Source organism: Callospermophilus lateralis, chromosome X (genome assembly GCF_048772815.1).
Source record: "Callospermophilus lateralis isolate mCalLat2 chromosome X, mCalLat2.hap1, whole genome shotgun sequence".
NCBI classification, from domain to species: domain Eukaryota; kingdom Metazoa; phylum Chordata; class Mammalia; order Rodentia; family Sciuridae; genus Callospermophilus; species Callospermophilus lateralis.
The window spans coordinates 48,152,431-48,296,609 of NC_135325.1; the positions used below are offsets into that span (position 1 = coordinate 48,152,431).

Below are 144,179 nucleotides of genomic sequence, written 5' to 3' on the forward strand. Positions count from 1 at the left end.
AATTTCTCCCCCTTTCTCTTTGTGGTGCTGTGAATTGAACCCAAGACTGTGCATGCTACGCTAACACTCTACTACTGTGCTACTCCCCCAGCCAGAGTACACCTAGAAATACGTCTAAGGAATCCACTTGATGATTTTCTGAGCAATGGTATACATAATACATGCTATTCAAAAAGAGAAAGTTTTTTTTTTTTTTAGAGGGTGTCTTTCTATGTTGCCTAGGCTGGTCTTTAACTCCTGGGCTGAAGTGATCCTCCTGCCTCAGTCTTTTGAGTAGCTGGAACTACAAGTGTACATCACTGTGCCTCGTTTAAAAGAAATGTTCTTATTGTGCTGTGTGTGGAGTCCCGTAGTCCCATGAACTTTCCCACAAGATCATTATTTGTTGAGGGAACACTTGGTCATGGCTTTACAGTATACAGGAATGCCCATGCTTTTAGAGAGTGAGGAGAATTTTGGCATGTTCCAGAAACTTTACAAGTGGTGTTGACATATACATGAAAGGCAGCACAGTTTGTGTTGGCAGCACAGAATTTTGGGATCAAGCTTAAGTTTGAGTTTGTGTTCTGCTGCTTACTGGGTGAGGATTGTTGAGCAACTTCCTTAGTCTCTGCCAGCCTCTTTTCTTCAGCAGAAAAGAAAAAGTGATTATAATATTATCTAACTCGTATAACATTTGAAAGGATTATAAGAGATCATGTATATAAAGCACGTGGCAAGTTCCTGTTACAGATTAAGTATGCCATAATTTTTTAAAAAAATTTTAGTTGTAGATAGACACAATGCCTTTATTTATTTTCATGTGTTGCTGAGGATCGAACCCAGTGCCTCACCCATGCTAGGCAAGCGCTCCGCCACTGAGCTACAACCCCAGTCCAGCATGCCATAATTATTAGGTGTTATTACTATACATGAGAAGGATTAAGATATGATTATTTTTTATGACATACAAATGAACCAGCTCATTTATAAATTGGCAAAAATATTTCCCTTGGAATTTAATCTCTAAACATTTTTTTAAATTTTTTTTTAGTTGTAGATGAACATAATACCTTTATTTTATTTATTTATTTTTTAATGTGATGCTTAGGATTGAACCCAGTGCCTCATACATGCTAGGCAAGTGCTCTACCTCTGAGCTACAACCCCAGCCCTCTAAACATTTATTAAGTTAAAAAATAAATAAAACTTTGAGTTTTTCAAAATCTAAGGTTTATACAAACTAATATGGTTAAAACACTTTGGTTTAGTGATAAGGAATATGGGCTCTGGAATTAGACCCCCTTGATTTGGATGTCAGTTCTACCACTTCCAAGGTACTTGAGCATGTCCTAATTTTTTCCTTTTTTGTAAAGTGGTGATAATAAGAGAACCTACTCTATATGAGCTTCAAGAAGATTAAATTAGATGATACTAATTGGCACACCCACTGTAGTACTTTAAACAGAATAAATGATCAATAAATTTCCCTACAAAAAGAGGGGGGGTAATAAATACATATTTAAAACATCTATTTATTTTGCACTATGTTCTCCTGATTAGTAACGAATGTGTGTGTATTCTGCCTTATTCAACATTATTTCATACATATTCTTCCAAACATCAACACAAGTCCATTGTTTTAGTTAGATTTCTCATTGCTATGAACAACATATTTGGCAAGAACAATTTAAGAACAATTTAAGGGAGAAAAAGTTTATTTGGTCCTCACTGTTTCAGAGGTTTCAGTCCATAGACCACCAACTCCATTGCTCTGGGCCCAAGTGAGGTAGAACATCATAAGGGAAGGGCTCGGAGGAGGAAAGCAGCTCAGGACATGACTATCAGGAAGCAGCAAGAACTCTGCCCACCAGGGACAAAGTATACACTCCAAAGATAAGCCCCCAGTGACTTGATCTCCTCTAGCTACACACTACCTGCCTACAGTTACCATCTAGTTAATCCATTCCATTCAACTAGTATACTGATTAGGTTAAAGCTCTTGATCTAGTATTTATACTTTAAGGAAATACAGTACAAAAATTTACCCGAAAGAGCTGAGATAGGAGCATGGTTTGAACCCAGGAGTTCAAGGCCAGCGTGGGCAACATAATGAGACCCTTGTCTCATAAAGAAAAAGAAAACATGATCTTAAACTGGGAAAGGCAAAAACAAAACTATCCCATAGTGAAATCTCCATAATTCAGTGTACAATCAGATTTCTTAGGGAAGTCAACTCTCTCTAAAGAAGAGATCATAACAAAAGATCACAAAGCATGCAAGGAGTCTTACTACCAAAAAGTAAAGCCAGAGCATGTAGTTACAGGAAAATTTATGTTCTTGGCGATCTAATGTAATAATTTATCAAATTAGAACTTGATACTCAGCTGAACTATTATGCAAAATTGAGGATGAAATAAGGATGTTTTGAGGCACCCCAAGATTCAAAGTTTACTATATACAGAACTTCAGCAAGAGAACTACTAAATGATGCATTCCATCAAGAAGTTTAAGCAGAAATAGGGAGTATGACGTAATTAGACAACGTGGATCAAAGAAATCAGAAAATCACAGTGGGAAATAAGTATTGATTGTAAAATTATAATAGTAACTAATTTGAAGAGATTTATAGAACTAAAATGTAAACTAGAATAACATGAAAGAAGGGGAAAGTTGCAAGTTCTAAGATACTTGTTTGTTTCAGAGGGGGAGGAGGAGGCTAGAAATGATACTTAACTTTAGACTCTTTTAGAAAATATGTAGTACATATGCACCTTTAAAATTATAAGTGTTGCTGGGAGCAGTAGTGTATGCCTGTAATCCCAGTGAATTGGAGGCTGAGGCAGGAGGACAGCAAGGTCAAGACTAGCCTGGGGAACTGGGTTGGAGCTCAGTGGTAAAGTGCTTGCCTAGCATGTGTGAGTCACTGGGTTTGATCCTCAGTAATGCATAAAAATAAATAAATCAAATAAAGATATTGTGTCCATCTATAACTAAAAAAAATTATAAAAAGAGACTAGTCTGGACAAGTTAGCGAGTCTTTGCCTTCAGGCAAATTAGTTACTATTATAATTTTACAATCAATACTTATCTGTACAAACCCCCGTTCCACCTTACTACATACACACTGGGTCTGCCCTTCCACCAGCAAGGAATTAAAACTCCAGCCATATAGGGATAGAGGAAGGGTTTACTACAGAACAGCATGGAAGAATTTGGGAGATGACAGCAATTTTCATATAATAAAAACTATTAACATAAGTAGATTAACTCAATGATAATCTTTTATCATCAAGAAGATGTGACAATCATGAATCTGTGCGTATCTCATAATATCAACTTAATATATAAAATAACACTTGATCAAAGTACAAGGAGAAGTTGAGAAATCCACATTCCTAATGAGGCGTTTTAGCACCAATAAAATAAACACACAAATAAGTAGTAAACATATAGAAAATGTGAACAATTATTAAATTTTTGATATTTTCTATAGCATACTGATTATTTTGGGCTGATCCATTTAGCAATTTTGTTTGTTTTTAAAATTTTTATTTGTTTATAGATTATCTTTTCACCTCTCTTTTAATTCTTATTCCTTTTGTTTCTATTTATGGGCATTCTTGGCATAGTTCCATCTTTAAGGATAACACAAATAGAGTATCATCATCAACCATAATATTTGAAATAGATTATTTTTGACTGGAGAGATCTACTTTATTAGTTTCTATTCTTAGCTAAGAATTTTGAAAATCTTAAATGTGTGTTGAATTTTATTGAAGATCTTTCCTGAATTGTATGTTTCCTATATATTTATTTTTCAAAATTTGTCTAGCATATGGACAATTAGCGACCTTGATGTAAGGGACATATAGGTAAACTACTCCTACAGCTATTGAATATATAAAAAAATATATAAATATATTAAAAAATCAGAACATTGAGCCAAGTTTTCATTTCTGGGATAAAAGCCTACTTGATCATGATTTTTTTTTTCACAATGCTGACTTAATTTACTATTTTTAAAAATTTCTTTTTTGAGAAAAGCTGTCACAAAAGACTTTTTTGGGAGGGGTATGAGGGATTGAACTCAGAGGCACTCAACCACTGAGCCACATCCCCAGCCCTATTTTGTATTTTATTTAGAGACAGGGTCTCACTGAGTTGCTTGGTGCCTGGCTTTTGCTGAGGCTGGATTTGAACTTGCGATCTTCCTGCCTCAGCCTCCTCAGCTGCTAAGATTACAAGTGCACCACTGCACCCAGTACAAAGTACTTTTATTGCAGTAATAGAACTCATATGGGCTGGGGCTGTGGCTCAGTGGTAGAGCACTTGCCTCATATATGTGAAGCACTGGGTTCAGTCCTCAGCACCACATAAAAATAAATAAATAGAGATATATAAACAATACCTCATATGTGGTGTGGGGGAAGCAGGGAACAAGGTAATAATTTCTCTTACCAAATCACTACACAGAGCAGCGGTTGTGGCTCAGCAGTAGAGCAATCACCTAGCACGTGTGAGGCCCTGGGCTTGATCCTCAGCACCACATAAAAATAAATAAATAAAATAAAGGTAAAAAAATCACTACACAGGACAGCAAAGGATAAGAAGGGGCTGAAGGACAAAATGCCAGCAAACTTTATCAGCAGAGATCCAAGCATAAAAACACAGGTGCTGCTGAAGCTTTGATGGCCAGCATCATTTTCTTATAGAACACTGTAGGATTTGTCATGATGGCCAGGATTTCACTGGGTGTTAAACTCTACAAACAGCACCTTCAATTTAAACTTTCAATTAAAGTTCTTAAAATTATGAAGTAGAACATGGATAGTTAGGATATTACAAAAGTCCCCCAAATCCATTATTAAAACCACAGGATGGAGAAAAATCAAAACCCAAACCCACAAACCAAACCAGGTCACAAAGAAGATTTCAGAGGTTCCTGCTGACCAGGGACAGATACCTACTGTGTCCAACATCATGGTGAAAGTGATCTGCTTTCAAAAGGCAGAGGGTTTCAGGGGAGTGTGGGAGGGGCTTGTGGGGAAAAGGCTCTCCCACTTCCCACTTGGCTTTTGGGTAGGGCTTTTAATTCAGCCCAAGGGCATTTCTCACATTGGAAATTAATTTAGCCCTCAACAGTATCTCAAATCTGCTATGGCTTTGCAGTCCAGAAGCAAGAATATTTACTATATAATAGATAAAAAAATTTTCATTCAAAAAATACAAAAAAGATTCTTGCAACCCCCACCTTTCAACAGCAATTCCTATTCTAAAGTGAACCCATCACTTGTGTTTATAATACTTTTAAAGATACTAATTGGTAACCTAGATCCTAGATCCAAAAGACTGAAACTGAATCTTCACCCCAAAATGAAAACAAAATGACTAACTTGAGGTTTATGATGTATAGTTTAGGTAAACACACATACAAGCAGAAAATGGAAGAGGAAATGGAGGTTTCAGAAGCAAAACTGAGTGATAGGACACATTTAGTTAGAGTAAATGAGTGAGACACAAGGAAAAACTGCATATGGATTCATGTGCACATGTCTGGAGTCACTAGATCCCACCATGGTAGATCCAACAACAGGAAGGTGAGGGGGGAGTCACTACTGTCATTCCAGTTTAAGAAGCTCCACGTGGAAAACAAGACTCATGTGTGGTGGGATGATGCCCCAGTGCCCAGTGGCACCTTAAACAGTCTGAGAATACAGTCATTTTGGCTCTCTAACCCACACTCATCTGAGCCACTCTTTGTTTGCCAATCTTGTATCACCTCCTGATTGCCTAGCATAAATTTAAAGGACTTGTTTCTGTCCTGGGAAGAATCAAATTTCTTTCCATCTTCAAGCATCCCAGTGTAGTGCACCATGCACGTCTGGCCTTGCTTCAGGAAGGTGTGCCCATCTCCTGGAGAAATGGTCTCCACCTTCACTCCCCTGGTGGCAGTGGAAGATGCTAGGCAGGTGCTATGGGCTGCGTGGACCCTGAGTAGACCTGGTGGCAGTTCTGAGGTTTCTCTTTTAAAAAACTGTTTTTCATTTATGTTCATAAAAGACTGACCCATAAATTTTCCCGTGCAGTCTTTGTCCATGCTTGGCATTATTTATACTGTCGTCATCAACTATGTAGGACATCCATATAATCATGGTGGGTTAATGAATCATTTTTATCTTCTCCTTTTTCCAGACTTCACCCAAGTAACAAAGGAATAAATCCATAAGGACAAGGAGACTAGGATTAGAGAGGGTAACAAGAGTTCATCATGTAAATCATTATTTTTTCAGTTTGAGTTTGAAAGCAAATATGATAAATTATTAAGATATGACTAAGCTGGGTTGTGGGTACATGGTGTCCATTATACTCTCCTTTTAATTTTCAGTTATTATTAAATATTTCTTAATGTCAAAAGTACATAAAAGGGGCTGGGGTTGTGGCTCAGTGGTAGAGCGCTTGCTTTGCACATGAAAGACACTGGGTTCGATCATCAGCACCACATAAAATAAATAAATAAGTAAAACAAAGGTATTGTGTCCATGTTCAACTAAAATTTTTTTTAAAGGTACATAAAAAATGAAGAAGTTAGTTACAGAAAGTGACAGGTGCTCTAAAAAATGGTTCTCAAACTTTAATGTGCATATGAATAACCTGGGGAATTCTTAAAGTTCAGATTTTTAATCATTAGATCTAGTGTGAAGCATGAGATTCTTCATTTCTAACAGCCTTTTAGGTGGTGCCAATGCTGGTGGTCTGTGGGTCACACATTTAATAGCAATATTTACAGAGAAATAAACAAAGCAATGTGATAGAGAGTGGCAGGTATGGGGGGGCTGGCCTTTTTAGATAAGATGCTTTCAGAAAGATTCTCTAAGCAGATGGCATTTGAGTTGAAACATGAATGGCAAGAAAAAGTCAGTTATTTGCACATCTACAGGAAATATGTTCCAGACAGAGGGTTAAGCAAGTGCAAAAGTGAGAATAAGTTCCTGTGTTTTCCTTTCTTTTTTTTTAGAGAGAGAGAGAGAGAGAGAGAGAGAGAGAATTTCTTTAATATTTACTTTTTAGTTCTTGGCGGACACAACATCTTTGTTTGTATGTGGTGCTGAGGATCGAACCTGGGCCGCACGCATGCCAGGCGAGCATGCCACCGCTTCAGCCACACCCCCAGCCCAGTTCCTGTGTTTTCTAGAAAGAAAATTACTGTGGACCTGTTGGAGTACACACATACTTTTTCCAAATTTAGGTGTAATTAAGGGAAAAAATAGCTGAATTTGGAATTGTTAAACCTAGATTTTATATCCATCCTTTGTTTGTTTGTTTGTTTAGTTGTCAATGAACTTTATTTATTTTTATGAGGATTGAACCCAGCGCCTCACATGTGCTAGAAGCACTCTACTACTGAGCCACAACTCCAGTCCTATTATCTCTGTGGCATCTGTTAAGTCACAAATTAACAGTCTGTTTCCTCATAAATATGGCCATATTAATCAATAATATCTATTTTACAGGGTTGAGGTGAGCATTAAATAAGATATGAAAAAAGCACTTTGTAAATTGCAAAATACTATCAAACTTTAGGTATGATTATTACATAGATAAAGTGCTATGTGATCTGCAAAGCAGCTTTTATTGTGTCTCTTTATGTCAGGCACTTATGTGTCAAGTTGCTGAGGCCAAGTTGGTCAGTCTATTGCTGATGTTCCCCAGCAATGTACAATTCTTGTAATGTTTCATGCTATATTTCTATGTGTACTAGAAATTTTCTTTGGCTTATTTGGTAAATAAATATTTATTCCACTTTATAGATTATCATAGAGTAGCTATTGAGGGGTCATCTTACAAGAGGCACTACTTTTGTAAAAATAGACTGACTACATTCAGACACCTCACAACTACTATTCATGTCAATAATACCTGTAGGTGATTCTAGTAAATCTCAAGGATTTTATGAAATCATCTGTTAGGTCAGATGTAGGTATTTCAGAATTCTGAAGTCATTTCTGAATTCAAAATCTTATGATTCTATATGCCCTCTGGAGCCTTCCATTAAGTCTTGTTTTTAAGTATAGGCAACATCTTTTAGTGGATAGAGCAGTATATTAGCAGCTAGAACCATGGTTCTAATCTGGAGTCTATCAACACATAGCTTTGGTTTTCTTTATCTACTAAAAACAGGTAATAACACCCATAGGAAACTGTTATTAAGATTCAGAAAACTGCCATTAGGATCCAGCATGGCAAAGCATGTTTCTTTCTTCTTCTTCTTTTTAAAATTTAATTTATTAAAAAATTTTTAGTCCAAAAATAATTTATAAAGGAGCAATCCATAGACCGTGAAAAAACATTTGCAATACACATACTTGTTTACAAAGTATACAAAGACTGGAAACTAAACAATCAGCAAATAATGCAATTAAAAATTAACAAAATAAATAAACAAGTATTTCACTGAAGAGGATAATCAAATGGCAAATAAGCATATGAAAAAATACCTAGCATTATTTGTTGTTAGAGAATTTCACATTAAAATCATACAGGATACCTAAGAGATTGTCTATGGTACAATACACACACACATATATATGCATATGTATACATATATACATATTATTTTTATTTGCAAAATAAAGTATTAATAAACAATTAAATAAATCTGTTTCTGTGTACTATATGATAAATGAAAGAATGAACAATTAAAACAGAAGTATTCCAATTATCTTCTCTCTGAGCCTGATAGCAGGACTATTCAACCTGTTTTCCAAAATACTATATCATCAAATTTATCATTTACCCAATTTTCCTCTGATCTTCATGTCAGGCATTTTTCCTCAAAAATATCAATAACTAATTTAAATATGAATGACCTAGATATTATAATTAATAGGCATAAATGTTCAACATGTGTAAAAAGTAAACAATAGCTATATGCTCTATACATAGGTCACACTTTAAATATCAATACACCAATAGGTTAAAAGCAAAAGGGGATAATAAACATGAGAAATCTGAGGTAGAGTTATTAATAGAAAATAAATTTCAAGAAAAAGTATTTTCAGAGATATAGGGGGACATTTCATAACCATAATAGGGTAATTTCTTCAAGAAAGTATAATAATCCTAAATGTGTATGTTCTTCTTCTTTGTCATCATCTTTTTTTTTTTTTTTTTGGTACTGTGGATTGAACCCAGGGGCACTTTAGCCTGAGCTACATCCCTAGTCCTTTTATATTTTGAGACAGAGTCTAACTAAATTGCTGAGGCTATACTGCAACTTGTGATCCTCCTGAGCCTCCCAAATCACTGTGAATACAGGTATGTAACACTGTATCTTGCTAAAGTGTTTATGAAAGTATAAAAATGTAAGAAATTATTTTATCACATTGTACCTTATCATTTATCACAAATTATTTATTGCATGGGTTGTTTTATTTTTGAAAAATTAGAGCATCACTGGATAATGTCTTACCTGGGTAGTAAGATTCAGTGGCAATATATAGCCCTAATAGAAACCATTGGTAGGTTCTAGAATTTCTCTATGTGCGTATTGTCCAACACAGAAAGGATCCTGAATAAATATTTACTGATGATATATTCATTAATGAATGAGGCTGTTACTGATGTATGGTCAACAAGGCAATTATAAACTAGAAACACCCAACAAGTCACCAAGTCCTGTCAATTCTACCTCCTTAATATCACTGGAATTGATTTACTGCCACTACTACTGCCAGGTTCTGGCCTTTATTTTATGATTGAACTATTGCATTAACTTCAGGATTCTAATCTATACTCCTTCCAATACAACCTTCCTACTTAAACCAGAGTGTAATGGCCATACAAATCTGATCATTCTACTCTCCTGATTGCAACTCTTTGCTGGCTGTAGGATAAAGCATTAACTTAGAATGAAATAGAAGGTCCTTAACAGATTTCTGTTCACCCAGGCTCATTTCCTACTACTTTGCATATACTTTTGGACCAACGAGTCTAAAAATGTTTTCTTATACCTTCTTGCTTTTAACATACCATCTTCTTTACGTGGAGTGTCTGTCAACCTCTTCAGTTTGAAGCTCTATTCTTCTTTAAATAACCATCTCAAGTATTCTCTTTCCTGGAAACCTGGAGTGGGATATGAATCTTGGAACAAAGTAAAGCTAACTGCCTGGGCATGCATATCCTTGGTCTTTCTTCATCAGACTTATTAGTAATTCAAGGACCATCTACATAAGAAATTTACTATTATTTGCTTGTCTTGTGGGAAAGGTTCGAGAATGTAGCAATGGATATAAAATTGCAACTGCCTTATTGTCTCCAGGGTTCCATATAACATTTACACTTGGACATTCAGTTTCCCAGATAACTGTAAACATATTTTCACATTATTTTGTTTGATTATACTGGTAACAAAAGAATACAAACCTGTTTTTAAATATGTACTTCTTTACATACATGTTCAATTTCCCATTCTTCAGCCAGTCCAGCAATTTTCAATTAGAGATTTTGCAGAAACCAAAGGGAAGTGCTAGAAAGAGAGGCAAATTAGCAAAAGTAGTGTGTGTGTGTGTGTGTGTGTGTAATCATCCCAAAGCAACAGACCAAAAAAAAACTGCCTCCAGATTTACATAAAAGAGAACAATCAACAAAGTAGAAGCTTTTACAAGAGAGGCAGTGACTCTCACAGATGAAGCCTCCTCCCAGGGGAAATTAATGTCTGTAGTTTAATCTACCCTGGAGCGTTAGTGCACTGGGAAAGTGGAGAAAGAATATGCATAGTGAAAGTGGAGAGTGGAGTGTAGCATTGAGTTGGAGGCAGTAAGAGTGGAACAACGTACAAGATTTGTTTGCTGGATTTACCAAAGGTAATAATTAAAAAAAAATCTTATTTTACCTTCATTGACTTCTCTTTATTTTATTTTTATGTGGTGCTGAGGATCAAACCCAGTGCCTCATGCATGCTAGGCAAGCACTCTACTACTGAGCCACAAACCCAGCCCCATCAAAGGTAATATTTGGGCCACATTTATTTATACCAAAAAGTGATTTATTACTTTCTGAAATTCAAACTTAATTGAGCATCCTATATTTTATTTGGCAACCCTAGGAAAAGAAAAATAAAGTCCAGCGCAAGAGCCAAAAGAGGCTAAACAGAAGTACTGGAGTCTTAAAAAGAAGCTGTTTCCGGTGTCGGGCCGGGAAAACGAGGGGGAGGGGCGGGAAGATTAAGAAAGCCGCGCTCAGTCCGCCAGTGTCCCACAATCCTCTTCTCTCGGTTCCTCTTTCCTCGCTCAAGATGGCGCTGCTCGCGATACATTCTTGGCGTTGGGCAGCCGCGGCGGCTGCTTTCGAAAAGCGCCGGTACTCCGCGATTCTGATCCGGTCTCTAGGCTCTGTTCGTCGCTCAGATCCGCGGTGGCTGTCACATCATCGCTGCGCCTCAGGAAACGCTCGATTCTACCAGGTGAGATGCCGTTCACTGGGAATAGTAGGGTGAAGGGCAAGGGGACCTAATAGGGAAAAGGTTGCTCTCATGACCTCAGGTGAGAGAGAGCACTTAGGGAAAAAAAAAAAAAATTCAGGGCTAACTTGAAGCAGCAGTAAGTGAAGGAAATTAGGCTGAGTAATTTTAAAAAGGGGTGAAAAAAAAAAAAACTTTAGGGAAAGTAAAGAGGGATCAAGCCAGAGGTTCAGGGCTGAGGGCAACTGGAGTGCTGGAGTCTCATAGAATTTGTAGTTTTTTCCTGATAGTAAGAGATGTATAGGCACCATTCCCAGCCTGCTTACATTTCTAAATGAGTACAAGACTGTACTTTTTTCTAAAGTTAGTAATGGAATTTGGTTCAAAATTGCCTATAGTTTGGATTTTACTCAGAAGTAGCATTTTGGAGGGCACTGTAAAGTGACAGGAAGCCACCTATAAACAAGTGGAAAATTGAATTGGCATCAGTTAATTCCCTTGCTGATAGGCATGCTCCTTGATAGGTGAAAATCATAATTATCTTTCCAAAACATAGACCGCCCTAAATTCATATATAAACAGGATGGTCCTTTGAATATTCAGAAGTGTTCTGTGACCACAAGTCACTTTGGAGGCCATAAGACTGTTTTTCCTTAATTTATGAATGTAAACAGTGATTATAGTGCCTTTTAACTTTTGTGTGCATTATAATCTCTCAGGACAGTTTTAAAAAATGTTATCTGTACTTGAGTATTGTCTTTATTTCCCATATATTGACAAAAAATTTTCATTTTCACCTCTTGTTCATCGGTATCACTTTAAAGTATTGTCAGCTTTGTTTGAGAAACAATTTTTGATTGTCAATGAATATTTCATGTCCCCAATTTCCAAAATTAAAAAATAATATTTAGTTGTCACACAATTGTATATATTTATAAGGAATAGGGTGATATTGCAACACATGTACATAATGTGTAATGATCAGATCATGGAAATGGTATATCCATCACCTCAAACATTTGTCATTAGTATATTGCATAATATTTCAGATCTGAAAGGAAATTTTAGTGTAGTGTTGTGAAACCATGTCAGTGGGTTAGATTGGCACTTTTAGATGAAATTTTGTAGAAAAGAAACTAGTGCTTTTTAAACAGCTGTGCTGTGTAGTAAGGTAACCACTAGCTTGATGTGGCTGTCAATTTTAACTACTCAGTTGCATTAGCCACATTTCAAAGGCTCAGTAGTCACATATGCCTAGTAGCTATTGTATCAGATGACACAGGTAATGAACATTTCTTCTATCATCTCAGAATATTCTTTTAAAAATTTTTTTATTGATTCTTTTAAATTATACATGATTGTAGAATCCATTATGGTATAATTATACAAGCATGGAATATATCTTTTTCTTATGAGTGTATATGATGGGATTCACTTAGGTATTTTTTTATATATGTACATAGGAAATTTAAGTTAGATTCATTCTATTGTCTTCCCTATTCCTATTCGCCCTCCCTTCCCTTCATTCCCTTTTGTCTAATCTATTGAACTTCTCTTCTCCTCTTCTCCTTTATTGTGGTTTAGTTTCTACATATCAGTGACATCATTTCATCTTTGTTTTTTTGGGATTAGCTTATTTTACTTAGCATGATAGTCTCCCTATCCATCAATTACTGGTAAATGTCATAAAGTCATTATTTATGGTTGAGTAATATTCCGTTGTGTATATATACCAGAATTTCTTTATCCATTCGTCTATTGAAGGGCATCTAGGTTGGCTCCATAGCTTAGCTGTTACAAATTGTGCTGCTATAAACATTGATGTAGCTGCATCACTGTAGTATGCTAATTTTAAATTCTTTGGATATATACTGAGGAGTAAGATAACTGAATCAAAGGATGGTTCCATTCCTAGTTTTGTGAGGAATCTCCATACTGCTTTTCAGAGTGGTTGCACCAATTTGCAGTCCCACCAACAATTTATGTGCGTACCCTTTTCCCCACATCCTTGCCAACATTTATTTTTCCTTGTGTTCTTGATAATTGCCATTCTGAGTGGAATGAGATGAAATCTCAGTGTAGTTTTAATTTGTGTTTCTGTAATTGCTAGAGATGTTGAGCATTTTTTCATATATTTGTTGACCATCCATTTTTTTTCTCCTGAGAAGTGTCTGTTCAGTTCCTTTGCCCATTTATTAAGTGTTTTTTTTTTCTTTTCTGGGTTAAGTTTTTGAGTTCTTTATACATTCTGGATATTTATGGTCTATTTGAGATTCGGGTGGCCAAGATTTTCTCCCATTCTGTATGCTTTCTCTTTAGGTTCTTGATTGTTTGCTTTGCTGTGAAGAAGCTTTTTAGTTTGATGCCATCCCATTTATTGAGTTTTTATTTTACTTCTTGCACTTTAGGAATCTTGTTAAGGAAGTCAGTTTCTGAGACAATATATTGAAGTGTTGAGCCTTTATTTTCTTCTAGTGTGTGCAGGGTTTCTAGTCTAATTCCTAGGTCACGGATGCACTTAGAGTTGATTTTTGCATCATGGAAAGTTCTCTCAGACAGCGCTGCTATAGAGTGTTATATCCAGCCCTTCTAATTTTGCAAATAAGGAAACTAAGTGCCAATATGGATAAATGACAGCCTTCAGGGCCTTTCATTTATTGCCTTCTGTGTGTCAGGTACTTATTTAAGGGTAAAAAGGACTCTGGCAGTTACTAAGGACACAATAAATGTTGACTAATAAAGATAATTAGTAGAGCACTTTTATTAGAGAGAAACACCTTAAACAAAAATTATTCTTAAATTGGAATATTTCATATAAGATTTAAATTGTATGATTTATTATACAGCTGCCAGTCTACTGCATCATTTAATATTAAAAATTTTGTAAATTTTGAATGATAGAGTTTTGGGTTTATTTCATTAATATGTAAACTGAGATATCATATAGTTTCTCCTCAGTATCTTAAAGCTGAGTTCAAAGACTTCTTGACTGTTGATCCCAATACTGGTTGTACATTTCTTCATTTATTTTTTGTAACAGCTTTATTGAGTTATAATTCATATGCCATATATTTCACTTATTTAAATGTGCCATTTAATGGATTTTAGTATATTCAGTTTTACATATCACCATTGGCACAATTTTTGCATTTTATTTCCTCAAAAAGAAACCTAATACCCTTTGTCTGTGACCTTTCTATAACCCCTCCTCCTATCCTCATCCCTAAGCCACCACTAATCTATGTTCATTCTGTGTATATATATAATGTCTATTCTGGATAGTTCATATGAATGGAATTATATAATTGGTCTTTTTTGATTGGCTTCTTTTACTTAGCATTATGTTTTCTATATTTATTCATATTATGGCCTATATAAGTACTTCATTCCTTCTCATGGTCAAATAATGGTCCATGGTATTGATATACAATATTTTCTTTATTCATTCATCAGTTGATAGACATTTGGGTTGTTTTCATGTTTTGGCTATTGTGACTAATGCTGCTATATAAACATAAATATATTAGTTTTTGAACAAACATAAGTTTTTAATTCCTTGAGATATTCATATTCCATACTTCCATAGAATTGCCAAATCATTTAATAACTGTTGAATTGTTGAAGGGACTGTCAGACTGGTTTTTCAAAGTGGTTACACACTTTATATTTCCACCAGAAACATATGATAGTTCCAATTTTTCCATGTTCTCACTAAAACTTGTTATCTGATTTTGCTTGTAACTATCCTAGTGCATGTGAGATGGTATCACATCTTGGTTTTGATTTTTATCTCCTTTATGACTAAAGATACTGGGTGTCTTTCAGTTTGCTTTTTGACCATTTATTTATTTCTGGAAAAATGCCTATTCATATCCTTTGTTTGTTTTTTAAATTAGGTTATTGTTTTTGTTGTGCTTTTGTTTGATGGTGGGGAGTGAATTTAGCCTAATTCATGCTAAACACATGCTTGATGACCAATACACCCATAGCTTAGGGTGTTTTTTTTTTTTAGATTAATTTTCGGACTGTATTTTTTAAAAAAATATTTGTATTTTGTTTTAGGTGGACACAATATCTTTATTTTACATTTATGTGGTGCTGAGAGTCGAACCCAGTGCCTCATGCATGCTAGCTAAGCGCTCTCTTACTGAGCCACAACCCTAGCCCCTAAGTGTTATTTATTTATTTATTTATTTTTTTGTACTGTGATTGAACCTAGGGACATTTAATCACTTAGCCACATCCCAGCCCTTTTTCCCTAGGCTTTTTTATTTTTTTATTTTGAGACAGGGTCTCACTAAATTGCTGAGGCTGGCTTTGAACTTGTGATCCTCTGGCCTCAGCTTCCCAAGTTGGTGGGATTACAAGTATACAGCACTGTGCCTGGCTCATTTGATCTTTTAATGGCAGGAGATCTTGTGTGTTTTATCATTTAAAATATTTTTAACTTTTTTTTTTAATGTAATGTTGTGGCAGAGTTGTTTTCAAGCTCTGATATTCTTCTGATTGATCTAATATGTTGTTGAGGCGTTCAACTGAGTCTTTTGTTTAATCTGATTTACTGAGCTTTTCATTTCTATAATTTTGATTTGGTTCATTTTGAAAACCTCTATTGTTACTGAAATGCTCATCCAAAATCTTCATTGTCTTTCTTAATTTATTCACCTGTTTATTAGTATTCTCTTGGATTTCATTGAGCTTTTTTTAACCTTTATTTTATTTATTTATTTTTATGTGGTGCTAAGGATCAACCCCAGGGCCTTACACGGGCTAGGTGAGTACTCTACCCCTGAGCCACAACCTCAGCCAAAATGAGCTTTTTAAAAATTTTTTTTCTTACTTATACATGGACACAATATCTTTATTTTGTTTATTTTTATGTGGTGTTGAGGATTGAACCCAGTGCCTCACAGGTGCAAGGCAAGCACTCTGCCACTGAGTCACAACCTCAGCCCTTCATTGAGCTTTTTAAAGACAATTCTTTTGAATTTTTTGGCATTTCATCCCCTTTGATATCTTTGGCACATGTCACTAGAGTTATGAGCTTTTGAGGTGTCATATTGCCTATTTTTCATATTTATTGTGTTTCTATGTTGAGATTTGTACATCTGTTGGGATGGGTGTCTCTTTCACTTATATACAAGGGCCTTAATAAGCAGCCTTCTCTTGGTGATGTGTTCTGGGATATCCATTTGTTATGTAGTGTTGAGTTGAATTTCAATTGGACTTCATACTGTAGTTTCCCTGTGGCTTCTTTGGCTGTGATTAGTGAGTTTTGACACAGTGTGTACTGGTTCAGAGCTCGAGTGACCCTCTTTTTCTGTAGGTCTTGTAAGAGTGGAGTCCCTGTGATAGTTCAGGCAGATGTGGTGTAAACAACAGAATATGTGGGGTGCAACCTCTATGGTTACTCCTAAAGTGGGAATAGAAGTTCTTATCAGGTTTTGGGGGTTTTCCTCAGGCTCTGTTTATATTGGCTATGTTACTTTAAAGCAGTTTTGCTATTGGTTTTTCCCATTGTGGCAATGAGACTAAAATTTTTCTCCTCTTGTTTAGACATTGGTGTCATTCCAGTTGTTTCTTGGGGAGAGGTAGGGGCCACTGTAACTGCTCCCCTTCTGTGGCACTCACCTCTAGTTTATCAGCATTGTGCTATCTGATAAGGTCTGGGAGTGACTGATGCTGAGGTCCCTCATAGGTTTGGTGCCCACAACAGTTGTGTTATTTTTCTCTGCTGTTGCTATGTGGATGAATGTTGAGAAGTAGGACTTCAGATCTCTTCTTGCCTTTCTTTTTATCTCTCCTGTTCTTTTTGAAGTATCTCCCAGGGTTTGAGTGGACCTAGGTCATGGCCAGAGCAAGATATAATTACTCTGAGCTGGGCTGGGCATTGTAGCTCAGCAGGAGCACACCTGCCCAATGTGCTGGACATACTGGGCTCAATCCCCAGCATCACAAGAACAGAAGAGAGAATAAGAAATAAAGCAGATAAAGAAATAAAGTAAAAACCAAATAAAAACAACAGCAACACGATAAAAAACCCAAAATAAAGGGTGAAAATAATATTGAATAAAATGAAAAGCTAAAAAAATTGAAGGAAAAAATGTAGCAGGAGATAAGGGAAAAATGAGAAACTGGAAGAAGAAAGAAAAAGAAGAAAAATATCACTAAGAAGAGAAGTGAGAGAAATAAAATATCAACAACAAAAAAAGTATTAATAAAAATATTCTCTTTGCTGAGGTGCTTTGATGAGTAGGCAAGAGTGAAAACTCAGCCTATACTGATCAGAGCTTCTCTTCATCTTTACGCTACACAGAGCAAGGGCTGGGGGTTTTTCATATTCCCCTTTCTTTCTTTTGTGGTGCTAATCAGGTGACTAATGGAATGGATTTGTAGCTGAAGTCAGTTGGAATACCTCTCAGCTTCTTTGCATGCTGGAACAAGCTAGGGCAGAAGGCAGAACTTACAAAACAAAATCTCTTCAGAGCATTTGGGTCTTATGCACTCCAAGAGCAGGGTAGATGTTTTTGCTGGGGTATTTCAGAAAGCCAGCACAGAATGCAGATCTCTCAAATCTTCTGTGCAAATCTGTACACTTGTAGTATAGGGCTGAAACTGGTTCTGCAGTATGCCCTGTCCTAACCTGAGGGCAGAGGGATGCTATGTATTCTCAAAGATCTTTGTTGGAAGGGATATCAGCAAGTTCTGCATGATCCCAATGCCCATGATTTTGATTTTCCCACTTCTGTTTCCTGTGCACCGTCAACAGGTGATTGCTCACTCCCCTAGACGGATAGATGGCCTGGTAAATCACTGATTCCAAAGGGAAGTGCTTTTGTTCCCCCACATGATAGTTCCAAAAGCAGCAAATTCAAACAATAGGGCATTTCTCAGGATGGCTCCCAGTTAAAGTACTATAAACATATGCTGGGAAATGCAGAGAACTTCTCCAGACTGGTTCCTCATGCAAATCTTAGGGCTATTGTTTGTTTAGCCTGTATTTCTGCAGTGTGTTCAATCCTATACCAGTGGTGTTCACTGGGACTTTACCTGTTTTCTCCTCTATACCCACCGAAGGTTCCATGCAATCAGTGCTGGGGCGTTCTGTATCACTTACTATTCCACTAACCAATGTCTCTAGATTTCTTCAACTCTTTCCACTGTTGAACTCCAGTGTTCTCCCATGATCATCTACCTCAGTGAGCAGCTACCCTCCACTTGTTTTAATTCTGTTTCATAGAAATGCAGGTGAGGGCTGGGGTTGTGGCTCAAAGGTAGAGCGCTTGCTTAGCACGCGTGAGGCACTGGGTTCGATCCTCAGCACCACATAAAAATAAAATAAAGGTATTGTGTTCACCTACGACTAAAAAATAAATTTTTTTTTAAAGAAATGCAGGTGAATGCTGGGTGCCTTTATTCTATCATCTTGGCAAGTCTCACTTTCATTTTTGAATAATATCTTATTGGATATAGTATTCTTGCTTGAGAGTTTTTTCTTTGAGCATTTTTGAATATGTTAACCCACTGCTTTCTGGCCTCTATTATTTCTTTAAGAAATCTGCTATTATTCTTCAGGTTCCTTTGTTAGTAAGGATTCTTTTTTTCTTCTTCTTTCAGGAGTTCAGTAGTTTTACAATTATGCCTGTGTGGCTCTCTTTGTATTTTTCCTATTTAAAGTTTGTTAAGCTTCCTGTATGTGTAACGTGTTTATTCTAGTTAATAAACTTTGGGGGTTTTCAGCCATTTCTCATCAAATGGTTTTTCTTCTACTTTTCCTTCTGTTCTGGTACCCTTGTCATGCATTTGTTGGTGTGCTTAATAATGTCCTATATTTTTCTGAGACTCTGCTCATTTTTCTTCACTCTTGTCTCTCTCTTATGCAGATTGAATCTCTACTGAGCTGTCTTTTCTTTCACTAATTCTTTTCTCTGTTCAAATCTATAGTTGAACCCCTCTACTGAATTCTTCAGTTACTGTACTTTTCAACTCCCATATTTATATTTAAAATAATTACTTTCTGTTCATTATATCCTATAATGCCACATTGTTATCACACCTTCCTTTGCTTCTTTAACATGGTTTCCTTTGATTTTTGAGCATATTTATGATGATTTTGAAAGCTTTCTCTCTTCAGTATAACTTCTGCTCAAATCCATAGACAGTTTCTTTTGTCTCTTTTACCCCAGGTCATATTTTACTGTTTCTTAGCATATTTCACAACTATTTTTTGGAGCTGGACATTTTAGATAATATAGCAATTCTGGGTACTGGTCTCCCTCCTAGGGCTTGTTTTGCCTTTTTTTGGTTATTGTTGTTTAGAGACTAGGTGGATTATTTTAGTGCTGCCTCTGCCCTGTCACTCCCCACCCTTCTGTTAATCCTCTGACCTTGCTTCTCAGAGGCAAAGCCTTGGGAATACCTGTGGTCACCCTTGGATGATAGTGATTTGGACAGGGCTATCTTTGTCTCTCTCCCAGTTGTGCTTGCATTAATTGCTGGCAGATCATACCATGCCCTTGGGCACAAGTCAGTTTCCCTTAAGGGGTGGTTGCTGAGGTCTGTGTTTGAAAATGTCTTTCTGACTCCAGGATAGTGCCTTCCAGTCGTCTTCCTCATTGGTTTTCTTTAGGCAAGCCAGCTTACCTATAGTTTAACCTCTATGTCCAATGATTTAGTCAGTCTCCTTTCTTTTTTCTTTTTTAAATTTTTTATATATATATTTTTATTATTAGTTGTTCAAAACATTACAAAGCTCTTGACAATATCATATTTCATACATTTGATTCAAGTGGATTATGAACTCCCATTTTTACCCCAGTCAGTCTCCTTTCAATTGCTTTTCACCACAACCTCCACTTTTAAGAGAAACTTAAGGCTTGAACTTTTTCACACTGAGTTGCAAATGAGTCAACTCTTCTGGGAAGAGATTAAGAGCTACCTGCTCTAGGACCACCTTCTCCTGCCAGACAAAATCTCCCAGCCACAGTCTGGAGACTGAGGTTGGAAACATTGGTACATTTCTGAGTTATACTCTCACTTGGGGAGCTGAGTTCAGGTGAAAGTGGGAGCAGTGGCTTGCCTCTCTTGGTATAGAACCAAGATTTTACAATCCAGCTCTAGGGTAAATGAGGCCTCAGTATTCTCAAAAGTATCACATCAAGGCAGAGCTTATATTGTTCCAGTGGGGATGTGTGGAAGAAGGGAGCTCTTTCCTTTTTGGCACAGTAACCCAGAATTTAGATTCAGCAACAAGTCCCTGAGGGCAGAATGAGAAATGCTTCAGTTCTGCCTTTCCTAGAAAATAGGAATTTGAGGGGAGCAGTCCATGTCTCTCTCCAGTGGACTTTTTATATCACTGAACTGGGACGGGAAGGCAGGGAGTATGTTCTGGTTCATCACCAGAGGCTCTTGCTGTTCTTACTGAGCTTTCATATATTTTCTTCAATAAATGTTATTTCATTTGCTTTATGCCCTCAGGACCATTTCTAGGGACTTCAAATGGTTGTTCTTTTAGAATTTTACCAGTGTTGCTGGAGAGTAGGTTCAAGGAGCTGCTTATATTTTCATGCCAGATTCAGAATTCTTCATTTGTTTTTTACCAGCTCAAGCCCTTTGACATGCAGCAAAATAGTCTATTCTTTCTCTTAGGTTTGTCTGAGATATTCCCAGTGAGGTTTGACACACCTTTTTTCTTAGCATGCTTACTTTGTGTGTACCATTGTGTAGTTGTTTTGGATAGATACTGTTTATTTTTACTTGTTGGCTCTGGCCTCAGGGACAATGGATGGGAGTGTTAATTTCTTCTAATAGTAAGTTCCCTCTTCACACTTTTCATCTCTGACTGACTCCTGATAGTTAGTTAACCAAGCAGATGAAAGTTAAAAGACCACTTTTTTTAGCGTTCATATTAACCGAAGTGGGAATATAATGATGATTAGGCAAATAATCTTCCTACTCTACTTTTTAGAGATCCTAGTTCATGTTTAACTTTCCCAGCATAGGTGCATATCACTACAGTGATTACTGAACAGACCCAAAATATACTGAGAATGAAAAATAGAACTTACTGGAAAAAATAAGGGTGTCTTTAAGTAGATGGTTTAGCATGGAACTCAAAAGGGTAGGAGGAGATTTGGCGACACTTAATAAAGGAAAGATGATTACTTAAAGTTAAAAGCTGTCCTTCTAACAGTTGAGTAATACTGACCCTACCTGGGGCATTAAATTATGATATAAAGATGGTGAGTTAAGTTGAAGGAAGAGGGATTTAATGTGCATATAAGAAAGAATTTCTTTTTTCTGTATGCAGTCCTGGTTGTTGAACGCAGGGCCTTGCATGTGCTATGCAAGTGCTCTACCACTGACATACATCTTCAGCTTCAAGAAATAATTTCTTAGACTAATCATCTTAGTCTATTTGGGTTCTTGTAACAAAATACTATAAATTGGATGGTTTCTGGTGAGTGCCTGCTCTTTGGTTCATGAACGGTGCCTTTTAACTATGTCCTCACTGGTGAAAAAGGCAAGGCAGCTCTGTGGGGACTCTTTTCTGAAGGCACTAATCCCATTCACAAGAGCTCCAATTTTATGCCCTAATCACCTCCCAGTGGCCCCACCTCTTAACCCATCACATTGATGATTGTTTAAACATAGATGTTCTAGGTGAATACATCCATAACATAGCATAGTACTTTTATTGGGAGACCAAGAAAGACATTTACATTTAAATTTATTTTTAACTGATACATGAAAACCTAAAAATTGGTATTGAGGTTGTGGCTCAGTGGTAGAGTGCTTGCCTAGCAAGTGTGAGGCACTGGGTTCAGTTCTCAGCACCACATAAATATAAATAAATAAAATAAAGTTATTAAGAAAAAAAGAAAGCATAAAAATTATCCTAATTTTGAGGTGCCATGTGATGTTTTAATACATGCATACATTGTGTAATGTTAACTTCTAAGAGGCAGAATAAAAAACCATTAATGATAACTTAAATAGGTATCTTCTTAAAGATAGAACTGACTTTGTATCATTGAGGATCACAACTCACTTTAAATATGGTTAATCTTACAGAAAGAACATTGATAAACCAGTGATCATAAGAGTTGGATTTTAGTTTTGGCTCTGGTATTAGGAGATACTTGAACAAATCAATAAACAGTAATTTGCAATCATTACAAAAACAAAAGCTGTTAGAAAATAGCCAGCTTGATTTTAAGAAGAATAAGATATATGGAATTTATTCAATTTTTCTTGAGAGTGACAGTGCACTTAAAAGTGCAGTCTATTTTGATTTCAGTAAAGCTTTTAATTGTTCCCTTGTGTCATTTTCACCTAATGAGCTACAGAGGAATGATATTGAATACTATTAAGGGGTCTGAGCCAATAATAATTTAGTCTTACTATAAAGAAAATACAGATAATTTAAAGCATTTTGATTTTTAAATATTAATGAGTTTAAAACAACTGGTGTTCAAAGGGCACAGCATGTCATAGTGGAGTGATCATTGGGCCAGGACCTTGGAACATCTAAGCTAAATTTTTATTTTTTATTAACTTCTACTCTGTAATTAATGCATTTGTTCTTTAGGATCTCTAATTCTGTAAATGAATAATATTTGGCTACCAGATCACTAAAGTGTTTTCCAAATCTTTCATTTCCCAACTCTAATTTATTGGGACGTGCTCTTTGTATATAGTGCCTCTACTTTGTGAGTCTGTTTTAATTGGTAGTAATAAGCTTTTCAGAAGCAATGTTGGCAAAGTGGAAGTATGATTTTTTTTGGCAGGGGGAGGGGGGTGTACCAGGGATTAAACTGGTTACTCAACCACGGAGCCACATCCCCGGCCCCACTTTGTATTTCATTCAGAGACAGGGTCTCACTGAGTTGCTTAGTGCTTTACCTTTACTGAGGTTGGCTTTGAAATTGAGATCCTCCCATCTCAGCTTCCCAAGCCCCTGGGATTATAGGCATGCGTCACCGTGCCCACCTTGTATGAACTTTTAATGGCACAAATTTGTATTTTTCTGCCTCTTCTCATGGCACTTGTAGATCTAAGGATAGGAGTAGAAAAATTGAGACTGATGACAAATTTAGTATTTGTTATTATTGGAGAGATGGTAGTAACATGGAGGAAAAAGTAAAATAAGTTCTGAAATCACCTAGGAAAGTAAGCATAGGTTTTTAAGGTCACCTAGTGAAGAACAATAGAAGTATTATAAAAGTTGTGAATAAAGGTGAAGTTTACATAGACTGTAAATGATAAGGAATAGAAATATAAAAGTCTTAGTTTGAAAATGGCAGTGGGGAATTGAGAGGAGTAATTCAAAGGACTCATCAATCAGAGATAGTTGAATAAATAACATTCTTTAAGCCATTGACACATTGATTTGAATTAGTTATTAAGATTAGTAGGGGGAAGCCAAAGTTCATAACAGTGTTATAAACTTTTCATTTACAACACTATACCCTTTGAGACTAATAAAAGCCATGGACTCTCTCCTTAGAAAAATGCACCAACACACACTTTATTTTGCATGTAGTTTCAAGAGGATCAGGTATGTGGTTTCCTCTGTGTGTGTGTGTCCTGATCTCTGCTTAGAAGGACACTAGTTATATTGGATTGGGGCCCACCATAAAGACCTCATTTAACTTTTTAATTGCCTCATGTAAGGATCTATATCCAAAAGCAGTCATGTTATAAAATACTGAAAATTAGGACTTCAAAAATATGAATTTTGGAAGTGTAGGACACAATTTAGCCCATAAGTCTGTGTGTGTGTGTGTGTGTGTGTGTGTGTGTATGAAAATGCAAAGAAAACTGGAAGGATATACTCCAAATTGGCAATGGTGCTTACCTCTGGAAGAGAGGATGGGTTTGGAAGCTAGAAGACAAACTGTACCTTGATATTTTAGATAACTGGGCAAAGTTTGATATACTTTGTTTTTTTCTTTCTTCTGTATTTTTGTTTTTGGTAGTACTTGGGAGTGAACTCAGGGCCTTACTCATGTTACTCTACCACTGAGCTACATCCCAGCCATCCCTACCCCCACCTTTTTAAAATTTTATTTTGAGATAGGGTCTTGCCAAGTTGCCCAGACTGGCCTCGAGCTTGTGATTCTCTTGCCTAGGCCTTTCAAATAGCTGGGATTACAGGCATGGATTGCCAAGCCTGGTATATATTTGTCTTTATAATAGAAAAAAAATCTTTTTTAATCTTTTCAGTTGGTGAACTGTCCTTTTTTAGGTTGTGTTAATATATTCATTTATTGGAAGTCTAGTTCACTTTGTCTACTAGTAATACATATTAACATCCCTGTATGTGACTCAATGATTATTTTGTATAATGTGAAAAGGTCTTTAACATGTTTGCAATGTTTTCCTGGAAATATTCTGCTGCTTTTAGATTTAACCAATTTTTCGTTTGTTATTTTATTGTAGGATTCTTTAAAGATTGAGGCCCCGTGTTTTTTGTTCATTTCAGTGGTTTCTTCTACTCTGTAACACAGGCATTCTGCTTACTGTATTTGATTCTGCCTAATACAAAGCTATATATATATACTTAGCTTTCTTTTTTCAAAACAGGTTCTTATATTAAAAAGAGTTACCAAAACAGTACATACCCACTATTGAAAGATTAGGAAATACAGAAAAAAAGAGAAAGAAAGAAAGGAAGAAAGGAAGGAAGGAAGGAGGGAGGGAGGGAGGGAGGGAGGAAGGAAGGAAGGAAGGAAGAGACAGCTATGCTAGCACTTTGGTGTAACCTATACTTATAATAGTACTAGCTATTTTCACAATGTTTTTAGTTTACAAAATAATTTAAAATTTCACATTTTCTGTCTCTACTTACTTAGTGGTTTTTCTCATGGATCAGGAAATAAAATAAAGGCTCCATATTAGTGTTTCACTGTCTAGTATAGTAGGTATTAGCTACATGTAACTATTTAAATTCATTAAAAACAGTATCTTAGTCACATTAGACATAATTTAAATGCTAAGCAGCCATATGTGACTAAGTGGCTATTGTATTTGACCATACAAGCTGATAATAGAATATTTCTGTCATCACAGAAAGTTCTATTGGACATGTCTAGTCTACAAAGTATAGTAGATGCTCCATATCCCTGGGTTCTGCATCATAGATTCAATCATTTGCAGATCAAAATAGTTCAGGACAAAAATCGCATCTATATTGAATATATATAGACTTTTTTTGTCATTGTTCCCTAAACAACACAGTATTGTAGCTCTTTATGTAGCATTTACATTGTATTAGGCACTAAAAGTAATCTAGTGGTGATTTAAAATATATGTGAGGACATGTGTATATTTTATGAAAATACTATGCCATTTTATATAAGAGACTCGATTGTGGTATGGGTGGTGTCTTGGAACTAATCCTCCCTGGATACTGAGGGATGGCTAATATTAAATAAGGGATGACATTTTCAAATTTGTTTCAGGAATGTGCTTCTGGCTGCAGTTTGAAGGACAGATTAGAAATAGACAGGAATTGTAGATAGGGGCATCATAAGTTAGGAGGATATTGAAGTAATATAGGAGAAAAACGATAAGGACCTGCACTGCCTGTCATGAGACTTTTTAGGACTTGTCAACAAATATTTTTGTACCATGGAAAAAGGGCAGGGTTTAGAAGCAGGAGAGTATTCCCTTCCCTTAGTTACTTTATCTCAGTCTCAGTGTTTTTAGACTACAAAATGAGCATTTGAATAAGATTTACCTTACCAATTTCCCACAATTCTGGAGCAATGATACATGTAAAAGTACTTTGTGAATTATTAAGTCCTTTAAAATTCGCCATACAATTTTGGTTTACTATGATTCTTTAATAAAATACAATCTTTGTAGAGACTGCCTATACAGCTCATATGGTTAGGCTATTATAATTATTTCTATTTTGAATTCCTCTCAAGTAGTTCAGTTACGCTCCAGCTAATTAGTGACAGAACTAAAACTCTAATACAGGTCTTTTGAGTTATTTCTTTCCCTTCATCTTGTTAGCTCTACTGTCACAATTCTCATTGATGAATTTTACTTCCTATTTAGTTGACCTTTTGTTTACCCAGATCAATTACCTTGATGAATAGCTAGATTAAAGCTTTTAAAATAAACCTATATGTAAATTTAAAAACTGTCTTTTAAGCTGATCTTCATATATTATTAGCTTAGAATATTGTCATACATTCAAAAGTAGTAAAATCATACTATTCTTTTAGGCTTTATTACAACCTAACAGTTCTATATTTACAAAAGAAATGCCACTATCATCTTAAGCCATTTTTGGGATGCTGAGTATTGAATTAAGCCATTTTTACTTTGATTTAGCACCTGCCATTTGGTAGACACTGGCAGACAAGGTCATACAATTTTGGTTTACCATGATTCTTTAATAAAATACAATCTTTGTAGAGACTGCCTATACAGCTCATATGATTAGGCTATTAAGAAATTAAGATTTTTAAGGAGAAAACAGATAAACCAATCCAAGTAAGGTGTGGGAATTTCTTTCATAGAGCTGTGTACTAGATTTTATGGGAGCCCAGAAATGGAGAAACACCTTCAATCTAGAGAGGTCAGGAAAGATTTTCCAGATGAAAAATTTGTAGATGGTCACTAAAGGCTTGTAGGTAGATGTTGGCCTGGTGGGTAGGTGGAGAAAGGGTATTTTAGGGGGATGAAATGGTAAATAACAGGTCTCCTTTGGAAAATTTGAAGATTGGAGGGTGGATTGGAGATAGACAAGATTGGAAATGTGGAGACATTTTGTTTGTAAGTAACAGAGTGTTTATAGTAATGTTGGAGAGAAGGGACAAGGTCTCAGGGAGAGTTATGGTGTTGATTTGGGAGATGTTCAGAAGGTAAAGCTGCAAGAGTTAATGAATAGTTTGATACAAAGGGTAAAGAAGAATAGGGAATAGCTCCTAAGTTTCTAGCCTAGACAGCTGGGTGGATACTGATGCTGTGAATTAAGATAGGGAGAAGCAGTTCATGTGGTGGGGAATTAGAATAGATGGAAAAAATAAGCTCATATTCAGTTTAGGTGATATACAGTTTAAGCTGCTTGAGATATGGTGAAAATGTCTCATATATAGGGTAAGTACTCAAGGAAGAGGTCTGGGCTTAAGGTGTAAAGTTTGAGAGTCATTGTCTTGGAGGTGTTTTGTTTATTTATTTATTTATTTTTTGGTGGTAATGGATAATTTCTGGGGACTCTATAGGATGAGAAAAAAATAGAGGGCCAAGGAAGAATTTCCTGAAACCATCAATATTTGCATGTATGTGTAAGTGCACATGTGTGGGGCACATTTTACTGGGGATTGAACCAAGGACCTTATGCTTGCTAAGCAAGAACTCTGCCACCAAGTTACATTCCTAGCCCCTGAACTCATCAGTATCTAAAGGGAAGGAAATGTTTAAGAAGAATCAGTAGTGGCAGAGAGGTTAATAAAGTGGAGTAGATTGGTATGCTAGAAGCTATAGGAAAAGGGTCTTCAGAAAGTTAGAAATCATTAATAATGTTATACCACAGAGGTGATACATAAGATGAATATGTGAAGTGTTTGAATTTGGCAATATGAAGCAGTTTCAGTGGTAATATGGAGGTAGAAGCCATATTATAGTGTTGTAAGCAGTCTTAAGAAATTATGCTGTGTCCTTCTTAATGTATCCTATTGGGGGTATGTGATGTTGATAAATCTTATTCCTGGTGATGTTGATGACCCTCACTTGGTTAAGGTGGTGTCTCCTGCGTTTCTCCATTGAAAATTACTCTTTCCCTCTTTATAATGAAAAACACTTTGGGAGAGATTCTTTGAGAGTGTGCAAATATCCTTTTTCCCCCTTAACTTTCACCAGTTAATTTTAGTGGATCTTGTCTATAGCAATTATTATTGTAGTGTTTGATTAATTACATTTTTCTCTTTCCCTCATTCCTTCTGTATTTCTTAATTGGAATTTTTCTATAGGAAGAATTGTTCCTTCTCCCTCATGTAATTGTGGACTTATTTATTACAGGATGGACCCATTGATGTTGATCTAGCACGCTCATTATTTTGTTGTTCTGGTTGTTCTAGCTTTAAGCCATTGGGAGTGCCTTAAGATTGGCTCCTGAATCCTTTGGTCATTCCTCCCAACTTTTTTCAGGTTCTTCTTTACTTTCTGGCATCACATGAAATTCCAGGTTCATTTTACATTTTCTCTGACCTAGCCCTCCAATCAGTCTTTTTTCAAGGAACCTTGTACCTTGTATTGGAAAATGGTATTTAGAAACCAAGATCTGTTTGCTGGATGACTATATATTTTTAAACATATCAGTTTTCAAGTTCTAGGGACCATCATTATCCACGAACAAGTGTATTTCCTGGTCTTGCTACTAAAATTTTGTATGCTTTACAATTAGTGATGTTAACCATTAATATCACATGAGACCTGTGAGACTGTTAAATCTAGTTTTTTTGGGAAAAATTACGATTATTTTATTTGATAAACTATCTTCAGAATATGTGTCAGATTTCATTTGATACTTATAATTAAGTACTCTTGATATAATTCTGTCATAGATCACTTTTTTAAAGCACTGAGGTGAAATTTACACAATATAAAGTTAACCACTTTCAAGTGAAAAATTCATTGGCATTTAGTAAATTCCCAGTTGTGAAACCAGCACCTTTGAGTACTTCCAAAATATTTCTATCACTTCAAAGTAAAATTTCTTATCTGTTGAGCAGTTTATCTTTATTCCTTTCTCCCTTTAGCCCCTGGCAACCCATCTCTGTAAATTTATCTGTCTCATACATTCCATGTAAATGGAATCATATAATACATAGCCTTCTGTGTTCTCTTTTCTTTCCCTAAGCATAATGTTTCAGAGGTTCATCTATTTTGTGGCATGCATTATTACTTCAATTTTTGTAACTGGATAACAGTTTTGTACTTACATACCACAGTTTTTTAATCCATTCTTCTGGAGAGGACATTTGGCTATTGTGAATAGTGCCATCATTAACAAGCATGTTCATATAGTTTGTTTGTATTTTGAGTACCTGTTTTCCATTATTTTGGGAATATACCTCAGAGTGGAATCGCAGGGTCATAAGGTAATTCTATATTTAACTTACTGAGGAACTGCCAAACTATTTTCCACAGCAGTGAACCACTTTGCATCCCTAATAGCAATGTTTAAGGTTCCATTTTTTCCACACTTCTGACAGCACTTTTTATTTTCTGTATTATTTTTATGTGTGTGAGCGTGTTTGTTTCTATTTTTTAGTATAGCCATCCTAATAGATAAGAATTAGTACCTTACTGTGGTTTTGATTTGCATTTTCCTAATGACTAATGATGTTGAGAATCTTCTTATGCGTTTCTTCCACTGCCAAAGCTAAGGTCATGAGGACCCCCCCCCCCTTTTGAGTCTAAATTCTTTTGCACGTGGATATCCAATTGTCTCAGCACCATTTATTGAAGATACTGTTCTTTCTCCTTGGAATTATCTCAGTGTGCTTGTCAAAAGTTCAACGTTTTACCTAGGGGTAGCACTTTAAGGTTTTTCCTTGGCATATCCAAATTGCCAGCATTACTACTTTTGTGCTTGGGGGTTGTTATTAAGTAAAATAAGGATTGCTTGTACACAAGCACTGCAGTACCTACCCCAGTAGCCAATCTGATAACCCAGACAGCTACTAACTGACTAACAGGCAGGCTCTATATACAGTGTTGATATTTGCAATTTATGTATCTGATATGGAATTAATATCCTTACTTTGGAAGACTCACACTTTCTGATTTGAAAGCCTACTGCAGAGCTACAGTAATTGAAAGTGTGGTTATTGATTTAAGGATAGACCAATGGCATAGAATTAAAAGCTCAGAATTAAACCCAGAATTATGGCCAATTGATCCTTCCCCATTGGATAATTTGTCTTTTCATTCTGTTGTTTCATTTAATGTGCAGAAGTTTTTAGGTTTGATGTACTCCTATTAATTTTTATTTTTGTTGTCATATCCAAGAAATAATTGCCAAATTCTATTTCATACAGTCTTCCCCTGTAATCTTCTGTAAGTTTTTTAGTACAGGTCTTACATTTATTTTAATCTGTGTTGAGTCAATATTTGTACATGGTGTATGATAAGAGTCCCATTTCATTCTTTTGCATGTATATACCCATTTTTCCCAGCACAATTTGTTGAAGAGACTGTTTTTTCCCCACTGTGTATTGTTGGCATCCTCATCAAGCATCATTTCACTATATGCATGAGGGTTTATTTCTGGGCTCTGCATTCTGTTCCATTGGCCTATATATGTTTATGCCAGTACCACACTATTTTGATTTCTGTAGCTTTGTAATATGCTTTGAACTCAAGAAGTTGTGAGGCTTACAATTTTATTCTTCTTAAGAGTGTTTTGGCTTATTCAAGATCCCTTGAGATCCCATTGGAATTTAGGTTGTTTTACTTAATTTCTGTTTAAAATGCCATTAGTATTTCAATAGGGATTGCATTGACTCTGTAGATCACTATGTATTGAATGGTCATTTTAACAATGTAAAGTCTTCCAGCCCATGAACATTGGATGCCTTTCCATGCATTTGTGTCCTCTTCAGTTTCTTTCAACAATATTTTGTAGTTTTCAATGTATAAATCATTCTCCTCTTTGGTGAAGTTTATTCCTAAGCATTGTATTTTATTTTTTGATACCATTGTAAATGAGATTTTCTTAATTTTCTTTTTGTAATGTTCATTGTTAGTGTATAGAAATATGATTGATTTTTGCTTTGCAACCATTACTGAATTTGTTATTTTGACAGGCTTTTTTGGGGGAAGGCAGTATTGGGGATTGAACCTGGGGCGCTTTAGCCCTGAACTACATCCTCAGACCTTTTTAGTTTTATTTTGAGACATAGTCTCAATAAATTGCCAAGACTAGCCTTGTACTTGTGATCTATTTGTCCCCGCCTCCTGAGTAGTTGGGATTACAGATATGTGCTACTATACCCTGTCTTTAACAGTGTTTTTGAGGAATGTTTAGGGCTTTCTGCATATATGATCATGTCATCTGATCATTCTTCCTGTCCACTTTGGAGGCTTTTTATTTTGTTTTCTTGTTTAATTTCTCTGGATAGGACAGCTAAATACTGTATTGAATAGAAGTGGTAAGAATGGGCATCCTTACCTTGTGCCTAATCTTGGAGTAAAAGCTTTCAGTCTGTTGCTGTTGTATATATTTTTTATATAGCACTCTTTTTATATTGAGTTAGTTTCCTCCTGTTCTTAGTGTTTTAAACATTTTTGTTATGAATGGTGTTGAATTTTGTCAAATGCTTTTTCTGCATTGAGATGATAGTGTGGTTTTATCCTCCTATTAAAGTGATGTCTTAAATCGACTGATTTTCGTCTGTTGATTCATCCTTGCATTCCAGGAATAAATCCAAGTGTTGTGACCAAACTTAATTATTTTATTTACTCTTTAATGAACTTACTTAGTTTATTTATAATATTTAAACTCATCTATATCTGAACTATCATCAGTGTTTTTAAAACCTTCATTTTAATGTTCAGACTTTTAGTAATTTAGGTTGGTACTTAGGATATAAAAACATTGAATAGCAAGTAATTATAGTTTTTATAGCCAATATGGTTTTCAGGTTATTAGTCATAGGATGTATTATTCTAATATGTTAAAATTTCTTACAAGGTGTTTTTTTTTTTTTTTCAAAGTAATCTTGTCCTATCCAAGATCCCTTGGGATTCTATAGGATATTTAGGATGTTTTTCTCAGTCTCAGCACAAAATGCTGTTAGGATTTTGATAGGAATTGCATTGAATCTATACATCACTGTGGGTTGAAAGGTCATTTTAACACTGTAAAGGCTCCCCATCCCAAATGTGTGTACAATTATGTCATGTAGTCATTTTTTTTTTTTTTGGTATGAGGGATTGAACTCAGGGGCAGTTGACTGCTGACCCACATCCCCAGCCCTCTTTTGTATTTTATTTAGTGTCTCACTGAGTTGCTTAGTGCCTCGCTTTTGCTGAGGCTGGCTTTGAACTCACGATCCTCCTGCCTCAGCCTCTGGAGCCTCTGGGATTACAGGCATGCACCACCACACGCGGCAGTGATCTTTTGATGAGTTCACTTTCATTTTTGATTTGCTGAAGTTTGAAATTCATGAGTACTTCATGAAAGAATTTTACTTAAAAATAGAATTTTAGTGAATAAAACAGATTTCAGTGATAGTCATATTGGAAAGTCAAATATTGTATTCCATCCAGATTTCATTTAAGTAAACTCGGTTTACTCTTGGATGGCATTTCAAATGGTTTGTTAGCTAATGTTTTAATTGCCAGCAAAAGCAGTTGCTTTTCTTAAGTACAATAAGCAATTACACATGAATCATAGATTTATCAGATTTGGCATTAGGAGACTTCAGGGGTAATCTATTCCATTTTACTGATCTTACAATTGAGAAAATGAAGAATCACATGGCTTGTAGCATAGTGAGATAATGAATGAACCCAGCTCAGAAGAACCAAGTGCTCCTAACTTATAATAGAAGATTGTTCTGCCATGGCATTTTAGGATTTTAATTCTCTTCATTTCAGCAGACTTTTATGTATATTAACCATTGCTCAATTCTTCCTAGAATTCTGACCTAAGGACTACTGAGATGAAAATCCACAAAGAAATTCGGGAATGGGTGGAGCTGTCATTCTCTTATTTCCTGGGGTTTTCTGTTACCATTACCTTTGAAATCAACTGAAAAGTTGAGAAGTTGAACCAAATTTAAAAGACAGTTGCTGGTAACAGAAATGTCAAGTTACCCCAGATTTACTGTTAGTATTTTTAACTGTTAATTTAACAAATAATCAGAAAGAATATTGTGTGTCAAGAAATGTGATTGGCCAGGGGTAAACAGGCTTAGTCCTGCCCTTCATGGACCAGATGGGTCAAGTAGATGGGGATATGGAGATATAGACATGAAATGATGACAACAAATTAAAATGCAGAATTGGAAAAGTGACAAGTGCTATACTGGAAGGTGCATGCTGCCATGAGACTTGCTAATATGGAGATTTGACCTTATCAAGAAAGTTAGGAGAGCCTTCTATGAGATAATGATGCCTGAGCAAAGATCTGAAGGATGAGTAGGAGTTAAATAGGCAAAGAAAAGGGAGAGCATTCCAGGCAGAGGGAAACACATGTACTAAAGCTCTGTGGTGATTGGGAGTCCAAGAGCACAGGGTAAGATACTGTAAGACTAGAGAAGAAGAGAGATAGGTATGGGTCTAACTATGCAGGGCCTCCTGAGTCATGTTAGGAAGCTTATAATCTTAGTAATTATAGCAACCTATTCTTAGGTACTTATAAAGCATTCAAGATTTCAGGAAGGAATGTTGCCTAGGGTTGGGAGTTGAGGGGAGAATATATTCTTTAAAAGCACCTTAATTGATTCTCACAGATGGTATCTGTGGAAATTTCTACATGCAAGCTTTTAATCTATAAATATATAATAATACAGGTTAGTACAAAGGTTCCACATGCTTCCATGTATTGCAGAGATGTTCTTAGTTTATAGAAAATAAAATGAGTGGATTCTCATGATATCAATAGTGTATATGCACATTAGCAATAAATTTATATAGAATGTTTGAGACCCATATGACCAAAACTTAAAACTTAACTGAAGTACATTAAGGAAAATTCAAATGAGAAAAATACTAGATTATCCAATATTATATTGATGTTGATGTTCCCCAACATCAATCTAGTTAATAGATTGAGTGGAATCTAGTCAACATCCCTACACAAATTTAAGGAGGCTTTGACAATATTATTTTGTCAAGCTGCTCTGGAAGAGTTAACTGGTGAGACAAACCAATGAAATTTGGTTTAGAGAGTAATGCAGGTGTGTTTGAAAGGAAAAACTGATCCTATCCGATATTAGGCTATATTATAAAGTAAGCAATTTGGTACTGGCATATGTATAGTTAGGGAGGTTAATGAGACCAGATATCAAATGTTGAAACTGACCCAAATATAAATTTGGTATTTGACAAATTTTTCAGAATTCGGATCAGTAGAGGAAAAAAGAGTAAAAATATCATATGCCAAAAACAGCAAATGAATTAGGAATTAAATATTACCAAATTCAACCTTAAAAGAAAAAAATAATATGACTATTCCTTTTAATATTTGACAAAATAATTTATTAAGAAAACTCTTCTGTGATTATTTATTGGTACATCAACATTTAAAAAATGATGATTTACAATAACATGACAATTGTGTAAATCAGATATATCAGAGGGAGAATTTCCACTTTCTAAATTGTTTCATTTATGATTCCAGGGACAAGGTGCAGTAGGGAGGGCAGAAACCATAAATATATCTTAAAGAGGTATTATTTACAGGGTAAGAATGGATTTTCTAAGCATGAGAACAAAGAAACAGAATTAATAAATTTGATGGTGGAAAAATAGTACATATGTCTTTGTCAAAGATGACATAAAAACCATAAACATTTATAACATAAGGCCAATAAAGGGTTGATACACTTATACACAAAGAACTTATACAGATGAATTTTTTTTAACAAAAAGACCAAAAACCCAATTGGAAGATAAAGAAGTGATGAGGCTATTCATAAGGAAAAGGAATATGGGATAAATAGTTAATACGTATAAGAAAAGATGCCCAACTTTGTTTTTTTTAAATTATTTTAGTTATAAATGGACACAATACCTTTATTTTATTTATTTTTATGTGGTGCTAAGGATCGAACCAATGCCTCACACATGCTAGGCAAGCTCTCTACCACTGAGCCGTTACCCCAGCTCCCTAACTTTATTTTTAAAATCAAAGAAATGAGTTAAAAACAGGAAGATCCTCAGTCCTATTGACAATAGTAAAAAATATACATACATATACCTCAGTGTTGCTGTATTCAAATGATTTTTATGCACCACTACTGGGAATGTAAGTTGACACAGCATTTCTGGAGGGCAGTTTCTCAGATAAAATAAAAAATCTTAAAAATGTTCATGCCCTTTGACCCAGCAATTCTACTTCTAAGAATCTATCCCAAGGATACAATTAAGAAAGTGCACAAGAGTTTATAAATGAATTCAAGGATATTTTTTACTGTATTGTAATAGAAAAGTTGAAAAAGTTTTATAACACTTAGGGAAATAGTTAAAGAAATTGTGTTTCAGCAATCAAAATGATGTTTTGCCAAAAATATTTAATGATGGAGAAAATGCATGTCATGTAGTGTTCAGTATAAAAAGCAGGCTACAAATTCAATAGGCCAAATAATTGTACTTTTTAAAAAATTTAGCCAAATTTTTAATTGACATAGAGATTATAACATTTATGGCACATGATAATTTGGTACATATATTCAATCTGTAGTGATCAAATCAAGGTCATTCGCATTTCCCTCTCCTTAAATTGAAAAAAAAAATATATGTGAGAGAAAAAGAAATAGATTGAAAGAAAGCACATGCAGTGCTTGCTTTGGTAGTAAATGTAGTAAAATGGGAATGATGCAGGGAAGACTAGCATGGCCTCTGCACACAAGGATGACATAGAAATTTGTGAAGCATTCTATATTGTTTCTAAAGAAATAAAAGAAAGCACACCCAAATGTAAAAACTGTTTATCTCTGGGTGCTAGGATAATATATGATTATTATTTTCTAGGCTCTATATTTTCAAATTCTCTATAGTGAACCTAATTTATTTTTGTGATGCTGTAATATGTTGAAGTAAATATAAATTTCAGGACCCCACTTATATTTTCCCCTTTGCTGTTACCTTTAAGTTTCTCCAGGAAGCAGCTGCTAGAACCTGAAACGATTTCTGCCTGTGTGACTTGATTCAAAATTATAAAATACCAACATGCTGGTGAGAGATGACTTTAGCTTGTCTGTCCTGTGCTGCACATTGCATCCTGATCACATGAAGTCTACCGTTTAAAAAAAAAAACTTCTCAAGATTTTGTCCTGGTAGTATAGCTTCTGTTTTTTTCCCCCAAGTCTGATAGTTCACAGGTAAAATTATGAAGAATATAGGAATTTTGTGATAGAGGAGGAGAAGAATAAGAGAAGTGCTATAGCTTTGTTTTCTGATTTCTCTGGATTTTAGTTTTGACTTGGGATACATTGTCCTTCCTACATCCTACCTTTAAATTAAAGAAAGTATCAAAATAAGGCCAGAGATGAGATTGTATGGAAGTAATAACTGTACACTAATAAAAACATAAAAGGAGAAATCTTTCCTTTATTTTGACTCCCAAACCTATGTTAACCTTTCATCCTAGTTCTCTATCAAAGTGAGAGTGAAGACTTTCCAGGTGGAAGGGATTTCAATTAAATCAATGTATTTTCTCAGTGAAGCATTATGAAACTTGGTATGGTAGATACAAAATATGTTCTATGCCCTTATTGAGTATATAGACTAATTGGATAAAATTTAATACTTAAGCCTAAATTTAAAAAAAATGATTTAAAGAATAGTTTAGAACCATAGTAGAAGAGATTACGTGACCAATTGATTAATTGACCAATGAGGTAGGAAAATCAGTACTCAGAGGAGGGAGAATTACTTTAGAAGAGAGTGTATGGATAAGATTTAGGAAGGAGGTAGTGTTTTGAGTGAAGTCTTGAGGGACTTGTACTCAAATAAAGAATGGAGAAGACATTCTAGGCAGGAGAATTGGTGACAGTAAAAGTGCAAAACCGTGTCTGGGGGTTAGTGAATACAATCATCCCTCTGTATGTATAGGGGATTGACTCCAGGATCCTCCTCAGATACACAAACCCATTGATATTCAAGTCCCTTATATAAAATGGCATAGTATTTACATATAACCAACACTCATCCTCTTGTTCACTTTAAATCACTTTTAGATAACTTATAATACCTAATGCAATGTATATGCTTTGTAAATAGTTGTTATACTATATTGTTTAGGAAATAAAGACAAAGAGAACAAGCCTATATGTGTTCAATACAGATGAAACTTAAAATATTTTCAATCTTTGGTTGTATCTGTGGATGAGGAATCCATGGATAAGGAAGTCTTAGCATCAGTTTGAATAAAGTGTTGAATTTATGAATTAGAGCTGAGGGAGACATGACTGAAAAGGTCAGTTGGCATCAAATCAACAAAGAACTTGAATACTATTCCAATAGTGTTATAGTTTGCAGGGAGCCGTTTGAGAATTTTGAGGAGGAAGACTAAGAGTTTTAAGGGTTTTGAAGAAGATGAATCTTGAATGGTATATAGCAGTGAATGACAGGTGTGAGCTTGGACTTAGGTACTCGGTTAGCTGCATCAGAATTACCTTGAGGTTTTTAAAAATAGTTTCGGATCTCTGTATCACATCCTTGAAGATTCTTGTGCAGCATGTCTGGGAGCATAAAGAGCCTATATTTTTACAAAGCTCCCAGAGGATAGTCAGGCTAGGAAACAGCTCTCCTATAGAAAGTATGAGAAGGAATAGGGATTGTTTAAAAAGTTGTTCTATGTTTCAAGTTCCTTGCTAATGGCTATGAAATGTATTTCTTAATTTCCTTTTTTAGTATGAATATCTGGTTTGTAGGAACACTTATAAAGATATTTTATCAAAACTTAAAAAGAAAAATATTCTAAAGTAGCCAACACTTAAAATTGATTAAATACAGATTTGACCAACATTGCCAAGCTTGATTTTGTATACTGTGTACATACATATCTGTGTATATGTATGTGTGTGTATATATACATCTATGTACATATGTACCTAATAGCTATAGAATACATACTTTTTCTTCTGTTGGAGCTCATTTGTATATACAGTATTCTCCCCTTATCCACATTTCTCTTTCTGTGGTTCATTTACCTGTGGGTCAGCTGTAATCCAAAATATTAAATTGAAAACTCCAGAAATAAACAATTTAAAAGTTTTAAATTATATGCCTTTCTGAGTAGTGGAAATTTATGCCTGGTGCATAAATTATTCCTTTGTCCAGTGTATCTAGACTGCATGTACTACAAGTCTATTAGTCACTCATCAGATTGACTGTTGGTATCACAGTGCTTGTATATAGGATTTGGTGCTATCCACTAGGGATCTGGGAACATATAGATATGTGCAGATAAAGAGGGACTACTGAGGGTTCCAATTTCTTCATATCCTTGTCAACATTTGTTAATATTTTTTAAAATTTGAGTCATACTAGTAGATGTGCAGTGATGTTTTATTGTGATTTTTATCTTGCATCCTCCTGAAGACCAGTGTTATTGAACATCTTTTCATGGATTTTTTCCTTAGGCTTCTTTAGAGAAATGCCTGTTGGATCTTTTTTTAAATTTTTAATTGGGTAATCTTTTATTGTTATATTACAAGCATTCTTTATATATTTTTGATACCAGTCTTTTACCAGCAGAATCATTCTTAAGGATTTTCCTGTTCTGTGAGTTGTCTTACACTTTCTTGACACGTCCTTTAAAGTAAACAAGATTTTAATTTTGGGGGTGAGGGTACTGGGGATTGAACTCAGGGACACTTGGGCACTGAGCCACACATCCCCAGCCCTATTTTGTATTTTATTTAGAGACAGGGTCTCACTGAATTGCTCAGCACCTTCCTTTTGCTGAGGCTGGCTTTGAACTTGCCATCCTCTTGCCTCAGTCTCATGAACTGCTGGAATCACAGGCGTGTGCCACGGCACCCCACTGGTTTTAATTTTATTTAAGTTCAATTTATCTGTTTTTTTTTCTTTCTTTGCTAGTGCTTTTAGTGTCCTATCTAAGAAAATTTTGCCTAACCAAGGGTCATGAAAGAATTCTGTATTTTCTCCTAGGGCTTTTATGGTTTATATTCTTCTAATTTGGTATTTAATCTATTTTGAGGGTCATTTTGCATGTGAATATCCAGTTATCTTGGGAGCATCTAGGGAAAAGACTATTTTTGTCCCATTTAATATTCTTGACACTTTTGTAAAAATTAGATAACCATAAATGTTTAAATGTTCATTTCTAGAATTTCCATTCTACTTCATTGATCTGTATTTCTGTCTTTGTGGTAGTACCACCCTGTCCTAATTACTGAAGTTTGTAGTAAATTTTTTGTTTGTGTGTTGCTGAGAATTGAACCCAGGGCCTTGTGCATACGAGGCAAGCACTCTACCAACTGAACTATATCCCCAGCCCCTATAGTAAGTTTTGAAATGAGGAAGTGCATTTTTAATTTTCTTCTTTAGGAATACTCATTACTCATTTGCTGGATCCTCTTTGTCTACAGTAAGTAATGTTACTTTCTCTTGAATCCTTTTTTGTCTCAATACTTCTTTTTTTGGGTGGGCTGGGGTCCTGGAGATTTTATCCAGGGGTGCTTTACCACTGAGTCACATCCCCAGCCATATATGTATATTTTAATTTTGAGACAGGGTATCACTAAGTTGCTGAGGGCCTCAGCCTCCCAAGTTGCTGGGATTGCCATTGTGTGCCACTATGCCCGCTTGTCTTATTTCTTCTTGAATTTTAACATTTTCTTACTTTTTACTTTTCATTTTTCTGGAGACATTATTTGTTATGTTTATTCTTATTTGGGCTTTATTTCTAAAATACCTTTTCTAATTCTTTCTTGAGTTCTCTATTATTTATGAATTTATCTAACTTGGATTTATGTTGTTTTTCATGTCTGGTATCATTTTCTTAATTTCTTTTTAGCTCATTTTGCAATAATTTTCACTTTTGATATGTTTTATAAGCATGTTTTTCTGTTGTGTTTTCCTTGTCCATAGGACTGTTATTCTCATTATTTTATATTTTGTTTTGCTAACTTTGTATGAGTTTGATGTTGAAACTTTTCTGCTGCTCATATTTATGTGAAAAAAATTTTTTTTCTGAACTTTCAGATATTTTGGTTCAGATGGCTTTTTTAACTTCATGGAGCTCCCCTTTGTGGTGTTTTCAGTGGTAACCTCTCTTTCTTTCCCTTACTTTTGTTTGGACCTTCATTCCCCTGGCTTCTGTTGTCCTTTATTCTGTCCAGTTTTAATTCTCATTCCAGTAGTTTCTCATCACAGTGGCCTAAAGTGGTCAAATTTTGTTGTTACTGTGCTGGAGTTGAACCCAAGTCTTCATTCATGCTGAGCATGTGCTCTACCACTAAATTACACCCTTACCTTTCAATGGTCAGTTTGGAGAGTTTCTGATGCTAGACTTCTTCAATTCCTTCAAACTTTATCTCAGACCCCTAGAGTTTACTCACTGTTGGAATGAACACAAATTCTTCCAATTTCACTGCTGTTCCTAGTTTGGCCAATATGATTTCTACCGAGTTCTTTGCTATTTGGGGATTTTGGTCTGAGGCCTGCTCATACCCTCAGCTTATTACCACAGAATTGCTAAGACTGTACATAATCATGTAGCTGTTGGTGGTCTCTTTCTTTGTGCTTGTATTTTGAGATTCAAAGGAGTTTCTTATATCCTGGTTTTGTTGTTTATGTTCATCTGTTCTGTTCTTGGTTTTATCTAGTTGTTCTGTTTTTAACATGAGAATTTGGGAAAATGAAAATAATACACTTCCATTGCCTTACCATCTCCCACATTCTGTGCTTTTAAAAACTCTTTATTGAAGTATAATTTATATGTAGAAAATGCAAATATCTTACATTTTATATAGATACATCCATGTAAATTCGTGCCCTGTATGCCATCATATTTGAAAGACAAATTTAATTGCATATAGAAATCTGGGTTCAACACTCATTCTTTCCATTTAATGCTTTGAAAATACTATTCCATTACTTTTTTGAATCCAGTATAACTATTGAAAAGTCTGATGACATCTGCTCTTTTTATTTCATATGTTATTTGTTTTTTCTAGATTCTTTTAATGTATGTTATTTTGCTTTGATATTTTAAAATTTTAATTATGAGTACGTTCAGGTGATATTTTCTTATTTCTCCTTTTGGCACTTTGTGGGTTCTTCTAATATGAACTCTTTCATCTTTAATTTTGGCATATTTAATCTCTTATTTATTTTTATAAACATTTCTTCCTCTCCATTTTATTTTTTCCTTTCAAATAGATGCTAATACACCTTTGTTTTCCTTTTATTTATTGTTACTTTTCATACCTAATATTTCTATTCTGTTTTCTCAAATATGTCTTCTTCCCTAGCCTCTTCCTTTTTAGGCTTTTTATTTTCCTTGCCTGTCTGTTATTCATTGCCCCAGGCATATGTCTTTGTATGCTTTCAACATATGACCCTTGGTAAACCACTTCAGCTCCAAGGTAGTTTTGATGAGTGCAAAACAAGGTGAACTCTTGACCTAGTTATTCGGGGATCTGCTAGACAAGTCAAAATGTACAACCAGATTTCTTTGAGAGCAAGGTCTCTGTTTTTCCCTCTGATTCCAGCAAGTAATATCTAGAATATGGGTTGCTATCCCTATGGGGGATTGGGAGGATTGTATGTGAGTAAGTATAAATGTCACAACACTTTTCAGAAACTTAGCAACTTCTTTTTTCCTTGTGTACTCCTGGTTGCTATTAGTTTTTCATTACATTCCAGAGTTCAGAAAAAGTTGATTTCTATCTGACAGTTTTTGCCAGTTTACTCATTGCATTAGTGAAGGGATGAGTTTTTGGAGTATTATACTTTTGTCATTTTTTTGTTACATCACTCCTATATTTTTTAACATCACGTTTACATTGATGCTTGTACCAAAAAAATGTGTATCTTATTCTTAGTAGAAAAATCATTCTAAAAGTTTCAAGATTATTGATCTGCAAGTGACAGTAAATACAATAGGTCCACTGATATTGTTAGTATTAATAGTGTGTTAGGAATAGATATCTCTATTTCACCACTTACTGGCTTTGTGACCTTGAGCAAGTCAGCCTCTGAGACTCAGTTTCTAGTCTGTTAGATGGCAATAACAACAATAATAATACCTATCTTATAGAGTTGGAGGGAGAATGAAGTAAAACAGTGTAGTGTTGGGCATTAGACCAGCCAAATCATATGTGCCCAGTTAATGGTAGACACTGTTGTTCTTTACCAAAAATGATTATAGAATGGCTGTTCTTTAAAAAAAAATAATGTTGCAGTGGCAGAACAGCAAGGGCTATATTCAAAGCATAAAGTGGACCACTGTTACATTTTCCCTCTGTTAATTTCTACATTTCATTTCTATGGAAAAATAGGCAACAACATCTCCAAGCTCTTTCTGCTAAAAGAGAGTGAGGTTGGGGGAAGTAACCCTTGTTACTTGTTCTCTGCCAAAGTCCTTATTCTCTATCAAGTGGGGTGTAGATAGTTAAGGGCATTCAGCATAAGAGCATTCCAGATGTCCACAGTGGCAGAGGGCAGGTGATTGGACAAGGCATACGTAGGGCAGGGATCATGCTAAGACAACAATAAACAAGACAGAAAAGCATTATTATTTTTGTAAACAATGAGCACAAAAGCAATTAGTATTTCATGCAGTCTCGGAAAACCATGAAGACAGTAACTCATAATCATATCAGTGAAAAGCAGATTGAGTTTATCAATATAGGAGGTTAGGAAGATTTGTAGATCTATGAGATCAGACTCAAATTAACTCAGGACAGCTTGTGACTTTGTGATCATTATTATTAGGCACTCCCACACAAGAATCCTATTTTATAGCCTCCAACTTTACTTACTTTTGGTAGAGCTGAAACAAGTATACATCTTAAGTTACATTAGAATAGCTGTTCTTATAAACATTGCTGTATAATATAAAAATCCTTAGAAACCAAGATCAAAATGAAAATATGGAAAATTGTAATATAATAACTATTCTATCCTTTAGTGATATTACAACTGTTTTATATTACAACTGTTTTGGACTAAGCATCTCTAGGGATGAAGTAAAACTAAAGGTTTTTTTTAGGGTAGATGATGGTGGCAAGGCAGTCAAGAGACCATCTCATAGCATTTGTCTTGCTGTGACATTTATTTCTGGATCTATCAGCTTTAGGTTATGAACTTCCAAAACATAAAGATTGTGTATTTAGAAATTTTTGTTGTACACAGTGTGTAAGATAAAACCCTTATTGTATCGCAATAGTGAGTACAGTTCAAGAAGTTTGGGCAATTTAGAGCAAAGGTTTATTCTTGTATCATTCTAGAGTGACTTGAAGTCTCTAGGTGCTTTTTTCAATCAGGGCAGCTTTTTAAAAATATAACTCTTTAAATGCTTCTAGGAGAGCTGTCAGTTTTCTACCTGGCATTATTTGAAAATAAGAGTTCTAACTATTGTATTGTATGAATCATGATCACCTTTTGGAATTGTTGAAGTGTGGTTGAAAAGAAGAGTGGATATTTTTAGAAAAAAAATGGACAGATTTTCAGGGCTCAAATAGATCTACAGAAAAATGAGAGGGAAGAAAAATTAAGACCTTTTTTCTGTTTGTGTTTTGAGGGTGAATTTGCAATATCTTGAAAATGTCCTCTTTTTTATTTGAGAAGCTACTTCAGTCAGTTCGGGCAACAATAGTGTTATCAGAAATACACAGTTACATTCTAAATCATGTTTCTGTTCAAATAGACCACGAGAGATAATGGAATAGGGGTTAGCAACCTTCTCAGACTTGAGTACCATTAGCAGTACTAAACTAACAATTAAAAATAGGCAGAAGAAAGAGAAATCAACACATAAAAGAGAGAAACAAAAAATGGGGTAGCAAGGAGATAAAGAGAAGACACTATGTTGTGGAGAGTTGCAGATGATATCAGAAATTGCCCCAAATGCCTGTGCTCACCTACCTCTCTTGTAGAAATTAGCCTTTAGCATTCTATAGAAACTAGATATGGATAAACCAAAAGGCATTTCAAATCTATAAAACCAAATACTTTCTTGAGTATACCTTTTCCTTTGAGTGCTAAGCTTCTAATTTCATTGGGTATCACTTGTAAGTCCTGAGGTTGGGTTTGCATTTATATCAGTATTCTTTTAGAGTAAACCTATTTATAAGTACGCTGTGTCATGAATTTCCTACCAAAGGACTGCCTGTTATCAGCCTTGCTGGAATGCTTATAAAGAAAACCAAGGTGTTTTGGATATGACCTGCATAGTAAGCCTTGCAGAATGACCCAAGCAAATGAAAATACTATCTTTTGAGTTTTGGGTGATTTTCCAGGTAATTTAGTCATCAGTGGCAATTTGATCCATCCATAAAAAGCAACAAATATAAACAAGCATTTATAGAAAAATATAACTAAACAGAGTGGCAGATCTACTGATTGAAATTGTCTAGCTATGGAACTGAGAGTTAAGACATGTGCTTGAGGGTGCTCTTCCAGGTACACATTAGTAAACAAAGAATAAGATGACTAAATTACTGAAATTTGAAACTGCAAAATAGCATAAAATAGGTCCATTTCCACTTTCTCAACCTCTTTCACATTATCTCAGTATTCCAGTTTCAGAGGGAAATGCGTAATAATGTCTCCATTCTATGTGCAAATACAATAGGGCTATGAATCTTAAAAGTACTAAGATTCATACCAATTTTAAGTTTTGGGGTTCTTAACACAGTATATTCACTATAAAATGTGTCGTTGGTAAATTCACTCTTAATATGATAATGAGTTTGTGTTTGCCTCCTAATTTCATAATTTAAACGGAGTTGGTTCTGATTTTTTTCTTAACTTTTAGTATTCAGGTTTTTGTGTGTGTGTGGTTCTGGGGAATGAACTCAGGACCTCACAGATATTAGGATAGTGCTTTGCCACTGAGCTATAACTCCAGCCCAGTTTGGTTTTTATTGCACTGAATTTGGCAAATGCTGTATAATTCTTTGTTAGACTATTAGCAAGCTGCATGGAATCTCACACCACTTAGCTAAAACTTACACAGCAATTGATTGTTTCATGACAAAAAAAGTGTCTGATAATGAGCTGCTTATGTGAATGGGAACAAGGAAACTTACTTCATAGAAGTTGCCTAAACAGCTATTAAAACTCTATGAAGCCTTGTATTAGCTGCTAAATAGGACTAGCTGCTGGTGTTTATGTCCCTAGAGGTATGAAAATTTGGTAGATAAAAGGAAAAATATTTGAGGAAGAGGGGAAATCTGTACAGACTTTTCGTTTGTATGTTGTTTTTTTGTGATGGTATTGGAGAAGTTTATTGATGGGGATTTCTTTTTAGCATGTCATTCTCAAAATCCTTGGAGGTTGAAGGATTTTATAAATCATCCAGGGGTCACACTTAAATATAAAACCTGAAACCAATTCTAGCATGCCACCTATGTTTACAAGGCCCCTGTGCTAAAACATTTTTAACCTTTTTAATGGTTGTGAAAACAATCCAAAATATTTTATTGTCCATAAATAAAGTTTTATTGGAACATGGCCACATTCATTTTACTTTTGCATTATCTATGGCAGCTTTCAGTGCTAAAATGACAGAGTCCAATAGTGTCAGAGACTCTATGCCTTCAAATCCTAAAATATTTACTATCTGGAAAAGGACCTCAGAAGAATAATCCCATTTATGATAGCATCAAAAGGAGTAATATACTTAGAAATAAATTTAAATAAGGAGGTAATATATCTGTCCAATGAAAACTATAAAACACAGATAAATCAAGATGCAAATAAATGGAAAGATATTATGTGTTCAGAGATTATAAGACTTATTATTATCAAAATTTCAGTAGTATCCAAAGCAATATATACATTGAACACAATCTATCAAAATTCCAGTGGTGGTTTGGGGATGTAGCTTAGTAGTAGAGTGCTTGCTAGAATGCATAAGGCCCTTGGTTCAAGCTTTGCCTAGCATACATAAGGCCCCTGTGTGTGTGCACACATGCATTTGCATGCATACACACACAAACCCAGTAGTTTTTTTTTTCACAGAACTTGAATAAACAATCCTAAGATTCATGTGGAATCACAAAAGAATCCAAATATTCAAAGCAGTCTTGAGAGGGAAGAACAAAGTTGGAGGCATCCCACTTCCTGAGTGCAAAGCTATAATACTCAAAACAGTGGAGTACTGACACAAAGACAGACACATAGACCAATGGAACAGAATGAGAATCCAGAAAGAAACTCACACATATAAAATCAAATGTGAAAAGAAGTCTCTTCATTAAATTGTGTTGTGAAACTGGATATTCATATGAGAAGGAATGAAATTGGACCCTCATACCATACACAAAAATTAACTCAAAATGAATAACAGAGTTAAACGTAAGACCTGAAATCATAAACCTGCTAGAAGAAAACATAAGAGAAAAGCTCATTGATAATAGCCTTAGCAATTTTTTTTGAATATGCCACCAAGAGCTCAAACAACCAAAGTAAAAATAAATAGGATTACATTAAACTAAAAACCTTCTTCACAGTAAACAAACAATGGAATGATAAGGGAACCTGTGAATTGGGAAAGTTTGCAAACCCTATATCTGATAAGTGGTTTATACCCCCAAAATATAAGGGACTCAAACAACTCAGTAGCAAAAAATTCAATTTAAAAAATGGGTAAAGGACCTAAATAGAGATTTTCCAAGGAAGACATAAAAATGCTTACCAAGTATATGAAAAAGTGCTCAATATCACTAATCAACAAAGACATGCAAATCAAAACAACAATGAGATACCACATCACTTCTGTTAGGATGGCTTATCAAAAAGAGAAGCCAGGCACAGTGTCACACACCTGTAATCCCAGCAACTCAAAAGGCTGAAGCAGGAGGATAGTGAGTTCAAAGCCAGCCTCAGCAACTTATTGAGGCACTAAGCAACTCAGTGAGACCCTGTTTCTAAATAAAATGCAAAATAGGGTTAGGGATGTGACTCAGTGGTTGAGTGCCCCTGAGTTGAGTCCTCGGTACCAAAAAAGAAAAAACAAAGAGAAGAGAGATAATAAATGTTGGTGAGGTGGTGAACCCTTGTTCCATTGTTGATGGAATTGTAAATTTTCATAGCTATTATTGCATTCTCACTTTCATTGCAGCATTATTCACAGCAGCCAAGATACGGAAACAACCAAAGTGTCTGTGGATAGATGAATGGATAAAGAAATTGTGGTGTGTGTGTATACAAAATGGGATGTTATTCAGCTTTTACAAAGAAGGAAATTCTGCCATTTGCAATGAGCAATTGAATGAACCTGGAGGATATTGTGTTATGTGAAATAAGCCAGACAGAAAAATACTACATAGTATCTAAAGAAGTCAAGTACCTAGAAACACAGAGTAGATTAACAGTTATGGGAGTTGGGCAGAGAGGCAGGGAAAATGGGAAAATGTTAGTCAGAGGGCACAAAGTTGCAGCTGTGTAGAATATGTAAGCCTAGAGATCTGTTGTATAGCATAGTAACTATAGGTACTAATTCTACATTGCATATAGGAAATTTGTTAAAAGAGTAGATTTCAGGTGCAGTCACCATACACACACAAAAAATGTAACCATGTGAGGAGATGGGTATGTTAATTACTTTGACTAATAATCATTTATATATATACACATACACATATATATATAGTCATCCATCATGTTGTATAATAAAAAATAAAATAAGTAAATATAAAATATGTCATGGTGATAAGTACTATTAGCAGGAATAATGCCAGATATTGGTGGGTAGAAAGTAGGTTAGTATTGCTGGTTTTGGTGTATTATACTTTTATGTTATCTTTTTAAAGTTACCTTGTTAATAAATATTCTACCCCCCAAATTACTATCTAGCTCTTTATAATTACCAACCCCATTCTAGAGTCATCAACTTTTGTACTAATAGAGGTCTACCTGATGATTTTGAGGCTTAATGAATACTCAGGTGATGAAGAGAACTGTCCAAAATCCTTATGCTATGCTGTCATTTATCCATTCATTGTAAAAGCATTTATTGAATACCTAACACAATAAACAAATCCTTTATCCTTCAACTTTCAGCTGAGAATTATAATTAAAAAATATAAGAAGTCATCCTATCATTCCATTCTGTCTCCCTCTCTCTCTTTCTCTCCCTTTTCCTCTTTGTCCTCTACACCTCTCACCCCCAACTAGTTTCTAGCCAGTTGAGAAGAAAATCAAGTTTTATGTTGTAATTTTATACTTTTAAAGTACACTAAATGTAGTTTCTTTAAAGAGAGAGGAGAGAGAGAGAGAGGGAGAGAATTTTTTAATATTTATTGTTCAGTGGACACAACATTTTTATTTTTATTTTATGTGGTGCTTAGGCTCAAACTCAGCGCCCCGCGCATGCCAGGTGAGCACATTACCGCTTGAGCCACATCCCCAACCCACTAAATGTAGTTTTAAATCATAGCAGTTTCTCTTTAAGAATGTATTAAGAGCTTAAGTGCAAATGTTTTAGGTTATGATCACAGTTGATTAATGATCCGATGTTAACAGTATTCACACTTAACCATTTGACATTGTTAAGCATTCCATGCATATTGTATGAACAGATGTAAACTTTCTTTTTGTTCCTGAAGCTTCAGGAATATAGAATATGTAATTGACTCCAAAATCGTTGATGGGTTGACAGTGAGTACATTGTTTTAAAATTACTTTTTATTTTTGTTTTCCTTTTTGCAATGCTAGGAATCAAATCCAGGACCTTATGCCAGGCAAGTGTTCTACCAGTGAACTACATCCCCAGCTTTTTAATCTCTCTTTTTTTAATTTAGTAGTTGTTCAAGGGTTATAAACATAGCATAAATTAAATTATGAAAGTTAAACATCATTAATAAGTACTAACTAAATTTATTAGTAGAATTTTTATTGTAAAGATTGAATTTTACCCTAAAGGAAAAAAATAATTGTAATGTGAATGAGTTTCGATTTTATTACTCTTTTCTCTTGAGTCTTGATCTCATTTACTTAAAGAAAGTTTTTTCTACGAGGTCAATGATTTTAGTATTAATATTCATTTAATAAATCTTTTTTTGTACTTTAGGATTAAACCCAGGGGCACTTTACCACTGAGCTACATTCCCAACTCTTTTTATTTTATTTTATTTTTTTTATTTTGAGACAGGTTCTTGCTAAGTTGCTTAGGGCCTTGCCAAGTTGCTGAGGTTGACCTAGAACTTGTGATCCTCCTGCTTCAGCCTCCTAAGTTGCTGGGCTTACAGGTGTGCACTACCATGCCCAGCATTATTTTATAAATCTTGAATTTCTGCACAGAACATGACTTTATGCCCATTCAACTGTTTATCAAAGATTTATATATTTAATGATTAGTAGATGGAAAGTGCTCTCCTACATGAGAACATGCATTATTGTGCTCAGAAGTCATAGATTCTTTAATTTTGGATTCTTCCAGAGTTTCTTCTGTTTTAGGTGAAATAAACACAAATCTCTAGGGAAAACATTTTAACTTGCCTCTTAGAATGAACTGGCAGATTATCATTTTCAGTACACTTGATTTCTTTGGTAGCTGTGCACATTTGTCATGTCTGTTATCTTCAGTAATATATGGTTTACTACTTTGTATGTCTTTGGAGGGATGGTGTTCTAAATAAATTCAGATGCTAGGTATATTAAAGAAATAAGTTATAATCTACTCAGTTACATTTTTAAAGAATTCTATTAATAATACCAGGCTTTTTGTTTCATTTCATAAAAATCATAGAATTTCAGAGTTGAAATGGCCTACAGAGGGCAACTAATCCAAACCTCTAATTTTCAAATCAAGTTTCATAGAATTAATCTTGTTTTCTCCTATTGTCCACCTACCTCAGTTTGTATGAGGAAGATGTTTTTCTATAAACTCTTCCCTTGGGATTTTAAAATTAGAACTATTCTCTAATTTACAAAAGCAAATTGTTTTAGAAATGTTTATTAGTCTATTGTTTAGATTTCAGCATTTTTCCATAGAAACAATAGGGTAAGGTTCTAGGACTAGCCCTTAAAGGTGTTATCCCATTATGTGATTGAAATTTTTATCCAAATGAAAGAAGTTTTGAATAATCAGTGCTGGTTATCTCTAGGGAACAGGAGTAATGACATTTTAGAGGAATATGTCAGGGACTCTCTTTTTATCTCTTACATTAGACTGGGTGTGACATGTATTCATTTTATTGTGTTTTGTTTTTTATATGCCTGAGATATTTGATAATTTTAACAATGCTGTTTTAGTACTAAAAATTTAGTTAGGAAATGAACATTCAGAAATTATTTACCTTGAATACTGATGCTTAAGGAAAAAAAAACAGTTGGATTAGAGAAGTATAAAGAGGTAGCTAGATTTTCTGAAGGGGTTTTATGACTTCTTTCAAGGACTTAGGTTTGATGGTGGTTATCTCATTGTGCAAAGTAACACTTCAGAATATGTTTTTGCTGTTAATTTAAGTATATTGCCAACAGTCTGTTATCTAGCAGCCATATATAGGCATGGTTTTGAACAAGGAGAGAAGAGTCATTTACTTGAGATAACCGGACAAGTTGTAAAAGGCAGATTAAATTGCATATGCAAGTACAAATACAGGCAAGATCTTGCTTTGATGTAGTTACTCAAACTAAGGTCTTGTGAAAAAAACAAGAAAGTGGGGGAATAAAGCTTGTGCGAGAGCCAAATATGGAGAAAGGGGGAATGAGGAAAACAGTGCAGTTAAGCACCAGAAGGGCATCATTGATAGTGAATGGCTTGATTATTGTGGTAAAGAGGGTATATGAAATGGGGTAGGAGCTTTAGTTCAGCCCAACAGTGTGCAAACAGCCATTGGTATTATTGAGATCTTCCTATATTAGGAATTGCATTAAATATTTATAAATATACATAAGCGAATCAACTATTTATTACATTTTAGGAAACAACTGGGCTAATTTTCTCAATAACTTGGTTACTTATTTGTGTATGGAGGTATTTTGTTGCTATTGATTATTTAGTTTTTGGTATTTTGTAGTGTACAACATTGTTTTTTTTTTTTTTTATGTTGAGGCATTAATCCAGCTGTACAACCCACGTATAGCTTAGGAAATCCTAAGTATAACTTGCCTTTTGGGGAGAAACATGACTTAAGTAAAGTTTTCCTCACTATATCCATGATGCATATCACAAAGATATGTGTCCATTTTACAGCTATTTGGTATTACCATGGAGAGGTTCTTTATTCTGCCTTTTCCAGCTCTTCTTCTGGAATATTACCAAGAAAAAAAAATGCCCTCTGAGGAAACTTTCATTGGATTCCATCAGCTAGTTACATAGAATTGTTTGGCAAATCTTGTGACTGGTATCTATATTTATTTATTCAGATTAAGACTAAAGAGGGAACAGACATTTGGTAGAGCACAATTAAACACAGTTAGGGAGTTAGAATAAAAGAGGAGTATTTGAAAAAAAAGTGTAAAAGCCATTTAAGAAAGAAATGAGGTTGAAGACTTTGGGGACTTTAAGAAATAAAGATATAAAAAAGAAGAGAAACAAAGATAGAAACTGTTATGGTTTAGTTATGAGATGTCCCCCAAAAGCTCATGTGTGAGACCATGCAAGAAAGTTGAGAGGTCACCTGATCGAGTTATAAAAGCCTTAACTTAATCAGTGCATTAATACACTTGAATGGATTAACTGGGTGGTGAGCATAGGCAGATAGGATGTGACTGGAGGAGGTAGGTCACTGGGATCATACTTTTAGGGTATATATTTTGTCCCTCATGAGTAGAACTCTCTATCTGCTTCTTTGTTGTCATGTCCTGAGCAGCTTTCCTCCTCCCTACTCTTTTGCCTTAATGTTCTCCTTCATTTGGGACCCATAGCAATGAAATTAACTGAGACCTCTGAAACTGTGAGCTCCAAATAAACTTTTCCTTCACTGTGTTGTTATTGTCAGATATTTTGGTCACAGAAGCAAAAAAGCTGACTAAAACAGAAACTTATAGAAAAGGGGGATAAAAATAAAATACAATTTGACATTTTTAATGGGTAATATAACTTACTTTCTATAGCTGGACCATAAATTTTATATTTTTGCTTTTCAGACATGTGTTCAAAACATAACCAGTTCTATAACATTGGTATGGTTTTAACTTTAGGATTATTTATGTGTTAGTCAACTTTCCATTGCTGTGAAAAAAATATCTGAGGTTAATACCTTAAAAAAAAGGAAAGGTTTATTTTGGCTCATGGTTTCAGGGTTTTCAGTCCACAGTCACTTGTTCCTGTTGTTTTGGGCTTATGGCTAGGGAAAACATCATGGCAGGGAGTGGATGGTGGAACAAAGCTCCTCACCTCATGGCAGCTGGAAAACAGAGAAAAAGAGGAAGGAGCCAAGTTCCTAATATACCCTTCAAGGCATACCCCCCAGTTACCTATTTCCTCCAACTAGTCCCTACCTTCTAAAGTTACCACCAGCTTCCATAGGGTCATCAGCTGGGGATCATGTCTTCAACACTTGAGTTTTGGGGGACATGTAAGTGTCCACTCTGAAATTCTGCCCCCCCCGCTTTTTCTTTTCAGGTCCCAGAGTCATTAAGAAATGCTACATGGCAGAGATGGGGAAGAGACAATTCAAGACTGTTATTAGATGCTACAAAGGTAAGATTAAGCCAGTACATCTACATATAGTAGGAAAAGTGTGCAAGCCCTTATAACATTTTCCAATTTATACTACATATGTTTTATATTTCCCAAATAATTACCCATTTCACATTTTTCTAAATACTGGCACGAAGGTATGTTACGGTTACTAGAAATGTAGAGAAAAATCTTGATATTTTTCTACCCCTGGAGAAATCTATCTGAATCTCTTGAGATCAGTGCCAACGGGACTAACATTTTTCAGAACGCTTTTATACAAGTAATGGCAGCTTGTTGACACTTAAATTTATCCTGGTAATTTGTACCTGATATATGGAGTGCTGTAGTTTTTCAAGTGAGTTAAGATTTTCAGATAGCAGAATACCAAGGGATTCTAAGCTTATTAGAGTCCATGGGGTAAGGGATGCTGAGTTTACATGTTGATGAGGGTTATTTTTCATTGCTAATGTAAGTGAAAGACATCTTTAAAAATTCCCAGTGCTTTAAAATGAGACACGTAAATCTCCATGATAGAAAAAGACTGAAAAATTATAAGATGGTCTAAATCCTTGGAACTTCTGTATTTTTTCTTTCTGATTAATAATTATTTGCTACTAAGGTACAAGGCATTGTTCTAATTTATGCAGAAACTATAGAAATTAATTAGATTTTCTATTATTAAATTAGAGCTTTAAGGGGAAAGTGTGCTTAATCTTATTGCCCATGATACCACTAAATTTATTTATATTTTAGTTTTTTGCTTTGTTGAAGACCTCATTATCTTGTATGTGATATGCAACAAATCCTTTATAAAAGTTGTTGCTCAGCCTTTTAGAGGAAAAAAGTGTCATAGAGAGACATTGCCAGACTAAAAATTACCTTTTGATGTTTTTCTTTTACAAAATACTTTAAGGTTGTTGATCTAAAAATCAATAACCCATTTATAGCTATTGCTTTTTGTGTCTCAACTGGTGAGAACAAGAAGTTACTTTTGCTTTTTTTAATTCCATTTTCATAACTTGGACCTGAGCTGATATTGTTATGTGTTATATATAGTATCAATATATGTTTGTGTTTGTAAAGGACTCTGTCCTGGTTTATTAATTACTGATTATTATGAATACTGAAAAAGAATCATTATGTTAGTTAGCTTTATACGCTGTGGCAAAATACTTGAAAAAAACAACTTAAAGAAGGAAAGGTTTATTTTGTCTTATGGTTTCAGTCCATAGTCACTTGGTCCTGTCTCTTTGGGCCTTTTGGTGAGGCAGAACATTATGGCAGAGAGCATGTGATGGAGCATAGCTGCTTATCTCATGGCATGCGGGAAAGAGAGACAGACAGGCAAGCAGACAGGCAGGCACATGGGGGAGGGAGGACGGGTAGAGGAGAGACAGGGAGGGGACAAGGGCAGGCAGGGGACTGACAAGGTGTACCCTTATCAGACATGCCCCTGGTGACCTGCTTCCTCCAACTGGGTTCCACCTCCTAAAGTTTCCACCACCTCCCAATAGCGCCACCAACTGGAGACCAAGTCTTCAACACATGAGTCTTTGGAGGACATTCCAGATCCAAACTATGTCACTGTCTGTGTTCCTAATTAAGTATTTTTTTAATTGTTAAAGCACTTTCAATATTAGCAAGCCTAAATTCTAAGCCTTGTTGTTTGTATCTTGTGAATTATTATAGCAACAACCTAAGGTAAGACAATAAAAAATTTATAATTGGTAAGATAATAGGTAAGGCTAGTTGGGAGATTTGTAGATAATGCTATTTTATAAGCTAACTTAACAAGCATTCTGCAGTATATAAGACACTGTGGTATGTACCATGGGAGATAAAAAGACAAAAAGATACTGTTTCTAATCTTAAGAAATTTACTGTGTAAGAGGAAAGACAAAATGTGCTAACAAATAGCTATAGCACAAGATAGACTGAAATATTAAAACAAAACGTAATATTTCTAAATAAGTACATTAGCCACAATAATAAGAAAAAGTATCAGTTGTGTAAAATCAACATGATAATTGTAAGACAAAAATATATGCACAAGAAAAGCAAGTGATATATAAATTAAATATATATTATTCTTGTTTGCCAATAATAGAGTAATAGATTACCAACTACAGTAGTGAATGACAATAATAGAGACAGATTAAGTCAAAAGTGTAATACAAGTTAAATCTTTTAAATATTAATTTTAAAAGCTATTTAGAGAAAGTGACTTCCATCTGAGTATTTGTTATTTCTCAGTATTCCTTATATAAATTTAGCTATAAGTTAATTCTGAAGGTGTTTTGCTTTACTATGCAAGGCTAAAATCAATGCCTTTGAATTTGTTTTTGGGATATTCATTAGATTACAATGTTGAATCCAGATTTTTAAACTTCTGAAATTCTGTAAAAGCTAATGGGCTGCTTGGTATCATTTTTAACTAGGCTCTCCAGACATGGCCACTGATAGAAAAGAGGAAATGTTGGCATGGTCACGCTGGTGGAGGACTCCACACAGACCCTAAAGAAGGGGTAAGAGAGAATAGCAAGTAACTGGAAATTCTTTTTGAGGATTGTGCTTACATGGAAGATAGGCACATTTAAGAGTATCATATATATTTTGATTGACCCATCAAATTGCATGTTCTTTAATGCAAAACCACATGAACTGACCACATTATATATATAAAATTTTCTTTGGCTTACAACAAACAAATATTCATGACTGACTAAAATGGAAAAGGTATTTATTAACCTAAATATTCTTATTTCTCTAAAATAACATTGTTTGACTTTGTTATATAATCTGCCCTTATCAATAAATAGACAAATTAGATTTAGCATTTATAAATACCTTGCAAGTTTGTGTGTTTGAAGGTTAATATTTTCTCTGTTATATACTTAGATCTTAGAATATTCCATAGCTTTATAGTAAATCCTCTATCCTGATCCATCTATTTAATTATCCATATTCTTTATCATTATCATTATCATTGTACAAAAATGTTAACCAGTAGGGCTGCTGAAATAAAAAGGTTTAATTGCTCTATACTTTTTCACAGTGAGGGAAAGTATCATTGGAATACTGTTACATATTTCCCCATCTGGCCCTTTTTCTTTGAATTCGCCTTTATTTTCTTCTTCTTTCTTGACCCAACCAGTGTGTGTGTGTGTGTGTGTGTGTGTGTGTGTGTGTATGTCTCTCAAGTAGAAATGTTTTCAGAGTTGGTAGTCAAGTGAACAGATTTTATGTAAAATTGCTTTATAGATTGTAGAGATCTAAGTAAATATTAGTTGTTATTGGTAGGAACCAATTGATACGAGTAAGTTTTCTAATGAGTTTCTTCCTCTTTCCTTCATTTCTAATGCAACTTTTTTTTTAATTTCAAGGAACTCAAAAGCGTTTTACATTCATGTTTTTATCCCATTTTTGTATATTACTATCCTTCATGGCTGTCTTTAAAAACAGCAAAGTATCATAAGAGAGAATTTTTAAAAATTAGCCAAGTAGTGAGATTTGTTTATCCATGTGTTTATCTTTGGCATGATACTTGATCATTTTCAGGATCATCTGTCCCCAAGGCCTCTGAAGGATAGTTGCTATTAATGGTCTAAATATAACTAAGGATATGTTGACTAAGGAAGGACAAGTAATCACTTCTCTTTAAGCTCAAGCAACTTCAGGACAAGTTCTTTTCCAATAGAATAGAATAAAGCAAAAATTATTGTAATACTTTATATTTGATCATTATTCTTTTATTCTTTTCCCCCTGCCATCTTTGTGTTAATTTAATCTTGTTAGCCAAATAGAATCATAATAACATTTAGAGGTTATGCCAGAAAAGAGGTAATATGGAGTTGTTAAGAACCTGAGCTCTGGAACCAGACTGCCTGGATTTGAATTGTGGCCCTATCACTGTATAATGGATGGACCTGCGCAACTTACTTAATCTCTGTGCTTCAGTTACCTCATCTATAAAATGAGGATGATGATAACACTAAAAGGTATTTAAATGAGTTAATTCCTCACACCACATTAAATTTCTCAAATAGTGCCTAGCACACAGGAAGTATTCAGTAAATATTAACTGCTGTTATTATAATAATGTGAGATTGTAAGGTCTATCCTTTACCATAATCCATTCATTTACAAAGCATGTATTGAATACTTGCTTTGTGCTGAACTCTCTGCTGTGTACAGGAAATACAGTGATGAACAGGACAAGGTCCCTGCTGTCTAGAAACTTAACATTTTAGATGACAGAATATCTAAACTACCATGTAGAAGTTTAATCAGTCTGAGAAATAATATATTTTACCTTGAAATAAACTGAAATCTCCACTGCTTCCTTTTTATTCATTTCAACTTGTGTATTTTTAACAACTACTAATCAGAATAACATATCTCAGAATTTATTTCAATCATCTATTTAGCCAGTGTGTCTATCATAAAGGGTTTGTGAAAAAGGAGTGATAGTTTCAATATTTGAATACTCCTATTTTTAAAATAGATGAACTAAGGAATTATTTGTTTTGTAATAGAACTTTAGGATTTTGGAGTTTTATTCTTAAATTTACAATTTTAGTTATATCTCTTTGTAGGAGCATCTGTTAGTGAATTTATTCCTGTGTTCTTAATAAAGACACAATGCAGATCTTAATGAAGGGCCTACCTTCTTTTCTTTCTTTTTTTGTGGTACTAAGGTTTGAATTCAGGGGCATTCTACCACATCCAACCCTTTTTCATTTTAATTTTGAGACGGGATCTCTGTAAGTTGCCCAGGCTGGCTTTGAATTTGTGATCTTCCTGCTTCAGCCTCCTAAGTAGCTGGGAGTACAAGTTTGAACTACCATGCCTAGCTAGACTACTTATTTTTCACTAAGAACTTTGCTTGACATAGTCTTTTTTTATATTAGAAATACTTCTTCTTTGAGTGGATACAATCTGAAGTCAGTATTGCTAAGAAAGATTAGCCACTATTACTGAGAGATTACTAGAGCAATCAGAGAGCTTTGGTACAAATCTTGATGTAATCAGAGGAAGTGAAACAGCAACTTGGAGTATTTAAAATTGGAGGATTTGAAAAAAAATGGAATAATGAATCTCTAGGCTTGTTAAAGTGATTGTGCACACAGATGAGACACAAGAATACCTGGATGACATGGGCAGGCTCTTTTATAACCTGATTTTATACAGCATCAAGCAGCTCTATGATCTTTATTTGATTTCTCAAATTGGCTTCCTTTTGGGATAAAGAATTCACTGACTGGCCAATATGAGCATCAGTGAACTTCGTAGGTATTTTTTTATGGTAAATTAAATGGATTGTCAGGTACAAATCCATTTCAGGTATAGCATAATCCATTTTTCTCATAGCCTAATCACTACTGGTTAAGCTTTTCATTGAAATTTCAGACCAGCAGAGCTTGGAAAATAAACTGAGTTATAGAGAAAAATAACAGTAATTGCAAAGCCTTTACTGACAGTTTGTATTTTCTTCAACCATCCCAAACTCATATACCATGTCCCTAAAAATGTAGGGAAATTTTCCAGTCACCCTCTTAGTTTTTCAAGTCAAAATACTACTGAATTTGCTTCTTTTTTTTACCGAACTTTTATCAAGTCATTGTTATCTCTAACAGCATTGAAGTAGTTGTTTTAATTTTTAAATTTTTTCAGTTGTTTAAGTAGGACACATACCCCCATTGTTTTCATTTTTTATATATATGGTGCTAAGAATCGAACACAGTGCCTCACATATACTAGGTGAGCACTCTACCACTGAGCCACAACCCCAGCCTTAATTGTTTAATTTAAGTCACCAGTTTGAATTGAGGAGACAGTTCTCTTCCCTGGACAGTTTAACCTATGCCTGAAATTGTGCTAGATTAATTTTTTAAGAAGAAGATATTCAGCATATAGCCCATATTTTTACAAAACAGATACCGTTCTGAAATTGTTTTTGTAGTCTTTTTTCTTATCACAAGTTTTTTCCCAGGTAGTTTCTTTCAAAACCAATTACTTGCTTTCTGTGAGTTAGTACATTTCTTGCTATTAAAATTTAGAAATGTCTGTAAAGCCAGAATTCTTGGATAAATTCCTCATCAACTAAGGAAAAGGTGATTCTTCTATCTTTGTCAAAAGCCCATTTCCTCTCTTCTTACTCTTTCATTTTCTTATCCAAGCCTAAATGAGCTTTGCTCCCTTGAATGGAGTTGAGTTCTTGGTGGGAAAATTTGCTGTGCTTCATGCTTGAAAATCTTTTCTGGTGAGTGATATCAAGTTACCTACCTGAGAGGCTGCTTTCTGAAAGTTCTACCATGTGAAGCACTCTGGATGTTTTGATTTTTTTTAAAGTTCTTGTTCCTAGTCTACATTATTATTAACTATAAAATTTCACTTATGACACATTTGGCCATGAAACTTCTCTTCTGCATGTCACACTGTTAAATGAAGCACTGCCACATGTAATCAGTACAATTTGTGACTTTCTAATTATACTCTATTGAGTCAGGTACTTGCAATTTTATTTATGTACAGACATGTGCCTCACAATGAGGTTTTGTGAACAAGGGACCATATATATGTACAATGGTGATTCCGCAAGATTCTAATGAAGTTGAAAAACTTCTATTGCTTAGTGAACACATAGCTTAAGAAGAGTCAAGAGAAAAGGAAACTACAGAAGAAGAAAAGAAATAATCCTCAAGAAAATTTGAGTGATGGGTTTAGCAGAAGTTTGCAGACTGAACAAGCTCCTTAAAATGTTTGAACGCATGACCCCAACATTAAAAGGTTTTCATTAAGAGAAAGGAAGGTTCATGGTGTTTTATATCTGCTTACAAACAAATCTGTGATTAAAAAAAGAAGCAAGCCACCATAGACATATTTCTGATAAAAAATTATATCTCCTCAATAAGAGCTTCAGGCAGGTCCTTCAAGGAGGGATTTCAGAAGGAAGCATTGTTATCATAGAAAGATGACAGTTCCATGGGTGTTAAATGCATTGCCCCTGAAGACCTTCCAGTGGGACAAGATGTGGAAGTGGAAGATTTGGTGGTCCTGACCCAGTGTAGGCCTAGACAAATGTGTGTATTTGTGACTTAGTTTTTAACAAAACAGTGTAAAAATGTTTAAAAAACTTTAACATAGAAAAAGCTTTTAGAATAAGGATATAAATAAACTATTTCTCTACAGCTATATAAGGTATTTGTATTTTAAGCTAAGTGTTATTACAAAAAAGTTAAAATAACTAAAAAGCATATAAATTAAAAAGAGTTATAGTAAGCTTAGTTTATCATTAAAGAAAAATATTTTTATAAATTTAGTGTAGCCTATTGTAGAGTATTTATAACATCTACAGCAGTGTATAGTAATGTCCTAGGCCTTCACATTCACTTACCATTCACTCACTAAAACCCAGAGCAACTTCCAACCTGGGAAACTCCATATTAAGAAACCTAGACAGTTGTACCATTTTATGTATCTATTTATTTTTATATTTTGTGGTGCCGGGGAATCAAACCCAGGGTCTTAAGCATTACAGGCAGCTATAGGTGTTCTGTAGGTATACTCTACAACTGAGCTACAGGTGTACCATTTTAAAATCTTTTAATATGTACTTTTACTATACCTTTTCTATGGGTAGTTATGTTTAGATACACAAATAGTTACCCTTGTGTTATAGTTACCTACAGTATTCAGTACAGTAATCAGCTGTAAAAGTTTGTGGCCTGGGAGCAATAGCTGTACCATTGTAACTTAGGTGCATAATAAGCTAGCCCATGTAGGTTTGTTTAAGTACATTCCATGAGGTTCACACAGCAAAATTGTATAACATTGTATTTCTCAGAACATATTCTTATGACTATATTTGTTTTGGGCCTTTTGTGTGTAATTGTGCTGATCTGTCTTCCTGTGTAGATGTTCCTTTCATTATTTCTTTTAACCTATCCAGCTTTGTGAGATTATTTCTTTTAACTTGTCCAACTTTGTTAGGCTTTGGAGCTATATATTAATATGAAATAAGTGAATATTTAAAAAATCTGTCAAAATTTTTGGCAGGGGCTGATGTTGTGGCTCAGCGGTAGAGTACTTGCCTAGCATGTGTGAGGCCTTGGGTTCGATCCTCAGCACCACATAAAAATACATAAATAAAATAAAGACATTGTGTCCAACTACAACTAAAAAAAAAGTTGTGGCAATTTCTTTTCCTTTATTTTTATTTTTTTTTTCTTTTTGCAGTGTAGAGATTGGAACCCAGGTTCTTGAGCATGCTAGACAGCCGCTCTGCCACTGAGCTACATCCCAATCCCTTTGGTAATTTATAAATTTATCAAGTATTAGATGTACATCCAGGATATTTTTATGAAGATTTTGTTCTTATGTGTTTGAGAATAAATAAATTAATTGAGTGAATATTTATTGAGAATTGTTGCCAACATCAGTCAAGTTCTTTTTTTTTTTTTTTTTTTTTTGGCACCTGCTTTTTTTCTCTTGGGCCACCTTGTTTTCAGTTACTTTCATTTCCCCTGACAGCTCTCTGACGTTACTAAAACTTTTTCTTTTAAACTCATTTCTAAAACAAAAAAGCACAATAGAAATTTGTTATTATTCAAGGATCTTAGTGAGCCAATTCGAATTTCTTCTTTTGTTACCCTTATTTTTTTTCCTGAATCTAATTACTTTCATGTAATTGTGGCTGTCTTAATTCCAGTATATAGTTGAGACCTTTCTTTAAAAACCTTCATTTCTCATACTGACACAGTACTAGTTTTACATTATAATGAAGCTTAAAATGTTAGTTCCATGTGTTAAATTTGAGACTATTTAGCTATAGCAAGAAAGCCATGTTGTATTCATACTGTTAGCAGGGAGGAAAGTAGATTGACTTCTACTTTTGTGGGCCTTTAAAAAATATTTCCGTAGCATTTACTTTTAGAGAGTTTTAGTTTCATGGTATGATCATCACCATTATATTTTAAAAATAATTTTAAATTCAATTTATTATGAAAATGATAAACAGAAAAATTAAATTTCATGATTTCTGCTTACATATAAGAAAGACTTAAAGAAAAACTATTACAATATCTTCCATTAGTTACTTCAGGAATTTTGATCCTGGGAGAAAAAACTTCATTTCCTTAAATCATTGCTTCATTTATTTTCCCTATACTATCATGCTATTACTCTTAAGACAGTATTTTCTCATATAACCCAATTTCTTGTCATATTCCTTGACCATTTCTTGTATTTCCCATCCTCTCTTTAAAAATGTGGTCTTACAGGCCTGACATGGTGAAATCAGTGCTGGGCAAGGCCACTCAACTCCTAACATCAGGCCAAAACTCATGGGATTCTCAACCACTGGATTTCCATTCCGCCAGTTGGCTGACTGCCTCTTGCTCCTCTTCCAGCCTCGGGCAGCAGAACTGGGAGAAGAATTCTGCCCACTGTGAGTGGGGCACCAGACCTTGCACAAAGCTTTGTCTCAGAGCCCAATGCCTAGCCAACTATGGTGAGAACCACCGCTTGATAGACACTTGAAGTCTTATATACAGGCCTGAGCTAACAGATGGAGCCTCTAGACCAGCTCACACGCCCAGTGGAAGCCTGTGCGTTTGCAGGGCAGACTGGAGTTTTGGCTGTATTTCCAGCCTTGGAGTGGACCCAGGACAGACCTACCCTCCCCCCCAAGATTGTGCAGGGCCTTGCAGCTGTGAAATTGAGAGGGAGCCCAATTTAGCATCAGCCTTAGGGGCCAAGAAACTGTCTCCGCCACGTCCCCCAACTTTGGGCAGCACAGATATTGCCAGGCCAGTGTACACAATTGGGCTCTAGAGCTGCCCCAGCACCAGGCAGAGACTTATGCCCCATGTGTCACTTATATCACTCCCAGCTGCATCATGGACCCCGGTTTACCCCTGAGACCATGCAGGTCCTTGTCACTGTGAGACCCAGGAGCAAACCAGCTTAAGGTCAGCCTAGGGGACCAAGGGACTGACTTCAGTAACACTACCCAGCCTCAGGCAGCATAGCTTGATGTGAGACTCTAAGCTCTGGGGTAAGACAGGTGGAAAATACAAGATTTTACCCTGAAACTCTATACTGGGCTGCTGAAACCTAATGCTGAGCAGATCCCAGCAGAATCAGTATTGCTAAAATATCCATAGTACCCAGTGATGCATAGATTCAATGCAGTCCCTATCAAAATACCAAAGGCATTCTTCACAGAACCAGAAAATAAATTCTAAAATCCACATGGAACCACAAAAATCTGAATAGCCAAAACCATCTTGATCAAAAAGAACACAGCAGGAGAAATTATACTACCTAACTTCAGAATATACTACAATGCTGTGGTCATCAATACAGCATGTTATTGGCATAAAACCAGACACATAGACGAATGGAGTAGATTAAAGAGCCTAGAAGTAAACCTATACATCTACAGCCAACTGATTTTTCACAAAGGTGCTAAGAACATATATTGGAGAAAGGACAGTGTTTTCGAAATTGCATATCTACATATAGATTAATGAAGCTATACCTCTGTCTGTCACCAGTTACAAAAGTCAACTCAAACTGCATCAAATAATTAATTGCAAGACATGACACTACTAGAAGAAAATGTAACAAAACACTCTAGTACATTGAAATGGACAAGGATTTTTCAGACAAATCCCCAAAGCAAAAAGGGACAAATGGGATTACATCAAGCAAAAAATCTTCTGCATGGCAAAGGAAATCATTGATGGAGTGCAGAGACAACCTACAAAACAAGAGAAAATATTTGCAAACTGTACATGTGACAATGGGTTGCTATCCAGAATAAATAAGGAACTCTAAAAACTCAGTAGCAGAGAGAGAGAGAGAGAGAAAAGAAAAAAGCAAAAATATGAGCACTAGATCTAGATAAGCCTTTCTCAAAGAAAATATACAAATGGGGCCAACAGGTATCACTCAGTATTATTAATCATCAGGGAAATGCAAATCAACATTTCCTTACAATCAGCTATCACCCCACCCTGGTAAGAAAGGCTATTATAAAAAAGATTAAAGGTGCACACCATTGGTAGTAATGTAAATTCATTCAATCATTGTGGAAAACAGTATGGAAATTCCTCAAAAAATTAAAAACAGAATTACATATGATAGAGAAATCCCATGCCTAGGTTTGAATACACAAAAGAATAGAAATCAGTATATCTGCACTCCAAGGTTCATGGTAGCACTATTCACAGTAGCCAAGAAATGATAACAGCCTAAGTCTCCATCAGCTGATAAATGGATAAAGACATTTTGGTACATATACAGCAGTGGAATACTATTCAGCCATAAAAAGGAATGAAATTCTGTCATTTGCATTAACATGGATAGAACTGGAAATCAATCATTATGTTAAATGAGATAAGCCAGGTATAGAAAGAGAAGTACCACATGATCACTCATGTGGAATCTAAAAAAAAAAAAATTGATCTCAAAGAAGTTGAGATAGAATATGGTAACCAAAGGCTGGGGAGAATAGAGGGAAGGTAGGAACTGGGAAAAGTCAATCAGTGTGTATCTAAGTTACAGTTATGTAGGAACAAGATGTTCTGGTATACAGTTTATTGAACAATAGGGTGATTATAGGTAATAAAAGTATACCATACATTTCAGAAAACTAGAAGAAAGAATTCTGGAAGATTTTACCATAAATAAATTATACATGTTTGGGAGATTTTTACTTGAATTAAACATTACACATTACATACATGTATTGAAATATCACATTGCCCCATTAATATGTATAGTTTTTGTACTTTAATGAACCAGTTAAGAAATTTAATTTAAAAACAACAACAAAAGAAGAACATGGTCTTAAAGAGGTATGTATACTATTGGTGTTATCTGTTTATACCCTACTGAATTGGAGTGAAAAGTGTTGCTAATTCAGTCCCAAGCTAACGGCTGGTCTCTTTCCAGTTTTAAATAATCCTTTTGTCTTTCAGGATTACCCTTGGGTGTCCAGTATGAATTAACTGAGGTAATTTTGAAAGATGGTATATTATCTTTCAGGATCTTTATTGAGGCCACCGATTTTATTTTACTCTTATACAACAGGAGTAAGTTGGTTTAAATTTTCTTTAAAAATGTGCCTCAGTAGCATCTGAAATGCCTCATTGATTTGGCCTCCACTTTTTTTAAAAAAAGACATTATTTTTCAAACTTTATAGTTTACCTAAACTATAGCTGAAGTCATGTCCTTTACAGCTTAATGGACTCATAATGCATGATTACACAACTTCAGAACCCATTTTGTTAAATGAAGTGGTGACATTTTATGCACTATTAAGCCAACTAGAATAATTTTCTTGCTCTTAGCCATAACTTCTCTGTGTCCTTATTGAAAAAATTCTGGGGTGTGTTGTAGAAGGTTTTGACAGGAGAGAGTGTTTCTAAAGATATGTGGAAACAGGGCCTTTTTACCATTAGTCCATCAAGAAAAATATGGCAGAAAAAAATTCATGCAATGGGAAAGTGGTTGAAATGCCCCAGTTTGTGTTATAATGCATTAAGTTATATTTATTTTGTAATAGTTCGATTGGAAAAATGAATTTTAAAATTACTGCCTTATTTCCTTTTTTAATGCCTTACCAGTTATAAGAGCACTACTGTGTGTCTGTGTGTGTGTGTGTGTGTGTGTGCGCGCGCGCGAATGTGTGTGTGTGTGAAATAAAGTATTAAAAACTATACTTTTAGCATTTCATATTTGTGCCATCTTATTTATTTAAAGCATTTCAGGTTGGTAGTCCTTCTGTTTTCAGTACAATATGAACAGTTTTATTTCTGTTATGTTTTGCACAATAAACTGCCTAAAAGACTAGCAAAATAATTTTCTGAGCCCTATGGGGATAATCATAATATAAAAGTACCCTGTATTATATAATGTACTGTCTTGGGTTTCTTATATGTTGACAGTTTTCCCTATTCCTTGCTGTGAAAATATACTTGAAATTGTATAACTCTTTCCCCTTTGAAATTAATTAATTTTTTTCTTATTATGTGTAAATTATAGAAAATACAAGGAACCAAAAAGAAAAATATAAAAAATTATCAAAGATTCCACCCACTCCAGCTACTGTTGTTAACACTTTGGGGGGGTCTTGCTTTCTGGATCCGTTTGTATGTACATGTGACTCATTCATATGTCATGTTTTTTCCCCACAAAATAAGTTTTTTATTCTGTTTTTATCCATTTAACATGTTTTTGCGTCACTACGTATATTTCTGAATGAATGTGTTTTGTTATATGTATTCACTCTAATTTGTTTATGCTATTCTACAATGTTGATCATTTACACTATTTCCAATTTTATTTCTATTAAAACAGCATGAACATAAACATCCTTCTAACTAAATTTTCATTCCTTTATGCAATATTCATTGAGTACTTACTGTATGTCAGCCACTACATTTGGTACTGGATTACAACTGTGAGTACAAAACACAGAGTTACTACTCACATGGAATTTAAATTCTAGCAGGAGAGTGGATGTCAATCAAGTGATCATACTGCTATATAGGTAGATTATAACTGAAGTGGATCCTTTTGAAAAGGTTGTAGGGCTGGGAAGGGATGTATTGCAAAAAGAGATTATTCTAGACACAGTGAACACTATTGCACAAAGACCCTTTAGCAGGAGGGATTATGGCATGTTAGAGGAACTAAAAGAAAGCCAGTGCAGCAAGTGCAGTGCTATAAGTCATGACTGAAAAGGAGTCAGGGACCAAGCTAAGCAGAGCCTTGTAAGCTATGTTCTTTATTCCAAGAATGATTGGATGCTGCCTAATGGCTTTAAGCTGGAAGTGCTATCTGATTACAGGGTGAATTTATTAGATCGGGAACAGAGTAGATGCAGGGAGACAATTTAGGAGGTCATTGCAGTGACTGAATCACTTGAGTATTGATGATAGCTTGGTGGTATGTTGGTGGTAGGCAGATTCAAGAGATTTTCAAGAGGTAAAGTTGATTCAACTTGGGGCATATTTTAAAGATGTTTTTAGCATAAGTTCCCAGAAGTTGAATTTTTGAGACAAAGGGCAGAATTATTTTAAAGGCTTAAAATAGATATCAGATTGCTTTCTAAAATTATTTCAGAGTACTCTTCATTAATAGTGCATTAGAATGCTTATTTCTGTACACCATCACCAGCAATGAGCATCATCTTTTCTTTTTCTTTTCTGAAACTTTTCCAGAAATTGAGTTAATATTTCAACTTTTTGAATGGGGACTTTTATACCAAGTGTAATGATGTAGTGTGTGTGTGTGTGTGTGTGTGTGTGTGTGTGTGTGTGTGTGACACACACACATCCTTATTTTGGTTTTAGGAAGTATGGATATGATTCTTTTTGCGGGTGGGCAATTGAACCCAGAGGTTCACTTAACTACTTAGCCACATCCCCAGACCATTTTTAATATTTTACATAGAGACAGGGTCTGTCTGAGTTGCTTAGGGCCTCACTAAGTTTCCGAGACTGACTTTGAATTCGTAATCATTCTGCCTCAGCCTCCGGAGCCACTGGGATTGAAGACATGTGCCACCATGCTTAGTTGGATATGATTATTCTTCATTTGGAGGGGTGGGTTACTATGGATTGAACTCAGGGGTACTCAACCACTGAGCCACATCCCCAGCCCTTTTTTTTGTATTTTTTTATTTAGAGATAGGATCTCACTGAATTGCTTAGTGCCTCGCCATTGCTGAGGCTGGCTTTGAACTCATGATCCTCCTGCCTCAGCCTCCCGAGCAGCTGGGATTACAGGCGTGCGCCAACACACCCAGCTTGGATATGATTCTTAACATTCCACCTCTAAAGCCGAAACCAAAACCAAAAGACTTAATGGAACTGTTGCCCCAGGAAGATGGAAAAAAGAAAAATGTGAGCTGAATTTAGGGTAGATTGATTATGACTGGAAAATTGCATTTTTGTTGACATTTTTAATAACCACCTCTGTTTAATATAGCCAATACCAAAACCCCTACTTTCCTAAATGCAACATTGTAATTTTTCTTTACCATGAGTTTGAACCTAGGATTCTAAAATTGACTACAAAGGTGGAAATATTTGTAAAGTTATATGTAGTAGTATATAGCTTAATAGATAAAAAAATAAATGTATAGTAGATGCCCCCTTGCCATTATTCAACTATTTTTTAGTATTATGAGGATTACTATAGTTAAAAGTAAGAAATCTAAGAGAAATGAGTAGCTTTTTAAAAAAACAATTCAAATAGTTTATTTTTCTCCAAAGTATCTTAAGTTTGGAAATAATGGCCTTAGATTTATAATAAAAGTTATATATAAAATTTTTGTGTATTTCTCAAGTATTTGCATAATTCTACATTACTAACCTATGGTTACATTTGAAATGACATTTTATTGCTTTGTTTTCTCTCTTTGAACAGTTAAAAGATGTTGATACTCGGAAAATCATAAAAGCAATGCTTTCATATGTATGGCCCAAAGACAGACCAGATCTAAGAGCTAGAGTTGCCATTTCCTTAGGATTTCTGGGTGGTGCAAAGGTAAGAATGAGAGAAATATATTGTTTTGTTGCTGTGCTAAGAAATACTGGGACATTCTGTAATCATTGTCATCATGAACTCTGAGTTAGTATAAGCCACACTTCAGGAAGCATGGCCAACTTTTAGGATCATTGTTTAGTTTATATAATTATTTTATGCAATGAGCAGAAATTATATGGTAATATATTATCTCTAGATCATACATCTAACAGCTTTAACTTAATGGAATTCGCTCCTAAAAACCAATATAAAATACAGGAACATTGGTTGTAACAAAACATAAGGAACTTTATAAAAGACATTCCTCAGAGTCATCTTGGCTCTTTTTAAATACATATTTTTGAGTCAGTATGGTCCCGAATTCCCAGTAAATTAAAAAAAAAGATGAAGGAATCTTAGGTGCTTAATAGCCTTAAGTGGTAAATAACAGTTCAATATCAAGGGGAAAAATGGGAAACTGAATAAAGAGGAAACAAAAAGCCACAAAAGTTGGGTGTATTTATTATAGGGATTCTATATTTCAGCAGCCTATTTTTCATTATACTGTAAAGCAAAGTTGTAATGACAACTGAGTTTTCAAGGAAATAATATTTATTTTCAATTTATTCAGATTAAAAAATCAGGCACATATACATTAAAAGGTATAATATATTGTCACCATGTAGAATGTGGTCTCTGGAGTCAGACTGCCTGGACTCTAATTAACCTTGTAATCTTGGGCAAGTTGCTTTGTCTCCATGCCTCAGTTTCCTAATTTATAAAAGTGGGTTATTATAAAGATTAAGTAAATTAACATTCAAAAAGCTTAGAACTATACCTGGTGGGTAGTTAAACATAAATGTTAAAAAATTTAAATGTTCAAAACTATGGTAAAAAGTGTTTGCATAAAATATAAATGAAATTGGCAATAATTTGGTTATTCTTTTTATATATGAAGATTAATAGTTTGTTTAAAACCTGGGTCTTGCCACTTTTTTCTTTCCTGTATCACATTTCCTTCTATTTACACATTCTTTTCCCTACTCTAAAAATATATTGACAACTTATAACTACTGTTCTTGACATTGCATTTAAATATAACTAAAGCTAATTTCTTCCCACAATTCATACAGATTATGGCTACTTTTATTTTATTGCTTTAATACAAAGTAGGTCATAAATGATTTAAAGAACTACCAGCCAAGTGTTGTTTCAGATTAAGTAACCACTATGACGAGAAATCAGGAAGTGTTACACAGAGGAGATGGCATCTGAGACAGGCCTGGATCAAGGAGTAGGATTATTACAGGCATAGAAATAATTTAAACGATGATCTAGGGAAAGCATATAGAATGTGTAGAGAAGTGAATGGTCTATCTTGCCTCCAATGAGGGAAAACTGTTAGAGGAATGGGAAGTAAGCTTGGAAATAAATAGAGCTCCTGATGTTAAATGCCTTAACTGTAAAACAAAACAACAACAATCTATATATTTAATTATATAAGAAATAGGAACTTTTATTTGTTTCTTTATTTTTGCAGTGCTGGGAATCGAATCCAGGGCCATGTGCATGCGAGGCAAGCACTCTACCAACTGAGCTATATCCCCAATCCCTTGGAACCTTTCTTTTGAGGAGAAAATTAATAAAGTTAGAGTTATGTTTTAGGGAATTATTCTGGCCCTGTTGTAGAAGATAGATTAAAGTAGAGATACCATTCAGTTCATACATTTTTTTCAGATAATATTTACCAATTAGTTACGAGGCTAAAGTAATAGTCTAGGTAAGTAGTAATAGCAGTTTGTACTAGAGTGATGGTAAAAATGGTACCGTGGAAGGAAAATATGTCAGAGATGTGAGGTAGAGTCAACAACACTTAACAATGGATTGTTTATTAGAAGTAAAAAAAAAAAAAGGATAGGGTTCATAGATGATGCCAAAATTAAGACAATAATAATGCCTTTAACAAATAGGGACCAAGTCAGGAGATCTTGTTTAGGAAATGCAGATCTTGCTTTTGGACATGTTAAGTTTTAGATGCTAGTAGAACATCTAGATAGAGCAGTTGAACTGATAATATAAAAGCAAGACAAGCTGGGGTTATCACTCAGTGATAGAGCGCTTGCCAAGCACATGTGAGGCACTGGGTTCAATCCTCAGCACCACGTAAAAATAAATAAAAGTGTGTCCATCTACAACTAAAAATTTTTTTAATAATGCAAGACAAGATTAAGAAGGAGTCCAGGGTTAGAGATTCAAGAGGTGAATGTTGAAACAATGCAGATTTGTGAGTTCACCAAAGAAAAGAACAGAAATAGAAGACTACTCATGACAGAGCCTTTGTAGTAGAATCTGGGAAGGAATAATTGAAGAGGTAAGAGTAAAACGAAAGTAATTCATAATCAGATTCTCCATTTTCATGTCTCCTTTCTTATCAGTAGGCACTGTTGAATATTCTCACAATGAATCTGACCCATTCCCAAAAGAGTACTTACTTAAATCAACATGCTGAGCAACAGATCAAGAATCTCATGCTTTATTCTATTTGTTTAAGCTGAACAGAGAAAATGATATTACAAATCTAATTTTGGTAGCTAATGTTGAAATTTTTAAACTTTCATATTCATTTTTAGCACAGTACTGGCTGCTGGATTGTCCTTAACATATGAGTTACTTAAGGATAAATATGATTCTGTGCTGTTATGCAAGGCAAAATTAGTAAATTGGCCTTTATTTGTTTATTGGCTGAATGTATATACCTTGCTGACAAGTTAAAGAAAGATGATTTTCTGGACTTTCCTTTGACTTAAAGAGAACAGGTTAGAGCAAGACTAATTAAGCTAGTCAAAAGGAAGAGTCTTAAATAATGACATTTATATTAGGATTTATTTTTAGAATGAGTTCCAATGCTTCAGAAATATGGAGTTCTATTGCTTGGTGACAGGTCAATATTGGTATGAAATCTAGATCTAAGCTAACTTCCTTAAGGGCTGAAATATTTTTAGAACACAAATTTATTTTGTTGTTCAGTCAATATATACTGAATATCCACAGAATGGAAAGTGTTGTACTAAATTCTTATAAATTAATTGCAAATAAATACAAATGAATATCGAAAATCCTTAAGACATATGTTTGATTGCTTTTGAATCAAGAAAATAAGAAATTGCCAGACGTTGTGAGGAGTGCCTTCTAGTACTTTCAAAGAATATAGTAACATTTTTCTTTTTACTAGACAAGAACTAGACCATAGAATAATAATTTGATGCATTCAGAACATAGCATTAACCATTGTAAACACCCATTTTCCAGCTTGTAGACTATTCTCAGTTTAAAATTGATCACTCTTCCAAATCTCCAAAAACTGTTGTTGTGGTTTTTTTTAGCAGTATTGCAAGTGTGCTTTATAACTGGTGTGCAAAGATGGATTATTATTCCTTTTTGTTCCTTGGCTTCCTATTTTTCCTTCAAACCTGATTGCACACTTTGACCTGTAAACACTTTGGAGTAATTAAGACCCATTGTACTCTGGTCTTCTCTGATCTTCCCTTCCTCCACATATTCTTGGAGTTTTAGTATAGGGTCTAGGAACTTTCTCAGCTCTAAATGCCATCTATCTGTCTGTGTGGCATTGATGGTATTTTGAATAAGCTTGAGGCACAAGTGAGATAGAAGGAAGAAAGAAATATCAAGTGAAAAGAAGAAAAAGGGATGAGGGAGCTGGTGATATAGCTCAGTTGATAGAGTGCTTACCTCGCATGCACAAGGCCCTGGGTTCAATCCCCAGCACCAAAAAAAAAAAAAAAAAAAAAAAAGGATGAGGATCTCATGCATGGGCCCACAGCATACCATCTATTTGCTTATTTACCTTTGAATGCTCTTGATTCTGAAACTGTTAAGGCTATCACTGTCGCCAACAAAGATTTTAAATAAACAGCATCATATGGAAATGATTTGGAGTAAACCAAGAGGGATTGGCATTCTTTTTTAAAAATATTTTTATTAGTGGTTGATGGGCCTTTATTTTATTTATTTATATGTGGTGCTGAGAATTGAACCCAGTGCCTCACACATGCAAGGCAAGTGCTCTACCACTGCGCCACAACCCCAGCCCAAGGATTGGCATTCTTTGTATCAGACAAACAGCAATTCTATTTTAATATGTTGGGGTTCTATATGTGACATATTTTAGGGGTTCTGCCAAGTAAGAGAGAAAAGAATGCTATTTGCCTTCATTCCTTAAATTCCTACATATTTTATGCAGTATCTTTTATCACAGTCTGTGCATATATCATAGGAGTATCACATCATCATTAATTGAGGATTCTGAGATCTTTTAAGGTTTTTGTTTTTCAAATTCAATCTTTCTATTAGTATTTTTCAAACAATCAGGATTTAAGGGAAATATAAAGAAAAGTAAAAATCACCTGATTTTACAAAACAGATGTTACTTTTAATATTTCCCCCAAAAGTTTATTTATATTCTCTAACCTCCCCCATCTTGGAAACCACTGTAGGCAAATGAAATTAAAGTATCAAGTACAAAAAGGCACTCTTGATTAATTAATAGTCTGTTAAAGACCAAAACAAGCTATCTTTAATATTATAAAATAATAACTGGAGATAGTGTGATTTATCAAAATGAAATCAATATCTTTTTTCTTCAGGGATGCAGCTCTTATTTAAACTAAGGACTAATGTGTGTTTTGAGCATACTTTTATTGAGTGACTATTGAGTAAAAAGTACTATGCTGGGCAAATGGGAATAACAAAATGAATAAAATGTGGGCCTTGCCCTCATGGAGTTGCCGTGTACTAACGGTGAAAATATAATGATAAAAACCTGTGACATCATATAAGTATCCAAAGGGAGATGCAAGTGAAATTTTATGGGAGTGCAAATGATTAGACATTTGGGAAAGGCTTCAAATATTTCATACATTTCTTGCTTGAGTTTGATGTTTTGAAAATCTTCTGAAAAATAAAACATCACTATCTGAAGTCTTTAATTAAATTGAGAAATAGTATTTATACCCTGAAGTATTTTTTAATTAAAAGATTTATATTTTAGAGAAATTTTATATTTATAGAGAAATTGAAAAATAAGTAAAGAGTTCTTATATACCTCTTTTCCTTCCCATATATGCAGTTTCTTCTGTTATTAATATCTTTTATTATTGTGGCACATTTGTTAAAGTTGTTGAGCCAATTATTTAAGAAGGAACATTATTGTTAACTAAGTCCATAGTTTATATTATGAGTTACTTTTTGTGTTGTACAGTTATGTGGTACCATACAAAAGTGTTTCACTGCCTTAAAACTCCTGTGTGATTGACCTATTCACCCCTCCTTTCCTCTTCCCCAAATTCTTAACAACCAATGATCTTTTTAGTATCTCTGTAGTTTTTTCTTCACAAGAATGTCATATGGCTGGGATCTCATAGTATGTAGCATTTTCCTGTTGGGTCTTTTCACTAGTTATGTGCATTTCAGGTTCTCTCATATCTTTTTGTGACCCAATAGCTCATTTCTTTTTATTGTGGAATAATATTCCATTGCCTGGCTGTAACAGGGTTATGTCTATCCAATCACCTGTTGAAAGACATTTTGGTTGCTTCCAGATTTGGAGCAATTATGAATAAAACTGCAAGAAACATTTGTGTGTAGGTTTTTGTGTGGATATGTTTTCAAATCATTTTTGTGAATAACAAGGAGTAAAATTGCTGGATTGTATCATAGTTTTTTTTTTTTTTAAACCTGCCAAACTGTCTTCCCTGTTAGCTGTACCACTACCAGTTATGAATGAAAGTTCCCATTGCTACATGTCCTCACCACCATTCAGAATTGAGTTTTAGATTTTAGTCATTCTAATAGATGTGTAGTGTAATCTCATTTTTGTTTCTAAATTGCATTTGCCTAACTGACATATCATTTCATATGCTCATTTGCCATCTTTATATCTTCTTTGGTGAGATGTCTATGTCTTTTGGCTCATTTTAAAATAAGGATGTTTGTTTTCTTATTTTGGAGTTTTAAGTTTATTCATGCATTTTTGATGATAGGCATTTGTCAGATGTGTCTTTTGTAAATATTTTCTCCCAGTCTATTCACTTTCTTGATAATGTCTTTTGCAGAACAGAAATTTTTAATTTTTGTGAAGTCCAGCTTAGATTATTGAGTTTAGATCTTCTTTCCTAATATACACATTCAATTTCCCTCCAAGAATAAATTTCACAGCATCCAGAAAATTTTGTTCAGTTGTAATTTCGTTTCTATATTGTTCAAAGCATTTTAACATTTCTCTTGAGACTTCTTTGACCCATTTACTATGTAGAAGTGTGCTGTTTAGTCTTTGGTATTTGTTAGCTATTTTTCTGTTTATGATTTCTAATACCTCTGATTTTTAATAGCATTGATAGATGAGAGCTTTACTTTATGATATTGATGTATTTTTAAAATTTGGTAAGGTGTTTTATAGCCTATAATGTGGTTTATATTGGTGAATGATCTGTGTGCTTGACAAGAATATGTATTCTGCTGTCATGGGATCAAATATTCTGTATGTGTCATTTAGACTCATGATTGATAGTGTTCATTTCAACTATAGCCGTATTGATTTTCTGCCTATTCTTTTTAAAAATTTATTAGTTCTAATCAGATATACATGGCAGTAGAAAGCTCCTCGATTCATTGTACACAGATGGAGCAGAAATTTTCACTTCTCTGGTTGTGCATGAAGTAAAGCCACACCATTTGTGCAGTCATACATGTACCTAGGGTAATGAAGTCTGTCTTATTCCACTGTCTTTCCTACCCTTTTGTCTATTATTTCTGTCAGTTACTCTTGAAGGGGTGTTGAAATCTCCAATTATAATAGAGAATTCATTTATTTTTTCTTGAAGTTCATCAGTTTTTGCCTCATGTATTTTGATATTTTGTTGTTAAAGTGCATATACAATACAATTGTTATATGCTTTAGGATAATTGGCCCCTCTGACATTACGTATTGCCCTCTATTATCCCATTTTATTTTTCTTGATTTGAAATCATCTTTGTCTGAAATCAATATACTTATTTCAGCTTTACTTTGTTTAATGTTAGCATGGTACATATTTCTCCATCCATTTACTTTTTTATAAAATATTTTTAGTTGTAGACAGACATAATACCTTTATTTTATTTATTTATTTTTATGTGATGCTGAGGATCGAACCCAGTGCCTCACATGTGCTAGGCAAGTGCTCTACCACTGAGCCACAACCCCAGCCCTCCATCCACTTACTTTTAATTCATTATGTCTTTGTGGTTCAGGTGGGGTCTATAATTGGGTTATTTTGGGTGGGGGGTACCAGGGATTGAACTTAGGAGCACTTAACCACTGAGCCACATCCCCAGTCCAATTTTGTATTTTATTAGAGACAGGGTCTCATTGAGTTGCTTAGCACCTCACTGTTGCTGAGGATTTCTTTGAACTCGTGATCCTCCTGTCTTAGCCTCTTGAGCTGCTGGGATGACAGGTGTACGCTACCACGTATGGCCTATAATTGGGTCATTTTTTAAAACTTGCCCTGATAATCTGTCTTTTCATTGGTGTAGACTATTCACATTTTAAATGATTAATTGATATAGTTTTATTAATAGTATTGACCATATGTATAATTGCCTTGTATTCGTTGCCCTTGTTCTTTGGTTTTAATTTTGTTTTCTTCCAAACTACTTCTGAAGTTGATCATTTGATGTGATTCTAATTTTTGTAATCTTTCAGTATTTCAGTTACACTTAAATTTTTTTTCTTGGTTGCAATATAGTTTGCAATATACATTTACAACTAATCTAAGTCTACTTTCACATAACATACTGCTGCGTGGGTAGTGCACATAATAGTATTACCAGTTTAATCCTCCTGTCACTTATAGATTGTTGTTATTCATTCCACTTATCTATAATTCTAATTACCCAATATATTGTTTTTATTATTAGTTTGAATGGACTGTCATCTGTTAGGTAAATTGAGAATAAAAATAAGTACTTTTACATTAAATTTTTCCCCTAACACTTCTTTTTATGTAGATCAAAGGTTTTATCTTTATCATTTTTATTCTCTTTGAAGAAATTTTAAACAGTTCTTGAAAGGCACATATACTGGCAACAATTTCCCTCAACTTTATTTTTAGAAGGTGTGTATTCTTCACTTTCAAAGGAAACTTTCACTGAGTACAAAATTCTAGGTCGGTGGTCTTTTCCCCTTTTAATAATTTAAATATTTCACTCCATTCTCTTCTTGCTTGCATGTTTCTGAAGAAAAGTCCAATGTTATTTTTGTCTTTGTTCTGTAGGAAAGGTGATTTTTCCTATAGATTCTTTGAATTTCTACAGTTTGAATATGATATGCCAAAATGTGTTATTTTTCCCCCTGTTTGGTGTTCTTTGAGCTTCTTGCATATGTGGTTTTGTATCATTCATTTTAGAAAATTCTTAGCCATTATTCCTCCAAATATTTCTTCTGTTCCTTTTCTCTTTTCCTTCTACTATTCCCATTACATATATGTTATACCTTTTGTAATTGTCCCATAGTTCTTGCACATTCTTTTCTACTTTTTTTCATTGCTTTTCCCTTTGTGAAATTTCTTTTGACATATATCTTCACGTTCACTGATTCCTTCCTTAATGGTTGTGTTCTGTCTACCAATGAGCTAATCAAAAACATTCTTTAATTCTGTTACAGTATTTTTATTTTCTAGCATAACTTTTTGGTTCTTCCTTAGATATTCCCTTCTTTCTGCTTACATTACCCATCTGATTTTGCATGGTTTCTGCCTTTTCTATTAGCACCTTTAGTCTTCATCATTTTAAATTCCTTACCTGATAATGCCAAAATCTGTGCTTTAACTGAGTCTGATTCTGATACTTACTTTGCCTATTCAAGTTATTTATTGTCTTTTTGCATATTGTAATTTTATTTTTTGAAATCTGGACATGATCTATTGAGTACAAGATACTGAGGTAAATAGGCTGTTAGTGTGAGATTTTGTGTTTATCAGGGTATGAGTTGACTGTGTTTAATGTTTGTTATAGCTGAATGTGTCAGGCTAATATTTCCTCTAGTATCTGTTTTTTTGTCACCCCCATTGTCTTTTTCTGGAGACTCCCTTTTAAATAGGTTCTGAGTCTTGTAGTCTTTTCAGTTGTGTAATTGCCTGTTATTATAGAGGAGCCCTATTGATGCGGAGCCCTATTAAGTAGGTGAGAGGAATCCTTATATAATCATATAATTACATCTCAGAATTATCATGAGCATGTATCCCTAGGATATGAACCTCACAATTGCTTTCAGCTTTCCTTTCCTCATTTAGTAAGATAGGAATGCTAGAGGAGGTAGAGCTGAGTATTTTCCTTCTCCCAGGTTAGTTATACTCTGATAAAACTTAAGTTGCTTATGCTTTGGTAAAATAGTTTCTCTTGAGGGAAAGCCTTTGTTAATGAGAACAGAATACTCAGGTCATATTTTGAAACAATTATTTCCCCTCACCCTACTGTAAATAATGAGGGGATTTTTTTCTCATATATCTATCCTTAGAACCTGGTGTGGCTACTGGAGATGCTGTGGTTGGATAAGTGTCCCCTAAAGGCCCAGGTATTAAAGACTTGCTCCCCAATCTTTGGCACTGTTGAGTAGGTGATAGAATGTTTCAGAGGCTGGGCCTACTGGGAGGTCTTCCAGTCATATGGGAGCATGCCCTCGAAGAGGGTATTGGAATCTTGGCCCCCATATCTCTCTTTGTGTCCTTCCTGGTCTCCATGAGTTGAGCAGCTTGTTCTACCATGTACTTCCTGCCATGATGTACTACTTGACGACTGGCCCAAAAGCAATAGGGCCAACCACCTATAGACTGAAAACTCAAATCTGTGAGTCAAAATAAACTTTTCTTATTTTAAGTTGATTATCTCAAGTGTTTTGCCATAGTAATGAAAAGCTGACTGACACAGGAGGTAAAAGTTATGAAAGTGGGGACCCCCAGGATTCTAATCTTTTGGACTAGTTCTTGCTCATTCTTTAGCAATTAATGTTCCTAACTTACCATTTGCTTGTTTCCCCCAGCCATAACACCTTTTCCATGTAAACCATGATTCATCTAGTTTTGGGGATAGCAGTTTACCCTGTTACCTCAATTTTCTTTTAGCCTCAAGGAGGTATTTTCAGTTCAACATTTTTAAAATTATGAGCAGGGGAGTGATTTTTACGCATTTTATATATCAACAGGAAATTGGGAGTCCTACCTTGTAATAGATCTTAGCTATGTGCCAGTTATTTCAGATAAATGCTAGTATTACATCAAATAAGATGTTGTGGTATAAGGCCATTTTAAAAAAAAAAAAATTAGTGAATCAAGCAAACAAATCGTGTTACTTCTACTGGTTGCATTCAAAGTTTTCGTTAAATATCAGTCTGATCCACTTTTCCCCTCTAAAGTTTTTATCTCTTAAAGGACTTATGTAAGAGGATTTATCTCTTAGATTTGATTAGTAGAGTTAAGACTCTAAACTCTTGCTCTTCTGTGTTCTTTAGTTTGCTTTCAGTTAGGTGTTCTTCAGCTGTGAAATAGATACAACAAATTTGTTTTATGGCTATGACCTCTAGGTTTTCAACTTGCTTACACATGTTTTAGGTGTCTGTTTTTTGACAATGACATATGGTCTCTTTCTATTTATGTCTCAGTTTTGTCATGTTTATATTTTCCTAATTAAACTATCATGTTAAGTATAAACAATCAGTGGATTTCTTATAAATATTATATTATGTAACATTCTTGAATATGGACTCTTTGTTATTTTTGTTGTTAAGTCATAATTCTTATTTCATCTTCTTGGAATCTATATTCAGATATGTTGCAAGGATTGGACTAAACAGGCTGTTTTCTGTTGTGCTTATTTTTAATACCCAAAATCAGCTTTAAGACAGAAAATTTTACTTATGTGATGGGACTCTTTTATGGCATTTGCTTTATGACTCAGGCCTAATTTTCATGAATGAGTAACTTATAAGGTGTAAAAGAATTTCCATTTTCAGGTAATTGTTTTCCTTTTGTTATTGTTTTTCTCCTTTTAATGAGAATAGACTTAAGTTCTGTGAAGGTCCTACCACTACCTGATGGTCTTTACAAATCATGTAAGTGCCTTGTTCAGTTTTATTTTCTCTGTTTTGCCTTGCTAATCAAATCTCCTTTTAGAGTCTTTGGTCTTTATTTTCTTTCTTTCCTCCTGGTCCTTTTATGACTAGAGGAGCAATTAACAAGGTAAAAAATTCTATTTTTCTTATTCAAATATATTTGGCCCTTCTTGGCAGCACTGCTATGGAGCCATTAGTTAACTGAGGCCACTCTGAAATTCAAAGACTCTGAAATTCCAGTCCCTGAAGACTTACTCTTTGAAGAATTAACCCATTACCACAAGAGTGGCCCTAATCCCTCTTAGCAACCTAATCACTGCTTAAATCACTGCCCCATGTCCCAGTACCACCACAGTGGCAAACAAATGTCAGTATGATTTTTGGAGGGAACAAGCCATATTCAAATCATAGCATATGATGATTTTACTTTTTCCTTAAGTGTGTTCTTCAGTCACTGTCCCAAACTATATATTTTTGTACTAAAAATTAAGTGAATTCAATTTCTTAGTGATAGACAATCTCTGAGCATTCAAAAGTTTAGCAGATGAAATATGATTTAAATTAAGGTCTAGAAAAGAAAAAAGTTTGTAAGGATAAGTCATTTTATTTCTCTTGTACTTAATGTGTATGTTGCAGTTACAGATTAAATATACCTTTTGTCACATGTTTAAAATCTAGTAAAAATAACCAATTTCTTAATTTTTAGGAAGTGACATGGTATGAGGCTTCATATTGAGTTGATTTTGATTGAAATACATTGTCCTATAGCTTTAGATAGTTAGCTCCTGTGCCTAGGGAATCAGGTTTGTTGTAACCTGAGACACTGGCTTTGTTTGTTTTTAAATTAATTTTAATGAACACACAGTAAAATGAACTCTTTCTGGTATTCAGTTCTATGATTTTTAACACTTGTATGTATTCATTTAATTGCAACTGCAGTTGGGATACAGAAGAGTTTCGTCACCTCAAAATCTCCCATGAGTTACCCTTCATAGTCATACTTTCTTCAGATCCAGAAATGGTGGGAAACACTGATATGTCCTCTCAGTATAATTATTTTTATTTCAAACATATCATATATATTCATCCATTTTCTGTTGCTGTAATAAAATATGGGAGACTGGGTACTTTGTAAAGAAATTTCGTTTAGCTCACACTTCTGGAGATTCAAGAACATGTCACCAGCTCAACTCTGGTGAAGCCATCAAACTGCATCACAACATGATAGATAGCATCAGGGCAGGAACACAAGTCAAAAGGAGAGATTACATGGCAAGACAGGAAACCAGAGTTTCAGGGATGAGGTTTACTCTTTTTATAACTCACTATCTCAAGCACTAACTAGGGTTCTGTGAAACTTAATTAATCTCTTTTGACGGTAGTGCCTGATGCCCTAATTACCTCCCAGTAGGCCACATCTCTTAATGGTTCATCACCTCTCACCATCCCCACACTGGGAACCAAGTTTCCAACATATGAATGTTTGGAGGATTCACTCAAACCATATCTGAACCACACCATCATATAAATGGAATCATGTCATATATGACCTTTTACGCTGAATTCTCTCACTGAAAATAATGCCTCTGTCATTCACCCAAGTCACTGAGTATACCAGTCCATTTCTTTTTATTGTTGAGTGGTTTTCCATGGTATGAATAAATAGTTTGTTATCCATTCACTTATTCAAGGACATTTGGGTTCTTCCTACCTTTTAGTGATTATAACTAGAACTGCTTTAAATATTCAGGTATAGGTTTTTATGTAACCCAACTTTCAGTTTATTTAGAATAAATACCAAAGAGTGGAATGCTGGGTCATGCTAAGTATATTTTTAATTCTATAAGATGCTGCCAAGCTGTTTTCCAGAGAAGCTCTTTTTATATTCCCATCAATAATGTGTGAGAGTTCCAGTTGCTTTGCTTCTTGGCTGCCAGCACTTGGTACTATCAGGCATGCAGTAGTATCTGGTGGTTTTAATTTACATCTCCCTTCTTAGGAAATTGGCTAATGGTATTGAATATTTTCATACGTGCTTAGTTGCCATCCAGATATCCACTTTTGTGAAGTGGCTGTTCAAGTGTTTTGTCCGTTTTTTTTTTTTTTTTCATGCACAAGTTTTAATTTAATGGGTAGAAACATTAAAGTATCACACACAATTTTTTCCATAAAGCTTAATAAATAGAATCTCTTTTTTAAACGCTGTACAAGAGACTGGAAAACAAGCTTCCAACAAAATATTTACTCATACTACCCTTTTATTGATTTGAAATACTTCCCTCCCTGCCCCCCATGTCCAAGACAGAGTTCATACTTCAGGGATCTCTCTGAGCACAGCCGGCCAAAGTCACCAGGTTCCTGGGGCCAAAGTCACCAGGTTCCTGGAGCCTTGTTGGTGATGACTCACTCTGGGGCTGGAGCTTTAAGCGCTTTGCGCTTGGGTCTAGTCTGCAGCCCCAGCAGCCTGGGGTGCAGACCAAATGAACCGTTTTGGTGGCTGTTGTCTATAGAGTCCTTCTCTGTCCAAAACACCAAAAGGGGTGAGAAAAACAAATGAGAAATGTCCCCCAAACACACACTCCCCAAAAAATCAACACCAATAAGCCAAAAAACTGGTCCTCCTCCCCCTTCTGTAAAGAGCAAGAGGAGTGAGGAGATAAAGTGTTTCTTCCCTCCTCTTCTGACAGAACCTAGTGGGTTCTCTTGCTGGGTAGAGTGGCCCTGGCTCACAGTGGGATCACTGTGCCCCCCCTGCAGAATGTCCATGATGTCCTGAGACCCTCTCTGTCATGCCAGCTCCAAGGGTGTAAGCCCCCTGGCATCCCTGTGTTGAAGATCAGACTCAGGAGCCAGGAAGCTGACCACAGCACTGTGGCCCTCCTACACAGCTAGATGGATGGGGAGCGCCCCAGTGCCATCAGGCGCGTTGACATCAGCACCATGCTCCACGAGGACTTTCAGGGTGTCCAGGAATCGAATGCGAGCTGCATCGTGGACTGGACTGGTTCCAGAGGCATCCTGAACATTGGGGCTAGCACCTTGCTTCAGAGAAGTTCCAGAGCGATGGCGGGACTGCCAAACATCATGACCTGCAGAGCCGTTTTTCCGAAGCGATTCAGGGTGTCGGGGTGCACCAGCTCGCGGTACAGAAGGCGGCGCACCTCCTGCACGTCGCCCCCGGACCTCGGACCTCGGCCCCACTCAGTCTGTCGCCAACACGGACCTCCTCAAGCAACATGTGGATACTGATGGCCCTCCCTCCTCCACGACGGGCGGGGTCTGTTCTCGTTTTGTCTGTTTTTAATTGAGCTGTTTTGTTTTTCCTCTTGAGTTTAGGGAGTTCTTAATATAATCTGGGTAAAAGTTTTTTCTCAAATATTTGATTTGCAGATAGTCTTTCTATCCATAACTTGTTTTATTGCCTTATATGGAACAGGTGTTTTAAATTTTGATGAATTCCAGTTTATCATTTTTTTATTTATGTATTATGCTTTTGTTGTCATGTCTAAGAACTGTCTGCCTAACTCGACATCATTGAGAATTTCTCCTGTTTTCTTCTAGAAGTTTAATATTTTTATCTTTTACATTTAGATCTGTATTCAGGTTGAATTCTTATATGAGGTTTAGGTGGAGGTTTATTTATTTTTGTTCTCTATTTGTTCCAATGCCAAGGCTATCCTTTCCTCATTGAATTTCTTTTGTTCACTATTGCTGGTACAACTAATTATCACAAATTCAGTAGCTCAAAACAACCCAGATTTATTAGTTCACATTTATGGAAATCAGAGGCCCAAAACTAGGTTTTACTAGTTCAGAATAAAGGCAGAGCTCTGCTCCATCCCAAGGCTCTCAGGGAGAATCCATTTCCTTGCTTTTTCCTGCTTCTTGAGTCTACTTGAATTTCATGGCTTGTGACCTCTTCCTTCATCTTCAAAGTCAGTAGCATCTTTAGTTTTTGTCTCATTTTGACCCTTGTGCGTTCGTAGTCACATCTGCTCTCATGACTTTGACCTTCTTGCCTCCCTAAGGATCTTTGTGATTACATTCAGCCCATCAGAATAATTGAAGATACTTTTTCCTGTATTTCCCATTTTCTTTAGTTTAATCACATCTGCAAAGTTCATTTTGTCATTTAAGCTATCATTTCTACAAACTTTAGAGAAAATATACATGGAATTCTTTGGGGAGCCATTATTTTTCTACCATAGTTATATGTGTGGGATCTTTTTCTGAAATCTATTCTATCCCATTGGTCTATGTGTCTCTTACTTTGCTAATACTACATTATCTTAATTCTTGTAGACTTATAGTAAGTCATAAAGCCAGTAGTATGATTATTTCAACTTCTTTTCTTCTCCAGTGGTTTTGATTATTTCAGTTCCTTACCTCTCTGGATAAATTTATCCATAGTTAACAAAGAAGCCTAATGGTACTTTTAATGAAAAATTTTTTAAAAAATCTATGTACCAATTTGAGGACAATTATTATCCTTACTTCATTGTGTCTTCCACTGGATGAATGCCTTATGTCTCTCCATTTACTTATGTCTTCTTTGATCTATTTCATCAGCATTGGTAGCTTTCACACACAGACCGTGTTCTTGTTGGATTACACCAGTGGTTCCCAATCAGGGGTGATTTAGAACCCAAGGGAACATTTGGCAGTGTCTGGAGACTTTTTTTTTTTTTTTTTTTTGGTCACAACTGGAGGAGGTAGGGTATGCTTCTGAGATGTAGTGTATAGAAGTTAAAGACAATGCTAAATATCTTACAGAGGACAAAAATAGTTCCTCCCCTAAGAATGAGCAAATCAATAGTACAACAAGAGACTTTGAGTTAGGTTTATTCCTAAGGATTTCCATTTTGGGGGGATGGATAGGGAGGGATGTTGTAAATAGTTTTCTTTTCTGAATTTAGGTTTCTAATTGTTTGTTGCTAGTATATGGGTACATTATTTATTGCTTATTTAATATGTTGGTAATTATAATGATATTATTGGCATATTTGAATTTAATTATACCATTTTCTTACTGATTTTCTGCAAGATTATTCTTTATTTTGTTCCTGTTTCACCTTTCCTGTCATCTTTTGTATTTGAGCAGGTTTCATCTCTAGTTCCATCCATGTTGTCATAAATGAGAGTATTCCATTGTGTACATGTATCACATTTTCTTTATCATAACTTGATAGGCACTTAGGTTACTTATGTTTCTTGGCTATTTTGAATAGTGGTACAATGAACATGGGAGTTTAGTTATCACTTTCTATACTGATTTCATTTCCTTTGGGGAGATATATATATATATATATATATATATATATATATATATATATATATATATACATACATACATACATACATACACATACACACACACACACACACACACACACACACACACACACACCCAGGAGAGGGATTGCTGTATCATGTGGTTATTCTACTTCTAATTTTTTGAGGAACTTCCATATTGTTTTTCATAATGGTTGTACTAATTTACATTTCCATCAACAGTGTGCAAGAGTTCCCTTTCTCCACATCCTCATCAACCCTTGTTATCATTAATATTTTCAATATTAGCCATTATTACTGGGGTGAGGCAATATCTCATTGTGGGTTTTAGTTTACATTTCCCGAATAATTAGTGATATTGAGCAGTTTTAATATATCTGTTAGCCATTTGTATGCTTACTTTTGAGAAATATCTACTTAGATCTATTGCCCATTTTTAATCATTTTATTTGTATTTTCCTATTGAATTTTTGGAGTGCTGTATATACATTCTTGATATTGACCCTGGTCAGATATATAGTTTGCAAATATTTTCTCCCACTCTGTAGGTCGTCTTTCCATTATATTGTTTCCTTTGCTATGCAGAGGCTTTGTAGTTGGATGTAATCTCATTTGTCTATTTTGGCTTTTGTTTTCTGTGCTTTTGGCAACTTGTCTAATACAAATCCTTGCCCATTCCAGTGTCCCAAAGTATTTAACCTTTGTTTTCTTCTAGTAGTATCATAGTTTCAGGTCTTAATGTTTTAAGTCTCCTATCCATTTTCAGTTTATTTCTTTTTTACAGTACTGAAGATTGAACCCAGGATCTTGTACATGCTAGCCAAGAACTCTACCACTGAGCTATGCCCTCACCCCTGTTTTGAGTTGACTTTTGTAACTGGTAAGAACTAGGGTTCTAGCTTCATTCTTCTGCATATAGATATCCAGTATATAGTAGATATCCATTGTTTTCTTAGTACCTTGTTGAAAATCAGTTGGCTGTAGATGGCATGGGTTTATGTCTAGAGGTTCAGTTCTATTCCATTGATCTGTGTGTCTGTTTTTATGGCATTGCTGTGCTATTTTACTTACTATGGTTTATAGTATATTTTGAAAGTTGACTTGTGTAATGTCTCCTGCTGTGTTCTTTTTGCCAAACTAGGAAGTAGAACGATACTGATAACTCTTCTCTGATCTTTCCATTTCTCCATGGAGCCTAATCCATTGAGTTTTTATATTTTGGTCATTATATTTTTCAGTTCCAAAGTTTTCATTTGTTCTCAGTGTATTTGTTGAGACATTTATTATTTTCATTTGTTCCAAGCACATTCATAATGTTCCTTGAAGCACTTAAACTGTTACTCTGAAATATTTGTCAGATAGTTCTAACATTGTGTCATCCTGATGTTAGTGTCTGTCAATTTTCGTATTCAAATTGATATCTTCGTGGTTCTTGATACGATAGTTGATTCTTTTATTCAAACCTGGACATTTAGGTTATTATGTTGTAGCGCTCTGGACCTTATTTAAATCTTCTGTTTAGTACGCCTCCTATAATACCACTTTCTTGGAGCAGTGGTGTTGCTTCATTAGTGCTGGAGAGGGTAAAAGTCCAGGTTCCTACTTTAGCTTTTTTGACTCCTGAGAGATGGAACTCCTCTTTTCTGTTAAGTTGGGTGTCAGTTCAGGTTCCTTATCAGAATGAAAGTCAAGGGAGAAAATATTTGCAGATCACATATCCAATAATGACTTTATACTATGTATAATATGTACAAAAGACACAGATATTTCAACAAAGAGGAGAAACAAATGGCCAATAAGTACATTAAAAGATATTCATTGCCATTTGGGAAAATCAAAGTAAAACCACAGGGAACTATTACTACACACCTACTACAATAGTTTCAGAAAAGGAAAAATAGTGATAATGTCAAATGTTGATGAGGATGAAGAGGAACTGAGTCACTTATGCTTTGCCAGTTATTATAAAATGGTACACTCTGGAAAGAGTATGGCAGTTCTAAAAAGTTCTACATAGATTTAGTAGTTGAACTCCAGTACATTTATCCCAGAGAAATGAAAATTTATGTCCATCCATATGAGAATGTTCAAACATCTTTAACCACAATATTCCCAAAATTGAAACCACCAAAATTCCTTTACGAGTGAATGGTTGAACAAATTCTGATACATCCATGGATTAATGCTCAGCAATAAAAAAGGATGGTCCTTTGCTATGTGTAGCAACCTCGATGAACCTCCAGAACATTATTGTAAGTGAAACGAAAGCCAATCTCAAAAGGTTATGTATTGTCTGATTCCCAAACCATAGAGATCAAGAACAAATTAGTGATTGCTAGGGTACAGGGACTGGAGTGGAACAGGTGGGGTGGGAGTGAATACAAAGATGAATCAAAATCTGTTTTCCTGTGGTGGTGAAATAATTCTATATCTTGATTGTAGTGGTAGTTACATGAATCTAAACATGAGATAACATTGCATAGAGCCAAATAGACAAATATATATACACATGAGAACATGTTAAAAATGTTGAAAAGTAGATAAGTTCTATAGTTTTCTTAACAGTAATACACCAATGTTAACTTCCTGATTTTGATATTGAATGACAGCTATATAAGACATCATTAGGAGATGCAAGGTTATGAATACATGGATCTCTTTGTTCCATTTCTTCAAGTTCCTGTGAATCTATAATTACTTCAAAATAAGAGGTTTTAAAAGAGATTCTCTTTTGAGATGGTTTAAATCTGGTTCTGCTGAACGTGGAATATTAGGGAAAATCAGTATTTGTCACATCGTACCCTCAGCATATTAGAAGGCCAAAGAAATCTACACATGGCTGGTAATGAAAATATTTACAAATAATATAATGCCTTCTATTTTATTAGTGCATTGCTTTCCTTTTTAAAATTATTTTAATGGGAAAACCAACAGTATTCAGTGATAATTAGAGATAGTGCCATGTTCTTCACACTCTGCTAATAACTACAATTTTTCTGCCAATAACTCACAGGATAGATGATGTTCACATATTCTGCATTCTTAAAAGGATGTTCCCAAACTTGACCAAACCCCAAAACATTTTCAAGAAAGTAAAATAGCATCACCTTATTGGCGATACATAACTTTCAGTCCTCACTCATTGTAGCTGTGGTGAAGATACAATAAGCTATGAGTTAGAAAAATTGCATAGTTTACATCTGTAGCCAATTTAAATGGGACACTTAAAAGTGTCCATTTTACGGTGGAAAAGAAACTAAATATTATAGTTCCTGCCTTGTAAGCTGCTAATATAGGTATGACATACAAGAAAAAGATTCTGACTTCAAGTGTCAGACCTGAATTTTAATCTTAGCTCTGCTGCTCAACCAGACAAATCATTAAACCTTGTGGAACCCAAGTTTCCTCAACTATAATGATAATACCCATTTCATAGAATTGTTATTTGTTTCAGTCCTCACTTTTATGAATGGCACTTAGTATCATAGCTGACTCAAAGCTGTTGTTCACTAAATGTTTTGTCACAGGTTTGTATATGGATTAAGAAGACAGTATATATGTACATATGTACAGTAAATGAGAAATATAAAAGTGATAAATATCAAGGTATAAACTGTAAAAAAAAAAGAAGGATTGGGAAATGCAGAAGGTCAAATTGACTGCAGATATCAGAGAAGTCATTATGAAAGAACTAGAATTCAAATTGGGCTTTGAAGAGTGAAGAGGTAGAGAGGAGGAGACCATTTCAAGAGAAACAAGAGCCTGAGTTTAGATGGCTATAAGAAAATCAGAATTCAGAAATTTATTTTTGGGGACTTCCCATGTATTCTATATTAGATTATATTTTGGAAGTTAAAAACCTTGAAGTTTTAAGCAATTTTTCTCGTGTTACATTCTGAAAAGCTTTCCAACAGCTGTGTGTATTTCAACATTATTGTTGAATGTTAGAACACCTGCTTGGTTGCAAAGAACTCTTGTATACTTTCAAATGTTGCTTGGTAAGATTTACATAACTTCTATCAGTTGTAGCTAAACTTAGACTTGTTGCCTATAAATCACTGTATTTAACAAAGATGGGGATAGCACAATACTGGAACAAGAGCTGGAATATCCATGTTTTTATTAAGCCTTATAGAATTGTTTTCACTTGTTACTAAAGAAAGTTTTGGCAGGCTAACAAATTTTGTGTTCCTAAATGGTGGTTGATGTTTTAGACACTATAATTCTGCAGAAAGTGTAGAACATGAATGATTAAATATTTGCTCTGAATAAATGAAAGCATTGAAACTTTTAAGTTTTTAGGTTTTATTTTGGTGTGTTTTCATGGAGATGTACTTTGGTTAATGAAAACTTAGTTTGGCATTCAGTGGGTTTTGCTTTTATGGTATTAGAGCAAAGGATCTTTTAGGGGCAAATAAATCTACACATATTTTTAAAAACTCAAAATGTATGAAAGATGAAAAAAATAAAAAAAAACAAATTTAAAAAAAAATAAGTAAAATAAAGTCCATCAACAACAAAAAAAAATAATGAATCAGCCACAGATACTTGTACTTTATCAGCTTTTGAGGTCCTTTTTGCTATATAATTTCAGTTTTTACCATTTTCATGGTGAAAAACATCTTTAAAATGTGAATTGAATATCAACTATATACAAAGCATTATACTCAGCATGGGTAAGACCAAAAAGTAATGAGATACAGACCCTCAAATTTTCAGTAGGAGCTTCTGGGATTGTAGCTCAGTGGTAGAGCACTTGCCTCACACATGTGAGGCACTGGGTTTAATCCTCATTACAACATAAAAATAGATAAATAAATGATAGATTGATAAAAATAAAGATATTTAAAAATTTTATAGGAGGAAAGCAAAATGTGTACCCAAACAAATAAATATATAGCAGTTTGGCACTAAGTTCTATGAGCTCTGTAGAATTTCAGATGGCAGAAAGCACATTTTTGAGTGACCAATCAAGGATCATTCCATGGAAGCAGGAACATTAAACAAATTCACATAGCTTGTAAATGAACATTAACATGGTACTGTGACATAAAAATCTTGAAATGATAGCTCTCCCAATGCCAAAGATTTTATCTTTACAAATTGGGGAAATCATTCCAATACCAGCAAATGATTAATTTCTGAACATTTCCATAAGTATTAATTAAGTTTGTACTTTTACAAATAATTATTTTATGTATGGTGGATAATGGATGTTTTTATGTTTTTAGGCCATGAATATTGTGGTTCCCTTCATGTTTAAATATGCTGTAGACAGCCTGAACCAGATGTCGGGAAACATGCTGAACCTGAGTGATGCACCAAATACAGTTGCAACCATGGCAACAGCAGTTCTGATTGGTTGTATGTGTGATTCTTTAATCTGTCTACAGGTGTTGACTTTCTTCAAGAAGGGTTCATCATATTTGAGCAGATGACCTTTTCACCACAAACACAACTTAGTATTTTGGATGTTATTATTTTATGTGAGATTTTCTATATGTGATTTTTAGAATTTCTTTGTATGATATACTTTGCAAAAGTCTATGATAATAGTGGCATTCTCTACATTCTAGAAAATAATGATATTAAATAGGACATTAAATTTATAACAACCATTTTTAATAGGCTTTTTATAAATACCTTTTCAATAAGGCCAGTTATTTTCTTGCTATTGTTAGCTATTAAAGAAAAAATAGGTAAATAATGATAGATATGTAAATAAATTTAGTAGTTCTGACACAAATGTAAAATTTTTAAAAACAGTGTGAATCCCATGTGGTTCCATGCATTAGAAAGGAGATTTTATGAGATATGAGTAGGAGCATGCTTTCAGTTAAAACACTTGAATTTTCAAGATCTTATTTTTATTATTTGCTATTTCAGAGAATTGAACTAGATCAAAAACCTTAACAGATATTGTACATGTATCCATAATAAGGCCATATGGTCTATTATTTATTGAGAGTATTTTAATGGGAAAAATCAGCCTCTGAAATCTGGGGAAAAATAAAACCAGGAGAGATTCATCGTGCCGGAAAAGTTAGTTTTCGTTAGGATAAAGAATTTCTAGGTTTCTTTTAGTATAAATATTCTGTGATATATTTGTTGATTGAGTATTCATTGTACAAACATTTTTTCAATCCCTTGATTCTAATGTTTTTACACTTCATTTTGTCTTTATAATGTATTACTAGATGGTGTATCAAGAGCTGGAGCTGCCCTTTTTAATGAAGTTCGAAATGCAGTATTTGGAAAAGTAGCCCAAAATTCAATTCGAAGAATAGCCAAAAATGTCTTTCTCCATCTTCACAACCTGGATCTGGGTTTCCACCTGAGCAGACAAACAGGAGCTTTATCTAAGGCTATTGACAGAGGGACAAGGGGTATCAGTTTTGTCCTGAGTGCTTTGGTATTTAATCTTCTCCCCATCATGTTTGAAATGACACTTGTCAGTAGTGTTTTGGTAAGTAAAACAGTCTTTATAGCAAGTTTTTATCTTATTAGTATTCTCATTGGCAGCTACTGAATATTTGAAGCTGCTGTGCTATTGCTTGCCCATGGTTTTGAAAATTAAATTCAGAAAAAAAGATTATGCAGTTTGTTTAATTATTTTGCCACAAGCTTTCAAGGGCTGTCCAAGCTCTTTACATGTTGTTATTGTTTAGAACTGTTTAATCCTACACATAAACCATTAATTAACTAGTGTTTGTGAAGTGTTTTTAACAGAGATTTTTATATATGGCATCAGATTGATATGCTCAGAGTATCTAGGTTGCTATTCACCATTCATAAAATTTAAGACAATTTCATCTTTTATACTTAAAATATGTATACATGTACAGTTTTTGTTCCTCTTCAAGCTTATTGTACTATTTTAGTATTAGCATTTGATGACAGTATAAATGTGGCAAGTGAAATTTGGCTTTCTTTCCTTTTTACCCAAAGTAGATTGTCTAAGATTTTTCACCAGTTATTGTCATATATACTTCCTACCTTAATATTTTTAATTAATATCTTGTGACTGAGATTTGCTGTTGGATCATATACACTGTTTGACAAGAACAATAAGTTTTTCTCATTTCTTCTCTTGAACTTTTTCCAGTATTACAAATGTGGTGCCCAGTTTGCATTGGTAACCCTAGGAACACTTGGTACATACACAGCATTCACAGTTGGAGTCACACGGTGGAGGTATGGTATTCCTCAGGGCCCAGTCAAAGTCCAGAAATTAGCGATGCTTTTATAACATACATTTCATGCCTTTGCAAATCTTTGTCTTACAGAACTAGATTTAGAATAGAAATGAACAAAGCGGATAATGATGCAGGTAATGCTGCTATAGACTCACTGCTGAATTATGAAACTGTGAAGGTAATGTGTTTAATTGTACTTTCCTCTGCCTTTCGTACTGCGCCAAGATTTGTTCTGCCATTTAATTTAATAGGTGCTATAAGTGAGAGCTTTGTGTTAAGATAAGGATAGGATCTCTAGGTTATGGAATAATACTAAGTTTTTCTTCTGTTTTAGACATTGCCCTTTATTTTTACCTGTTTTTATTTAGCAGCATCAGAATTTTACTTTCTGAATTAATTATAATGATCATAAATATATTGTTAACATCTTGATTCAGAATGAACATTAAGATAATTAGCTGGCATGTAAGTGCTTAACCCTTTTTGTATCTCTTAGAGTACCTAGCATAGTGATTTTCATTAATTCTTTCATTTATTTGTTCATTTTTCCATTTAACAAATAGTTACTGAATTCCTCTTATATGTAAAGCATTATGCTAAGTGCTGTATAGGAGAGGATAGTAAAAAATGATTATCACGTAATCCCTTCCCTCCCAGAATTTTATGATATACCAAAAGTAGAAGAGTTAAAGTAAACATGCAGATGACGAACAGAAAGACATAATTTGTAGCAAAGGGAACTGCCAATTCTGAGTCTCAGAGGATCTAGGGCAGGTTTCCTGAAGGAAGTGTCATTGATCTAAATAAATTTAGATCTGGGTTCACATTAGGTATGCATTCAGTAAATGTTTACTGGATGAATTTTGTGAACTTTTATAATATAACCTATCATAGAAAACTGCAGGAGTACCATAGTCCAGTGTATCAAAAGTAAGTTTGTAAAATGAAGTCTGTAGTACAAGATTGTATCCAGATGTGAAGTCAGGTGGAACCTATACTAATCACTTAAAAAAAAGAATACATACCTCTTATACTTGTCCATAGTTACTGTTTCTATGTATTTTGCAGTATTTTAATAATGAAAAATATGAAGCACAGAGATATGATGGATTTTTGAAGACATATGAGACTGCTTCATTGAAAAGTACCTCTACTCTGGCTATGCTGAACTTTGGCCAAAGTGCTATTTTCAGTGTTGGCTTAACAGCTATAATGGTGCTTGCCAGTCAGGGAATTGTGGCAGGTAATGCATCTGTGGTTATCACATTTTATAGACTATATTAAACTTAACTTTTGTAACTAAGATTAATGAAAAGAATGTGTATATTAGTCTTAGTTATAAAGGGTGTTCAATAAAGTACTTTAGCACTTTTGTAATGGTTTCCTTTTTGTATCAGAATGTGTGTTCTTGATTGATCATCTCTTCTTTTTGTTTAGCACTGGCTCTCTCATTGATTGGGATTACTGTTTCTACATTTTATGGGTCTACAACCTGAATCTTCGAGGAGCAAGTTTGTTTTAGTGTTCAGTATTTCTGGTTTCACTTATAGGCCTGGAAATCAAAGTCATTAGTTCAGTGTTTAGTCCAAAGGATTAAAAGGGAAAAACATCTTGCTTTTAGAATTACCATAACCTTATAATCTTTTATTAATATTTTCATTTCTATAACTTCAAAAGTAATATGTCTGTACCTCTTTTGTGTAACCCCCCCTCAATTAGAATTCATTCATGGTGAAATTAATATGAGATTTAATATTCTCAGTCATGATATATCCATTAGCTTCAATTTTTGAATGTATACTACAAAGAAACAATTGTTTATGTTTTAGAGAAGAAAGATTTTTTAACCTTCCATTTCTATCCTTAATTAAACCATTTTTTTGTGTGTATTATAGTGTGTAGATGGACTTTCCCATTGCACTTAATATATACCAAGTTCCCGGTATTATCTAAATCATGGATTTGAATGCTTTAAAATTGAAACAGCCTAAGAGTTGTTGATTATATATATTTTACACTGGATTTCATATTAATAGGCTATAAAATTCTCTTTAAACTGGGAAAGTTTATGACTCTCATCTAAAATATCTTTTTTTTCCTTCTGCCATTTGCATATTAAGGTACCCTTACTGTTGGAGATCTAGTAATGGTGAATGGACTGCTTTTTCAGCTTTCATTACCCCTTAACTTTCTGGGAACTGTATATAGAGAGACTAGACAAGCGCTCATAGATATGAACACCTTGTTTACTCTACTCAAGGTAGACACCCGAATTAAAGTAAGTAATCTATTTAGTACCTTTTCAAAAATATATGAGCATCATCTCATTATTATTGGATTATTCTAGGGGAATACTCTTATCATGTTAGCAAACTAATTTCTCTCTTGCAAGAATTGGGGCTGTCAAGTGTACTAAGAGATTGTTATAGATTTCATTTCTATGTTTAAAAACAATGTTAGGAAAAAATTTTATACCTAGAAACTAAATTTTATTAAATTATTCATACTTATACTGGATTTACATTTGCTAATAATGCTGCAGAATATATGATTGCCTCTCCTCACATCCTTCAGCCCTTTACTTCCCTGCTAACCCTCCCCCATCCCCTGCAAAAGTTGTCCAGCAGCCAAACCATTCATGATTTTTTTTTAACCTTAGCAGTGAGGAGTAAAAAACACAAATCTTTAAAAGCATGTTTGGAAGTGCTCTAATTCCACTTTCATAAACCTCCTCCTTCCCCATTATTTTCCTTTTATCTCTCTGTTAAAAAAATTATCGGTATAGTTGTACTCTAAGGTAGTATGTAAAGTGTTTTTTTTTTTTTCCTCTTCCCTGTTAGGACAAAGCGATGGCATCTCCCCTTCAGATCACCCCAGAGACAGCTACGGTGGCCTTTGATAATGTGCATTTTGAATATATTGAAGGACAGAAAGTCCTTAGTGGAGTATCTTTTGAAGTCCCTGCAGGAAAGAAAGTGGCCATTGTAGGAGGTAGTGGGTCAGGGTGGGTAATTTAGTTATTTATAAAATTCTTCATTACTGATTGAAAATTCTGAATATGATTTTATTCTTATCCTAATGAATTGATTACTGTGGTTTAAAATTAGGGTTTCCTGATGCCAATAGAAACTAAATGACCTCTCCTTGTCTCCAATTTCAGGAAAAGCACGATAGTGAGGCTGTTGTTTCGCTTCTATGAACCTCAAAAAGGTAGCATTTACCTTGCTGGTCAAAATATACAAGATGTAAGCCTGGAAAGCCTTCGGAGGGCAGTGGGAGTAGTACCACAGGTACTTAAAAACAGAAAAATACAATTTTTGGAAGATTTATTGGGTTGATGGTTATGTAAACTATAATAATTTGAATCTGAGGAGTCAGCATATGCTAATTAAGTGGGGAGTGTTAGGCCCTACAGTTGAACTTCTTTTTTAAAAAATTTTATTAGTGCATTAAAGTTACACAAATATTGGGGTTCATTTTGACATCATTATACAAGCATGAAATATAATTTGCTCCAATTTAGTCCCCAGTACCTCCCTTTCCTCCTTCCTTCCCTGTTTCTTTTCTTGTATTCTACCATTCTTCTATTTATTTATAGTTTTTAAAAATTAGTTCATTATAAATCTACATAAAGCTGAAATTCACCATGGTATATTCAAATGTGTACATAGGACAGTTTAGTCAGTTTTATTCTACCATCCTCACTTTTCCAATCCCTCCTCTCTTCCCCTCAAACTCGTTCCTCTACTCCACTGATCCCTCTTCTATTTTCATGAAATTTCCTCCATTTTTCCCCTTATTTTGGTCTGGGTTCTGCATTTGAGAGAAAACATTCAAACCTTGATTTTTTGAGTCAGGTTTCTTTCACTTGGCATGCTAATCTCCAGTTGCAACTACTTACCAGGAATTGCCACAGTTCTTTCTTCTTCATGGCTGAATAGAACTCCATTTTGAGTGTGTGTGTGTGTGTGTGTGTGTACCACATTGTCTTTATCCATTCATTTGTTCACCGGTATCTGGGCTGGTCTCATAACTTGGCTATTGTCAGTTGTGCTGCTATAAAGATGGGCTTAGTTGTATCTTATAGTATGCTGATTTTAGGTCTTTGGGATAAATATTGAGGAATGAGATAGGTGGGTCATGTGGTGATTCCATTCTTAGTTGGAATCACCATTCTTAGTTGTGAGGAATCTTCCTACTGCTTTCCAAAGTAGTTGTACTAACCCTCCAACAATGTATGAATGCACCTTTTCCCCCTACATTTTCCACAGCATTTATTTGTGTTCTTGATAATTACCATTCTGACTAGATAAGTTGATATCTTAGTGTAGTTTGTATTTGCATTTCCCTGATTGCTAGGGATGTTGAACATTTTTCATATATTTGTTGGCTATTTGTGTTTCTTCTTTGAAGAGATGTCTGTTGAAATATTGCCCATTTATTGATTGGATTTTTTGATGTTGAGCTTTTTGAGGTTTTTTTTTTTTAAGAGAGAGGGAGAGAATTTTTTTTAATATTCATTTTCTAGTTATCGGCAGGCACAACATCTTTGTTTGTATGTGGTGCTAAGGATCGAACCCGGGCCGCACGCATGCCAGGCGAGCGCGCTACCGCTTGAGCCATATCCCTAGCCCGCTTTTTGAGTTTTTAATTTATTCTGGATATTAATCCCCCAAGAAGCAGGTGACAAAGATCTTCTGCCATTCTGTAGGATCTTTCTACAGGTAAACTTCTGTTACCAAAAAGAACATTTAACAAAAGCATAGGAAAAAAAAAACTTGAATGGGAAATCTGCATGATGGGAAAATTACTAAGCCCTAGAATGATGGCATAATAGAATGGCACAGAATAAAGTCAAGCTGACCTAGATTCTAATGCCACCTTTAAACTTCATTAGTTATATAACCCTGGATCTCAGTTTCCTCATCTCTAAAGTAAGGATACCTTTTATCTTACAGGATAGGATTATTGTTACACATTAGTAAAGTACCAAGCACAATATCTATCACAAGATTGTTCAGCAAATGAAAACTATTATTATAATTTTGAACAGCTTTTAATATAATGAATTTATAATTACAGAGCAGTTCAACTGCCAGTTTGCATCATATCTTGAACACTACTACCCTTAGTACCAAGCACAGTGCCTGACCCATAGTAAGCATTTAATAAATATTTGCTGAGTGACTTTGTGAGAAAATAAATTCAAAATAATACCTGAAAAGACAAAAAAAAAGATAAATTTAAAAGGATGTGAGATTTTTCTGATGTTGAAAGCACATAGAGAGACTTGGGGATTAGTTGCAGCTAGCAATTATCATAAAGTTGATTCTTGAAACTGGAATAAAATCCCTGAGAAACAGATCAAAATATGGAAAAGAGGGAGGGGAGAAACTGTAAAAAAGTGATTAGAGTAGGATATGTGTCTTGTAAAAAGTCCTCAAGTAATCTAACACAGGACAGTCTTTTCTGTCCTCTCTTTTAATGAGAATTCCAGATTTTAAGTGAGTATAAGTCACTTAGGGAGATGATTGAAATTTCACTTCTTCACACACCCTAGTTGTGATTCTAGAGGGCAATATGGGGCCCAGAAACCTGCATTTTTTAATATGTATCCTACGTGATTCTGATAAATGGTATGTAGACCTGCTGAGAAACAGTTTGTCAAGTGATCTGGATTCTGGACTAACTATATAGGGTTCAATATTCTCCTTCATATAACTAAATTCCTGCCATTCTCTTGGGCTATTTAATGTTTACCCTCATTCTTTTGAGAAATAAAATACTTCATTCACAAAAGAAAAAATATACTGTCAATAAACAAAAGAAAAGTTACTTATTCTAATAAGAGGCTTTATACATGTAAATTAAATATTGAATAATAGGTTTTTACCTATTAGATTAACAAGGATTTTGAAATTCATAACATTCAGTTTGTATAAACTGCAGAAAGGTAAGTAGTGGTATAACAGGAACAGTAGGAGGGAGGAGAGAAGAGAAAGGGGAAGTACTGGGGCCTGAATTAGAGAAAATTATATAGATAATAAAATGGTTACTGTAGTGAAGTAACATCTCACATAGTTACTCATTTATTGTATGTGGCAAGAGCAGGTGAGATCTCATTTAGCAAGTCATGAAAAAAAGTCCAATAGTTAATTAATATTTTTTTACCTTTATTTTCTGTTTTCAGATTTTTAGTATTTGTTAACTTTTTCAGAATATAAGTACTTTGTATATATACAATTTTGGACTTTTTTGATACCATCCCAATATGAGAACTTTTTTATTGTCTAATAATATTGTTATTATTTGAAATAATATCTGAAATTCTGAGTGTGATTTTGATGTCAAAGACGATTTTAATTGTATATCCTGGTTCATGTGAACTAATGGCATCATTTTATTTCACCTTACTAACTATAGCCTTTCACCTATTTGAAGACTGAAAGAAAAATGTGAGATGAATGTTCACTTTAAGTAAATTAGCGTTACTTAATATATTACACATATGTGTAAAAAATTCTTTTTTTCTGCATTTCAAGTCCAGTGTCAAAGCTTCCTAGTAATATAGAAAAACATATTCAACCTCATTAGTAATTAAGGAAGTGCTCATTTAAACAGCATTCTACCTCTAGAAATAGCAGCAACTTAAAATTAATATGCAAGATTGCTAAAGTTATGGGGATTTGACAACCTCATACTCTATTGATTAAAGTATACTCAGATGCACAGTCATATATATAATGATGCTTTATTCCAACATTATAGCCACAGTTATTTATTAATCACATTAATGTCAATCAATAGGAAAATAGATAAATTATGGTATGTCCATAGTCTAAAATATACAATTAGTGAAAAGAATGAAGTAGGCTTCTTTTATTAACTTGGAAAATCTCCAGGATATGTTAAGTGGAAAACCCATTTGAAAAATAATAAGTACAGGATGGCCCCACTTGTTTTGGGGGGAAAACCATATATATTTAGGCTTACAAATACATTTTTTAAAAATCTGAAATTATACGTAACAAACTGCTCATGGTGATAGTTCTGGAAAGGGAAATGGAATTTTAGAGTTGGGATGATAAAAGGGGCTGTCATATTTTATTCTTTATGCCTTTATATCTATATAATTGTTCAAATTCTTTTGGAGTGAATATAAATATATATGTGTTTGTATGTAAATCTGCTTCAGGATGCTGTCCTCTTCCATAATACTATTTACTACAACCTTTTATATGGAAACATCAATGCTTCACCTGAGGAAGTATATGCAGTGGCAAAATTAGCTGGACTTCATGATGCAATTCTTCGAATGCCACATGGATATGACACCCAAGTAGGGGAACGAGGACTCAAGCTTTCAGGTGATCAGTGATTTTAGACCTGCCTCCCACTTATATACTCCTTTCAAACTGATTTATCAGAACCACTTATATGCTACATCTCTACATTTATTCTTTGTTCTAGTTTAGCTTATGGAGGACATGTATAGATTAGGGGCAAAGCAAGGCAGAAATAAAGAATATCTTACATGAATCTTAGTGAATTCCCATTCCTCTTCATTACAAACCAACTTCATTTAGTAGGTGCATACTATGTGAAAGTTACTATGCTGAATGATTTGAGGGCTAAAAATATGAAAAACAAGCCAGTTGTCATGGAGTTAGCAATCTATTGGAAAGTTTTAATATAGGTTTAGAAAATTTTAAGAGAAGCTTATTTTCAAGTGAAATTGGATTGTGGTAATTTGGTCATAACTTGGTAGTATAATATGCTTTTATCATTCTAGTTCACCTTTATACTTAACCACTGCTCTTAATCAAGTTGTTTTCAATTAACTAGCCCATCCTTGAGTTATGGGTCCATTTATCAAATTGTAGTGATCCCCAATTTACCATGTAATATAGATTAGCCTCCTCAGTACTTGATTTTGCCTCAGCCAGCTATGCCACATTCTGTTTTCTAGTATTTTTTGCCCTCTACATGCCTTTGGAGGTAGCAATAGCTAAAGAAAACTTATTCTTACTTATTTTACATTGCCTTATAACCAAACTCCTTAAAATTAGCAATGTGTTGCTTAGTATCTAGCTAATAATTGGGAATAAACAGGCTTTTCTTCTCCTCGTTTTAAAATACTATTGAATAGAATTAAAACTAAGTTGATTTTCTTGAAATTTGAAAGGCATGTCAAAACTAGTTCTTCTTAGAAACTACTTGTTTGAGGAGCTTTCTGCTACGGAATTGATAGGTGGGCAGGTAGATAATTCTGGTATGGAACCTGCTTTGATAGGAGAATTTTGATCTTATGAAATAGGGATAGCATGAATATAAACTTAATCAATATTAGACATAAAGAGATCAAATATAATAATCATTGAAAAAGTAAAAAATAAAATAATACTTAATGGACCAGATAATTGACCAGGAGAGTTTGTTCCTAATGTTACTAAAGTGGAAAAATGCAAGTATTTTTCAGACTGATAATTTAATATGTAATGGAAAAGAAAAGCCCAAAGGGGACATATCAATAAAGCACTATGTTTTCTACTTCCAACTGTATTTTTTTTAAAAAAAAAAAAATATATATATATATATATATATATATATATATATATTTAGTTGAAGTTGGACACAATACCTTTATTTTATTTATTTATTTTTATGTGGTGCTGAGGATCGAACCTAGCACCTCGCACGTGCCAGGTGAGTGCTCTACCACTGAGCCACAACCCCAGCCCCCCCCCCAACTGTATTTTTATATAACAGTAATGACTTTAGACCTACAGGAGTCCCAATGATCGAAGAAAGGGTTTTTTTTAATATTTCACTAAATATGTTCACTACTTAAGACAAATATTTTCTAAATATTTATTTCTGTGAATAAATGTGGGCTTCTATATTGTGATAAGAGGAATATTGGACTGGGAATCAAATCAGGTCTAGTCTAGATTCGCTAAAACTTGCTTTGTGACCTTGAACAAATCACATAATCTTTTGGGGCTTTTGTTTCCTTTTAGTTTTAAAAAATCTGTTATGCTAGATACCTATAACTAATAACTAAGTGGAAATAAGAGGTATATAGTGTATACCCTTAATTTTGAAGAATAAATAGCATTCTATCAAGAACATCCTTGAGAATACTGGCTGAATGGAACTTGTTTATCTCAAGGCATCAATTTATATTCATAGTTTCAAGTCTTCAAGTTTTCAGGTTTTTTTGAGGGGGCAGTGTACTGGGGATTGAACTCAGGGGCACTTGACCAGTGAGTCACATCCCCAGCCCTAAGTTGTATTTTATTTAGAAACAGGGTCTCACTGAGTTGCTTAGTGCCTCGCTGTTGCTGAGGCTGGCTTTGAACTCACGATTCTCCTGCCTCAGCCTCCCGAGCCACTGGGATCAGGTGTGCACCACCATGCCTGACTAAGTTTTCAGATCCAATTTGTGTTTGGCTTCTCTAATATTGAATTTTTTTCTTTCTGAGATTGCTATTTATTGAAAAGTATTTATATTATAAACAACATATAATGAGCATGTTTTTGGTGAGAAGAACAATTACAGAATTCGAGTTGTTAGGCTCCCTACTCATTCTCGCTCTTATACCTGCTACTAGTCAAATTTCAGTATTTATGTTCAAGGAAATATAGTTTGGTAAAGGATATCATACATATTATATCATACACAATAAGATGAAAAATAATCAGGAGCATAGTTTAATATTGATGGTATTATTTGATGGTCCTAACCAATAGGAATACTAGCAACATAAAATATTTCTGTGATTTCTTAAATTAAAATTTTTCTTCATCAGGAGGAGAAAAGCAAAGAGTAGCAATTGCAAGAGCCATTTTGAAGGACCCACCAATCATTGTCTATGATGAAGCCACTTCATCATTAGACTCAATTACTGAAGAGGTAAATGATAATGAAAATATAGAGCTCTTTAATGTCTAACATTTTTCCTTATAAATTTTAACAGAATGACTGCATTTCTTTGTAGTTTAAATGATCTTCAATTGGAGGTACAATAAAGCAAAATGCCAAGCCCTTTCCCCCATGTAGGAAGTGTTGATGGTTAGAATGCCATTTCACATCAAACTAGCTACCACATTAAGTTTATTTGCAAACATGTCTCATTTTGGAATTATGTGACACCTTATAATGATGTTGTATTACCCTTGCACCTTGCAAAGTTGTACAAATTATCTAATGTGCTGAACAGAAGAGAATTTTTGTCTCTCTCCTACTGCCATTTAATACTTATTAATGTAAGTCATGTAAGTGATTGTGACACTTGTGATACAGTGCTCACCAGAAAGCCTTTCACTTCTTATAGATCAACTCATTGAGGTGCAAGTCAGGTACACACAACCTTCAGCACTGGTATCAATTTATACTCATTTCACAGGAAATATTTTAAACACCAAGATATTGTGGCACTGATGTTGCGATACTACCCCAGCAACTATATTACACTTTGTAACATCTTTATATTACACACTTAAGTTTCAACAGCAATGATAATTTCATTAACAAATCCCCTAATCTAGAACTGAAGATAGGCAGATTTTGTCAGTTGCCTCCATCAACAGTGGTTGATGCAGATGAAATCATTATCATCTACCTTTTAATTTAGTACTTAGTATTAACCTAGTGTTGAAGGATAGCTCTACTTTCAGATTTATAGACTGCATGATGCAATATTTGCTTAGGGAGTTACATTTTAGGACACATTATTAAATCAGCAGCATGTTTAAAGCAATTTAACTCTGAAGTGAACTGGTTAGCATGGGGATTTATATTTTTGTTGTTGTTCTTGTTGTTTTTTGTCTATATAGTGCTAGGGATTGAACCCAGGGCTTCACATACGTTAGGCAAGTACTGTACCACACAGCTACATCCCTGGCCCTTTTAACTTTAAGACAGAGTTCCACTAAATTGCCTAAGATGACCTCAAACTTGTGATCCCTTCTGCCTCACCTCCAAAATAGATGGGACTACAGTTATGCACTACTGCACCCAGCTGATTTGTTATATTTAAAGTGAACCTTAACTTGGACCAAATCCCATTTATTTGAGTAGGAACCTGCTTATAAGAACTTTATGCTGAAAAATGGGTCATACTACCACAAATTAAAAGTCCTTTCAACAGTCTTTATGGGAATCACTTAGTTTTATTATGTCATAGAATATAACCCTTTAAGAGTTTACAGAGAACCCCCCCCCCAAAGGGAGGGAGTTACCAGAAGATTGGGAAATTTGAATAAGCCTTTATAAAAGGTCCAGAGCACTCTATAGGATGTCAGAGTTTAAATTCTTAAGGATAAAAATTGCAGTTTTTCTTAGCATTGGCCCTGTACTTGATTTTTGGTCTGCCTTAGTAAAATATGGGTCTTCTTTTTTGTGTAGCCATCTGCTCTCAATAATTTTATACCTTTAATAAAGAAAATGTTTAGAAGTAGCTGTAGGAAACCAGTGGCACATCCCCACCAGCTACACTGCTATTTCCATCTGGCCAGCTGTACTTAGACCCAGGTTTCCAATCTTACAGGCAACAAACAAAAAATGTATTTTTCAGACTGCATTAAGATTTCCTCAAGTTAAAAATACACGGATGTCTTTATCTCCCCTTTTGTCCTCTGAGTTTCAACTAAGGAAGTACTAATATTCCTGTACTCTTCAAGTCTCCCTGTCTTTCCCTGGTTGATTTAAAATTTTTATGTGTCCTATCATTTGAGAGCCTCCTCATTTTAGTTTTGTTCTTGTTGATAAACATATTTGGCTATGCTCCTCATGTCACTGGAGTTGCTGACTAATTGTTTGTTTAGTTTTTAAGTAAAGGAAATATCTACCTTTCCCCAGACTTTGTGTTTTACAGAAATGTCACCTATCTTAATAATTTTTCCCATTACTATGTAGTTGTATTTACTTTTTCTTTCTGCTTGATTTTCTCTTCCTCTTTTAATATTAGAGGTCAGTTATTTGGGTCTGGTATAAAACTTGCATCATAAGATATTAATTGATATTTTATATATTCCATTAAGAGATATATGATTATTTTCATTTGCAGTTACCTAATGGGTTGATTTTTTTCCATCTGACTCTTCTTGTCAAACTTGCAGACTATTCTTGGTGCCATGAGGGATGTGGTCAGACATAGAACTTCTATTTTCATTGCACACAGATTGTCAACAGTGGTTGATGCAGATGAAATCATTGTTTTGGACCAGGTAAGAGATTAAATGTCAGTATTCAAAGAGCATTGGGGATTGTTATTGATACAAGAAACAAATATTGTTTCTAATAATATATAGAGAGTTTATGTTCTTTGGATGAGATTGAATACCCATAGGGTTCTGTTTTTAGCCTCTTTTGTAGGAAAGAATGCATGTCATTTCCAAGAAGGAGTAAATTCTATTAACTCTCTCTTTGTTAAAGCACTAAAAGCAAAAATTTGATAAAGAAAGCATTAAATCTTCACAGTAGAAGCAGGTTTTCAAGGGTGTATATGTAAAAGAATTTTTCTTTTTTTTTAAACATCCCATTTTCTTTTTTTTAAACCATTGCTTTTTTAAAAAATTATTTTATTTTTTATGTGGTGTTGAGGATCGAACCCAGCACCCCAGGCAAGCACGGTACCGCTTGAGACACATCCCCAGCCCCATAAATGAATTTTTCTACATTAGTTTTTGCTCCGAGTAGAAGCTTTGCTCTATGCCTTTGATATGATATGTATTTTCATTTTTCTAGCACAGCTCGTACCCTTGATGTCTAAAAGATAATAAAATAAACTGGTGATTTTCAAACATGATCATTTTTATTTTGTTTTTTCTTATGGAGAAGATAAGAAAATAGGCAGCTTTATCTCCTTTGAAGGAATTACTTACTATACAAGTGTCCTGAACAAATCAGAGTATCACTAGTGTGATTGTTAAATTTTAAAATTTGTAATATTTTCTTTTTCTCCTTTCTGTAAGGACCTCTTCTCCCCACCTCTTAGTACTTGATTATGTCTAACATTGTTCAGTTTTCCATATCATATTCAGCCTTTTCTATGATTATTTTTCCCTTCTAGTAATTTCTAGGAAATTAAAATTTTGAAAGCCTATTCACTGAGAGTTAACAGGGAAAAAAAGTATTATGTGCTTTCTGCATATTGAGTTATTGGAAGGTACTTTTTAAGTCCCCTAAAACTTTTTATATGGTGCTCAGTGCTGTGGTGTATATACTGTTTATTTTCTATGTGAATTTTATACTTGTGACTTTAGGCCTTTTTGTTACTTAATTTATAAATGTTTATATTCATTAGAAAATAAACTGATTTTCTAGTATTATTATACCAGAATGTCTTAAATGGAAAATATTTAAATATACCATCTCATATCATTGGCATTCAAGAATCTGAAATATAATCTGGTGATTTTTTTTAAACTGGGGAATGATATTGACTAAATTATTTTTTGAAATCTGAGTTTTGTGCTTATTAGTAAGCAATTATAGGCGGTCGTATAGTTAGAGCCTCCCCTTACAAATAGAAAATTATCAAGTACTTTAACAGTCATGGACTTGTCTATCTCATGCCATGAGGATCACAGTGTGTATCCATTTATATCATAATGTTGCCAGTGGGTTTTGGATTATAATTGGAACTAATTTATTAATGAACATAGCACCTAGATCTAAAATCTCCTTATGTTAATAATTTGATGGTTCTACAGTTGCTTGATTATAAAGATAACAGATTTTCATTTTCTAGTGAAACTAATGTGACCTTTATTTCAGTTGGTTGTTGGTTACCTCATGTGTTCTATCAGTAGTCTCTTAGAATATGTGTGTTAAGATGGCATATCTAAGGGTTATTTAGTTAAACATAGAAGATTAGACATATTTGTTTATCTCTTCTCTCTCCAATCATACTAAAACAAACATAAAGGAGTAAGATAAGTATAAACCCACAAGCACAAATATACTAAGAGAGGAAATTATAGTGAACAAAAGACATCAGCAAATGTGGGGAAGATGTTAAATAGATAGAGAGATTAGCACAGTTGATATATTTGATTATGTGTCAAAATGGAGAGGAAACCAACAAAAAGCAACTTGGTATATGTTGTAGACCCCTGAAAACATTCAGTAATTGGAGCCACCCAGGTATTGTGCAAAGGCATAAGATTGATATAACAAAATTAAATGTATATAGAATAAATAGTGTTTTCAGAGCTCTTCCTCACCCCACCCCGCAGTCTGGTGTTTAATCCTTCCCAACCTAAGCAAGGAGCAGGAAAATTTCTTATCAGGACATCTCTAGACACAAGAAAACCACCAAATACATTAGCAATGAAGGTAAAATTAACTGGAAATTAAAACATACCAAAGGATCAAACCATATCCCTCATGTCACTTGCTCCAGGAATTTTGCCACAGTTGTTTATTTCTGCCATCAGTGTTCCTTTCCTCATCAGCAGATAATTGGAGTATTCTCTGAATAAACAAAGGTAGCCCCAGAAATAAAAGATGTACATTTGGGGACTCCAACAAAATGGGCTAGTTGCCCATCCTGATCAGCTCTTAATGCTCTATTATTAAATATCAGTGGATAATAAAGGAAGACCTCTAAAACAAACAGAAAAAAGGAACACAGTAGAAAATGTAAACAGCACAGAGAGTGTAAGAAACTTTAAAATATAATAATATCTCTAGAGGTCATGGAAAATATAGCATTTCTAAAATAAGAGCAAATGCTGTTAAGAAAAGTAAAGGAAACTTATGTGGTATGATTTCTAAGGTAGATTGTTAAATGGGAAAAAAGTAGGCTTCAAAAGAGTACATAGTATATAGTATGACACCTTTTGCAAGGAGGATGAAGTAAAAGGAATATATGTATATATGCTTATATTTGGGAAAAGAAACTCAGAAAGAAGCAATTGGCTACATACAGGATGGGAACGGAAAAGGGTGATAACAGATAGGGAAGAGAATGTGACTTTCCTGAGTATACTTTTTAATATTGGTTTTACTTTTGAACCATATTGGTATTTTTGTTTATTCAAAAATAAAATTAAATCAACAAGGATGGGGGGAAATTGAATATAAGCAGAAAGCAGCAAAACTATGTATAAAATTGATAACCACATAGAATACAAATAGAATTAGGGCTAGGATTGTGGCTCAGTGGTAGAGTGCTTGCCTAGCACATGTGAGGCACTGAGTTGGATCCTCAACACCACATAAGAAAGAAAAGAAAGATAAATACTGTGTCATGTACACTAAAAGTACTTTAAAAATAGAATTAATCCAAATGACTTTATAGCATATTACTCCAAGAAAATATACTGTCAGTGGAGTATATTATAAGTATAAAAAGAACTAAAGAAAATTTATTCTTTATTAAATTTGTTGTTGGTTAGTATTATGAGGATAGGAGCCATTTGGAAACTATTTTTTATCTGAGACTGAGCATATAAGTATATGTGTTGATGGTGTTAGGAATAGATATCTCACTTTGAAGAATAAAGGTACAAATATGCAATGGTCAAAAAAAGGAAGAATCTCATAATGTTATATTGAAGTGGAATTATCAGTGTGAATTTATGATATTTAAAAAATATTCAGATTTTTGTGGAAAAGGCCTAGAAGCAGTGAAAACCTAGTAGCGATGAGTGTAACTGGCACACAGATTTTGGCCACTTAATACTGCATCTCATTAAAAGGAACCAAGATTCCTTGGAGAAATAGTTGATTCCAAGTGGGGGTGGGGAAATTAGTGAAAACACAAGGACACAGGAACCATTTTGAATGGGCCAAATTTGGGATAATTAGAGCATAAAAAAGAATAATGACACTAATGAATTGTAACACACTGAGTAGAAAACTAATCCCTGCATCCATAACAATACTTCTAAAACAAAAAGTGCCAAGGGGAAAGGGAAAGCTGTTCTTTAAGAATGTCAGCTAACACATGTAAAAGAAATGATAAATGTAGAAAATTTTACAACTACCATTGTAATAATTGATTCACTTAAGGATCATCACTGGTTGCTGAAACATTATGAGAAGCTAAAGGGGAACAGAATATTCACAGATTTTGAACATATAACCTATATATAACTTATTAGTTACAAAGAGAAAAGGTACCTTTAAAGAGAGAAATCTCACCAGACTCTGTGGCACACACCTGTAATCCCAGACATTTGAAAGGCTGAATGAAGCAAGGAGGATTGCAAGTTTGAGGCCAGCCTAAGAAGCTTAGTAAGAAGACCCTATCTCGAAATTTTAAAAATTAAAAATAACAAGGGCTAGGGATGTAATTCAGTGGTAGAGCACCCCTGGGTTTAATCCTTGGTGTACTGCAAAAAAAAGACTTTTTAAAATAAAATATTAAAAAGAGCTTGGGGTATGGCTTACTGATAAAGCATCTTGGGACTTCAGTTACCAAGTAGTACAATGAGAGAGGGAAATCTGGTAGACATCCTTAATCAAGTGATCAAATTTAATATCAAAAATGGAACAAATTGACCTCATATACCTCCTGATGTGATGCACTGAAGGTACATCATCACATATTTCTGACAAAAATGTTTAGCTTGGATCTTTATTTTTTAGCTTAGATATAATAATTAGGAACAACTAGATAACACAAACTGAAAGGCATTGAAGAAAAAGCAGGTTTAAACATTTTAAAAATGCCAGTGACTGTTCTCTCCCCTCTCTCTCTCTCTCTCTCTCACACACACACACACACACACACACATGGAAGTTGTTATGAAGTCAGTGTGTTGATCCTGATTTGTTCTTAGGAAAAAAAATAAACATTTTGGGGAGAAATTGATGAAGTTTGAATATGAATTTTATATTAGAGTATCATATCATTGCTGAATTTCCTAGGTATGATACAGTTATATTCCCATCAGTAAGTAAAATGTTCTTATTTTTAGGAGATACATGCTAATGAAATATTTAGGGGTAAATTATAATGATGTCTATAACTCATTCTCAATTTGGTTTTGGCAAATATATATATATATTTAGAAAGTGTGTAAAGTGAGCCATGTGGTAGTACACACCTATAATCCCAGGAATTTAGCAAGGCCCTAAGCAACTGTGAGACCTGTCTCAAAATAGAAAATAAAAAGGACTGGGGATTTGACTCAGTGATTAAGCACCCTGGTACCAAAATAAATAAATAAAAGCTTGTAATGTGACATAAAGCAAATGTTGAAATAACATTGTTAAACTAGGAGAAGCATATATAAATATTCATTGTATAACTTGCAACATTTAAAAAAATTTAAAAATAGAGATGGTAAATAAGTAAATAAATAAATAGATAGATACCCAGAGAACAAGACCTTTTGGAAATGAGAAATATCATTGTTGAAATAATGCCAAGGATAATTATGAATGTAATACACTCCACTATTGTCATGTAAGAAATAAATAAATAAATAAAAGAAACAATGCCACGGAAATATCCAAAGGATAGAGCAAAAATAGTGAAAATAAAAATGAGAAAAGAAAGAATTAGTCAAAGAGGCCCAACATCTGACTAGTGGTAGTTTTTTTTAAAACATTTTGTATCAAGATATAGCATTTCTTCTCCATAATTAAAATTAAAAAGAAATAAAAATTAGTATCCAAAAATTAAATAAGAGGCTTTTTGTATATACTATGTTTATATGCCATATTAAATTAAGGAGAAAATTTTTTAAAAATCTAGCATTTCCAAAACATACTTTTAAAAAATGTAGTTAAAGGAAACCATTTTAATATATCACTATATTTCTTTCCCAATGAATGTTTTATGTGTATATTCATATACATGTTTTCCTATATTCTTTTTTATTGGTTCTTTTTAGTTATATATGACAGTAGACTCCATTTTGATATAATTATATAAACATGGAATATATCTTATTCTAATTAGGACCCCATTCTATAATGATGGATTCACTGTGGTGTGTTCATATATGTACATAGGAAAATTATGTCAGATTTAATCCACTGACTAGTGATAGTTCTAAAATGAGAGAATAAGAAAATTATCAAAGAAATAATACTCAAAGAATGTCCAGAAGTTCAGAGCAAGAGTTTCCAGATTGAAAGTGCCTACCAAGTATCCACTACAATGAATGAGAAGCAAAGAAAAACCAATACCATGGTGCTTTATAAAACTCCAGAATTGAGGCTACAGAAAATAACCTAAAAGCTCTGAGTGGTGGAAGAAATTGAACTAATACATCGCCTCATATAGTTGATTATGAGGAAAATAGTGATCAGAAGGGTTTTATAATTCAATAACAAACTTTGGAGAGATTTCCAATAGTTACCAAAAATTAAGCAAATGGAAAAATAAAGCAGTCACCAAGTCTAGGAAGAACAAAAACATGCAAAAATACCTACTTGGTGCAACAGGAGATATTTACATAGTCATAATAAAGTAAGCACTAAACTAAAATTTGAAATATTGCTGATGTTATTTGAAGAGTGAAAAATGGGACACTGGGAATGTGGGAAAATATAAGAGTGATGAATCTCCATCTTCCACAATAGGAAGTCAGTATATAATGCAGTGAATCAAGAACTAACATTCTCTCTCTCTCTCTCTCTCTCTCTCTCTCTCTCTCTCTCTCACACACACACACACACACACACACACACACACACACACAGAGACACACGTAAATACAGAACTCAGACTTGAGCACAGACAAATTTTAGTTATTTTGCTTAGGGGTGTATTGGTAAAGGTCCTAATACCAGGAGTACCAGTAAAAGTGACAAAGTTCCTTTTGTCTCCCAACACGTTTAACAAACAAATTAATTGAAGATCAGAGTTTGGAATCTATATCAAATATATGCAATGCTAAGTTTAATAGCCATTGTTAACAAAAAAAATAGCCACTGGAAAAAGTAAAACTTTATTTTTATGAAATTTTTTCTATTACATGAAATCTTTATTTCAAGTTACACATAAGGCTTTTAGAATATTAATTTTAGATCCTTATATAAATAACAGTGGTTTGGGTTTGAATATTTACTGATTATAGAAAATATTACCTTCTTAAATTTTTAGACTTCCCTTTCTGCCCTGAAAAATAAAACATTAAACACTTATAGTATTGGGAATTTCATGATGTATTGTTTATTCACTGGGACTGATAGGTCAACACTGAAGATAGCATTCTTACCTCAATTTCTCCTACTTATTCTATAAATGAGGAAGTAGGAGAAGTATTCTAATGAATGCAAGTCCTTCAAATCTTTCATTATAAATTATCATATACTTTTAGGGGTTTTTTTTTTTTTTTTTTTTTTGCTAGTTTGATGACCTTTTTCTGTGTTTCTCTTGTGTTTGCTTATTAGGGAAAGGTAGCTGAACGTGGTACCCATTATGGCTTGCTTGCTAACTCTGGCAGTATTTACTCAGAAATGTGGCATACTCAGAGCAGCCGTGTGCAGAACCATGATAACCCCAAATGGGGTGCAAAGAAAGAAAACATGTCCAAAGAGGAGGAAAGGAAGAAACTACAAGAAGAAATTGTCAACAGTGTCAAAGGCTGTGGAAACTGTTCCTGCTAAGTCACATGAGACTTTTTCTTTTCTTTCATTTTGTTTTGTTTTGCTTTGTTTTGGACTACACTTCAAGTACAATTCTGCCCTGAAAGCAGAAATGTTTAAATTAAAACAAAAGTCATACATTCCCATTTTCTATAATTATTCTTTTATTAAGATTTGTTGAAAGGGGGATTTGAGTTACATCTTTCCCAGTCTATTTTGTGCTATCTGTATTTAACCATGAATTATTTTCTTGTTACTGCCCTGGTTATAGTCATCACACAATTTTTGTTACTTTGGCTTTACCCCATTACCCTTGTGAGACCCAGTATGCATTTAACATCCATAACCAGATGAATCGGATAAGTTTCCAAATTTTTGTAGTTTTTCAAGGCTCCTTTATGCTGACAATTTGACAAAAGACAACTTAGTGTCTTTTTCTCAAAATTAAACAGACTATAATATGAATTCATTGTTCTTCCTCATTTTCCCTCCAATTAAAATACTTCATTAATGTGAAAATTGGATCTTAAACATAAAGTAAGAGCTTTTCAGAAATAGACATGCATTTATGGTTTAAATGTCTTACCTGATAGATAACTATACTTAACTGTTTTAAGTATTTCCAGCTATGTACTTTTTGGAAGAAAACCTTAATATACATGCATATACATGACCTTTGGTATGTAGGAAAAGATTCCTATAAATGCATGTGTACGCACATGATGACAAATATTCATTAGATGACCATCATTCTTATCTATGTTGACATTTCAGAATTACTTTATCATAGGTATTATTTTACTTTTTTAGTAATTTAATGAGTTCCGTTAAGTCTGACATGACAATTAACCCAAACACCAAATCAATTTTTAACTGGGGGTAGGGGCAACATGTTTTTCTTACTAGAAATAATTATTAAAATAATTATATGTTTCACATAGAAAGTTCCTCTCTTAAGCTGAACATGGTGGTACACAGCTGTAGTACTAGCTACTTGGAAAGCTGAGGTAGTAAGATTACTTGTGCCCAGAAGTTCAAGGTCAGCCTAGACAACATAGCAAGACCCTACCTCTTACAATTAAAAAAGAAAAGAAAGTTCTCTCTTCTTCAGTATGAATTTGCTTTAATTTGTTTGATAGTAATTATTCAGTTTGAAAAACTGTTTCTCATGAATGGCTACATAACCATGTATAATAAGGTTTTATTTCTCAGGAAAGTACTTATTTTATTGGTTTATGGTTCTGATGTGTTTTAAGTGATAATTTAGTATGAGAGTGATTATTATTTCTTCTTTTATACTGTGGATACTATTGATAAATGTAAACTTATCTACTTTAGGCTATTTGATAAGGAACCTGAGGCCAGTATTTCATAGTCAGTTTTTGATACCAGAGTAAGTGATGCAGGATCTTGGGTTTTAAAGTTGAAATGAACACTGAGTTGTGTAATCAATTGCATAGTAGATTGGCTTTCTGTGGGGTTTTTTGGACATTTTTTTACTCTGAAGCCAAATAGCAATAGCTATTCTGAAAGTAAAAGAAGCCCTTTCTTTGAATAAATCAGCTACATTACTGGAAATGTGGTTTAAAAATCTAGAGAGAAATTTTTCATCTCTGTTAATTCTTTATGTACATTTCCAGTGATGCTGGTGGAAAAGATTTAGCATAGTTGCATAAACAAGCAGGTAAGATTGAAGTAATCATTAGTAATAATTCCTTTTGAAGTGTGAATAGCAGTGTCCAGAGCAAATTATTTTTTGATATGGGGATGATTTAGTCCAAGAGGGTAGGAATATTTTCAGGGTGGAGATAACATCCCCACTAAAAGATTGCTAAGCTGTTTTCTTTTCATATGATTGCAGGTGGTCCCTAGGCCACTGTGGTCATTAACCAGTATTTTCAGTTAATAAAAACTTAAATTACCTGGAAAACACAATTATTATAGAGGCCATAACTAAGTCTTAAAGACATTTCTCTTAAAACCACATTATATTAAGGTTGTTCTATACAGGGAAATAATAGACAGATTAAGATGAAAGAAAAGCTTCCTAGGATGATTCACTCAGAAAATACCAAGAAAAAGGGCATTTAATTATAACGTACTAATTTTACATTGCAATATTACATACTTACACAAAAGGATAATGTGGATAAATTTTTAAATCAGCATTGCAACAATGCTTTTTTAATGTGTTGGGATGAATAAGCTGCAGTTTTGAAGTTTGAGCTCTGAAAAAGGAACAAGGTGATAGGGTTTTATTTCTTATATCCCTTTATTTTAAAGACTGTAAATTTTACATTCTGAGGGAATCCCAATTTACAGAAATTAACTTGAAACCAAGGTAATTTGGGATCATAAAAACTGGGCCAGATGCTTTACTGAAGGTTCTTAACAGAAATATCTTGGTGAGCATATGGACTCATTTGGAAGTTTTTTGAACAGCTCAAGTGTAAGGGTCATTTGTCCGAATCAGAAAGAGGCCTTAGCTTTTGGACATAAACAAGCCCAAGATATGCGTTTACTGTTCTTCTGCAGGGATTTGCACCTTTTCTATACCTTAAGATGAATACTTTGTGTTTCCCTTCGATGTTGATAAAGCTTGGTTTGTGAAGATGGCTATTGTAAGAATATGTTTTGCTTTAAAGGCAAGATATTTAAAGATTGTATGATTCCCTATTTCTAGATCACTTTGTCCATACTGCCATCTTGCTCCTCTCCTTCTTACTTGCTGAATGTGTCAGCACTTTTGCCAATATGTATTCATATTTCTCTTACCATGCAGCTTTATTACAGACTATTTTGTTGTGAACTAGTAATTGAAAGCATTTAAATGTATTTGCAGTTGCAGTTTTCTTAAATTATAGAAAGTTCCTTCTTTGAGTATATAGATTCTGAATGTAAAATGTATAATACACCACAATATTAAATCAAATAAGCTGGTTAAAACTGGTTAAGACAAAACAACTCAACTAAGGAAACCCTTACCACAAGTTTTATTGTTTATATCAACATGTGTAGAAAATCATTACTAAATAAACATTGTCTTTGTGACTAGAAATGGGTGATTGAAGCAACTCTTTTCTGCAATAACTAGGGAAAATTGATATTTTGTCATTTACACACTCAAAATAAATACAGATAATTAATAGATACTCTGTGTATGGCCTTATAGCCTTATGCAGAAAGTGAAAATTTGGCATTGTTTCAGAGAGAAAGTAATTGTTTGCAGAGCTCATAATGGGGGTAAAATGGTAGCAAATTATAGTGATTTCATTAAGCATTAAGCTGTCATATTTTTGATGACTAATCAGTGAAAGGCCCCTGCTTTCTCAGTTGCCTCCAGTTTATCAATTCTAATGATTAGGAAGGAAACCTTTGGGTGGAGAAATGTGTTGTCTGCAAACTATGCATTAAACCAGCATTTTGATTAGCAAGGGTAGAGTTGGAAATGAAGTATGTGTTTGAATTAAAAACAGATTAGAACGTTTTTGGTTAAAAAATAGTGTATTGTTTCAGTATTTCCTGTTCTCACACAGCTACAGTGGAATGTTTACCAATGATGACTTATTCCACTTCTACTTCATAAAATCATAGTATTTTAGACTTGGAAGAAATTAAAGGGTCATTTAATACAGGGCTCTCGTTCTACACATGAGGAACTTGAACTTCAAGAGGAATCACTGAGCTTGCTAGAGGCCAAGTTTGGATAAAAACCTTGATTCCTGATACCCAGTTTGTTCCTTCTTATGCTGTATCACCTTTCTACTCACAAGTTTTATTAAAGAATAATTGAAGGGCAGGATTTCCAGAGTGAAATAAAGAGCTCAGTAGGCGCTCAACAAAGCAACAATTTAACTGACAAAAAATTATTTTAGAAAAAGTTGTCATTTAAAGCTTCTAAAAATTTTCCTCAGAGCATACAAGAAATGCCCTTAGATATTCATTCATTCAATACAATCCATTAAGAACAACTTGAGGACTGATCTGCTCCATGTCCTCCATGTCACTAGGCCTGTGTTACCTGAGTACATTGCTTTGGAAACTCTACCTCAATTCTGAGCAGGTAAAGATATAAAAATAATAGAGTGAATATTACTCCCTCTTCCCCCAGCTCCCAGTCTAAGGCTACATTTTTACCCTGGCAGGGGTATCTGCCACGCTGTCCCTTCCTCCTTAGATTGTACCTTAGTTTGTTTCTTGTTGCTATAAAAAAATACATGAGACTGAGTATAAAGAATAGAAGTTTATTTGGCTTACCATCATCTGGTAAACACTGTTGGCTACATAACATTTTGGAGGGCATCATATGAGGAGACAGAACAAGCATGTTAGCTCAGTTCTCTTTTCCTCATCTTATAAAGTCACTGATACCATCATGGGAGCCCCACTCTCATGATTTCATCTCCATTTACCTCCCAGTCTCTAAATACCATTTAACATATGAGTTTGGGATTGCATTTCTAACATATAGTCTTGGAAGGCACATTCAAACCATAGCAGAGTGGAATCTCTATTCCATGCACAGGCTGACAGTAATGGGGGTCTTAATTTTTTTCTTCCCCAACTTGCTCATAGGTTGGAGGTTTCATTCAAAAAGAGGGAACTGGTAAATACTAGCTACTTCCATCCCACATCTATGACCCATAGTACAGTAGTTGTTTCACTCCAGAAAAAGGTGGTCTTGACTCCAGCTGCTATTCAGTGGTGCAGAGGCTCCACCCAAGAGGAAAAGCATGAGGTAAAGGCACAGAACTCCTTGACTCTGCCTGGGAGAACTGACTTCATTTGGAACAGAGCATGGAGAACTCTCATCACTTAAGGGCATTGTTAAAATCAATGGGGATCTTGGTTAAAAGCAATAGGAGTAGCTAGTACAAACAAAATGGCAGAGCAGGCAAAAGTTTAATAGAAATTAAAAAGGGGACCAAAAAAAGCCCTCATGGAGCAGTTAACTGTAGGGGTTGAAAAGCTTATGTGTATGTGCTGGGCTGTATCCACTCAGGATAATCAGAGCATAATGTGGGACAGACTTGAAAGAATTTCCCCATACATGCAGACCCATTGACATGGCAGAAGTTTCACTGGCAAAAGGAGCTTAAGCACAACTTTGACCAAACACTGAGTGAACAATTAAGTTATGGTTACCTGAAGGTGACTTCTAGGAACTTAAAAATAAAATTGCATGCATCTTTGTCAATCTGGAATACTTACTTTCTAATGTTGTTCTCTCTCAGAACAAATCAGTGAAGGAAACCCTAAGCTACCAGTCCCTGGTAAACATGAGTCAAAAGTAAACTTCTTGAACTATTGATTTTACCCTCTAAGTACACAGACATCCAATGGTAGAAGGTAAGACTCTTACTGGCCATAAGTGCCTGTACCAACCCAATGACAACCCCTAGATACATGAACTAAAAAGACAAAGATAACATCACACTATATAGTACCAAGGAAATATGCTAGTAAATTGCGAATCTCCCAGCAGAAGAGGATCAGTATCCAAAATTGCAATGTCCAGTTTAGAAGAAAAAAATTACAAGGCATACAAGAAAACAGGAAAGTGATCCAAACACAGGAAGAAAAGCAAGTAATAAACGTTACCTTTGTAGGGCCCGAAATGATGTATGTAGCAAACAAAAGTTTTTCAACAGAGTACATATATCTCCATCCATCCAAAAGGAAATTCTGGAGTTGGAAGTACAATAACTGAAATAGAAAATTGATCACATGTGCTCAATAGTACATTTGAGCTGACAGGAAAAAATCTGTGAATTTACACAAAGAGCAGTATAAATTATGCAGTCTGAAAGACATTTAAAAAATAAAGAACAAATGACCTCAGAGAAATATGGGACACAATTAAGCATATGAACATAGGCATTGTTGGAGTACCAGGCAGAGAGTAAAGCACAGGGGAAAAAATTCCAGAGATGATTGAAAACAAATTTATTGAAAAAAATATTAATTAACACATTTCAGGAGCTCGACGAACACCAACTAGGACATAGATCCACACTCGGACATGTCATACTCAAATGTTGCAAGCTAAAGTCAAGGAAAAAAATCTTGAAAGCAGTAAAAGTGGTTCATCACACAAGGAAACTTTAATATAGTTAACAGGTGAAAGTTTTCATCAGAAACAATGAAGGCCAGAAGATAGAGTAATGAAATCTTCAAATTGCTGAAATAGTCAAACAATATTATTATATTCAGCAAAACTGTCATTTAAAAATTAAGATGAAATAAAAAGCATTTACAGACAACAGTAAAATGTATTGCCATTAACTTGCAATAAATACAAAGGAAATTCTTAAGGCAACAAGCAAATGACCCCAGACAGTAATTCTAATCCACAGGAAAAAAACAAGGAGTAACAGTAAAGGCAATCATGTAGATACTTACAGAAGACAGTATAATTGCATGTTTCCTTTCCTTTCTTTTCTTAATTGGCTTATAAAGCAACTGCACAAAACAATATGTATATTATTATTTAGTTGGGGGTGGAAACAAAGCTGTCTTGGAATAATAAATGATACCAGATGATATCTCCAATCCATAGACACAGAAGAAGAGGGGCAAAAACATTATGTAAGGTTATAATATCACAAGTTCTTTGCAAAGGATGTTCCCACCTCACAGCTTTTTTTTTACAAAAAAAAATTAATGATTATTATAGCATTATTGTTGAGTTTTGTAACATATGGATTTGATATGTATAATGATAATAATATAAAAATGGAATGGTGGAAAGGAAATATAAAGGAATAAAATTTCTATATTTCACTGAAATTAATCAGTATAAATATGAAGTAAGTTCTGATGAGTTAGAACGTATATTGTAAACCCTAGAACAACCACTAAGATAATAACTAGAAAAATATTTAAAATACCATTAAAGGGAACCACATGTTAAAAAAAATCCATATAATACAAAGGAATGCAATAAAGGAGGGATAGAAAGAAACACAAGACAGAAAAATCAAAATAGAAGATGTATATAGATGTGTAGCCAACCATATTAATGATAACATTAAATATTAATTCAGCAATCAAAAGGCACAGATTGTCAGGTTGGATTTTAAAAAAGGTTCAGCTATAGTGGTCTGTGGGAGATGCTATTTATATTTAAAGATACAAATAGTTGAAAGTAAACAGATAGGGTAAGAAAATACTCCATGCAAACACCAATCATAGGAGTTGGAATAGCTGTACTAATATCAGATAAACTTTAAAACAAAAATTACTAGAAATAAACAGGATATTTAATAGTGACTAGAAGGTTCCATCCATCAGAAAGATATAACAACTTTTAACATGTGCCTAAGATCAAAATAGACCAAACACTGATAGAATTGAAGAGAGATGGGCAATTCAACAATAACAGAAAATTCAAAGCCCTACTTTGAATAATGGAAAGAATACCTAAATTTAAAATCATTGAAAGTATACAAAGGATGATCTGTGATGACAATAAGAATGAAATTACAAATCAAAACAGAAGGAAACTTTGAGACTTCAGAAATACATGGAAATTAAACAATGTATTTTAAATATAGGTTGAAGAAGAAATCACAAGGGAGAAATAGGAAAATATGTGGAGATTAATAAAAATGAAAGCATAACAAAAGCATATGAAATGTAGTCAGAGCTCTTATAAATACATCTATGTTGTCTAAAAAGTATCTCAAATCAATAACCTAACCTTCCACCTTAAGAAACTAGAAGAGCAAACTAAACCCAAAGCAAGCAGTAATAATAAGTTTTTGGAATGGAGCCACTATTTGACCCAGTCATTCCACTCCTAGGTCTATACCCAAAGGACTTAAAATCAGCATAATGCACTACTGCAGCTACATCAATGTTTACAGAAGCTCAATGCACTATAGCTAAACCAACCTACGTGTCTTTCAACAAATGAATGGATAAACTTATATGTATACTTATATGTGTATGCAAACTTATATGTATACCAATAGAATGTTACTCAGCCTTAAAGAACAGTGAAATCATGGTGTTTGCAAGTAAATGGATGAAAACGGAGAATATTATGCTAAGCGAAATAAGCCAATCCCAAAGAACCAAAGGGTGAATGTTTTCTCAAATGTTTCAAGCTAGAGTCAAGGAAAAAAAATCTTGAAAGCAGTAAAAGTGGTTCATCACACAAGGAAATTTTAATATGGTTAACAGGTGAAAGTTGTGGATGCTAATTCACAATGGGGCGGGGGGCGAGGGGAGTTAAGGTATATTGGACTAGACAGGGGAGTGAAGGGAGGGGAGGGGGCATGGGAGTAAGAATGATACTAGAATGAATTGGACATTATTATCCTATGTGCGTATATGATTATATGACTTGTGTAACTCTACATCATGTACATCCAAATGCATAAGAAGTCACACTCCATTTATGCAGAAATTTTCAACAAAATACTATGAGAGTCCTACAAAATTTTAAAAGGATTGTACAGCATGATTAAGTGGGGTTTATCCCAGAAAAGCAAAGTTAATTTAGTATCAAAAATCAATGTAATAAATTATTTTAAAAGAATAGTAGAAACCATATGATAATTTCAATGAATTCAGAAAAAGCACTTGACAAAATGCAATGACGTCCTTTTATGATAAAAATCTTTAATAGGGCTGGGCTTGTAGCTCAGCAATAGAGTGCTTGCCTTGCAAGCATAAGGTACTGGGTTCAGTCCTTAGCATCACGTAAAAAAAATAAACAAAAATAAAGATATTGCGTCCCTCTACAACTAAAAAAAAAAAAAAATTTAAATCTTTAATAAACCCACATAGAAGACACTTTCTCAACCTGACAAAGAAGGGGCATCACTATCAACCTTACAAAAGTAAAAAAAAAAAATACTAATGAATACTATAACTATACCGAACCCATGCATCAATACTTAATGGTGAAAAAAACAAATACTGAACTCCTAAGTCAGGAATGGGACAAGAATATTTGCTCTTACCATTTCTATTCAATATTTTCCTGAATGTCCTAAGCCAGGCAATTGGAGAATAAAAACAAACTTAGAGGACACTGACTTTCTAATTGCAAAACTTATTCCAAAGGCACAGAAATCAAGATATATGTGGTAAGGGCAAAGAATAGAAATGTATATCAGTGGAAGCGAATTTAGAGTTCAGTTATAAATGCTTATATTTAGAGTGAGTTGATAAGATTACTGAGCTCATTCAATAAAGAAAGAACATTTTCTTCAACAAAGAGTCCTAGGACAACTATATATCTACTTGCAAGAAATTGAAGATGGACTGTATGACATATATAAAAATGAACTCAATATGATCATGAGCCTAGCCTAAATGTAAGAGCTCAAACAACATAAAACCTTAAAATATGGGAGTAAATCTTCATGACCTGGAGTTATGCAATGGTTTCTTGGATTTGACACCAACATCACAAGAGAAAATCATCAAAATTAACAACATTTGTGCTTCAAATGATACTGTTAAGAAAGTAAAGTCAACCCTTAGAATGGGAGAAAATAATATATCCCATAGGGAGCTGTATCCAGAATGTATAAAGAATATGTAATTATTACTCAAGAATAATAAAAAGTTAATAACCCAGTAAAAAGGAGGAAGATCTAAATAGGAATTCTCCAAAGAAGACATACAAATGGCCAATAAGCACTTAAAAAGATGCTCAACCTCATTAACCATTAAGGAAATGCAAATCAAACCAATTGGTACCACTCACACACACTAGGGATGGCTCTAATCAGAAAGACACATAATATGGACATGGATAAAAATGTGAAAATGTGGAGAAATTGGAACCTTTATGCATTGGTGGTGGGAACATAAAAGTGGTGCAATTGTTTTTGAAAACAAACTGTTCCTCCAAAATTTAAATATAGAGTTACTATATAACACAGACGTTTCACTCCTAGGTATATCATTTGATAATAGAAAAGAATGAAGTTGTATATATGCTATAGCAATTGCTTAACCTTGTAAACATGCTCAATCAAAGGAACTAGTTACAAAAATCTATGCATTGTATACTTCTGTTCCTGAACCTGCAAAAAGAGGCAGAAGGTAGATTAGTGCTTGCCTAGGGCTGGGGAGTGGGGAGGGAGTGTGTTGTGGAGGATTGGGGAGTTACTGCTAATTGGTATGGTGTAAGTATATGGACAATAGCCTGTGTTGCCATGCTTTTCATGACAAAAATATGTTTTGTACATATCCAGACATGGTGGTATGTTGCTAGTATTTCTGTATACTAAGAACTCATGTCATTGAAGTAAGAAATTGGAATCCTCAAGCAGTTTTTCTTCTAGTTTTAATTATAGGAGTCTCCAGCTGCTATTTCCAAAAGTTCATTTATAGTGCTTAAAATATTTTTAATGATGATGATTTAAAAAAAAGAAAAGAAAAATTTCTACAGATACTGCCCTTAACTGTAGTCATGAAAAATGAAGAACAAACCCATCTTCCACGAGTAATATCAGGTTGTCTTTAAAGATGAGGGGCTGCATAAATGAGAATGTTATTGTAAATAACATAGAATGTTATTGTAAAGACTAAATTACATAGAATGTTATTGTAAAGACTATAATCAATAATTTCATAATTGTATAGAATATAACATTAGGAGGAAATTTAAGATGGATTAGTCTAGGGATCAACAAACTTTTCCTGTAATGGTACAGATAGTCAGTATTGAGACATTGTTGGCCAAATGGTCTTTGTCAAAACTACTTGACTCTGCCTTTGTAGTGCAGATTCAACCCATAAATAATACATAAATGAATGAAAGTGGTTGTGTTCCAATAAAACTTTACTTATAAAAGCATCTTCAGCACCTTCCATTCCCCACAATTCTGTTTAGGTAATTGAGGCACATGTGTCTAGTTCAGTCAAGTTCACGAAGCCTATCAATTGCAGAACTAGGACTAGAGCTCAATTCAGTCCTCTTTTTCACCATGCCATGTTTAAGCAGAATAGAGGTTTGTTCTCAATAATCTGATCCCATTTCCCCAATTTAAATTTGTCATTTCTTTCAGGCTATTGAAGTAATTGAAATGTATAATAAATGTTTTTTCTGTCTTGGTCACTTTGTACTGATTCTTAAAAATATATAAATTGAGTTAGTAGCACAGTATATAGCATTATATTTTGTTTTTTGATATGTATTTAAAGAATTAGGGGCTGGGGATGTGGCTCAAGCGGTAGTACGCTCGCCTGGCATGTGCGAGGCGCTGGGTTCGATCCTCAGCACCACATAAAAATAAAATAAAGATGTTGTATCCACCGAAAACTAAAAAATAAAAATATTAAAAAATAAAAAATAAAAATATTAAAAAATTCTCTCTCTCTCTCTCTCTCTCTCTCTCTCTCTCTCTCTCACAAAAAAGAATGAATATCACATTCCTCTCAGGGAATTTATAGTATAATAGCGAGTGCTATATTAATTTTAGAGTGTTTTGAAAGCCAAAACCACACAAGTCCAGATAACCAGCACATATAGGAAAAAAATGAATTTATAACCCAAAGAGCTGTCATAGAACTCTAGCTTTTCCACTGGCTGATTGTAATATCTAATTCCTTAAGCTGACCTAGCTGCAGTTCCCTCCTCTATAAAATGAAGATAATAAACCTTTTTTCATAGAATTCTAGTGAGATTTAAATGAAACAATGAATGTGAGATTACTTGTAAATTGTGATGTACTATGCATATGAAAGGACTCATTGTTTCCTAGCTAAAGAGGAAACAGAGGCCTAATTTTGTGCTGTCTCTACCCTTCCACAAGGTTTGGAGAGCTAGGAAGAAGTAGTCACAGGTAATTTTCTGAGTTGACATGAATGAATGCAGCTGCAAAAGGAAAAAGTGTTCTGTATGAATTTGTGGAATTTATGTACCAGAGTGTGCTAAAAAGTGGAAAATACAGAGTAGATGCTGTTGATTTATAGACTAAGAATAGCAATTAGTTTGACAAGATTGTTAATTCAACTAAGGCCATTTGACCCCTCCTAAATTATTTATAAAAGTGATTCTTCATTTATTCAAAGCAATTCTCCTTATGAACATGGCAGTTACCATCTACAGAAATTGCAGGTAATGGATTGTAATCATTTTTTACTTTATTGTACTCAAAAGAGGAGGCTATGATTTGGAGATGGTTTTATTGTGTCTCCTTGAAAGGTCCATATAATTGGAGTCTTAGGTCCCAGGGTGGTGATATTGGGAAGTGTAGTGGAACCTTTAAGAGGAGGGCTTTGTGTGGAGTCTTTAGGTCACTTAGGGCATGAGGTAGTTCTCAGGAGTTAATTGTTGTAAAAGGAACAAGCCCAGCCCTCCAGATCTCTCTGTTTCCTAGATCCAGATACAAGCTGCTTGCTCCTGCGTGGACTTCATCATTACCATCTACTATGATGTGATACAGCCCTCATAGGAACTGAGCCGAAGCAGGTACTATGCCCTTGAACCTCCAAAACTTTGAGTTAAATAAATCTTTTCTCTTTATAAGGTCAGCAGTCTCAAGTATTTCATTGTAGTAATGAAAGCTGAAAATATAGACATTTAACAAGAAAACATATTGAGCTTTAAGTATTAAAAGAAAAATAGTATGTTTGTACTGTCCTATCATAGGTTGAATCTTGTCAAAGCATTCAGGTGTCATACTAAGGTAGTAGTCCCCACTTCTGTCACCCCTTAAAATTGGAGCATTCCCAGGCATTCCTTAACTGACATCAAGTTAATATAACATATGTTGTTTACCTGTTGTAAATGAACCTATATATTGCCATTAAATGTTACTTATACACAACATTAATATCTTTGTACTTCAAATATGTAAGAAGCCTGATTTCCTCCCTGTTTTTGCCTAATCAAATTTAATCTCTGAAGGTGATTTTTCCTATTTTCATTTAATACTTAGTTCTCAGAACATATTCTGATCCCCTTTCTATCTAAAGCCAATCCAAATACATAATGTCTATTAAACAGTCCATAGTCCTGAATTTCTAATTTTTTTCACATTTGTCCTCCTTAATCTATCTTATAAATTTTCTGTCCATACATGTTCTCTTCTTTTGTTGATATTTTTAATGCAACACCTTGAATTCATTTTACAATAATAACTGGTACTAAAAAAATGAATTATCAACTCATGTCATGGTCAAGACTTCTCAGAGATACATGAAATCTGTAAGTTATTATTAAATCCCATTTCATTTTCTTATCTAACAATCAAATTAATTAACATAAGAAAAATGACTACTTCCCTTTTCACTCTTGTATCTCACTTTAGCTCATTGATAAGAGGGGGTGAGGAGCAAAATGACCAAAGTTCTGAAATCTAGAGGAAGAAGAAAGTTTAGATGTTCTTAATCTTGGAATCACATTTCCAGCTATGAAATAATGAGGAATTGACTAAGTGAACCCTTAGTTGAACCAGTTGGTTTCTCAGCTGATTTCCCCTCCTGATAAAACTCCAGTAGTAAGGGTTTCTTAAGCAGATACAAACATTTTTTGTTCCAAATATGGTAGAATAATGCTCAACTTGGGGCTGAGCAATTAGGAAAATGCAAAGAACAGCTTTCCAGATTTACTGATGAATGTCCTTTAAAAAAAATTAAGCTGAAATATCAGTTTTGAAAAGGAGAGAGATAGAGAGAATTTAATATTTATTTTTTAGTTCTCGGCAGACACAACATCTTTGTTTGCATGTGGTGCTGAGGATCGAACCTGGGCTGCACACATGCCAGGTGAGCGCGCTACCGCTTGAGCCACATCCCCAGCCCTCAGCTTAATTTTGGTTTTTTTGGTTTCTCTAAGTTCCTGGCCATTCCTCATGCTCTGTCTCTTTAAGGAAAAAAGGAGAAGAACTAAAAGTATAATAATATATTAAAGAAAAACCTTTCTAGTAATTTTAAATGGTTATGCCTGAATATCTAAGAAGCTTACACACTCATCTTCATATTTTAAGATTACAGAAAATGCATTAATTTATCACATAATCTATATCTCAGAGTACAACTAGTTTGTGTAGTCTATCACATCATCTCCAGTGTGGCCATTCAAATTTAATGTTTGAAATTATAGATAGTGTTCTAAGAAGTGATAATTAACATCTGTCTCTTAAAGGTAATTGTGCAATTAAACATGGTGGTGCACTCCTGTAATCCCAGCAACTTCAAAGACTGAGGCAGAGAATCACAAATTCAAGGCCAGTCTCAGCAACTTCCTGAGACCCTGTCTCAAAAAATAAAAATGCCTGGGGCTGTAGCTCAATGGTAAAGTGTCTCTGGGTTCAGTTCTCAGTACCAAATAGTGCAAGGTAAGTTCCATATTAATTTACTGGCTCTAACACAGATATGCTAGAGATTTCTAATAAACTCTTTCTGATTGAAAGAAGTTTTCAGACCCTGGTAACTAGGGTTCATGTGAAGTATTTCTAAGTAATATCACTCATTCAATAAAAACATGGAGGAAAATGTGATAACAGACACATGGACACTATGGTCATGTGACTATGGAGGCAGAGATTGAGCTTATGCCTTCATAAACCAGGAAACGCCTGGGGCTACCAAGAAGCTGAAAGAGACAAGAAGGGATCCTGCCCCTAGAAGGATCGTGATCTTACCAACACCTTAATTTTGGACTTCTAGTCTCCAGAATGATAAAATGGAGGTCCAGAGTGATTGAGCAACAAGCACAGTCAGCCATCTAACACTAAGTGGAATCAAGATCCGATACCAGCTATTCAATGGATCTGAGTTTTGTGGGAGTCAAAGGGTGATTCTCAGCTCCTTCAACCATGGCTACATATCTGAAGAACCCAGGGAGAATGAAGAACCTCAGTCTAATGGGTGACAATTTACAAGGATTTGGTCAGGATCTGAGCAGAAACCACTTGAAGATTCTGTTTTCATTCAATTCAGAGGACATCATACTATAAAGCTTAATTAGGTTACATAATGATGAGGGTAAGAGATCATCAATTAAAATGGGTGATCTAATGTCTTCCCTTGGACTTTATTACATTTAATATTTTGATCCAGTCACTTGTCTATACAGTTTAGCTCTCCTAAGACAATAAAGCCCAAAACAACCAAGACAAAATGACTGACTTTCCAAATGTTAGCTTAAATCTGTTTTCACAAATTCTCTTACTAAAACCATGTGGAGCTACTTCTCCATATCTGGCCTCATAGCATTTCAATGTTCATTACTGAATTAAAATAAGAATTAAAATAAGGTTCATTATCATACTATGTATTTGTGGAAGGTAAGAAATTTATAATAAGATTTACACCTGCCAAGTAGCCTAATTAATCCTACCTTATCCTCTTCTATGTTCAGGTTTGAATATGGCTGTGCTAATCAAGCCTGCGGAACTTGTCTTTATCAGCTGGGGAAATTTCCCAGCAATTCTTAGCCAATTAGGAGCCAGAGGAACAAAATTATGAAAAAAAATCCTTAAAACCATTGAAAGTGAAATGTATTTGCTTTCATCAACATCCTGAATCAGGAATAACTAATATACATATATACTCAATACATCCAATAACTATTTTAACACTATGCAAATTACATTTCAAAGTAACTGATAAATAGCAGTTTCTCAAAGACTTTATATCTGTATTCTATCCTTCTGGTCTTTGTTCTATTTAATAGATTTGCAGCAATGCTTTTAGTTTTAAGAGAATTCTTATCCTTTGGAAAAACTTTGAAGGCATTAATGAATAATTGCTACATGTCTCATGGTTCCCCAGTGATTAGAAACACTTATTTGTATTTAAAGCCATTAGACTCTCACAAGAAACCTGAAGAGATCCCAATATATCAACAAAGTAAAAGATATTAATCAAAGAAAAAGAGAATGATATCTCATAAAGCAGCAATATATTTTTATAAAGCTTACTAACTATATACTTCCTAACCCATAGAAAAGGAGTCATCCTCATAAAGGTCAATGAGTGGCAATGCAATTGTATCTAAATATCAACTAATAGTAAATGTGAAAGGATTAGGGTAAGATCCATTAAAAATTTAAAAAGACAAGAAAATAAAGTCAATACTTAAAATTATAGTTTCTTGCCCAAAGTGTCATTCAATTAATCACATTTCCAGACTTCTTTATTTCTCATATATCACAGAGTTTTCATTTATATAAATGAATATTAGACTCTAGAATGATGTTTTGAAGAAGATTGTAGGATCTCAGTCTCTAGAAATTATAAAGAATTGAACTGACATCCTTCTCTCATAAGTATTTTAAGCAACATGATATAGCAGAGACTTTTAGGAGTTAACATCTTGAATTTACTTTCAATGTTAGAAATTAAACTAAATGATGTATGTTAAAGCCCATTAAAGCTTAACAAGTTTTTTTTTTTTTTTAATGTGAGGACTGCTCTGTTTCTGGTAGAGGAAATATTGCTTCTTCTGAAGGGAAACCTCTTCTCAGGGTCTTAGAAGTTATCAGAAAGAACTTTTGTATTTGTTTTATAAGTGATAATAGAGTCAGACTGTGGCAAAAAAAAATATCCCATTAAGTCACTTGTGTGAATACTATGTGTAGGAATGCTTACATTCCAGGTTTTCTTTTTTGTTCATGTCAGAATAAACATTCTTTGACTTTTTAAAAAGACCTTTTTTCCTAGTTTTACACTAGATATTGTTTTTAGTTCATTGCAATATAATATCATTAAAAATAGAAATTAGAAATTTTAATTGTTCATGACACTTAGAAACATTTTTCTTTCTTTCTCTCTTTTTTTTTTTTTTTTTTTTTTGTGTGTGTGTGCTGGGGATCAAACCCAAGGCCTTGTGCATGTGAGGTAAGCACTCTACCAACTGAGCTATATCCCCAGCCCATAGGAACATTTTTTCTGTTCTAGAAACCAGTTTGGCAGATGAAAAAAGAAAATATGGAACCCTATATATTGCATTGGGAGGAAAAATGTGCCATCATTGAGTGTCCATTGAAGGGTCTAGTGTTGGAAGTCTAGATCATAGGTTCTCAGGTTATGATTTGGGTGGTTCCTAATACCTTTTTAGTGTCTGTGAGGTCAAACAGTTTTCAGAATTATACCAAGATGTTATTTCTTTTTTACTCTCATTATTTGATGAGTATACAGTGGCATTTTGTATATGTGATATATGATGACAGCATTATTCTGGCAGTTGATGCCTGAATTCTAGAATTTTGTTTTTTATTGTTTTTTTAAATATTTATTTTGTTAGTTGTGCTTGGACACAATATCTTTATTTTATTTATTTATTAGTTTTAGGTGGATACAATATCTTTATTTTACATTTATGTGGTGCTGAGAATCAAACCCAGTGCCTCACGCATGCTAGGCAAGCATGCTACCACTTGAGCCACATCCCAGCCCAATTTTTAATTTATTTTTATGTAGTGCTGAGGACTGTACCTAGGGGCCTCACACTTGCTAGGCGAGTGCTCTGCTGCTGAGCCACAACCCCAGCCCTATACTAGAATTTTGTAAGGGTAGTAACTTTATAAATATGGATAAATATACATACACACAAAACCAGTTATTTGTTCTCATGACTTCTATTTTCTTACTAGCTGTCTCTAATTCTGCCTGCTATAATCTTTTAACCTCCTTATTATTCACTAAAGCACTATTTTAAAATTGTAGAATTTCCCACATGCCTATGTGGAAATACAAGAAGTAAGTGTACTTTTCTTGTATTGTTTTGCCATAATATTTTTAAAATTTTCAAAACTTCTAAATGTTTACATTTATCTTAAACTACTTTGGAATTTCATAATATTTTACACTAACATAAATTTTACTTATAATAATTTTCTTATTTTTAGAGTTGGGTCATTGACTTACAAAAGGAGGACTAGAAGAATCACATTGCCAATGTACAGCTGTAACCAACCACCTCTAAATATGCTGAAATTGTTTTTAATCTCAAAACTGACATATCTGAATAGAGTTCTTTGACTCAAGAAAGAGAGGAATATATGTTAAGAAACTAAACACAAATGCAAATTAAAATATGACAAAACTATCTTTTCTCAGCTTTATAGATATTAATTTACTCTAGTATTGATTATGAAACAGAACGTTTTCATATAGTATTTGATGCTAGTTAAATTGTGACATCATTTTGAGATTAATCATTCATTATTCATAGAGAAAAGAGTTGACAGTTTTAAATATAGATGGAAAAATATGAAGCCAAAATTATTTATTACAGCTTTATCAACTACAAATAAAACCAACAAAGCAACTTATGGGTAAATTATCATAAATTGCCTAGTAAAACACACATAAGTAACTAAAAGACTTGACATTGCTGAATGAATGCCTACTGAATGAAAAGTCAGTAGAAGAAATCATGGCACTGTCATTTTCCAATGATACAATAACATCTAATTAAGCATTTAGCTATAAATGTGAAAAATGATTCATCCAGAGAACTATACTTTTGCCTTACAAATGGAAAAAGATCTATTAATGTGGTTGAAGTTGTTGTGACTACTTGAAAATAAATGCAAGTGTTACTGAGACATGCAAAGTGTTGAATAACTTTTTTGAACCTCATGGTTTATCCTGGAACAACTGTGTTAACATTTGCATTGATGGTACAAAAATAGTGGTAAGTAAAACTGCTGGTCCTTTAGTCAAGACAGTTGCACAATGTTGTATTATGAGCTGTGCATTATTCACCATTATGTACTTATGCTAAAATTTTAAAAATTGATTGTTTTATTTAAGAATACCATTGATAAAGCAATACAATTTATTAAATCTTGACCTTTCAGTGCACTTTTAAAAAAGGTTTTGTGTGATGAAATTGGAAGTACATATAAACTACTTCTGCTGCATACTACAATATGATAATTGTCTCAAAGAAAAGTGTGGGGTGGGTTTTTTTGGGGGGATTTTTAGTCTTTTTGGTTTTTTCATGGAACACCATTTTCATTTGAAAAGAGGATTAACTGAAAAATGTGACTATTCAGATTTAAGTATTCTACAAATGTTTTCTCAAAAATAATGAAATGTGTGTATGTCACTTCAAGGAAAACAGTGAATAGTATTTGTTACCAATGATAAAAATTTGAGCCTTTAGGGAAAAAAGATTAGAATTTTTTAAATCTTGAATCCTACCACCATTAGCCTGACAGCTTCCCAACACTTAGTGACATTTCTGAAGAGGCCAGTGGTGATAGAAAATGTGACATTTTGTATATTTTATAATTGAATACATCAACATTTGGAAGATCTGCATAAATCAGTGAACCAGTGTTTTCCATATAGCCAATGTATGTTATTACAAAATCACACATGAGGAAAAGATCCATTCAAGGTACATGATAGCCCCATGGATTTTATTGTAAACAAATCTGAAAAATTCACTGACATGGTGTTAGATTCTACATTGCAAACTTTAAGAAACTACCACTTGTCAAGTTTGTTATAGAACCAAAACGGCTATCCATAATTATCTGAAAAAGCTATTAAATCATTCCTCCCTTTTCCAACTAAATATCCATTTAAGGCTGAATTTTCTCCAACCAAAACAACATACCACAACAGATTGAAGTCAGAAGCTGATTTAAAAATCCAGCTATTTTCTCTCAATTCAGACAGAAGATTTTAAAAACTGTAAAAGAGTGCCACTCTTCTCACTAACTTGTTGTAACATATCGTTATTTTTCCTTAAAATGTTATATTTGTTATATAATGGATTTAATATTTTAAATAAATAGATATATAAAATTTTTCTCAAATTTAATTTCCAATTCAGTAAATATTGATAGAACCCATTTGAACAAAAGGTGTTTCATATTCTCAATAATATTTAAGAGTATAAAAGGTGACCAAAACATTTGAGAAATGTTCATATATAAGGTATGAATTCATGACTTGAAATTTCAAGCCTTATTAGAAATGTAGTGTTTTATCAAACAAGAAAACTGGTTTACAGGCAGGGAGGGAGTCATTATCTCAACTAGTATTTGGAGTGAGCTATATGAACTCTGTGCCAATTAAGCAAGTTAACCCTTTAAAATAAGTGTGAGAAAACAAATTGTGGTTCGAACAACTGAAATTATACCCCTACATTTTTGTGCTTTGCCATTAGCAAAGCATTTTCACACCACTTATCTCTTTTCTTCAATATTAAAAGTGTTTAAAAGAACAACTCCCATAGGGGCTGGAGTTGTGGCTCAGTGGCAGAGTGCTTGTCTCTCATATGTGAGGCACTGGGTTTGATCCTCAGCACCACTTAAAAATAAATAAACAAAAAAAGATATTTTTTTAAAAAAGAACAACTCCCATACTTTCATTTTATAAATGTGAAAATTCAGACTCAAGAAGAGAAGTTACTTACCTAAAGTCACACAGTAATGTTCGTCATTGAATTCCAAGTAACTAGCACAATATAGACAGTCAATACATATTTGAGGTTTGCATATCTAAGTGAGTGAGTGAGCAAATGAATGAATGACAGAGCTTAGAGAAACAAGGACTCCTCATTCTGAGTCCTGTAGTTTCCTAACGTTAACATGTATTACATGTTAATACAGAGTAAGAGTAAATGTGCTTCAATTACAGCAGGAAAGATTTAGATTATTCATAATAAATAACTTTTGGCAATTTAAGAATCATTCTAGTCTTTTATCTGAAACAAATATGGAGTGTGCCCCCTCCTTTAAAGAATGGGAGGAAAACAGGAAAAATTTTACTTTATCTTCCTAGTAACCTTATTGGTCTTTCTTACATGGAATTGTAGATTTTCAAGTTGAGCTGCTGCTTTGTCGGGTTCAATCTTCATCTACCTGAATTATAGCAATAAAATTCATCAGAAATAATACTTCAAGTGTACTTGTATATGTACATGTATAATACACATGTTGGTGTATGGTTATAATTGGTATATGTTTGTGTGTATATACCATACACATACACATCATGTTCAAGAACTTGTAGACTAAAGAAAAGGTCAAATGTTTAGTAACCCAGATCCAGGTTTCCTACTACTCTTTGATTATAGTATCCTGGCCCAGTCATCATAAGAAATGATAAAATTCTAATTTATATCATTCCTATTAGGTAATAGGTGCTCAATTTGCTATTAGAATGAGTAGTCTCATAGAATCATGACTAACAAAAACATCTGGATAATGGTAATTCTTTGCATCAAAATGGGATCCAGCTTTTAAGGGAAAGCAGCTGCCAAGGTCAGTTTTTGCCCTGCCTTTGGGTGAATTCACAGGGAATATCATACATCTTAGGCTTTTATAAGTACCTGGTAATACTGGAATTTATTGGGAATTCAGTCTAAAAACTTAGTGCTAAGTCTGCCAAGTTTCAAGGATCCACGGCCAATAAACTCCAATGCAATGTCTGTTAAATGTTTCCAGGGACTAAGACTTGGAATGAAAAACAATATCATAAACAAATTATAGTTGACAGTTCCTAATGGAGAAGGTTTTACTTAACTTTTTAAAAAGTATCATCTTGGAAAGGAGTAGAGTTTAAAACTAGTGGAGTTTAGAGTGGGAGTTTAAAAACCTGGATTCCACTCCTGGATCTGCTATTGATTGTTGTGAAGGGACCCGAGAGAGATGACTTCATTGCATACTCTGGATAATCTCTGTCTTCCTGTACCTCTCAAGAATGGTATAAGACAGTGAGAATGTAAATGAAAACATATTGAACTCCTTCCTTGATATAAAAAGTTAAACGCCACAGCTACATTTAAGAATAAAGTTCTCTATTTTCCAAATACTAAATGTCCCAATTCTACTCCTTCACACACTTTGAGTGCTGTTAAAACAAACAAAATATAATGTTTAAGACATCTAACAAACCATGGATCCTGACCAAAATAATCAGATGGTTCTTTACAAAAACTAATATGATTTTTTTTCTTACATCTGTTAAGGCACCAACCACCCTGGACTCATTGCATTTTTCCTTATCTATGCCACACTACACTATATGCTGGAGAGAAAGGACCATTTTTGTCCACTTTTGTGACTTCCACACCATCTAGTAAGACCCTTATTTATGCTATTCAGTAAATACATGTTGCATGATACAGTTTCTTGGTGTAGTGTTGGTTGTACAGCCTCTTACCTTTTAATTCTCTGTGTACTCTACCACTTACCACTGCGCTACATCCCCAGCCCTGTTTGGATTATAGGTATATGCCATCACACCCAGTCTTATGTTAAGTAGCCTGCCAATCTCCAGTGAACAAAAAATCTGAATTTATTTTTCCATTCTTATGATTCTCTTTCCAACTTCTTCTTTCTATTACTCTTTGCAAGTTAAAGAGGTCATCAAACTTACCATTATACATTAAATTGAGAAACTTTTATAAAATATCTGGCCTTTGTAGGAAAAAGAATTCTCTTTGTGGCAACTATAAGATGAAAGGTTCTAGGGAAACCTAAGAAGTGCCTGGCTAACACTAGTAAAGCTTGTCTTATTTTAAACTCTAGCAACTGATGTTCCTCCACTGATGTCCCTGAGCAACTTTTTGCACTAGATTTGTGAATGATTCACATTTCCTTCATTTATTCTTTTATGGGTGAATTATAATTATACATAATAGTAGGCTTCATTGTGACATATTCATACCTGCATGTAGCATAATTTGGTCTAATTCATTCCTCCGTACTTCCCTTTTCCCTTCCTTCCTTTCTCTCCCAATCCCCATTCTCTATTGGTCTTCATTCTATTTTCATGAGATCCCTGTTTTGTACTTTCTCTCTCTCTAGCTTACACATGTGAGAGAATACATGACCCTTGACTTTATGATTCTGGCTTATTCCAGTTCCATTCACTTTCCTGCAAATGCCATCATTTAATTCTTCTTTATGGCTGATTAAAATTCCATGTGTATGTATACCATATTTTCTTAGTCCATTCACCTATTGATGGGCACCTAGGCTGGTTCCATAGTTTGGCTATTATGAATTGTGCTACTATAAATATGGGTATGCATGTATCACTACAATATGATGACTTTAATACATTTGGATAAATACTAAGGAGTGGTATAATGGGATCATATTGAGGTTCGATTCCTAGTCTTTTGAGGAACTTCCATATGAATTTCCATAGTGGTTGTACTAAATTCCGAGACTCTAAGAGATTCTGACTCTCTAATACTGAATTTTAGTGAATTCTCTCTTTTATCTCCTGAGAAGCCATACTTCTGCTGCTTAAATCCCAAGCCACAGAGCAACTAGAAATGCACCCTTCCTCCAATCCACCATTTTTAACCCAGTTACTGAGCTGATTTTTGTACAGGGTGAGATATAGGAATCTACTTTCATTCTCAACATACGGATATCCAGTTTTCTCTGAACCATTTTTTTAAAAGGTTCTCTTTTCTCCAATATACATGGAATTCATTTTTTGCACCTTTGTAAAGGATCAGATGACTGTATCTGTGTGGGTTTGTCTCTGAGTCTTCTAATCCAATCCAGTTTTCATTTTCACCAGTACCATGCAGTCTTTGTTATTCTATAGTATACACTGTAGTACAATTTGAAGTCAGGCATCGTGATGCCTCTAGCATTGCTCTTATTGCTTAGAATTTCTTTGACTATTTGGGGTCTTTTATTTTATTTATTTTTGGTACCAGGGATTGAACCCAGAGGCACTTAACCACAGAGCCAAATCCCCAGCCATTTTACTTAAAAAAATATTTTTAGTTGTCAATGGACCTTTATTTTATTTATTTATATGTGGTGCTGAGAATCAAACCCAATGCCTCACACATACTAGGCAAGTGCTCTACCACTGAGCCACAACCTGAGCCCCCCATCCCTTTTTAATGTTTTATTTAACTACAGGGTCTAACTGAGTTGCTTAGGGCCTCACTAAGTTGTTGAGGCTGGCTTTGAATTTGCAATCCTCCTGCATCAGCCTCCCGAGCTGCTGGGATTACAGGTGTGTGCCACCACACCAGGCCCATATGAATTTTTTAATATCTTTATTTTATTTATTTTTATGTGGTGCTGAGGATTGAACCCATGTCCTCACACATGCAAGGCAAATGCTCTACCAACTGAGCTACAACCCTGGCTCCAACCCTATGAATTTTTAAGATAGTTTTATATAGTTCTGTGAAGAATGTCATTGCTTTTTAAAATTATTTTTGTAGTTGTAGATGGAGAGCATGCCTTTATTTGTTTATTTTTATGGGTGCTAAGGAACAAACCCAGTGCCTCACAATGCTAGACAAGTGCTCTGCCACCGAGCTACAGCCTTAGTCCCTGTCATGGGTATCTTTATGGAGATAGCATTGAATCTGTAGATCACTTTTGGTAGTGTGCCCATTTTAACAATATTAATTCTGCCTATCCAAGAACATGGGAGTTATTTTCATCTTCTAATATCTTCTTCAGTTTCTTTTTTCAATGTTCTATTAATTTTAATTGTAGAGGCCTTTCACCTCCTTGTTTAAATCTACTCCTAGATATTTTTTGAGGTGATTATAAATGAAACTATTTTCCCAATTTGTTTTTGATCAAATTTATTATTGGCATATAGAAAAGCTATTGATTTTCCCCCTTTTATTGTCACATTATAATTATACATAACAATGGGATTTGTTATAATATTTTCATACATGCACATAATAAATCAGTATAATTTGATCAATTTCATTCCCCTTTCCCTCCCCTTCCTTCCCCTGATCCCTTTCTTCTATTCTACTGGTCTCCCTTCTATTTTTAAAAATTTGTTCTAATTAGTTATACATAACAGTAGAATGCATTTTGACACATTGTACACAAATGGAGCACAACTTCTCCTTCCTCTGGCTGTACATGGTGCAGAGTCACACCAGTAGCATAATCATACATGTATATAGGGTGATAATGTCTGTCTCAATTCTACCGTCCTTCCCATTCCCACAGTCCCACTGCTCCCCTCACTCCCCTCTGCACAATCCAAAATTCCTTCATTCTTCCCTACCTACCACCTTGCTTGACTATGGATCAGCATCCACTTATCAGAGAAAACATTCGGCCTTTGTTTTTTGGGGATTGGCTTATTTCACTTAGCATGATGTTCTCTAGTTCCACCCATTTAAATACAAATGTCATAATTTCATTTTTCTTTACGGCTGAGTAATATTTCATTGTGTGTGTGTGTGTGTGTGTGTGTGTGTGTGTCACATTTTCTTTATCCATTCATCTGTTGTAGGGAACCTGGTTTAGCTGGTTCCATAGTTGAGCTATTGTGAGTTAAGCCGCTATAAACATTGTTGTGGCTACATCGCTAGAGTATGCTGAATTTTACTCCTTTGAATATATACCCAAGGAGTAGTATAACCAGGTCAAATGGTGGTTCCCGTTCCCTTCCTGGTTTTCTGAGGAATCTGCATAGGAATTATGGCCATTTTAACAATATTAATTCTGCCTATCCATGAGCATGGGAGCCCTTCCTTCCATCTTCAATTTCTTTCTTCAGTATTCTATAGTTGTCATTGTAAAGATCTTTCACCTTCTTTTTAGGTTTATTCCTAGGTATTTTAGTTTATCTCATTGAAGGTATTGTGAATGGGATTATTTTCCTGATTTATTTTTCGTCAGATTCATTATGGGCATATAGGAAAGCTATTGATTTTTGTATGTTTATTTTTAACATGCTATTTTGCTAAATTTATTAGCTTCTGTTGGATCTCTTGGGATCCTCTAAGTATAGGATCATATCACCTGCAAATATTGGTAATTTGACTTCTTCCTTTCCTATTTTTTATTGTTTTTATTTCCTTCTTTTGCCTAGTTTCTCAGGCTAGAATTTCTAGTACTGTATTGAATTAGAGCTGGGAGAATGGACACTCTTCTTTTATTCCAGATTTTAAAGGAAATGCTGTTAGTTTGTTCCTCATTCACCATCATGTTAGCTTTAAGATTGTTGTATGTATCCTTTATGGTGTTGAGGTATGTTCCTTCTATCCTAGGCTTTTCAGTGTTTTTGTCATGAAAAGGTTGTGAATTGTGTTGGAGGCCTTCTCTGCATCTACTGAAATAACTAATTTTTTACCTTACTTCTATTTATGTGATAAATTGCATTTATTGATTTGTGTATAATGAACAACCCTTGAATCCCTGACATAAAATTGACTTATTCATGATGTACAATATTTATTTTTTTAGTTTTCGGCAGACACAACATCTTTGTTTGTATGTGGTGCTGAGGATCAAATCCGGGCCGCATGCATGCCAGGCGAGTGCGCTACCATTTGAGCCACATCCCCAGCCCTACAATCTTCTTAATATGTTAACTTGACTCTAAATGTGACTTGATGTTTTTGTTTTTAGGCTTTTAAAATTCTATCTTTGTTCTGTATGTTAGGCATTTTAATTATAATGTGTCATTTCCTTCTTTAAAGAATGGAGAGGTTCTTTTTTGACCTTGTCTATTTGGGGTTCTGAATGACTCCTGATTCTGGATGTCCATCTCATCCTCAAGGTTTGGAAACTTTTCTGTTATTATTTCCCTGAAGAGGTTATCCATTTCATTGCCTGCATCTCACAATTATCTTCAATTCCAAATGATTTTAAAAATTTGGTCTCTTAATATAGTCCTGAGTTTTTGTATATTCTGGTAGTGGTTACTTCTTTAATTCTTTCTGAATTTTCAAGGCCAGCCACTTTGTCTTCTGGCTCAAAGATTATGTCTTCAGCATGGTGTACTCTATTACAGAGACTTTCAATTGCACATTTTATTTGATTTATTGTGTCTTTCATTTTCAAGATTTCTGTTTGGTTCTTTTTTAATATCTATATAGTCTTATCAAACTTTTCACTCACGTCTTGTACTGACTCTCTTAATTCATTCAGTTGTTTTTCTATGTTCTCTTGGAGTTCATTGATCACTTTTATGATCATTCTTTTGAATTCTTTATCTGATATTTCATCCATTTCAATTTACTTAGAGTCTGTTGGAAAAACATATAATGGCAGCAGCACCCCAGAGGAAAACCCCAACGTGGCGCCTAACGACCCTCTTTCTCCTCTTTTTTCTTTCACTGGTGCGAAATGTTCCCGCCGGCGCCGATGTTCAAATCCTGCAGGTGGGAAACCTTAGCCCCAATAAGAATTAACTTCTTGGGCTCCGAAACTGACATATGGAAGAGCTTGCCAATAAATGGGCGACCTGTTATCTACCCTGCCACCTCTCCTTAGGTCTATATAAACCCACAGCCTTTTGTAATAAAGCAGAACCTCTCCGGTGATTTGTGTTGTGTGGTATCTTCCATTCGTAGTGCGGTGTGGCATCTTACAGAGTCAGTTGCTGATATTTTATGAAATTAGGAGGTGTTGTGTTTCCTTGTTTTTTTTTTTCATATTTGTTGTATTCCTGTGTTGGGTTTTATGCATCTTTTGGGATGGATTTCCCTTCCACTCCAATGTTGGGCCCTATTAGGATCCAACCTTCTCTTGCCAAAGTGTCCTAGAATACTTTAGATTGAGATCCTTGTAGGTGTGCTATCCACAGCCTTTGTGTTAATCCTGTTTTTGCTATAGGAGTAGATGTCAGTGAGTGTGACTTGGACCTCCTCCCCACAATTCTTACTTGGTGCCTGGCCATTAGTTTAGGGGTTTTGTCTCTTCTATTCTTTGCATTAAAGTATAGCTAAAGTTTGAGTGTGATCAATTTGTGTATGTGAGATCAAATTTGTGTGTGCTGTCTTTTGGCTGAGTTTAGTTCAGCAGCAAAGTCTGTACCATGTGAACTTGTAGTGTTCCTGCAGAGTCCAAGCACCTCACAGAAAAGGGAGAAACAATAGCAACTACCAAAGCAAACAACATACAGCATTAAAATAAATATCCAGTGCCTGCTATGCCATCTATAACATTAATTACCACAAAACAGGAATGGGAGACAGCAATTGACAAGAGCATAAAATAATAAATAACTGTGGACTAGATATGGCACTAAAGTAAATAGCAGGTTTTTACTATGTCATCCACAGTGCTAATAACTGCAACAACATAAATGGTGGGGGAAGGAGTTTATAAAACCAAAAAGTTCTAAAAATGGTAGAAATACATTTTTAAAAGTATGTTAAGAAGGTAGAAGAAAGTTTAGAAAGTTCAAAATGTGAACAGAGAAATTGCAGAAGAGATGTAGCAAGCAGTGGTTTTAAAGAATGAGGAAAAAAATAGAAAAAAAGGAGAGAATTTTTCTGTTAGTGGGAGAAGAAAGGAGAAAAAATAGAAACAAATAAAAAGTAAACAAAACAGAAACAAAATAAACCAAAACCCTAACCCTCAAAAGACAAGGAAAAATAACTATTGTAAAAAAAAATTGCTGAAAACAAGAAAAAAGAAGCAAATATGTATGTGTGTATATATCTCCATGAACTTAAAAAGCACAACAAGAACACCAAAAAAGGAAAAAAGTATTCTTTTAAAAAAATGTTTTTAGTTGTAGATGAACACATAGTATCTCTCTTTATTTTTATGTGGTGCTGAGAATCAAACCCAGTGCCTCACACACGCTAGGTAAGTGCTCTGCCACTGGGCTACAACCCCAGCCCAAAATATATTCTTAATGAGAAATAAAAGAACTGTCTTCACTAAGGTGGTCAAAAGAGTCAACAAGAATGAATGACCATTGCATATGCCTAATTTTCCTTTCCATTTCTTCTTGGTCTATGGGCGGGGGGCAGGCACAAGCGCCATGCGTTGAGCACAAGGGGTGGGATTATTAACCTCTTTTATTGTGTTGCTCACTGAGCTATCAGCTGGAATGGCCTAAAACTGAAGTTGAATGAAATACTTCTCAGACTCCCTTTTCACCAGTATAAGGTAGGATGAAATGGAAAGGAGTGTCAATCAGAGTTTTGTCTGGATAGACTAGATAAATGCACTTCCAGGGAGGGTCTGCTGTAGAGTTATGAGTGGAGTTCCAGTCACTGGGGCTTTAGTCTAATCAGGCCTAAGGACTTTGTGGTGAAGTATCTGTTCTGAAAATATTAGAGCAACACACACCTAGAGCCAGGCAGATGTAAATCTCTTCTAGGAGTCTGGATCTCAGGGGCCTCTGAAGGGGGAAGGGGAGTCAACCCTGTACACATTTAGGTGCCTGCAAATATGGCCTTCCCAGGCTTAATCCGAGAGTGTATTCACATCTGCCTGTTCATTTTCCCAATTCCCTTCAGGTGAGCTGCCTGACTCATAGGGAAAGTAAATTGCACTCCCCTCCATTTTTCTGACTTAAGTTCCCCAGAGTAAAATATCTATACCTGTTTCACTCACATTCTGCTAGGTATTCCTAGACCACCCAATATGTATTTGCTGGGACCGAATGGCAACGTTTTCTTTGATCTTTTGGGTTCCCAGAGCAGCAAGCTGCAGCATGGCTTCCTCAAGATGGCTCCCACCTCAGCTCTTCACTTGCCAGTTGAGAAATACAGAGCAGTTTCAAACACCAGTTAATAGTTCAGGGTGCTATACAGCTTGGGTACTTTGATCACCACAGATGTGACACAGGAGACTGGTGTTGGTCCATACATGTCAACTCTGTCCAGAGCTGGGCAGAATCTTACAGTATCTGACCACAGGCTAGTAACTATGGTCAAGGCATTCAGGGCAATGCCTGTGAGAATAGACTACTTTTTCTAGGTACTCTCCCATTTCTTTTTGAATAATTCACCAACAAATTATATAAGAAATGTAAATCAACATAATAAAGTTCATTTATAATAAGCCAATTGTTACATTGTGTTAAATAGAGGAAAGCCGAAAGCTTCTTCTCTAAGATCTGGAACAAACAAAACATGCATACTCACTTTCACCACTTTTATTCAACATAGTGCTAGATGTCCCAGCCAGAGCAATTAAGCAAGAGAATGAAATAAAAGCACCCAAATTGGAAAAGAAAAAAGTCAAATTGTTGCTGTTTGTAGAAGACATGATTTCATATGTGCAAAATTCCCAAATAACTCCACCAAAAAGCTGTTATAATGAATGAATTAATTCAGCAAAGTTGCAGGATACAAAAGAAATATATAAAAATCAGCAGCATCACTATATGACAATAGCAAATTATCTGGAAAAAAATCAAGAAAGCAATTCCATTTACAATAGCTACAGAAAAAATACCTACTAATAAATTTAATGAAAGAGGTGAAAGATATCTACAATTAATATTATAAAATATTGATGAAATAATTTAAATAGGATACAAGAAAGTAAAAAGACAACCTGTGTTCTTGGATTAGAAAAATTAATATTGTTAAAATGTCCACACTACCCAAAGTGATTTGTAGATTGAATGTAATCCCTATTAAAATATCAATAACATTCTTCATAAAACTAAAAAATTTTAAAATTTATATGGAACCACAAAAATCCCTAAGTAGCTAAAGTCATTTTGAGCAGAAAGAACAAAGCATAAGGCATTAGGCTACCTGACTTCAGAACATACTACAAAACTATAGTAATCAAAGCAGCGTGGTATTGTCATGAAAAGAGACACATAGATCAATTGGAAAGAATACAGAGTCCAGAAGTATGCCCTCATATGTATAGCTGACTGATTTTCAAGATAGGTGCTAATAACATGAATTGGAGGAAGAACAATCTCTTCAATAAATGGTGTTGGGGAAATGAGATATCTACAATGCAGAAGAATGAAGCTAGACCTCTGTCTATCAATGGTTACAAAGATCAGTTAAAAATGGATTAAATATTTATGTGTAAGACCTGAAACTATGAAATGACTAGAAGAAAGCATGAGGGAAATGCTTCAAGATATGGGAATGTGCAAGGATTGTTTTGTACAAAATAGACAAATGAGAGTATATCCAACTAAAAAGCTTCTGTACAGCAAAGGAAATAATCAATAGAGTGCAGAGATGACCTACAGAGTGGAAGAAAATATTTGCAATGTATGCATCTAATAATAGATTGATATCTAGACTATATAAGGAATTCTAAAAACTCAATAGCAAAACAACAACCCAATTAAAATAGGCAATATATGTAAATAGATATTTCTCAAAAGAAGACAAATAAGTGGCCAATAGGTACATGAAAATTGCTCAGTGTCACTTATCATTAGGGAAATCCAAACTAAAACCACAACATGATAACACTTCACTCCAGTAAGAATGGCGAGTATCAAAAAGACTAAAGATGACAAGTGCTGACAAGGATGTGGAGAAAAGGGAACTCTTGCACACTATTGGTGGGAATTAAAATTAATTCAGTTAGTATGGAAAGTAGTATGGAGATTCCTCAAAAATGTAAAAAATAAAGAACTACTATATGATACAGGAATCTCATGCCTAGTTATATACACACAAAGGAATTGAAATTAATACATTGAAAAGGTATCTGCACTCCCAGGTTCATTGCAACACTATTCACAATAGGCAAGAAGTGGATTAAAAAATGTGGTACATATATACAGGGGATTCATACTCAACCATACAAAAGAATGAAATCCTGTCATTTGTGACAATATGAGTGAAAGTGGAGATCAATGTACTATGTGAAATAAGTCATGCAAAGAAATACAAGTACCACATGAGCTCACTGGTAGAATCTAAAAAAAATCAATATCATAGAAGTTGAGAGAAGAATGGTGGTTATCAGAGGCTAGAGAGAGTGTGTGGAGTAGAGGGGAGAGATGGGAAAAGTCTGATCAGTGGGTACTTAGATAGGAACAAGAAACTCTGAGGTACTATTGCACAGTAGAGTATCTATAGATAACAATTATCCAAAAGCTAGAAGAAAGGATTTTGAAAATTTTCACCATAAAGAAATGATAAATGAAAAGGTAAATGTGTTTAGCCGGATTTAAACATACAATGTATATGTATTGAACACTATATGGTTCAACATTAATAAGTACAACTTTGATGTTTTATTGTTAAAATTAATTTTTAATACTTAAAATTATAAAAACAAAACTCTTATAGCTTATTCCCTTCTCATTTATGCAGTTATCCACAAATTTCATTTTATACATTGCATATTCCCATTAACATAGATACATAATTATTATTTTATGCATCTTTCTTAGAGGTCATTTATATAAAGGAAAAGACAATTCCACTTTAACTGAAGTATAATGCCCATCCCACACATAAACCTTTGGTAGTATTTCTGTAGCCTAATTAGGACCTGCAAATTCAAGGAACCATTAAATATCATAATGACCTTTTCTAGAATAGAGATCGGAGTCCTTAGGACATTTCATATTGGTCTGAAAAGTTTGTTTTGATTTTCCAAAAGTACTGAAATTATGTTCCTGACATTTTTTGTGTCAAAAACAGAAAATTTGCATAGCTTCCTGGGGTATGTGACCAAGCAGCTCACAGTTTGAATCCACTGAGCTTAGGAGCACTTGTCATTCTAGGTTCTGACTCATTTCCCCAAGGGATGAAGTAATCAATATCTGGTTTTTGTTATCTGTTCATGGCACATCAATTGGGAAGTTATGCTAATTT

General features: G+C 34.4%; 1 protein-coding gene, 1 non-coding gene and 2 pseudogenes across 2 annotated transcripts; 2 read left to right on the plus strand and 2 right to left on the minus strand.

Annotated features, from left to right (window-relative positions):
• Nucleotides 1–5,600: 5,600 nt before the first annotated feature.
• Nucleotides 5,601–5,839, minus strand: LOC143639162 (peptidyl-prolyl cis-trans isomerase FKBP1A-like; annotated as a pseudogene).
• A 5,427-nt stretch (nucleotides 5,840–11,266) lies between these two features.
• Nucleotides 11,267–114,779, plus strand: Abcb7 (ATP binding cassette subfamily B member 7). Its single transcript, XM_077106700.1, has 16 exons — nucleotides 11,267–11,443; nucleotides 52,908–52,985; nucleotides 55,406–55,492; nucleotides 68,413–68,532; nucleotides 90,199–90,331; nucleotides 91,165–91,433; nucleotides 92,073–92,161; nucleotides 92,254–92,341; nucleotides 93,232–93,406; nucleotides 94,284–94,441; nucleotides 95,004–95,167; nucleotides 95,324–95,453; nucleotides 99,359–99,530; nucleotides 101,976–102,079; nucleotides 104,287–104,394; nucleotides 111,527–114,779. The coding sequence occupies exons 1-16, from the start codon at nucleotides 11,276–11,278 to the stop codon at nucleotides 111,740–111,742; spliced, it is 2,259 nt and encodes a 752-aa protein (XP_076962815.1). The 5' UTR covers nucleotides 11,267–11,275; the 3' UTR covers nucleotides 111,743–114,779.
• Nucleotides 35,974–36,078, plus strand: LOC143639645 (U6 spliceosomal RNA). Its single transcript, XR_013154788.1, has one exon. It is a non-coding gene; the product is annotated as a U6 spliceosomal RNA (small nuclear RNA).
• On the minus strand, nucleotides 82,079–82,913 carry LOC143639309 (cyclin-dependent kinase 4 inhibitor D pseudogene; annotated as a pseudogene).
• Nucleotides 114,780–144,179: the final 29,400 nt, after the last annotated feature.

Bases quoted from the DNA above. Each gene is read 5' to 3' on its own strand.
- Abcb7 (XM_077106700.1), top strand. From the start codon at position 11,276: ATGGCGCTGCTCGCGATACATTCTTGGCGTTGGGCAGCCGCGGCGGCT. The intron at 11,444-52,907 runs GTGAGATGCCGT...TTTTCTTTTCAG, and splicing joins GAAACGCTCGATTCTACCAG to GTCCCAGAGTCATTAAGAAA. The intron at 92,342-93,231 runs GTAATGTGTTTA...TGTATTTTGCAG, and splicing joins TGAATTATGAAACTGTGAAG to TATTTTAATAATGAAAAATA.